Here is a 144,179-nt window from a genome sequence, read left to right on the forward strand (position 1 = left end):
ATTCATTAGTCAAACTAAATACATTTTTGATCTTCTAAAGAAGTTTGATCTAATTAATTGCACATCTGCAAAAACTCCCATGGCCACTGCAACTAAGCTTGAAGTAAATACTACTGAAAAGTCTGTGGCTATTTCAAGTTATAGGGGCATGGTTGGCTCACTTTTGTACTTAACAGCTAGTAGGCCAGATATAATGTTTACTACATGTTTATGTGCTAGATTTCAGATTGATCCCGGAGAATCACTTAATAGCTATTAAGAGAATTTTTAGATATCTCAAGGGAACACCAAAACTTGGCATTTGGTACCCTAGAGATTCTGGTTTTGATCTAACTGGTTATTCAGATGCAGATTATGCAGGTTGTAGAATTGATAGAAAAAGTACAACAGGAACATGTCAATTTCTAGGAAACAAGCTTGTGTCCTGGTTCAGTAAAAAGCAAAATTCAGTTTCTACTTCCAGAGCTAAAGCTGGATATATTGCTGCTGGTAGTTGCTGTGCACAGATATTATGGATGAAAAATCAATTGCTAGACTATGGTTTGCAAGTTGAGAGGATTCCTATTTTCTGTGATAACACAAGTGCAATTGCCATCACTGAAAATCCAGTACAACACTCAAGGACAAAGCACATAGATATCAAGTACCATTTTATAAGGGAACATGTAATGAATGGTACTGTGGAGCTATATTTTGTTCCAAGTGAGAAGCAGCTTGCAGATATCTTTACCAAGCCACTGGATGAATCCACCTTTTCAAGGTTGGTAAGTGAGTTAGGTATGCTTAATTATTCTTAAATCTATATGAGTTAATTTGCAAGTTGAAATGCAACCAGAAATTTAATTGATTTCTCAGTTAAGGATGAAATTTTGGCTATCAAAATTTACATCTCGACGGATGATCTTTATCCATCGAGTTTGATCATCCATCGGTATACTATTTGCTAATAAAAATCAATTATTTTTCTGGAATATTTTATGACTCGACGGATAACCGTTTATCCTCATCCTTCGAATTGTCTTAATCTTAGCCATTAATTCCCTGTACATTATCCATCGAGTATACTTACAGTTTGTAAGCATAACACGGCGGATAATGGGTGGAAATTTTATAGTTTATTTTTAAACGGCTATTTTAGGCAATTTCTGTTAGTTACTTTATTTTACTTTATTATTTTTAACAGTTATTTTTGAGATAGTATTAAAGCGTATTTCATTTAAATTGCTTTTCTTTTATCATTCTCAATTCAACTGCTCTAATTTCATACTCTCTCAAAGCACTTACTATCTTTCTCTTCAAGCTCTTATTCTCTAAAAATGGCACCTATTGTAAAGATTATGTCTCAAACTGGGTTCATTTATGAGAAGAACAATTTCATTGCACTAGTGAACAAGGGTATTCAGCAATCTGGTGACTATCACATGATGATGGACTTTGTAAAGAATTGCAAGCTCAATTATGCCATGTTGGAATCACCCACAATCTTCTGTGAAGTTGTTGAAGAGATGTGGACCACTGCTACCTACAACTCAACAGATAAGACAATCACACTCACCATTAAAGTTAAAAGTTTTGTATTAATAGTGATGTTATAAAAGCATGTTTTAAGACTCCTGATAACACTATAACCTCACCACACACTAACACTGATATAATCAATATGCTTAATTCCATGAACTATGCTCTTTCTACTTCTAAGCATTAGGAGAATGGGTCTTAGGAAAGAATGGAGTTTTATGTGTGATGTTATGACAAAGGTCTTTTCAGGTAAAGTCAGTAATTTTGATTTAGTCAATATCTCAATGCTTAACATGCTCTACATGCTAGTTACAGATAAATTCTACAATTTCAGTGATCTTGTCTTGTTTGAGTTAGGCTTTAAATTAGGAGAGTTAAATAAAAGAGGTAAAAATGTGTATTATACTAGATTCTTTATGATGTTAGCTAACCACCTCTATGAAGAGATTGTGCTTGAGAACCCTAACAACAAACTAGATTGTTGGGTTCAAGAGAGAAGGCTCATTGCCGATTTGAACAGGGCCAATTATCACAAGGATGTGCCATTGTTCTATTTTCCTGTAATACAAGCACCTCGGGTAAGTGAGGTAAGTTCATCTATCCCTACAACTATTCCAACCTCAACAATTTCTTTGAGTTCTAGTGTGGCTATGGCAACTGTGTCAATAACCAAACAGTTTCCTACCCAAGCTACCAAAACTGCAAAAATTTTCAAACCCAAATCAAAGAAAGCCCCCCTGGTATCTCTCAAAAGATGCCAGTTGAAAAATCCACTAAAACCAAACAGGGGAGTGTGAAGGAGGGAAATATAGGTGAGGGAAGGGGTGAACATAAAAGAAACCCCAAGAATAAGGTTAAAGAGTTGAGTGGAGCCCAGCCTAGCCACACTGCAGTTTCCCAACAAACTGCAGTGCTTAAAAAGGATAAAAGCTCATTTCTAGCTGCATCCTCCTAAAAGGATGTAGTTATTGAACAAAGCTCTCAACCAAGAGCACATGCCAAGAGGGTCAGTGACACAAGCTCACCCCGAACTTATGCCAGAAAGAAGAAATCTAAAGCCCTTGGGGATGCACAGGGTACACACACAGTGCAAACTGGTGAAACAGATACAGTCACTGCACCTTCAAAAATTCAGTTTGATGTGGCTCCAATAAATGTGGAGTCACAGTCAAAATCTCTAGTTATAAAAGCACCTCAAACACCAAACTCACCAACAAATTCTCTGGATGTGGATATGATAAACACATCAATTCCTGATTCCCCTTCTTTAACTCTGTTGGGGAAGCCAAAATCTAGTGCAAGTGAGCATCATCTTTTAGATGATTTGTTGGCTTACTTGCCAATTCTTTCAGAATCTGTTGTATCATCTGTGCCCAAAATATCTTCAATCAGCATAGAGTCAACAATAGTTTCTATTCCTAGTTCATTCATTTTTACTCTCTCGACGGATATTGCTCATCTGTCGAGTAGTGATTGTATCCTGACGGATAAGCTTAACAGCAGTTATCCGTCGGATAGCAAAACTACTCACTCGATGGATATCACTCATCCGTCGAGTATCTCTGCACAACTTCAAACTTCATTTATTTCAAGTGCAGAAGATTTAGTGGTTGTACAGTCACTCTTAGGATTGAGAGAGAAGAGTGTTTTGAGGGAGAGTCTGGGTTGCTCCTGTTGGATTTTAAACACAGCGGGGGCATGGAAAAACACTTTTACACATACAAAATTCAAATAAAAGCATACAGATCATGAATAAAAATTCGAGGGATCGAATCTAAGCTTTAAAATAATTCGGAGACAACGATCAGAGATCCTTAGCAGTTGCTTCTCAAGTGTGAAGCACTCCACCGGTATCCACCAAGAAAACGATGTTAAGGAGGAGGAAGGAGGTGGAGAGAATTGGGTTTACCAAACTTTTTGGGTTTTCGGGTTCGATGTGGGTTAGAATAAAATTAGGGTCTATAATAGTGTATTTATAGGCAAAATTTTCAGCTGAAATTTTCCCATAAATATTATTTTTATTATCCCATTTATTATTCTCATTAATAATTAAAACACCTTTTAATTACTAATCCTTTTTTCTAAACACTTTAGAAATAATTCTCTCTCTTGATTTAATTTCCAAAAATTAAATTCTTAATTAATAATATTAAGAACTTTTCTTAATTAATTTATAATCAATTAAATCTCATTTAATCAATTATTAAATTTGCCAATTAATTATTTATTTCACAAATAAATAATTATTAGCCATTATTAATTAATTCCTCTACCATTAAATCATTCTCTTTTTATGGTGTGACCCTGTAGGTTCAATATTAAGCCGGTAGTAGAAATAAATAATAATAAAACTATTTTATCATTATTTATATAAATTCTCTAATTTATTAAATATGCTTAATTAATTAATCACATTTATTCTACATCGTGAGGGATACTTCTCAGCATATCGCGACTATCCGGATAATATGAATTCACTGCTTAGAATACCAAGAACCTATTCAGTGAATAGTTACCGTACAATAAACTCCTTCTACCCTACAATATCCCGATTAAATACAAGGCATGGATCTCGTGTCAAGCCTATCTAATTCAATCACTTGCTTACCATTTACTATGCGTAGTTCTATGCAAATTAGAAACTCCTTTCTAATTTCATTCACTCTGGCCAGAGATTCCTGAACTAGCATAAGTGAATCAGCCTTGAACATTCGCTTCCTTCACTGGAAGGGGTAGATCCTTTATTGATCATACACTATCTTCGTGTACAAATTCCTATACCCAGAAGAGCCCTAATAATTGTCCCTGGAGACTAAGAACTAAACCAAAGCATAGTTCAGTGTACACAAGATGACTATGATGACCTCAAGTCTAAGGATACTTGTACAACTATCACTATGTGAACAACTGCTGACACGTGAGTGAACTCCATCAGTTGTTCAGCTGTGCGAGTCATGTTCAGTGAACTTATTCCATAATAAGCACCTACATACTAGCTATAGTGTCACCACACAAATGTCTATGAGAACAGACATCCTTCATAATGAAGCAAGCATAGTATGTACCGATCTTTGCGGATTATTAATTACAAGTTAGTAATCCTACGACCAGGAACTATTTAAGTTTAGAGTCATCATCTTTTTAGGTCTCACTATTATGATCTCATCATAATCCATAAAAAGCTTTACTCTAAACTATGGTATATCTTATTTAAACACTTAAATAGATAAAGCCCGTAATAAAAACAAAACAAGTCTTTTATTAATATCAATGAAATCAAAACAGATTACATAAAAGTTATTCCTAAATCCTAATACATGATTGGACTTAGGACATATTCCTTTCAATCTCCCACTTGTACTAAAGCCAATCACTCTGGTATCTAATACCCATCTTGTCTTTATGACGATCAAAGTGACTTTCATAAAGTAGCTTTGTGAGTGGGTCTGCTATGTTATTATGTGTGTCAACTCTAATTCAATACAATATAAGAAATGTTACCGCGCTCCCACTAACCCTTTTGTAGACGCATGGTTCATCTACGTTTTTTTGATAAAATCAAACTCTTTGATTGTCTCATCAAAACGAATGTTCCATCTTTCAAGAAGCCTGCTTTAAACCACATATGGTTCGCAGCAGCTTACACACTAGGTTTTCATTTCTCTTGGAAAGAAAACCATCTGGCTAATTTCCAGATCTCATTGTCGTAGTAAGCAGCATTCGCAAGCAAAATCCGAACTGATTTTAACAGGGCTACAGGTAAAAGGTTTCATCAAAGTCAATACATTGCCTTTGTTTGAATTCTTTTGCCACAAGCCTGGCCTTAAAGGTCTCCACCTGGCCATCTGCTCTAATCATTCTTTTGTATCCCGTATACATAGATTTCTTTCTGGATTTCATGGCACTATGCCATTTCTCTGAGTCAACACTACTCATAGCCTCATTATAGGTCACAGGGTCATCATCATCAATGATCGAAAACTCATTGTCATTCTCAATGACAAGGCCATAATACCTCTCAGGTTGGCGAGACACTCTCCCTGATCTATGAATGGGCTGTTCCACAAAAGGTTGTTCAGTCAGAACAGGTGTTTCCACTTGATCCGTAGTAGTTTGTACTTCTTGAACTTCATCAAGTTCAATTTTACTCCCACTGTTTCCTTCAAGGATAAACTCCTTTTCCAAGAAGGTAGCATGTCTGGAGACAAACACCCGATGATCGGTGCAAAAGTAATACCTTAAAGTCTCTTTAGGATATCCCACAAAACTATATTTTACGGATCGATATTCCAACTTATCTGGGTCAACTTTCTTGACATAAGCTGGACATCCCCAAATCTTAACGTGTTTAAGACTCGGTTTCCTTTCTTTCCATATCTCATACGAAGTTTGAGGAACAGATTTGGAAAGCACCTTATTCAGTAAATATGCTGAGGTTTCCAATGCATAACCCCATAGGAATACTGGAAGATCTGCATAGCTCATCATGGACCGAACTATGTCTAACAAAGTTTGATTTCTCCTTTTAGATACTAATCTGGAGGAGTCCACTGGGAGACTATACCATTTACTTTAAGATAATCTAGAAACACTCCATTAAAGTATTCACCACCTCGATCTGATCGAAGAGTTATAATACTATGTTTGGTTGTTTCTCCACTTCATACTTATATTCTTTGAACTTTTCAAAGGCCTCAGACTTGTGTTTCATCAAACACATATCCGAATCAAGATCTATCATCTATAAACGTAATGAAGTATGAAAATCCACCCATGGCTTGTGTAGACATTGGTCCACATACAACTGTGTGTACCATTCCTAGCAAATCTGCAGCCCTCTCTCTATGTCCACTAAATGGAGACTGCAGTGCCACTATAAAGTGAGATTTTCATCATCCCTTTTCTTTTATTAGTTTGTTCAATCTGAAGTAAATTATGTCACATATATATAGACCATTATTTAAAGTACCACGTCCATAAAGAATATTATCTCTAAGAATAGAACATTCATTATTCTCAATAATAAATGAAAATCCAGCCAAGTCTAACATAGGAATAATATTCCTCACAATTGAGGGAACAAAATAACAATTATTTAAAATAATAGTCTTGCCCGTAGGCATATGTAAATGAAATGATTCTACATCTTCAGCAGCAACTCTTGCTCCATTTCCATCAGTAGAATCACCTCCTCTTCCTCAAGAGTCCTACTTCTCCTTGGTCCCTACAATAAATTGCAGATATGAGAACCACAGGCGGTATCTAATACCCAAGTAGAAATGACATATTCACTTTTATCATGAACATACCTGAATCAGAAGAGGTAGTCTCACTACCCTTCTTCTTCTTCAATTCTGCAAGGTAAAGCTTGCAGTTCCTCTTCCAGTGCCCCACCTTGTTACAGTGAAAGCAAACAACTTTGCTCTTGGGGTCTTCAGCTTTTGGTGGAACCGGCATTTTCTCACCTACTTTCTTCTTCTTGGAAGGGTTCCTCTTCCTTTTCTTAGGATTGGAACCTTCACCAATTAGAAGAATAGAACTCTTCTTAGGGGAAAATTCGATTCCGCAGTCTTCAACATGTTGTGGAGTTCAGGCAGGCTGACATCCAACTTATTCATGTGAAAGTTCACAATAAACTGTGAGAACGAACTCGGAAGCGATTGCAAGACCAGGTCTTGGCTCAGCTCCCCATCCATGACAAAACCAAGTTATCTAAGACGTTCAATCAAATTGATCATCTTGAGTACATGGTCATTCACAGATGATCCCTCAGACATCCTACAACCGAACAACTCCTTCGATATCTCATATCGAGCTGTCCTCCCCGCCACATCATACAACTCTTGTAGATGCATGAGGATAGTGTGAGCATCCATATGCTCATGTTGCTTCTGTAGCTCAATGTTCATGGAAGCTAGCATTATGCATTGAGAAACATTTGCATCATCTATCCACTTACGATACACAACATGTTCATCATTATGTGCATCACTAGCAGGTTCAGTAGGCTTAGGTGAGTCAATCACGTATTCCAACTTCTCAATCCTGAGAACAATTCTCAAGTTTCGAAGCCAGTCAACATAATTAGGACCAGTCAATTTGTGAGCATCTAGTATGCTCCTGAGTGATAGTGCAGAAGACATAACGTACAAAGTAAATCTGTAAATGATAAACACATAACAACACTTAGCAAATATTCGATTTCATTTCAAAACACTATATGAATCGGGTCTTTATTCATAAGTGGCTCCCACTAGTTTTCCTAATTTATTCAACCCCCTACGTGAAAAATTAAGCATTCATAATGCTAGTGGGAATAGGGATCCTACATTCCATTACACAACCCCGGCTGTGGCACGAAACGCCATGTAATGTTCAATAGGCAGACAACTCTTGTCAATTACATCTTATGTTATTCCCTAATCAAACTTTAGCCTCTTGAATAATTGAGTCACGGCTGTGGCACGACAAACTCAATATTCTAAGTCAAGTCTAACCCAACATTCAGTATAATTGAATCAGTCCCCAAAGGCCCACGGTTGTGGCACGTAACGACCTTTAGATTATTATTCAATGTACACATCTCTATGTAATAGACAAGTATTTCTTATTTCGAAATCAAAGCCCTCGGCTGTGGCACGAAACGACAATGATTCAAAAATAAGAACTACTTTCTACCATGTTGGAAGGCTATGACCGACACAAGCCCGTTGTGTCATTGGCCAATTACTACTTGATATTATTTAATTTTAGAGGGATTATATTACGTTACAATCATAATCATATTATAAAGAGATTCTTCCTTTTAAATTAAATATTTCAAATCAATAATCAATAATCAGATGATTCCCAGATCGGGTGGAGCATTGTCAAGAGGCGTCACTTAATAACCCTTTCTTACAGATAGAAATCTGTTGTTGACAGAATCATCCTTTCTCTCATATCGAAAATTCATATTCAATTACGTGTTTCATAAACACAAGAATCTCATGATTGTAATCATAATATTATTATTAAGGTTATGAAACAATTTCACTATACTAGGTTGTCTAACAAACGCCTTATGTTTATTTAAGTTCACCTAAATCTATCATCGCATGATAAACTAAGCATATATCACATATATCAACATGAATAAACATCAAGGTAGGCATGTTACATCATCTAGCACATTAGTCTAAGCATTATACATCTCTATGTATCACATGAAGCATTTAAAATCAATTAAAATAATCAAAAATAGCTTTAAAACACTTCATGGAAATATAAACAGTTCAAAACTTTTATATAAACTAAAATTGATCACTCCATTAGATCCATCTCGGAAAAACGAATCCAACGGTATATTGCACGCCCAAAACGGAGTTACGAAACTCCCAAAAAATCAATTTTAATATCAACAGACGGGCTGTAACGCATTACAGGAACGCGTTACAAGCCCTGTAACGCATTCTGGTAATGCGTTACACCCCTTTTATCAACAGAAAGGGTGTAACGCATTCCGTGAATGCGCCACAGGTGTGTAACGCATTCGCAGAATGCGTTACACCCCTATTTCTTTTTTTTTTGTTTTTCCTCCAGCAGCCACCTTTTCTCTTTCCTTGGAAAACGTGCATGTCAGACCTACCTGTTCTGTGCTTTTCCTCCGTGCAGTAGCAGATAAATAGCAGCAGACGCAGACAAAGTACAGACAATACAAAACATATATATATACTATATATAGATATATTTATACTTATTTAATTACGAATTTTAATTACAAGAACTTCAAAAATTCATAATAAAAAATCTATACATCATAAAATTATGAAAAAAATACCCAGACGATCTACAACACTTGTAGAACCCAGATCAACATTCAAAATTATTCTGAGAAAAGATTTCTCATCAGACAAAATTAATCCATGATATAACTTGTAAAAATCATAATTAATTCATACAAGCACATAAAATTCTGAAATTTTTACCACAGATCTATATGCATACAACCTATGCTCTGATACCATTGTTGGATTTTAAACGCAGCGGGGGCATAGAAAAACACTTTTACACATACAAAATCCAAATAAAAGCATACAGATCATGAATAAAAATTCGAGGGATCGAATCTAACCTTTAAAATAATTCGGAGACAATGATCAGAGATCCTTAGTAGTTGCTCCTCAAGTGTGAAGCACTCCACCGGTATCCACCAAGAAAATGATGTTAAGGAGGAGGAAGGAGGTGGAGAGAATTGGGTTTACCAAACTTTTTGGGTTTTCGGGTTCGATGTGGGTTAGAATAAAATTAGGGTCTATAATAGTGTATTTATAGGCAAAATTTTCAGCTGAAATTTTCCCATAAATATTATTATTATTATCCCATTTATTATTCTCATTAATAATTAAAACACCTTTTAATTACTAATCCTTTTTTCTAAACACTTTAGAAATAATTCTCTCTCTTGATTTAATTTCCAAAAATTAAATTCTTAATTAATAATATTAAGAACTTTTCTTAATTAATTTATAATCAATTAAATCTCATTTAATCAATTATTAAATTTGCCAATTAATTATTTATTTCACAAATAAATAATTATTAGCCATTATTAATTAATTCATCTACCATTAAATCATTCTCTTTTTATGGTGTGACCCTGTAGGTTCAATATTAAGCCGGTAGTAGAAATAAATAATAATAAAACTATTTTATCATTATTTATATAAATTCTCTAATTTATTAAATATGATTAATTAATTAATCACTACATCGTGAGGGATACTTCTCAGCATATCGCGACTATCCGGATAATATGAATTCACTGCTTAGAATACTAAAAACCTATTCAGTGAATAGTTACCGTACAATAAACTCCTTCTACCCTACAATGTCCCGATTAAATACAAGGCATGGATCTCGTGTCAAGCCTATCTAATTCAATCACTTGCTTACCATTTACTATGCGTAGTTCTATGCAAATTAGAAACTCCTTTCTAATTTCATTCACTCTGGCCAGAGATTCCTGAACTAGCATAAGTGGATCAGCCTTGAATATTCGCTTCCTTCACTGGAAGGGGTAGATCCTTTATTGATCATACACTATCTTTGTGTACAAATTCCTATACCCAGAAGAGCCCTAATAATTATCCCTGGAGACTAAGAACTAAACCAAAGCATAGTTCAGTGTACACAAGATGACTATGATGACCTCAAGTCTAAGGATACTTGTACAACTATCACTATGTGAACAACTGCTGACACGTGAGTGAACTTCATCAGTTGTTCAGCCGTGCGAGTCATGTTCAGTGAACTTATTCCATAATAAGCACCTACATACTAGCTATAGTGTCACCACACAAATGTCTATGAGAACAGACATCCTTCATAATGAAGCAAGCATAGTATGTACCGATCTTTGCGTATTATTAATTACCAGTTAGTAATCCTACGACCAGGAACTATTTAAGTTTAGAGTCATCATCTTTTTAGGTCTCACTATTATGATCTCATTATAATCCATAAAAAGCTTTACTCTAAACTATGGTATATCTTATTTAAACACTTAAATAGATAAAGCCCGTAATAAAAACAAAACAAGTCTTTTATTAATATCAATGAAATCAAAACAGATTACATAAAAGTTATTCCTAAATCCTAATACATGATTGGACTTAGGACATATTCCTTTCAGCTCCCAGGAAAAAGGAGAGGAAATGAGTGAAACTATGCAATCCATTTCTTCAGGATTGGAAAAAGAGAGTGAGGGGAGTCCCACCTTAGTAGGTGAAGGTGAGGGTGTGAGGGTGGGGAGCCAGGGTGAGACCCTGATGCAACAAAAGAGAGAAAACGAGAGAAATGCAGGTACTGGAGCTATAAGGATGGATGTTATTGTTAGTGAGTCAATGAATGTCCGGGATGTAGACAGGGAAGGACTATCTCAGCATCTTGAAGCTGTTATAAATTCCACTTCCCTTGATGCTGAGGCATTTACTCACCCTGTTCCAGCTTATCGACTTCTAGGTGAACAGGGCAATGACAATGCAGAAAGGATGCTGAATTTGGTTCATACCACACAGTCTATAATGAGAGCTACGGATGACATCACATCTTTGCCTTCTATAGCTGGTGATGTGGACTATGAGACTGGTGATTCAGCTGATTTCTTTGGTGATGGGAGTGGGGATAGTGAAGATGAGGCAATGGACATAGGGGGAGAAGTAGGCTCAAGCTCAAGATCAGGTATGCCATCATGGGCATTCTCAAAGCACTGTGATGAGCACTACTTCAAGACCACCCTGATCCAACTAATCAATCAGACAAATACTGCTCTTCAAACCAGTACTAATGCCAGTATCAAGAAGCTCCTTCAGGCACATCTAGCCTCCCTGTAACTTCAACAAATCCAGGGCTTCCAGCATGCTAGGGATGTAAATACCATGAAGGGTGATATTGAGGAGATGAAGACGGCCATTTCAGATAAGCTAGATTCTAAACTTCCAGAAGCTACAATGCTTGACATCAAGAGGCAATTAAGGAAAAATTCTGATCTTGCAACCAAAATAGATGCCTCGAATACAAGAATGTCAGCCATGGAAGCATCTTTAACAGCCATCCATCTTCATCAAGCCCGACACACAGATCTACTTCAAAACTTGGTGGCTGCTCAAACCCCCTCCTCTAATCAGCTTGATGATAACAAAAAGGGGGAGAAAGGATCAAGTGAGGGGGAGAAGCTTCAAATTCATATCAGTAAAGTAATTGTGCCTTCAATTACTATCTCAAAGCCACCAGTTACAAACAGTATAGATCTGATAAATGCAGCAGCAGCCAACTTTAGAGCAGCTAAAAAGAAGCAGTTGAGTCCACTCAACTGGGAGAAGATTGATGAGGATATACAAAAGAAGTTTGAACTAGTCAAGGAGCCAGTAAAGTCAGCCATCCATCACTCTCAAGTCAAGCAAATTAGTGTGAATGAGATGAGCATGAACTATCTGGAAAGAGGACAGTCTTCCTGTATCAAATCTCCAAAGGCTGAAACAATTCTAAAACCAAGGGTAAACTACTCAAAATCATCATTGAAGAACCCCTTGGATACCATGCCTGAGACACCTAAGCCTGATGAAAAGAAGCTTATGTCAAGGTCAATTGCTTTCTACAAAGATCCAGCTGACTCATCTTTGAAAAAGAGAATTGCTAAAGTTTTCAGGAATGGGAAAGAAATTTGTGTGGTGGCTAGACATCCTCAATTTTCTCAAGCAAAGAGAGAAGAAAAGGCTAGATTGAAACAAGTAAAGAAGCAAGTTGTTCTAGATGCCAAAAAGGCTAAACAAAAGAAAGAGCAAATTGCTATCTTGGCCAAGTTACATGCTGTAAATTCATCACAATAAACTTCTGCTAAGCCATCTGAAATCACTGAATCACAAGATCCAAAGAAGCAAGTTGAACAACTGAAGAAAGCTCCAAGAATCAAAGAATTGGCTAAAAGAACTAAAAGGAAACTGGAAATGGTTGATAAGGAATTGGAGGATTAGTTTCCCAAGGAATCCACTCCAGCCACAACTCAAGCATCAAAACCCTCTGTGGTATTTGAAGATATCAAAGTGGTGGATCCCTGAATTGCTTTCCTTTACTCAAATTCACAACTCAGTAAACATTGACAATTCCTGTCACAAACACTGATAGACAATTACTATTTCTTTAATTATACTTTTACTTCGATTCCCGATTTCTCTTATTATGTTGAATTCTCTATTTATATTCCAATAGATTATACCTTATATATATCCGGATAAATTTTTGATGTTGCGGTACATCAAAGCATACCGATTATTCTGGATGCTCATCTGTGGACTGGATGGTGATGATAAGGACTAGGTATAAACTGGATCCTATAGGTCGGGAATTAACTGGATCTTTGTTTTGGGCCATAGAGCACCCGGATGGATCTATACAGGTAGGTATATAGCTGCACTCTATCCTGACTGATCAGCAGGATATAGGTGTGAATGTTAATCTTGTATCCAGTCTAGTTTATTGATAATCGCCGATAGTGGCCTTTATTACTCTTTGCAGAGATACATCGTTATAGATACAATCAGATTACCGGTTCACTTATCTTTTGCTAATAATATACATATATTGTGGACTTGCTAAGCAATTATGGCTCACCCCTATTGTTGTTATCTACTTGGTTTTTCAGTTAAGGTAGAGGATGAAACCCATTCGAACCCGAGTGGTAAAGAAGCGAGTTAAGCATCGAAATTATCTGGCACCAATTGTGCTAATCCCGATAAAAGAAGAGAGTTTTGAGCTTCCAGAGAAGGTGTAGTATAGATAAATGTAGTGTGTGTTTGAATAAATGGAATTAGTTTAAAACTTGTGTAGATAGTTGGCTTGTAATAAAGAAAGTTGTATGAGATTTTAAATTTGGGTTTGTAATAAATGTAGTGAGTTATTCTTATTTTCATACCTCAACCTTAAAGATCCTAGATAGAATAATAAGGGGTTGAATATATGTTTGTAATAATAATTAAATAGGTTTATTTTATGTTAGTGTTTGACAAGTAACCCCAGATCTAAACCCCGGATTTGGAGGGCGTTACAGTTTGGCATCAGAGCTATAGGTTTTGGTTCCTGAAAAAAGAACATTAGAATTAGGATAAAATAGGAAGATCACATAAGATATGAATAGACTTGTTAGGGTGTTGTTAGCTTTTAAGATTAAGAAATTATAAGTTTTAAAAATGTTAAGTTGACCTTTTATTTTCTTGTGCTTTAGTTATATTATTAGATAGCGTCATCATCTGAGATGACAGTTACAGGACTGGCAGTCCCAGTGATTCCACCAGTGTTTGTTGAGGCCCCAATGCAGATACCTCCATTACAGGTACCCCCTGAGCCATTACCACCCCAGAGAAGCTACTAGATCCAGTAGAGATGTTTGATCCTTTGGAGTTCTTCGAGCCAGTATTGTGACGCCCTCCAAACCCGGGTCAGAAGTTTGGGGTCCAAACACACCTTATTTAGAACCTGCTTATAACAATATTAAAGATAATAATAATATGCAATGACCCTATTTACTAACTACCACGGATCGCAACAGGTTAAAGTATGCACACAAGCCAAGCACACTAATATATTACAAACCGTTCAAATCCCAACTATTCCAAACTCAAACTGAGTATTAAACATTATTACAACCTTTTACAGACTTAAATTATTCCAAAAGAAGCCTACTAGCTCAGCTTTCTCAACCTGAACCCCTAGCTCTCGCGCTGGACTGGGGATCCTCTTTACCAACTGGTTCCTTTTTAACTGGAAAGAATATAAAGAACATTGCACAAATGAGTTAACTAGCTCAGCAAGTCACAATGACAAAACTGAGAATAATGATCATCAAGTGAACATGATTATGATATCAAGTGAACAATGGATTATAATTTAGAATTGGATATTATACTTTTAATTTAAAAACCAAGGTTAGGCTGCTGATCAGTCACGCACTAATCCCGAGCAAGGCACACAGCATTGCTCTAACTACTGGATCCAAGGCACACATTGGCCTAACTTGACCATTATATGGTCTAACCACGAATCTGGTCCAATATTTTATAAAAACAGTCCAATTCTAACATAATAACAGAATATACAATAATAAACAATAACCAGAATCAATAACAACAATAAGTGTTTAACAATGAAAGGGTTTCAATCATTGTAAGGATCAAGAAGTTAATTTAAAAGCTTGGATGCTGGGTAATGAAGAATTGGATAACAGAGGAATCAACCTTTCAGGGTTTCAAAGATTTGGGCTTTCAAAGAATAGGATGCAATGATTGAGTATACAAGTAATTCAGTTCAGTGTTTGGGATTTTGTTTGCATGTATTTGTAGAGTAGTATCGTATGCTTGAGATTCGTGTTTGGGTACAGAACAATCAATGGTCTAGAAAGAATAAGGTTCATGGCTCAAGAACAATAACTGGAATCAGGGTTTGGGTTTCAGTGCTTCAAAGCACTTGCAATATCAACAAGACTATCAAGTACTACAATATCTCGAGAAAGTTCAGAACACTTGCCTGGTATTAGCTTACTACACTGCACTTGCTTCCAATCACAATCGTCTTACTCCTCAACTATCTGTTTCCCTTTCCTACGTCTTGCCTCTTCTGCTCACATATCATAAGCATCTATCAATAATTGACTCATAGAATTCTATTCAACACATACTTCTATCTACCCTTCGTTTTACCCAAATCCGATTAACGGATTGAAAGTTATGCAATAATCAAGTAAACACTGAATATATAGATCGATAGTCAATTAACAAGTCACATATAGCACATAATACATCACGTAATCAATGATATATCATTTATAAAGAAGTCTCGGGTCATAAATAGGCTTTCTGGTATTTAAACTGATTTTTAAAACATTTTTCGGAATTAAAACGGATCGTTGAATCAATTTCGGGTTAATAAACAGGGTTCGGTTGGCCAATTCTGGCTCCGCAACAATTTTAGAATAATTATCGAGCCTTGAAAGTAATTTAGAATACTATTTTAAAGCTCGAAACTATTTTTCGGAATTTTTAAATCATTTTTAAATAAATAAATCTAATTAAATAATTTATTAAAATCAATTAATAATTAATTAAATCAATTAATCAATTAATTTTCGAATTAATTGACCAATTAATCAATTAAAATTAACTGAAATTAATTAACTAATTAATTTAGATTTATTTTTGAATTAAAAATAATTTTCGGAATTAAAATAATAATTTTTTAGAATTTTCAGAAATTAAAAATGAATTTTTTATAATAAAAATAAATAGGAAATATGATTTTTTAATATTTTATAAACAGGAATCCTAAATTTGCAAAGTTTGGAAACTTCAGGGACCTAACTGTATCGTCCCCAAAAGTCTAGGGACCAAACTGCAAATTTTACACCCTGTCGCCGGAAAACACAGAGGTGACCGGAGAACACAATCCACTATATCACAACATCAATCTATTCCAGAATAAGAAACCCCCAAATTTCAATTAAGAACATTCATACGGGTTATAAACCCTAATTTTGAAATTCGAAAATCAAACTCAAATTTGAACATGTTATTGAACTCCAAATCAGACGTATAATATACCAAAATCATCAGGAAAACAAGCTCTACAACATGCAATCATCAAATCATACAAACAATCATCCGAACAAAAATTCATATTTTTCATAAAAATAATTCGAAAATAATTAAATTTTGTTTCTGCAGGTGTATGGATTACAGATTCTGCAGGTGTATGGATTACAGATTCTGATAGAGCTTCTCAAGACCTTCAAATCCAGTACTCGAGCTTTTCAAACAATGATCAATAACACCTTCAAAAGTTGGTTTGATTCTTGAAACAATTTATGAATATAGGATTTTTCTCTGTAAAATTATATATTTATCTGTCTGCAAATGATTTTGATACGAAATAAAATACGGAAAAAGGCTATTTATATTTACGGAAAATTAGTATCCCGTTGGATCATTCCGGATATAAAACGGTACGTTTATTTGTAAAAACTGATCCAAACGGTATCGGTTTTCGGGATAATTATCCAAATCAGTACAATTTGTACTGCGGTCTTGGTCTCAGCGCCTAGTTACACGTACTACAAAGTGATAATTGGGATAGTTTAATAAAAAGCTCCCGTTTATCGAAAATACGGGTTTTATTGATTTACCTAAACGAATATTGTATCGAAAATGTTGCGCCGGGACCCGCGCAGAACAAACCGTACACCGGATCGAAAAAGTCGAAACATGGAATATGCTCGGAATATTACAATTAGGTTAGGAAGGAGTTCTCGGAAGAGTTTCGGGTTCCAAAAACGTAACAACGGGTGACGTCGGTTGGTTCCCGTTTTTATAAAATAGATTTTAAATACTCGGAAAAAGATTTTATAAATTTCATATGATCCTTATAAATCCATAAATCAACATAAAAATAATTAGGAAGATATGACAATGATCTATATTTTATTTTGGACATATAAAAATTAAAATACTCAATTAATATTACTTTTAAATATCCAAGTACAGATAACGCTTAATAATTAACTCACAGAATAGATACTGAACACACATAATAATTATTTAATAGCAAAAATAATTACACGATATATCCCGGATATTACATCCTTCCCCCCTTAAAAGGATTCTGTCCTCAGAATCTCCTAAGAAAACAAATGAGGGTACTTTTCTCTCATATCACTTTCTAACTCCCAGGTTGACTCTTCAACCTTTGGGTTTCTCCACAATACTCTTACTAACTTTACCACTTTATTTCTCAATACTTTCTCTCTTTCCTCTAGAATTTCTATCGGACTCTCTACATATGATAAATCTTCTTGAAGCTCTATTGGCTCATATTCTATTACATGCCTGGAGTCTGGATTATATTTCTTGAGCATAGATACGTGAAAAATATTGTGAATGTGCTCTATGTGCGGAGGTAACGCCAATTCGTAAGCTACTTTGCCAATGCGCTTTAGGATCTCAAAAGGTCCGACATATCTTGGGCTTAGCTTCCCTTTCTTCCCAAACCTCGTTAGTCCTTTCCATGGTGATACTTTCAGTAATATCAAGCTTCCTTCTTCAAATTCCATGTCTTTCCTTGACTGGTCTGCATATTTCCTCTGACGATCTTGTACGGCTATCAATCTCTTCTGAATAATTTCAATAATTTCCTTTGTCTGCTGTACCAGTTCAGGTCCAAGTATCTTGCGTTCTCCTACTTCATCCCAATATACTGGAGATCTACATTTACGTCCATAAAGGGCTTCATAGGGTGGCATCCCAATACTGGCATGATAACTGTTGTTGTAAGCAAACTCTACCAGAGGTAAATGTTCATCCCAACTTCCTTTGAAATCAATAGCACAAACACGTAACATGTCCTCAATTGTCTGGATCGTTCTTTCACTTTGGCCATCCGTCTGGGGGTGATAGGCCGTACTCATATTTAGTCTTGTTCCCAAATATTCTTGAAAACTCTTCCAAAATCTTGAATTAAATCTTGGATCTCGGTCAGATATGATAGACACTGGAACTCCATGACGAACTATAATTTCCTTTAGGTACATATGGACCAACTTGTCGAGCGAAAATCTTTCATTTATAGGCAGAAAATGAGCTGACTTGGTAAGTCTATCCACTATAACCCAAATGGCATCATGATTAACCCTTTTCCTTGGTAATCCAACTATAAAATCCATGGCAATATGTTCCCACTTCCATTCTGGAATCTCCAATGGCTGTAGCAATCCGCTTGGCCTCTGATGTTCTGCTTTAACCCTCTGACAGGTATAACATTTGCTAACCCATTCCGCAATTTCCCTCTTCATGTCTGGCCACCAATAATTCTTCTTTAAATCTCTATACATCTTGGTACTCCCTGGATGGATGGAATATCTTGAACTATGTGCTTCTTGTAATATTTCATTCTTTAACTCCATCACCGGTGGAATCCAAATTCTAGATTAAAACCTCAGAATACCTTGGTTATCTTGTTGCGTGCATAATTCCTCACCTACCAAACGATTTATACCTTGATCCATTACCTTTTTCTGGCATTTCTTTATTTTCTCCAATAACTCTGGTTGGAAAATCATACTGTACACTTTCGCTTCCTCAGATTTGCAAACTCTAATTTCCAATTCCAATTTCTGAAATTCCTTATATATATCTTCAGGTACTGATAACACATTCAACCTTTCCTTCCGACTCAATGCGTCTGCCACAACGTTCGCTTTACCGGGATGATAATTAATTGAGCAATCATAGTCTTTGATCAACTCTAACCATCTCCTTTGCCTCATATTAAGTTCTTTTTGTGTGAATATATACTTTAAGCTTTTGTGATCCGTGAAAATCTCGCACTTTTCTCCATACAAATAATGTCTCCAAATCTTCAAAGCAAAAACTATAGCTGCTAGCTCCAAGTCATGAGTAGGATACTTTTGTTCGTGTGGTTTCAATTGCCTTGACGCATACGCAATCACATTTTCGTGCTGCATTAAAACACATCCTAGTCCTTTATGAGAAGCATCGCTATAAATTACGAAATTCCCTTGATTGTCTGAAAGTGACAAAATAGGTGTCGTGATTAATCTCCGCTTCAACTCTTGAAAACTTTCTTCGCACTTGTCGTTCCATATAAACTTTTCATTCTTTCGTGTAAGCTTTATTAATGGTATTACAATCCTTGAGAAATTCTTAACGAATCGTCGATAATATCTTGCCAATCCCAAGAAACTTCTTACCTCAGTAGGTGTTCTCGGTCTCTCCCAATTTGTAATTGCTTCGATCTTTGCCGGGTCCACTTTGATCCCTTCGTTACTGACTATGTGTCCTAAGAATTGAACTTCCTGTAGCCAAAACTCACACTTCGAGAATTTAGCATATAACTTCTTTTTCCTTAAAATTTCCAAAGCCGTTCTCACATGTTCCGCATGATCCTCTTCTGTCTTTGAATAGATCAAAATATCGTCTATAAATACAATAACAAACTTGTCCAAATATTTCTTGAAAATTATGTTCATCAGGTCCATAAATACTGCCGGGGCGTTGGTCAATCCAAAAGACATCACTAAAAAACTCGTAATGTCCATACCTTGTTCTGAAATATGTCTTTGGTATATCTTCTGGCTTGATCTTTAGTTGATGATATCACGATCTTAAATGGATTTTGGAGAAATACTTAGCTCCCTTCAATTGGTCAAACAGATCATCGATTCTGGATAACGGATACTTGTTCTTGATTGTCAGCTTGTTGAGCTCCCTATAGTCAATACATAGTCTCATGCTTCCATCTTTCTTCTTGACAAATAATACCGGTGCTCCCCATGGGGATACACTGGGTCTGATTACTCCTTTCTCTAACAACTCCTGTAACTGCTTCGCTAGCTCTTTCATCTCAACAGGCGCCATTCTGTACGGGGCCTTGGATACGGGTTCTATTCCAGGTGTTAAGTCGATCGCAAATTCAATTTCTCTATCTGGAGGAAGTCCTGGTAACTCGTCGGGAAATACGTCTGGAAATTCATTCACTACTGGAATATCTTCAAGTTTTGCTAGCTCCTGACTCTTGTCAATCATGTAGGATATAAAATGCTCGCATCCTTGCCGTAATAACTTCTTAGCTTGAATTATTATTAAGAACTTCTTTACTTGCTTCTGTCCCTTGAACGTTACTATCTTTTCATCAGGCGTCTTCACTATTACCTTCTTATTTCGACAATCTATCTGGGCATCGTGCTTAGATAACCAATCCATCCCTAATATAACGTCAAATTCTCCTAACTTAAATGGTATCAAATCTACACAAAACTTACTACCAGAAATCTCAACCTCACAATTTCCACAAACTTGATTCACAGTTACACGTTCTTGATTTGCTAACTCCACAGTCATTATTTCATTTAAATACCCAACTGGACAATTTAACTTACTAACAAAATCTTGTGAAACAAATGATCGAGTTGCTCCCGAATCTATTAACACTTTGGCACATAAAGAATTCACATTAAGCGTACCTGCCATGACATCCGCATCCTGGATAACATCCCTCACTGACATGTCGAAGACTCTAGCCCTTGGAGTCTCATTTACTGTTGGGGTAGATCCCATGATCCTCAAGGCATTACTGACTGGGACTGTTGTCTTGCAATCCCTGGCCATATGTCCTGGCTTTCCACATTTGAAGCATGTAAATCCAATGGCTGGAACCTTCACTGCTGGATTCCGGATAGGCTGATCCTTATTTGTTGGCTCTCTAGCTGGCTGATTTCGGCACTCCTTCGAATATTGCCCTTTCTGGTTGCATCTAAAACATACCACATTCAACTTGTTACAAACTCCTCCATGCTTCTTTCCACAAACTTGACAATCTGGAAAAGTTAATCTCAACTGATTCGGCTGATTCACATTAGCTGGACGGTTGCCCTGGCTTCCGTCTCCTGCATTTTGTCTCCTGAAATTAAAATTTCTCCCTGGCTGGAACTTGCCCTTCTTAAAGTTTGGAAACTTCCCTGGTTGTGACTGACCCTCACTTCCCTCAACTTTCATTTTCTTGCTTTCCTTTTCCTTCTGGAACATCTCACTCTCTGTCTCTGCGATCATAGCCTTCTGTACAACCCCTGCATAGGTCTCCAACTCAAAAATAGCTACCTTCCCTCTAATCAATGGCTTCAAGCCTTGCTGGAATCTCTTAGCTTTCTTTCTATCAGTATCAACATACGACGGCACATACCTTGATAATTCTTCAAATTTACTCTCATAATCTGCCACCGACATAGTTCCTTGCTTTAACTCTAAAAACTTCAGCTCCATCTGATCTTGAACAAACTGAGGAAAATACTTTTCTAGAAATAATTCCTTAAACATCTCCCAAGTAATAACATCTATACCTTCCAATATCTTCACCATCTCCCACCAGTAGGTGGCCTCATTCTTCAAATAGTAACTTGCAAACTCAACCTTCTGCTCCTCTTTCACTTTTACCAAGGCAAATGCCTTCTCTATTTCATTTAACCACATATTTGCTTCAATTGGCTCTAAGGAACCCTTGAATTCTGGTGGGTTTACTGCCTGAAAAGTTTTGAAAGTTACCTGGGGATTAGTCTGTCTTTGTTGTTGTTGTGCCAGGTGAACTGTTTGTTGGGCCAAAATTTGAAGAATCTGGGCTATTCTGGGTCCATGGGTCCTGGGTTCACATTCGGGTTTGTATCATCTTGGTTGTTATTGTTGGTTTCTTCATTTTGGGTGTTGGTGCGGGTATTTCTTCTAGGAGGCATTTTCTGTAAAGAATCAATCAATTTATTTAGCTTTTGAATCAAATCTTTGCATAAAGGAAAAGTTTTGTAAAACAGGAATATCTCTTTTTGAAAACAGTTGTAACTAAGTAAATTGCATGCTTCTTTACAGAATATAAATAGTTATGGAAAACAGGGTACATGGTATCACAGGGTATGACTGGTGCAATAAATAAGGTAAGGTAAAACAGGTGCAATAGAGTAAATGACAGTGCTGGAAAGGAAAAAGGTACTGATATATATAGATCAAAAGTTTTAGGTTGTACAAGCGTAAAGACGCTTCGGAAGTAAAAGCAAAAAGGGTACAACAACCTACTCACTAGTCAGCATAGCTAGTCTATAAATACAACTAAAAAATCTACTAATACACACTACACACTACTGTACATACTATACAACCATAACAACACTGCTCAATATCTTCATCTCTGAATCTCTGGCTCATGGCAAATCTGGACCTCCTATCTCCTCAAGCTCCTCTAGAACCCACTTAGCCCACTCTACTAGGAAATCAGGGGTGATGTCCTCATGTGTAGCCTCAGCAATCCTCACAGCAGCTGCTCTACGAAATGCCTGGAGCCTCTCCTTAAGTCGCCTCTCACCACTCCCCATCTCTCTGGTACGCATGATATGCAGTAACTCCTGGATCTGACCCTGTAGGAATCGCTGCTCCATAAGGCAAGCCTCAAACTGATGATATGGGACAGGATAGGAAGAGAACTGGAAAGGTACTCCTGTGACTGAATGACTAGTAAAGCCTGAATCAGCAGGTGGGGGTCCTCTAACAGGTGGCCTCACGCCTGGAGGTGGAATAGCCTGCAATGGTACGGGCTGCAACACAGGTGGAGGTAGTATAGCCAACACGGGTGGAACAACAGGACGTGGATCCGAAGACGGCACTCCAACTGAAGGCTCTGAGTGATCAGCTGATACGGGAATAAAAGAGTTGGCCATCTCTGCTATCTGAAATCATACCGAAATATAAGAATCTCCTACCATAACGCAAACTATACTAATATCGGTTATACCAAAGCACTCAACCTCTCGACGTTCTATCTTTCTATTCCTTACTTCTAATCCTAATCCTCTACCCATTCCCGTCAACCTAGGCTTGTGTCAGTGACTTATAACCTGTAGCTCTGATACCAAACCTGTGACGCCCTCCAAACCCGGGTCAGAAGTTTGGGGTCCACACACACCTTATTTAAAACCTGCTTATAACAATATTAAAGATAATAATAATATGCAATGACCCTATTTACTAACTACCACGGATCGCAACAGGTTAAAGTATGCACACAAGCCAAGCACACTAATATATTACAAACTGTTCAAATCCCAACTATTCCAAACTCAAACTGAGTATTAAACATTATTACAACCTTTTACAGACTTAAATTATTCCAAAAGAAGCCTACTAGCTCAGCTTTCTCAACCTGAACCCCTAGCTCTCGCGCTGGACTGGGGATCCTCTTTACCAACTGGTTCCTTTTTAACTGGAAAGAATATAAACATTGCACAAATGAGCTAACTAGCTCAGCAAGTCACAATGACAAAACTGAGAATAATGATCATCAAGTGAATATAATTATGATATCAAGTGAATAATGGATTATGATTTAGAATTGGATATTATACTTTTAATTTAAAAACCAAGGTTAGGCTGCTGATCAGTCACGCACTAACCCCGAGCAAGGCACACAGCATTGCTCTAACTACTGGATCCAAGGCAACATTGGCCTAACTTGACCATTATATGGTCTGACCACGAATCTGGTCCACAATTTTATAAAAACAGTCCAATTCTAACATAATAACATAATATGCAATAATAAACAATAACCAGAATCAATAACAATAATAAGTGTTTAACAATGAAAGGGTTTCAATCATTGAAAGGATCAATAAGTCAATTTAAAAGCTTGGATGCTGGGTAATGAAGAATTGGATAACAGAGGAATCAACCTTTCAGGGTTTCAAAGATTTGGGCTTTCAAAGCATAGGATGCAATGATAGAGTATACAAGTAATTCAGTTCAGTGTTTGGGATTTTGTTTGCATGTATTTGTAGAGTAGTATCGTATGCTTGAGATTCGTGTTTGGGTACAGAACAATCAATGGTCTAGAAAGAATAAGGTTCATGGCTCAAGAACAATAACTGGAATCAGGGTTTGGGTTTCAGTGCTTCAAAGCAGTTGCAATATCAACAAGACTATCAAGTACTACAATATCTCGAGAAAGTTCAGAACACTTGCCTGGTATTAGCTTACTACACTGCACTTGCTTCCAATCACAACCGTCTTACTCCTCAACTAACTGTTTCCCTTTCCTACGTCTTGCCTCTTCTGCTCACATATCATAAGCATCTATCAATAATTGACTCATAGAATTCTATTCAACACATACTTCTATCTACCCTTCGTTTTACCCAAATCCGATTAACGGATTGAAAATTATGCAATAATCAAGTAAACACTGAATATATAGACCGATAGTCAATTAACAAGTCACATATAACACATAATACATCACATAATCAATGATATATCATTTATAATGAAGTCTCAGGTCATAAATAGGCTTTCTGGTATTTAAAATGATTTTTAAAATATTTTTCGGAATTAAAACGGATCGTTGAATCAATTTCGGGATAATAAACAGGGTTCGGTTGGCCAATTCTGGCTCCACAACAATTTTAGAATAATTTTCGAGCCTTGAAAATAATTTAGAATATTATTTAAAGCTCGAAACTATTTTTCGGAATTTTTAAATCATTTTTAAATAATTAAATCTAATTAAATAATTAATTAAAATCAATTAATAATTAATTAAATCAATTAATCAATTAATTTTCGAATAAATTGACCAATTAATCAATTAAAATTAACTGAAATTAATTAACTAATTAATTTAGATTTATTTTTGAATTAAAAATAATTTTCGGAATTAAAATAATAATTTTTTAGAATTTTCAGAAATTAAAAATGAATTTTTTATAATAAAAATAAATAGAAAATATGATTTTTAAATATTTTATAAACAGGAATCCTAAATTTGCAAAGTCTGGAAACTTCAGGGACCTAACTGTATCGTCCCCAAAAGTCCAGGGACCAAACTGCAAATTTTACACCCCATCGCCGGAAAACACAGTGGTGGCCGGAGATCACGTTCCCGACGTCCTCACCCCACCAACACCTCCAGATCACATCTATATTTCACCAGGATCTCAACCATACCAACAAATCATTCTAATCATCCCTGAGTTGGCCGGAATTTGGCCGTGAAGTTTTGCTTCCGGCGAACTTCGGAAATTTTCAAAAGACAACTCCCTTATCTACAGACCTCGGTGATTCATGAAACTTATATGACTAGATTGCAAATTTCACAGAGAACACAATCCACTATATCACAACATCAATCTATTCCAGAATAAGAAACCCCCAAATTTCAATTAAGAACATTCATACGGGTTATAAACACTAATTTTGAAATTCGAAAATCAAACTCAAATTTGAACATGTTATTGAACTCCAAATCAGACGTATAATATACCAAAATCATCAGGAAAACAAGCTCTACAACATGCAATCATCAAATCATACAAACAATCATCCGAACAAAAATTCATATTTTTCATAAAAAAAATTCGAAAATAATTAAATTTTTAGAAATTAAACCTTTGATTCTGCAGGTGTATGGATTACAGATTCTGATAGAGCTTCTCAAGACCTTCAAATCCAGTACTCGAGCTTTTCAAACAAAGATCAATAACACCTTCAAAAGTTGGTTTGATTCTTGAAACAGTTTATAAATATAGGATTTTTCTCTGTAAAATTATATATTTATCTATCTGCAAATGATTTTGATACGAAATAAAATACGGAAAAAGGCTATTTATATTTACGGAAAATTAGTATCCCGTTGGATCATTCCGGATATAAAACGGTACGTTTATTTGTAAAAACTGATCCAAACGGTATCGGTTTTCGGGATAATTATCCAAATCAGTACAATTTGTACTGCGGTCTTGGTCTCAGCGCCTAGTTACACATACTACGAAGTGATAATTGGGATAGTTTAATAAAAAGCTCCCGTTTATCGAAAATATGGGTTTTATTGATTTACCTAAACGAATATTGTAACGAAAATATTGCGCCGGGACCCGCGCAGAAGAAACCGTACACCGGATCGAAAAAGTCGAAACATGGAATATGCTCGGAATATTACAATTAGGTTAGGAAGGAGTTCTCGGAAGAGTTTCGGGTTCCAAAAATGTAACAACGGGTGATGTCGGTTGGCAACATAGATTTTAAATACTCGGAAAAAGATTTTATAAATTTCATATGATCCTTATAAATCCATAAATCAACATAAAAATAATTAGGAAGATATGACAATCATCTATATTTTATTTTGGACATATAAAAATTAAAATACTCAATTAATATTACTTTTAAATATCCAAGTACAGATAACGCTTAACAATTAACTCACATAATAGATACTGAACACACATAATAATTATTTAATAGCAAAAATAATTACACGATATATCCCGGATATTACAAGAACTACCATTACCATTTCTTCCTCAGTACTATTTCTTTCCCGGGATTGAGCCAGAGATTCATCCGGCAGTAACACCGGTCCCCTTACCTGTATATGCTCCAGCCCCAGAGGTATTCCAGATGGCACCCGTTGAGGGTATGGCAGACCATGAGATATGATTGCAGTTGGTTTTACCACAGGATGTTGCTGGGATTCACAGAGTACCGTCTCGAGAGTCAGTTGGTGAGATTAGAGAGCCTCGCATTGTGCCATATCATGAGTTCAGTAGCATGCAGGATGAGATGCAATATTGGAGATCTCAGTGTCATGAGATATTGGGACTATTTGAGCAGAGTGAGAGAGGGCCATTAGCAGCACTCCAGCCTAATTACCTTTTGAGGCAGAGACTTCAGCAGACCTATCACAGAGCCTCTAGTAAATTGGGAGAGTTGATCCATGATGGGAGTCACACTTATGCAGTGTTTCATAGAGCTACCCGCCTTACCCAGTCTGTTCTAGAGACCCTCTGAAAGGAGATAGACCATATCCTACCGGGTTTCTGATGTACGACAGTTAGAAAGGGATCTTGTATTATATGTGATATATGTTCATAGAAGCAGTTATAGCTATAGCGAGACTAGATATGTGTGTAGTACCCATTTTTAATGTGTATCGGCAGCAGTTATGATAGACCTTTTGTATCAAGCACTAACACCTGATACTGGTGTCTGTTTTATAAAATAAACATTTGTTTACTTCTTTTCTTTTATTTACTTAATTTTCAGTCTTTCCAGCATTTGTATTTACTTTACCATTTTACAGTCATTACATATTTTTAAATTTTGTTTAGTGTTGAAAAGATAAATGGAATGTTTAAAATAATATCGTCCAGTCTGTTTATTTAGCATTTTAAATTATTTCAAATGATTGCTTAAAATCCTAAATTGTTTAAATTTTTTGTCTTAATACACGTCAAATTGTTTCTTTACCTACTCTCAACTATTTAATAAAACTATTAAAGGAATTGTTTGTTTATTACCAGAAAAATGGCACCAAAAAGAAAGACCAGAACTGAGACTTCAAACAACAACTCTAAGGAACAGAATAATAATACCATGAATCAAATGTTCCATCTGATGCAACAACAGATGGTAATGATGCAACAATAGATACAGCAACAACAACAGATTCAACAGCAAATGTTCCAACAACCACCCCACCTGAACCACAAATACCACAAGTGGTGCATGTTGTTACTTTTAAGCAGTTTCAAGCAATAAAGCCTCCAGAATTTGAGGGCACAGCGGATCCTACTAAAGCTAGAGCGTGGCTAAAAGAGATAGAGAAAGAGTTTGCGTTAGTGAAAGTGGAAACGGATCAGAAGACTGATTTCACTAGTTATTTTCTAAAGGGAGAAGCTAATTATTGGTGGGAATCCAAGAAGGCTTTGGAAGGTGAAGGTATTGTAACTTGGGATAGGTTCACCGAGCTATTTTTGGAAAAGTACTTAACCCGATATATGAAGAATCAAATGAAAATTAAGTTTTTGAAGCTAAAATAGGGGAATATGTCCATAACCGATTATGAAGCCAAGTTTACTGAGTTGCCTAGGTTTGTTCCGGAAAAAGTGGACACCGAGGAAAAGTGGGCCAAGAGATTCCATCAAGGGTTGAAACCATGGATTCACAGCGGAGTGGCAGTATTTGAATTGACGACATATACGATCGTGGTTCAGAAGGCCATGATTATTGAGGGAGAAAGTGAAATGTCCCGAAAGGAAAATGGACAAGGAAATTTTCAGAATTGCTTCAACAGAAATTTGGGATTTCAAGATCAGACAAATATGAATTTCAAGAGGATAGAACAAGCAATCAGAGGACAGGTAATCATTTCCAAGCCTCAAACCAGCAGAGAATCATCAGACCACCACTACCATATTGCAAGACATGTGGTCAGAAATAGACGGGCGTCTGCAACAAGGTAAATGTGACATGCTTCAGGTGTAAATAGAAAGGGAACTACTTTAATAAATGCCCAACAAGCAAGGTAGATGTTACATGTTTCCAGTATGGGAAGAAAGGGCATCTTGTCAGGGATTGTAGAGGGTCAGCGATGTCAGCCAGTGTTCCGAGAGTATTGGCACTACTCCAACCCCACAGCAGAATCAGCCTTGAGCAAGGAATTTTGATATGACAATGAAAGAAGCTGTGCAGAATCCGAGTGTGATTGCAGATACGCTTTCTGTGAATTCTGTTGATGCAAAAGTAATCGACTCTGGAGCAACAACATCTTTTATTTTTGAAGAATTAATTGATAAAATATGTTGTGAAATTCAATAGTTAGGTGATACATTAATTATAAAGTTAGCGGATGACGACCAAGTTCCAGTAGACCGACTGTGTCAAGAATTCGATATCGAAATAGCTGAACGTCACTTCTGAAGGGTTTTTAGCACATAAACGCAACGAAAACGTAAATTTAAATCTTAAAAAAAAACGAAACCCTCCGTAGGATCCATGCGAAAAATAATATTTAATTCGTAGTTCAGTATGTTTACCTTAAGAAGCTTTACGTTAATGGAAAGATGGAGGTCTTTAATGATGATCCAAAAACGATGAACGGAGATCCTTAGCAGCTGCTCCTCAAGTGTGAAGCACTCCACCGGTATCCACCAAGAAAATGATGTAATGAAGGAGGAGGAGATGGAGAGAATTAGGGTTTTGTAAATCTTTTTGGTTGAGACAAAAATAGGGTCTATAATAGTATATTTATAGGCAAAATTTTCAGCTGAAAGTTTTCCATAAAATATTATTATTATTAACCCTTTATTATTCTCACTAATAATTAAAACACCTTTTAATTATTAATCCTTTTTCTAAACACTTTAGAAATAATTCTCTCACTTGATTTAATTTCCAAAAATTAAATTCTTAATTAATAATATTAAGAACTTTTTCTTAATTAATTTATAATCAATTAAATCTCATTTAATCAATTATTAAATTTGCCAATTAATTATTTATTTCATAAATAAATAATTATCAGCCATTATTAATTAATTTCTCCACCATTAAATCATTCTCTTTTATGGTGTGACCCTGTAGGTTCAATATTAAGCCGGTAGTAGAAATAAATAATAATAAAACTATTCTATCATTATTTATATAAATTCTCTAATTCATTAAATATGATTAATTATTTAATCATATTTATTCTATATCGTGAGGGATACTTCTCAGCATATCGCGACTATCCGGATAATACGAATTCACTGCTTAGAATACCAAGAACCTATTCAGTGAGTAGTTACCGTACAATTAATCCCTTCTACCCTGCAATGTCACGATTAAATACAAGGCATGGAACTTATGTCAAGCCTATCTTATTTAATCACTTACTTTCCCATTCACTATGCTTAGTTCTATTTAATGTAAATTAAAAACTCCTTTCTAATTTCATTCACTCTGGCCAGAGATTCCTGAACTAACATAAGTGGATCAGCATTGAACATTCTCTTCCTACACTGGAAGGGGTAGATCCTTTATTGATCATACACTATCTTCATGTACAAATTCCTATACCCAGTAGAGCCCTTATAATTGTCCCTTGAGACTAAGAACTAAACAAAAGCATAGTTCAGTGTACAAAAGATGACTATGATGACCTCAAGTCTAAGGATACTTGTACAACTATCACTATGTGAACAACTGCTGACACGCGAGTGAACTCCATCAGTTGTTCAGCTGTGTGAGTCATGTTCAGTGAACTTATTCTATAATAAGCACCTACATACTAGCTATAGTGTCACCATACAAATGTCTATGAGAACAGATGATAAGTGGCATTTTATACCACTTAAAACGTTTTAAATTGCTTAAATTGATGTCTTGAAATCAAGTATTTTGTGTATTTGATGCGTTTTTCTAGTGTTTATGCATTTCAGGGTATTAGTTGTATTTCGGGGGAGGAATCATCAAGAATAAGCCTTGGCATGTGTTCACCATTGCGAAAGGAAAGAAACGGGCAGATTACGGCGAAGAAACGGAGCAAAATCAGATTTTTTCTAGTAGAGGTCTGAGCGCCCGCTCAGCATTGCTGAGCGGCCGCGCAGGGTCGGGGAAAAAAATATATTATTTCAGGACTTCTACTTCTGTTTGGTTTCCACTTCTATGTAATCTAAGTTTTATGGGACTATTATATAAGTAGATTTGAGACGTTTTCACAAGGGGGATTGAAGAAGATCGTGTTTTTATGCAAGGAGCGAAGGAGATAAGGAAGAAGACCGATTTAGCACACCGCAACGAAGAGGAAGCATATCTTCTTGTGATTCTTGTTTCGTTGTAACGTTGGATGCTAGTTTTCTTGCTTTGAACTTATTTACTCTTGTGACGTACTCTGTTTTAATATAATTAGTTTAGTTATTATTTTCTTGTGTTTGTTTATCATGATTTCATATGAACCCATGATGACGATAAGTGCTATTATGGGCTAATCGTGATCATGGGGTTGCAACGGATTTATTATGGAATTCTTTAGTTAATTTTTTAATACTTTAGTGTGTGATGATTGTATGATATCTAGTATTGGTTATGCGTAGTCGTCTTATGTGCGTCGCGAACATATAAGATAGGGTGTTAATCTCTTGTGAAGCGACGGTGGATCTTGAGATTTAGAACTTGCCATGCTAGTATAGGTTCATGTATGTTGTGCATGATTAGTGGGTAACTCTAACAGTTTTATTTGCCCTATGTAATCAAAAGGAATAACTTGTGCTTATGCATTTCAGGGTATTAGTTGCATTTCGGGGGAGGAATCATCAAGAATAAGCCTTGGCATGTGTTCACCATTGCGAAAGGAAAGAAACAGGCAGATTACGGCGAAGAAACGGAGCAAAATCAGATTTTTTTCCAGTAGAGGTCTGAGCGCCCGCTCAGCATTGCTGAGCGGCCGCGCAGCAAGCTGAGCGCCCGCTCAGCTATGCTGAGCGGCCGCGCAGGGTCGGGGAAAAAAATATATTATTTCAGGACTTCTACTTTTGTTTGCTTTCCACTTCTATGTAATCTGAGTTTTTTGGGACTATTATATAAGTAGATTTGAGACGTTTTCACAAGGGGGATTGAAGAAGATCGTGTTTTTACGCAAGGAGCGAAGGAGATAAGGAAGAAGACCGATTTAGCACACCGCAACGAAGAGGAAGCATATCTTCTTGTGATTCTTATTTCGTTGTAACGTTGGATGCTAGTTTTCTTGCTTTGAACTTATTTACTCTTGTGACGTACTCTGTTTTAATATAATTAGTTTAGTTATTATTTTCTTGTATTTGTTTATCATGATTTCATATGAACCCATGATGACGATAAGTGCTATTATGGGCTAATCGTGATCATGGGGTTGCAACGGATTTATTATGGAATTCTTTAGTTAATTGTTTAATACTTTAGTGTGTGATGATTGTATGATATCTAGTATTGGTTGTGCGTAGTCGTCTTATGTGCGTTGCGAACATATAAGATAGGGTGTTAATCTCTTGTGAAGCGACGGTGGATCTTGAGATTTAGAACTTGCCATGCTAGCATAGGTTCATGTACGTTGTGCATGATTAGTGGGTAACTCTAACAGTTTTATTTGCCCTATGTAATCAAAAGGAATAACTTGTGCTTAAATCGTTGTGTTGTCAATTTCTGTAGACATATAGGAACTCAACATAATTGATGACTATTCAACTTCTATCTTAATTGTGGATGCTTGGTAGAATGGTATTAGTACAATGAAAGTTGGCTTTTATCAATTTCGTGTTATTCGATTAATATCATCACTGTCACATGCTAAAGGTAATAACAATGGCTATTGAAGGAAGTAATAATGAAGTTGTGATCTCATGAGTATTTTATTGTTGATAAATTGAAGTGTTAGTTAAGTGATTAATTAAGTAGTTAATTGTAGTTAATATTTAATCAACAATTTTAAGTGTTAGTGTCTTAACATTGAGAAGTAATCATACATTGGTGAGTGAGTTTAATTAGACAATAATTTAGTCGGAGTCTCTGTGGGAACAAACTAGAAAGTATTTTATATTACTTGCGAACGCGTATACTTGCGTGAATATTAGTGCGTGATTTCGCCCTAACAACAGACATCCTTCATAATGAAGCAAGCATAGTATGTACCGATTTTTACGGATTATTAATTACCAGTTAGTAATCCTACGACCAAGAACTATTTAAGTTTAGAGTTATCATCTTTTAGGTCTCATTATTATGATCTCATCATAATCCATAAAAAGCTTTACTCTAAACTGTGGTATATCTTATTTAAACATTTAAATAGATAGAGCCCGCAATAAAAACAAAACAAGTCTTTTATTAATATCAATGAAATCAAAACAGATTACATAAAAGTTATTCCTAAATCCTCATACATGATTGGACTTAAGACATATCTCTTTCAATCTCCCACTTGTACTAAAGCCAATCACTCTGGTATCTAATACCCATCTTGTCTTTATGACGATCAAAGTGACTCTGAGAAAGTGGCTTTGTGAGTGGGTCTGCTACGTTGTTATGTGTGTCAACTCTCTCGACATTGACATCTCCTCTATTTTCAATTCAGATTCACCACCAAAAACAAGAAAAATGTCCTGAGTCCTTCGCAAGTACTTAAGGATGTTTTTCACTTCTTTCTAGTGGTCTTCACCTGGATTGGACTGATATATGCTCGTCACACTAATTGAATAAGCAACATCAGGCCTTGTACACAATATCGCGTACATGATAGATCCTATTGTTGAAGCATAAGGAATCTTACTCATACGCTCTCTTTCCTCAGGTGTCTTAGGAGACATTTTTTCGAAAAGGGACACTCCATGGCTCATCGGTATGAGACCTCTTTTGGAGTTTTCCATGCTAAACCTTTTAAGCACTTTCTGGATGTATGTACCTTGGGTAAGACCTATCATTCTTCTAGATCTATCTCTATAGATCTTCATACTGAGAATGTAGGATGCTTCTCCCAAGTCCTTCATGGTGAAGTTCTTTGATAGCCATACTTTGACTGATTGTAGCATCGGTATATCATTTCCTATAAGAAGTATGTCATCCACATACAATACAAGAAATGTTACCGCGCTCCCACTAACCTTCTTGTAGACACATGGTTCATCTATGTTTTTGATAAAACCAAACTCTTTGATTGTCTCATCAAAACAGATGTTCCATCTACGAGAAGCTTGCCTTAAACCATATATGGTTCGCAGCAGCTTACATACTAGGTGTTTATTTCCCTTGGAAAGAAAACCCTCTGGATGTGTCATATACACTTCCTCCTCAAGTTCCCCATTGAGGAAGGCCGTTTTCACGTCCATTTGCCAGATCTCATAGTCATAGTAAGCAACAATCGCAAGCAAAATCCGAATTGATTTTAACAGGGCTACAGGCGAAAAAGTTTCATCAAAGTCAATCTCTTGCCTTTGTTTGAATCCTTTTGCCACGAGCCTGGCCTTATAGGTCTCCACCTGGCCATCTGCTCCAATCTTTCTTTTGTATACCCACTTGCACCCAATAGGCTTAACACCTTCAGGCACCTCAACCAGAGTCCATACTTGGTTAGTATACATAGATTCCATTTTGGATTTCATGGCACTATGCCATTTCTCTAAGTCAACACTACTCATAGCCTCATTATAGGTCACAGGGTCGTCATCATCAATGATTGACAACTCATTGTCATTCTCAATGACAAGGCCATAATACCTCTCAGGTTGGCGAGACACTCTCCATATCCTACGAATGGACTGTTCCACAGAAGGTTGTTCAGTCTGAACAGGTGTTTCCACTTGATCCATAGTAGTTTGTGCTTCTTGAACTTCATCAAGTTCAATTTTGCTCCCACTGTTTCCTTCAAGGATAAACTCTTTTTCCAAGAAGGTAGCATGTCTGGAGACAAAGATGATCGGTGTAAAAGTAATACCCCAAAGTCTCTTTAGGATATCCCACAAAATTACATTTTACGGATCGAGATTCCAGCTTATATGGGTCAACTTTCTTGACATAATCTGGACATCCCCAAATCTTAACGTGTTTAAGACTCGGTTTCCTTTCTTTCCATATCTCATATGGTGTTTAAGGAACAGATTTGGAAGGCACCTTATTCAGTAAATATGCTGAGGTTTCCAATGCATAACCCCATAGGAATACTAGAAGATTCGCATAGCTCATCATGGATCGAACCATGTCTAACAAAGTTCGATTTCTCCTTTCAGATACCCCATTTAACTGTGGAGTATATGGAGGAGTCCACTGGGAGACTATACCATTTTCTTTGAAATAATCTAGAAACTCTCCATTCAAGTATTCACCACCTCGATCTGATCGAAGAGTTATAATACTGTGTTTGGTTTGTTTCTCCACTTCATGTTTATATTCTTTGAACTTTTCAAAGGCTTCAGACTTGTGTTTCATCAAATACACATATCCAAATCTAGATTTATCATCTATGAAAGTAATGAAGTACGAAAATTCACCCATGGCTTGCGTAGACATTGGTCCACATACATCTGTGTGTACCAATCCTAGCAAATCTGCAGCCCTCTCTCCATGTCCACTAAATGGAGATTTGGTCATTTTACCCAATAGACAAGACTCGCATGTAGGATATGATTCAAAATGAAAGTGGTCAAGTAACCCTTCCTTATACAATGTCCGCAGTCTATTTTCACTAATATGACCTAGCCTATAGTGCTATAAATAGGTCATATTTTCATCATCTCATTTTCTTTTATTAGTTTTTTCAATCTGAAGTAAATCATGCTCTATGTCACATACATACAGACCATTATTTAAAATGCCACGCCCAAAAAGAACATTATCTCTAAGGATAGAACATTCATTATTCTTAATAATAAATGAAAAACCATCCACATCCAACATAGGAATAGAAACAATATTCCTCACAATATAGGGAACATAATAACAATTATTCAAAATAATAGTCTTGCCCGTAGGCATATGTAAACTAAATGATCCTACAAATATGGCTGCAACCCTTGCTCCATTGCCCATACATAGAATCACCTCATCTTTTTCAAGAGTCCAACTTCCCTTTAGTCCTTGCAACGAATTGCAAATATGAGAACCACAGGCGGTATCTAATACCGAAGTAGAAATTTGACCTAGTGACATATTAACTTCGATCATGAACATGCCTGAATCAGAAGCGGTAGTCTTACTACCCTTCTTTTTCTTCAATTCTGCAAGGTAAACCTTGCAGTTCCTCTTTCAGTGCCCCAACTTGTTACAGTGAAAACAAACAGCTAAATTAGGACCAGTCAACTTGTGAGCATCTAGTATGCTCCGGAGTGATAGTGCAGAAGACATGACGAATATAGTAAATCTTTAAATGATAAACACATGACAACACTTAGCAAATATTCAATTTCATTTCAAAAAACTATATAAATCGGGTCTTTATTCATAAGTGTCTCCCACTAGTTTATCTATTTTTTAACCCCCTAAGTGAAAATTAAGCATTCATAATGCTAGTGGGAATAGGGATCCTACATTCCATCACACAACCTTGGCTGTGGCACGAAATGTCATGTGATGTTCAATAGGCAGACAACTCTTGTCAATTACATCTTATGTTATTCCCTAATATAAGTTTAGCCTCTTGAATAATTGAGTCATGACTGTGGCACGACAAACTCAATATTCTAAGTCAAGTTTAACCTAACATTTCGTACAATTGAATCAGTCTCCAATGGCCCACGACTGTAGCACGTACCGACCTTTAGATTCTAATTCAATGTACACATCTCTATGTAATAGACAAGTATTTCTTATTTCGAAATCAAAGCCCTCGGCTGTAGCATGAAACGACAATGATTTAAAAATAAGAACCACTTTCTACCATGTTGGAAGGCTATGACCGACACAAGCCCGTTGTGTCATTGGCCAATTACTACTTGATATTATTTAATTTTAGAGGGATTATATTACGTTACAATAATAATCATATTATAAAGAGATTCTTCCTTTTAAATTAAATATTTCAAATCAATAATCGATAATCAGATGATTCCCAGATCGGGTGGAGCATTGTCAAAAGGCGTCACTTAATAACCCTTTCTTACAGATAGAAATCTGTTGTTGACAGAATCATCCTTTCTCTCAATATTGAAAATTCATATTCAATTACGTGTTTCATAAACACAAGAATCTCATGATCGTATTCATAACATTTATTGTTAAGGCAAGAAATGATTCCTATTCTAGATTTTCTAGAGCACGCCTTATATTGATTTAAGTTCACCTAAATCTATCATCGCATGGTAAACATAGGCATATATCTCATATATAAAATTAAATAAACAAGTAAATGTAAAGTGCAATAAAGTAAATGTGTTTGGTTATGGCCCCATCCTATGTGATCTTTATCAAGCTCATGATAAAAATCAAGGTCAATCTAATATGGTGATGGAAATAAATACAACTACTTATTACATAAGTCTTCTTCTTTGTTTAGACTTCTTGTATGCCTCGTCTTCTTCTTTGTATCACCTCCATTGAATAGCCTTCTTGAGTCTTCAATTACATTACATGATTGAAAGTAAAACTAATATAATGAACTTACAAGAATAACTCGAGTTACATTCGAGATTTATGATTACAAAGATTGACGACATGCAAGTCGTATTTAAAACCAAAACCAAAACCATTACACTAAGGTCGAAAGGCCATAACCATCCACCATGCTCATACAACACATAAAAGCATGTTAAAACAAATAATCTGATCTTAACATATCATATTATCCATGATCCAATCATAAAAAGAAAATATAACAAAAATCAGAAAAATCAGAATCAAATCAGAAAAACAAGAATCACTGTTTACGGGCAGTAAACAACGTCAAACGCCTTACAGACGAGTCGTTGATAGCTTTAGCTATTATTTTTGTTCAGACGCTCGTTTACCTATGGAGAAGGGTATTCGTTTGTGTAAATCGGACACCAGACCCAGATTTCAGCAAATCTGCAGCAGCCAATTCAGAATCCGTATCTAATATGATTCTCATAATTAGAACAAACATAAATAATGTATATATCAGTATATATACATATTACATAATTTTTTTATGATTATACAACTCACATGAATATCATATATTCAAAACCATACATATATAAGCATATTATATCAACATCAAATCATGGCGAATCACGTACATGCTCATATATCGAAAACAGTTAAACACATAAACGAATTAAAAACTTTTCGCAAGTAGCTCTGATGCCATTGAAGGATTTTTTAGCACATAAATGCAACGAAAACGTAAATTTAAATCTTAAAAAAAACGAAACCCTCTGCAGGATCCATGCGAAAAATAATATTTAATTCGTAGTTCAGTATATTTACCTTAAGAAACTTTACGTTAATGGAAAGATGGAGGTCTTTAATGGCGATCCAAAAATGATGAACGGAGATCCTTAGCAGCTGCTCCTCAAGTGTGAAGCACTCCACCGGTATCCACCAAGAAAACGATGTAATGAAGGAGGAGGAGATGGAGAGAATTAGGGTTTTGTAAATCTTTTTGGTTGAGGCAAAAATAGGGTCTATAATAGTATATTTATAGGCAAAATTTTCAGCTGAAAATTTTCCCATAAAATATTATTATTATTAACCCTTTATTATTCTCACTAATAATTAAAATACTTTTTAATTATTAATCCTTTTTCTAAACACTTTAGAAATAATTCTCTCACTTGATTTAATTTTCAAAAATTAAATTCTTAATTAATAATATTAAGAAATTTTTCTTAATTAATTTATAATCAATTAAATCTCATTTAATCAATTATTAAATTTTCCAATTAATTATTTATTTCATAAATAAATAATTATCAGCCATTATTAATTAATTTCTCCACCATTAAATCATTCTCTTTTATGGTGTGACCATGTAGGTTCAATATTAAGCCGGTAGTAGAAATAAATAATAATAAAACTATTTTATCATTATTTATATAAATTCTCTAATTCATTAAATATGATTAATTATTTAATCATATTTATTCTACATCGTGAGGGATACTTCTCAGCATATCGCGACTATCCGGATAATACGAATTCACTGCTTAGAATACCAAGAACCTATTTAGTGAGTAGTTACCGTACAATTAATTCCTTCTACCCTGCAATGTCACGATTAAATACAAGGCATGGAACTTGTGTCAAGCCTATCTTATTTAATTACTTGCTTTCCCATTCACTATACTTAGTTCTATTTAATGTAAATTAGAAACTCCTTTATAATTTCATTCACTCTGGCCAGAGATTCCTGAACTAACATAAGTGGATCAGCATTGAACATTCTCTTCCTACACTGGAAGGGGTAGATCCTTTATTGATCATACACTATCTTCGTGTACAAATTCCTATACCCAGTAGAGCCCTTATAATTGTCCCTTGAGACTAAGAACTAAACCAAAGCATAGTTCAGTGTACACAAGATGACTATGATGACCTCAAATCTAAGGATACTTGTACAACTATCACTATATGAACAACTGTTGACACGTGAGTGAACTCCATCAGTTGTTCAGCTGTGTAAGTCATGTTCAGTGAACTTATTCTATAATAAGCACCTACATACTAGCTATAGTGTCACCACACAAATGTCTATGAAAACAGACATCCTTCATAATGAAGCAAGCATAGTATGTACCGATCTTTACAGATTATTAATTACCAGTTAGTAATCCTACGACCAGGAACTATTTAAGTTTAGAGTTATCATCTTTTAGGTCTCATTATTATGATCTCATCACAATCCATAAAAAGCATTACTCTAAACTGTGGTATATCTTATTTAAACATTTAAATAGATAGAGCCCGCAATAAAAACAAAATAAGTCTTTTATTAATATCAATGAAATCAAAACAGATTACATAAAAGTTATTCATAAATCCTCATACATGATTGGACTTAGGACATATCTCTTTCAACTTCTCCGTTGACTTGATACCTTTCAAGTTGGGAGAATTTGATGTTATTATAAGAATGGATTGGTTGGTCGGTAATAATACACAGATCGACGATGCGAATAAGAAAGTGAAATTGTGAACTGCGGATAATGTAACAGTAATATTTAAAGATGAGAAATAGCGGAAAAAGTTCCTGACAATGATGCAGGCTAAACGATTGCTACGCCAAGGATGTAAAGCTTATTTAGCCTATGTATTGGATACTGAAAAGGAAAGTCCAAGAATTGAAGACATTCTCATGGTGTGTGGGTTTTCAGATGTCTTTACAGATGAACTTCCAGGATTACCTTCGGATCGAGAAATTGAGTTTACTATTGATTTAACACAAAACAAGGGACCAGTTTCGAAAGCACTGTATCGAATGGCACTGGTTGAAATGAAAGAGTTGGCAATGCAATTACAAGATTTTCTGGACAAATGAATGAGAAGACCTAGTGTATCCCAATGGGGTGCACCGGTATTGTTTGTTAAGGAAAAGGACAGTAGCATACGACTATGTATTTATCAATAATCGACTCATAGAATTCTATTCAACACATACTTTTATCTACCCTTCGTTTCACCCAAATCCGATTAACGGATTGAAAGTTATGCAATAATCAAGTAAACACTGAATATATATACCGATAGTCAATCAACAAGTCACGTATAACACATAACACATCACGTAATCAATGACATATTATTTATAAAGAAGTCTCGGGTCATAAATAGGCTTTCTGGCATTTAAAATGATTTTTAAAACATTTTTCGGAATTAAAACGGGTCGTTGGATCAATTTCGGGTTAATAAACAGGGTTCGGTTGGCCAATTCTGGCTCCGAAACAATTTTATAATAATTATCGAGCCTTGAAAATAATTTAGAATAATATTTTAAAGCTCAAAACTATTTTTTGGAATTTTTAAATCATTTTTAAATAATTAAATCTAATTAAATAATTAATTAAAATCAATTAATAATTAATTAAATCAATTAATCAATTAATTTTTGAATTAATTGACCAATTAATCAATTAAAAATTAACTGAAATTAATTAACTAATTAATTCAGATTTATTTTTGAATTAAAAATAATTTTCGGAACTAAAATACTAATTTTTAGAATTTTCAGAAATTAAAAATGAATTTTTATAATAAAAATAAATAGGAAATATGATTTTTGAATATTTTTAAAACAGGATTCCTATTTTTGCAAATTTTGGAAACCTCAGGGACCTAACTTCATCATTTCCAAAAGTACAGGGACCAAACTGCAATTTTGCAGTCCAGTCGCCGGAAAACGTCGGGGGTGGCCGGAGAACTCGACTCCGGCATCCTCCCACCACCACAAGCTCCAGATCAATACTACACAACACCAGGAATCTATATCTGCAATCAAAATTCATCAATAACCCAAGACTTGGCCGGAAATTGGCCAAGAACATCGCCGGTTTCCGGCGAACATCGGAAAATTTCAAAATACAACTCCCTTCGATTCACTAATCCTCTGTTAACGAGCTATATATCAATCGATTGCAAATTTCATAAGGAACACAACCCACTATAAATCAACAGCTAATAACCCCTAAATTAAAAACCCCCAAATTTCAATTGAAAACATTCATATGGGTTATAAACCCTAATTTTAAAATTCGAAAATCAAACTCAAATTTGAACATGTTATTGAACTCCAAATCAGACGTACAATATATCAAAATCATCAGGAAAACAAGCTCTACATCATGCAATCATCAAATCATACAAACAATCATCCGAACAAAAATTCATATTTTTCATAAAAATAATTCATAAATAAATAAATTTCCAGAAAATAAACATTTGATTCTGCAGTTCTGAAACTTGTATAATCTGATAGTACCCTTCAAAACCTCCGTTTTGGTTACTAGAGCTTCCCGAGCATATTTCAATAACACCTCCAGATAGTAGTTTGATTCTCAGAAATATTTATGAATATATGATTTTTCTCTGTAAAATTATATAATTATCTGTCTGCAAATAATTTTGATACGAAATAAAATACGGTAAAAGGCTATTTATAATTACGGAAAATTAGTATCCCGTTGGATCATTCCGGATATAAAACGGTACGTTTATTTATAAAAACTGATCCAAACGGTATCGATTTCCGGGATAATTATCCAAACCAGTACAATTTGTAATGCGGTCTTGGTCTCAGTGCCTAGTTACATGTACTACGAGGTGATAATTGGGATAGTTTAATAAAAAGCTCCCATTTATCGAAAATACGGGTTTCATTGATTTACCGAAACGAATATTGTATCGAAAATGTTGTGCCGGGACCCGCGCAGAACAAACCGTACGCCGGATCGAAAAAGTCGAAACATGGAATATGCTCGGAATATTACAACTGGGTTAGGAAGGAGTTCTCGGAAGAGTTTCGGGTTCCAAAAACGTAACAACGGATAACGTCGGTTGGTTCCCGTTTTTATAACATTCGGTATGACAATCCAGACTGTCATGCTAGTTCATTTTCAATTGTCTTGCTGATTTAAGATTGAATTTAATCCAATTAAACTTCTGAAAATTCCTAAAATTAATTCTGAATTAATTAATCAATTAATTTAATTAATCAATAAATTAATCTTTGCAGATATAATTTATTTACTTAATTAAATTATATGACTTAATTAATTAATAGAGAATTAATACTAACCCTGAGCAGCATCCATTCTTCTGAATATCTTCTGAAAATCACTGAGAATTATGAATCAATTTCACCACTTCAACGTTGACACTCGATGTACTGTCTGGTTCATGAGTGACTAACTTCTGTGACGTTTCTTCATGTCTTGACTTTGACGCTTTGATTTTCTTCAAATTAAATCCTTGTAATTAATGATACTCTGACGAGATCTCTGTCACTTGATTAAATCCACGATCTTGATTTATATCACTGAGGCATGATCAACTTCTTGAACTTCTTCCAGTGAATTACCTCCTCAAGTCTGTAGATGAACCTTGTTTCTGAATCCTTTGACAGATATTACTTTGCGAGATCTCTCTGACGGTCGATCCACTATTTACTTATTACATTCTTATTTGAGTTGAGTTGAATCCTCGAATATACAAATAGGTCTATGACATATGACTTACAATCTCCCCCTATTTGTTTGTTAGACAATAACACACAAATACCTAGAGGATAACTCAACTAACAAATAAGAAAAAGATATAAACATACATGCAAAGTAAATAGCAGAAAAGTTCTGGATGAGATTTAACATTTTCCAGATTCCAAGTAGATGTTCCTCTAGACTGAACATATCTTCAAGTAGTTCCATCTTCATTTGTACAGCCACATTTCCTGTTGAGAAGCCCATATCTCTTGCTTCTCCCCCTATGAGAATCAACTGATTAAAGAAGATCACCTTCGTTTTACCACCTCTCCCGTACAATAGGATCCGCAGATAAAAACCAATGGTACTCCCCTAACAGCTTCTTCCCTTACTAGGAAATCACCTTGTGTTTACCACCTCTCCCGTACAATAGGATCCGTAGTTACAAACAACAATGGTGTGGTGTAGTGTACATATAGGATCTTTTTCTTCCTCCCTGCTATTTCTCCCCCTTAGTTGAGGAATCCTCCAAACTATTACTTAAGCTTTTATCTCCCCCTTAAAGAAGGAATGTATGCCGTCGTCTGAAGGAGTTCTCATATTTCACTTGGTTGGAAAAGAAATAACAAGTAGTTTCTCTTTCTTCCTCACTGTGAGTGTGTGATTGTGTTTTAGTGTACCTCACATGTGTTTCACTCTTCTCTCCACTCGTGTTTACACTCATTCTCACAAGTGTATCACTCCTCTCATAGCTCCATAATCCAGCTGTACCTGCAAGGAAAATCACCTTAGCCATCCTTAAGGAGGTCACAGGTGGTGCAATGGGAGTTCGCAAATCCCCATCCTTGTTAAACTCGTCAGATGAATCTGAGTCATAATCTACAAGTTGCTAGTTTCCCTTTTAGAGTTCCAGATTTGAATTCTGGGAAGGTAAACAATGATCCAACGAATTTAGCATAAAGATCAAGGTTCCCTTCTAATGTCTGTGAAGACATTTCCTTGTGACTCATCAGGTAATATCTGAATCATTGTCAACAAGTTGCCGATCTGTGCCTATGTCAGATCCACTATCCTCAGATGCATCCAGGGGATTTAAGCCTGGGGAGGTAGACACTGACCACTGACATATGGCTTTTGGATCAGTATCCTCTCCTAACACCTGTAAAGGCAATTGGTCCACTAACGAACCTTAAACAATCGAATCTGACCTTAAAATGGTCGAAACTCTTGTTTCCGTCAACTCATCCTTTGTGTGTGTAACCTCTCCTTGTGCATCAAGAATTGATTATGTTTGAAGTGGTGACACTACATCGGATACCTTGGCCGACAGGTAAAATTCAATAGACGCACCCTATTGAGAGAATGAATCTAGTAACTGTTTTTGTGTCTTTTCAGCCATTACATCTTTTTGAGAAGATGTATGGGGGCTAGCAGTTGTCTCGGTTTAAATACTACTCATCTATGTATGAGACAGAGCTACTGGGTTGACTACAGAACCTTCCTTATGTGGTGCACTAGGCACTATCTCCCTCACGCTCATTCATACTACTTTTAGTGGTAAAAGAGTGTTGGTTGGTTCTGTTTTTGTGTTTGTCTTTACAGTCTGGGATAGACGTTGTGGGTTTTCAACCTCATGACTGTCAATGAAAGAAAGTCATTGGAGACTGAACCTGTAACACAGAACATATGGTAATAGAGAGAAAATGATTTACAATAGTGATTTCAAAAGATTTTACATGAAATAAAAAATCACTAATGTAGAAAGAAGTTTGATTTTGTTTTTCAATATGAATGAGTTTTTGATAAAATATTGATCACTTAGGGTAAAGTCTAAGTAATTCTCATTCATGTCAAAAGCTTACAAATATCTGCAACATAATGTTAACAACATATCATTGACTGATACTTGTCAAGTACTTTAGATACTAATTGTTATGTTGCATAAACAATATACCACTGCACATATAAAACAATATGATTTAGTGATAAGATAGTTATTAATATGACGACTCTACTTATTCATATAAAATTATAACTTCTGTTAGAGTGCCATACCATGTCCTTGACGATTGTTTGAGCAGTATACTAGTTCATACCAACCTGAAGTGAGATTGTGACGAAGAAATTGCATAGTCCAATAGATCTGCAGCTGCAAAGTCCATGAACTGTGGTGCATTGACTTCCTCTTTTGACTTACCAACCAGGAGTACACTTGTACACATCTTACTAGAGTACAATTCCAAGTGTAATGTGCAGCAGGTGTCTGATATGTCGTAATATTCTCAAGTCTCGTCACTGGTGCTATATGTTAGATACTGCTTTCTGATAATAATCTAGCACAATATACAAAATTACAATGATAACATTCCCAGCTTGCAAACAGCCATATCCCTCAGATAAACCTTTGCTGTTATCTCCAAAGGTAACCAGGGGGCCAGCTTTCTCAATCCTCATTTGATAGCAGGGCTCTATCTCCGGTCATATGTCTTGATGATCCACTGTCAAGAATCCACACTACCGGTTACACCTGTATACTGCCCTGCACTTCAAATGGATTAGACCTTCTTCGGAACCCAAACTTGGTTGGGCCCGACATACTTGTAGAATTGTCCTTTGTCAGGCAAAACAACATTTTTAATTTTAACGATCTCAACATCCTCAATGACTGAACATTTGACCTTGTAAACAGCCTTAACAAATTTCTGTTTAAGCTTAGGCACAAATGTCTCCTTTCTAGCCTTAGAAGGACTAGCAGTCTTAGACCTATCATGCTTCTTATTATTCACATACTGACGAGGAGTAGTCTTATCATTAGACACATGCTTACCATTAAAATAAGCATACATCATATTAAAAGCACAAGACATACAATTAGAAACACCACATGCTTTATGAGAGTGATTAATAGCAGGCAATTTATGCATGGTAGACATGGCATTTTTGTTATCCAACTCATGTGTGTCTGAGTTAGTCTCAGTTGCTTTCACAACTTTGACTGGAACTTTCGACACATTTGACTTGGAAACAACCTTCTCATTAGCAAGATCTTCAGCACGTATTTCTTCTTGAATAACAGAAGAGGTCGCATCAAATGGTTCAGCAATTGATGCTTTATAGAGGGGTTCATCAACACCCTTAAGCACATGTGGTACTTCCCTCCCTTTAGCACATACATGAGGAGGGGAGTTTATGCCTAATTCTCCAATAACAGCATTGTAATCATAACCTATTCCAGATGTTTGATTAACAGCTTGCTTACTGTAGAACTCTTTAGCCTTCGTACAAGAATTGAAGTGGGCTCTAACCTTAGTCTCAAGACCGGTGATCTTGTCTTTGAGAATAGTTTCGAGTTTTCTATAACAGTCAACTCTATTCTCTAGAAAAGATACATGTTCTTTTAATTTGTCTTGATTAATGTGCACAAGTCTTAATTCATTGACCTCTTTCTCAAGGTCTGTGATCTGTAAACTTAACAGTTCATTATCACGACGTGCACAATCTAAGTTACCTCTTAGATGATAAACCATTTCAGCATCAGAAAGTTTTACCTCTATTCTTGACGATGAAGCTTTTCCATCAATAGCCATAAGAGCAAGATTTCCTTCATCTTCATCTTCACTGTCAGTATCATCCCAGCTTCTTCCCTTTGCCAGATAAGCCCTTTCAGAGTTCTTTCTTACTTGCTTTGGCTTCCTACATTCTGTGGCAAAGTGTCCCAACTCATTGCAGTTATAGCATCTAATGGTGCTCCGATCAACCATCCCTGTTTTGTATCCATCACTGCTGGTGTTAGAGGATGAAGATCCACCTTTCTGGAATTTGTTGTAGTTGGACTTGTACTTAAGCTTGGGATTCCTCTTGAATCTGACATGGGAGAATCTCTTGACAATTTGGGCCATTGACTCGTCTTCCAATTGCTCCAGCTCTTCCAAGGAATAAAAATCATCACTTGATTGATTTGTAGTAGGAGGATCATATTCTGCTACTAACTCATTTTCCTCACCCTTGGAAAACTGTACCATTCTTTCTAACTGTTGAGATTGTTGTTGTTGTTGACCTTCAGCTACAAGTGCATTAGATGTGCTGACCATTCTATCCTTCCCGTAGACTTCCTTCTGTTGAATCTGCTCCAACTCATAAGTTTTTAACACTCCATAGAGCCTGTCCAAAGAAATCTCACTCAGATTTCTAGCTTCTCTAATGGCAGTGATTCTATGTTCAAGATGAGCTGGCAGTGTTAAAAGGAACTTTTTGTTGACCTCCCTGATTGAATAATACTTTCCATTGATGTTCAGGTTGTTGATCAACGCATTGTACCTCTCAAACACTTCAGTAATTCCTTCTCCTGGATTTGATTTGAAATGTTCATATTCAGAGGTTAGGATTTCCAACTTGTTCTCCCTAACTTCCTCTGTGCCTTCATTAATTACCTCAATAGTTTCCCACATGTGTTTAGAATTTTTACAGTTCATCACATGTCTGTTCATCAAGGGATCAAGGGAATCAATTAATATTAATTGAAGGCTGGCATCCAAGGAGGCTTCTTCCTTCTCAGCAGGAGTAAAATCTTCGGGCTCTTTTGGATAGGTTCTAGCTTTAGTAGTCACCACACCATCTATTATTACCTCTGGTTCAATAACCATCGGAGTTTTTATACCCTTCTTTAACAAGTTTGAATATTTGGGATTTGCAACTTGTAAAAATAATAGCATCTTCTTCTTCCACATGATATAATTCTCTTTATCAAATTGTGGAATATTAACGGTTCCTACTTTATGTGAAGTCATTATGAATTTTTGAATAAATAAAAATTCAAGGAGTTGAAAAATCATAAAAGTCTAGGATCTTGATTTGTTCGTTAATCAGAAGGCTCTGATACCAATTGTTAGGTCCCAATGAGTTTGTAGAAGGGGGGGTTGAATACAAACAGTACCAAATAATCGAATAAATGCGGAATAAAAAATGTGAAACAAAATTCAAGTTAAATAAAAATATTATTAAACTTGAAAGGTGTTACAACAACTGTATCGATTACAAGGTATTAATCTCAAATCAATTATCACAAATCTAGAATAAATTCGATATGAACTTTTTCTATTTTTGCAATAATTAGAATCAAATGCTAAACGCGATTTGAGATTAAGTTCTAGGGATTTTGATCCGCTAGATTGTTACACAAGAACAAGATAAATAATTCTAGTGGTTTGGATTTAACATTAACAAACTAGAATTTTGATCTTGATGTAAGCAGAGAAGAAAATAAAATGTTTCAAGGCGGCTGCTTTTTTTTTCTTTGTTCTTGAATGTGTTCTGTATGATTGAGATTTTTTTGTTGAATGACTTCTGCTTCTATTTATCAGCAGCCGAATTAATTGAATTGGAATGACAATCCTTTAAGCTTGTATGACAATCGGTGAGACTATCCTTAGAGCTAGCAAGACAATCAGAATGAACTAGCAAGACTTTCGGTAGGACACTCTTTTGAACTGGCATGACTATCGGTAGGACAATCTTTTGAACTGGCATGACAATCGGTATGACAATCCAGATTGTCATGCTAGTTCATTTTCAATTGTCTTGCTGATTTAAGATTGAATTTAATCCAATTAAACTTCTGAAAATTCCTAAAATTAATTCTGAATTAATTAATCAATTAATTTAATTAATCAATAAATTAATCTTTGCAGATATAATTTATTTACTTAATTAAATTATATGACTTAATTAATTAATAGAGAATTAATACTAACCCTGAGCAGCATCCATTCTTCTGAATATCTTCTGAAAATCACTGAGAATTATGAATCAATTTCACCACTTCAACGTTGACACTCGATGTACTGTCTGGTTCATGAGTGACTAACTTCCGTGACGTTTCTTCATGTCTTGACTTTGACGCTTTGATTTTCTTCAGATTAAATCCTTGTAATTAATGATACTCTGACGAGATCTCTGTCACTTGATTAAATCCACGATCTTGATTTATATCACTGAGGCATGATCAACTTCTTGAACTTCTTCCAGTGAATTACCTCCTCAAGTCTGTAGATGAACCTTGTTTCTGAATCCTTTGACAGATATTACTTTGCGAGATCTCTCTGACGGTCGATCCACTATTTACTTATTACATTCTTATTTGAGTTGAGTTGAATCCTCGAATATACAAATAGGTCTATGACATATGACTTACAATAACGTGTTTCATGTATCAATGCTTAAGAGATATAATCCTGATTCTAGGCATGTGATAGAGTATGAGCCGATAGAGATTCAAGCAGATTTGTCATATGTCGAGCAACCAATAAGAATTCTAGATCGACAGGAAAGGGTACTGAGAAATAAGTCTGTACTATTAGTAAGAGTTTTGTGGAGAAACACTATGGTTAAATAATCAACTTTGGAACTTGAGAGCGAAATGTTAGAAAAGTATCCCCAGTTATTTTCCTAGTGAGATTCTGAGGACAGAATCCTATTAAGGGGGAAGGATGAAACGAGTGGGAAATTACGATTGTATTATGTCAGAATAAAGGTGAATTATGTGTTTTATTATGTCATTAAGTATGTTTAATCATCAAACCTTAACTTTTATGTGCCATATGTGTTATGTGCAGTCAGGATATTTTCCGGGTATTTATTGGATATTTATTTTGTGTTAAATGCTTTTGTATCAAAATTATATGGCCCAAACTTTCTTTTAATAGAAGATATTTCATATAAAAAAATTGGCCTTATTTTGACCAGTATGGCTCGTGCCATATCGTTATTATGAACATCCAGTTATTTTAGAATTTTTCTTGTTTCGCGAAAAATGTCTTTTCTGGGCCCCTTCGGGTATTAAAAACCCCACAAAAAACTATATTTTTATTTTTATAAAATCATGGGACTTTGAATTATTCCATTTCTTTGCATTTTTTAATTATTCACAATTTTTGGAATATTTTGGCATATATTGTATATATTTTTATATTAAAAATTTCAAAATTATTATTCAAAAATTATTAATTAAGGGCCAATTAATTTTATTAGATGTATAATTAGGGCCTTAATTTTAATTAGGAGTATTATCTTTACTACTATAAATAGCCTAATTATTATTAATTAATCATAATTAAATTATTAAAAATGAGAAGAAAAAAAATCATATAATTCTCTGGAATTCGGGTCGAACTTTGGATTCAGGTTGAACAATCAATCAGTGATTTTGGTCAATTTTGAGCACCAAAACTGATCATGTGAATACTCAAATTGATTCTCTTGAACTGTTCTTACAATTTCTAGCATCAATTTCATATTTTGATTCGTATATTTTTCGTTTTAATTTATAGGGTTAATGTTCGAATTTGGGCTTTTTGATTCTAGGGTTATTAGAGTGATTTGATGATTGATATATCTTTGTTTGAATGTTTACATTCGATTTATGCTATTTATTTTCATCAAACGATTCCTCGATAGTGAAATTCGATTATTAGGGTTTATACCCCATTTTTGATTAGTTCGTTTTTGATTTAGAGTAATCTGAGGTTAGTTAGCCGTTAGGGGTTTTATTATACAATTTATAAGCTTTGATTTAAGCTATAGAACATGTGATTTCATGTACAATCTGTGATTTCGAAGTTTGGCCGGAAAATTTTGAGTTTTGATCGGAGATGGAGTTCCATGGATGATTCCGAGTTGTTTTAGCCAGAGTTGAATTGTTGAGTTGATTTGGAATGAAAACCCCTCAAAAATAACACCAAACGGTGTTGATTTGAGGCTGATCGGAGCATGGCCGGACTTCGGGAACTTACCAGAATCTGGAAAAATTCCGGTGTGTTCTTGGTGACCCGACATGTTCTTCCCAACCCGTTTTCAACCCGTTTGTTGACCGAACTTTGATCCATTCTGACCCAAATCTATTTTCTGACAAATGTTTCTATATTTTATTTTTATTATTATAAATTCTCAAAAATCAGGTTTATTTATTTAAATAAATTGATTAATTAATTAAATTAATTAATTAATTAATTTTATAAATAAATCTGAAATATTTTCCAAAATTTGAATTTATTTATTTATTTATTTATTTTTTACTTATTTATTTATTATTTATTAATTATTCAAATTGATTAATTATTTTGATAAATAATCAGTTTATTTTAAATATTTCTTTTTAAATTCATTTTAATTCCAAAAATTATGGAAAAATCATTTTTAATTCAGATTTTTCCCAAATAATTATTTAAAATATATTTGAGGTTCAATTATTTTAAATAATTTATTATTTTAAATAATAAATTAGTTTATTCCTATTTACTGATTTATAATTGAACCGTTTATCCGATTTAAACGACACGAAAGCCCTTAGACTCAGAAAAATGATCTATTTTCAATAAAAATAGTTTTACATCTTAACTTCTTGCGATAACGAGTCGGCTTTCGATATTTCTTTATAGATCCTATTAATTATAAATAGGAGTCCAATAAATTTCTAAAATTAGGGAACGAGCCAGATATTGTTCGATAATGCGAATATTGATCCGATTTCAATTCTTAAAAATATTTTTAAGCCTATAATGACTATGTGACTTATGTGTTATGTAATTTATGTGGTTAATCGAGTCCTAATTGCTAAATAATTAGTATACGGGTCAGTTATAATCGTACGGGTAGACGATAAGGGCTACGTCCAGTGGAATTGTGATGCGATTAAGATACGAGTCGACTAAATGAGTATCTTTATTTGATAGATACGAATCAAGCAACGCAGATCAAGCCAATGTTAGGGAGTTGTGATATATCTACGGTAATCGCGTACCAAGATATTTTTTCCCTATTCTAAATTCAGAATAGTGAATTGCTTTCCTTTACTCAAATTCTCAACTCAGTAAACATTCATAATTCCTGTTCACAAACATTGATGCACAATTACTATTTCTTTAATTATATTTTCACTTCGATTCCTGATTTCTCTTGTTATGTTGAATGCTCTATCCATATTCCAATAGATTACACCTTATATATATCCTGATATATTTTTGATGTTGGGATACATCAAATCATACCGATTGATTCAGATGCTCATATGTGGATTGGATGGTGACGATAAGGATCAGGTATAAACTGGATCCTATGGGCTGGGAATTAACCGGATTCTCATTTTGGGTCGTAGAGCCTGGGTACCCGAATAGATCTATATAGGTAGATATAGCTTTGCACTGTATCCTGACTAATCAGCAGGATATAGGTGTGAATGTTAATCTTGTATCCAATCTAGTTTATTGATAATCGTCGATAGTGACCTTCATTATTCTTTACGGGATTTATGATGGCCCGCAAGGCCCATGAAACTGGCTGTTGTTGTCCTGTTCAAGAAAAAAAGATGATTGACAAGGACAAGAAGGATTATAATTTTGAGGATCTTTCATCAATTATGAAAGATTCTAAAGTTAGACAACTTTTACATAAGCAGTCTTGATAGTGTCATGTCTAATAGGGTGATTGAATGCAAAACTACCAAGGAAATTTGGGACATTTTAGAGGTCAATTGTCAATGTTAGGTCCAAAAGGTACATACAGAGGGGGGTGAATGTATGTTCTTCGTTTTCTAAAATTAATTGCGGCGGAATATTAAAACTAAAACGAATTAACACACGAAGAGATTCTGGGTAAATATTCTTTTCATTCAAAAGTATAAATACCCAGGGGTTTGCTTACAACTCCAAATATAAAGATCTAAAGCAATAAATATAAAAAGAACCAAAACAATAAGTTATAAATTTAGGGTTCTTCTTATCACTCAAAAAATTAAAAGCTCATATCAAAGGTATTGATTACAATCAAGAGAGCTTTAAATAATGAGTGTTACAAGTTTGTAAGGCTTTAAATGGTGTCAAACAAATTGTACATGATCTCCCCTTGTCAAATCAAGCTTTTAAAGTGAGGTGAGATAAATTTGCAAGAACTTCGCACTTTATAAAAATGGAGGAGATTCAGATCCAATTGCTGCTGATTGATTATATAGAGTGGTAGGCTGGAGAGAGAAGGAGGCTACGTGGCACAACCAAGACCAAACAAATTCAATTGACAGTTTTCAAAATAATTGTTTAAATCCAAGTTACGACTCAGAAAATTGTAACCGGCGACTCAGAAAACCACAACCTGCTACTCACTATTTTTGTTTTGAATTTGATCAACCTGCGACTGCATTTGATTCACTAACCTGCGACTGTCTAAAAATTTAGTTGCGACTTGTATATCTTCTAATTTTGTGTTTCTTTTGCTTAGTTTGTACAGCTTTTTGTTTTTCTCCTGGGCCCCGCACTACAACTTGCAACGTACAAAATTGCTGCAATTTAATTTCTTTTGTTGAACAAAATAAAACAAACAGATGGGTCCAGTTTTTATCCCTTTTGTGTTGTGAACAAATAAGAAGAAAGACTGCTTCTCCCTTTTTTTATTCGAGTCAAGACATGCAGGCACATGAGATGTTGAGGCTGCACGCGAAAATCAACAGGTGAGGGAGTGGAAAGTGTGTCTCACGTGCCAAGAACAAGAAGGAGTGACGCGTAGTGCGCGTCACGCGCGCGTGGATTTGCGCCTCAGAGAAAACAGAACGCGGCAAAACACCTGCCAAGTTTCTTTGTATAATTCCTTTGATTTGTTCATTTTGTTTCTGTGAACTTGGTTTCCAGGGGTCCCACCGCGTTTCTATGCATACACACAACCAAGCCTGTTTCTTCTTATTCGAATAACCAACTGCTCCCTTAGTTTCTTTTCTCCATTATACCGAGTGGAAATATGCATGCAAAGCTGGCTGGTAATTTTCAGGATTAAAAAAATTAAACATTAGATTTTTAATTTAACTAAATAAATTTGATTTCATTTATTTATTTAGTTAAAAATCAAAGCTCAATTTACTTTTCCAAAATTAAAAGTTGATATTAAATTAAATAAATAAATGTTTTGAAATTCATTTATTCAGTTAATAAAAATCAATTTTTAATTTATTTATTTTAAAATCAATTGCGATATAAAATTAAATAAATAAATGAATTAGTTTCCATTTAATCATTTAATAAAAAATCAGTCATTGATTAAAAATAAATCTTGTAAATCCTCGAGTTGTACTCCTCTGTATCCGCAGGCCTTCTAATATGCGGGATTTTATACCTCAAAATATTTCCAGTCTTCTCGAGTACAAAAACCATTTAAGAGTATTTCTAAAACTAATACTCCGTTTCCTTTCACGGATCACTGACGTCTAGTGCACGGGTCTGGTTCATAGACGACTAGTTCAACTCTCAGACCTTCGTATTATACCCGTACAAACCATTGTTAAATCTTCTACCAAATATAACCAACTTTACTAGGAATCCTTGAGCTCTTCACACTGATCCTGATAACTCCTTCGAATGACTCCAACCTTTTTCATCTGATGCCTAAATATATTAATGAACTTCATATGGATCATTGTTGACGTCTTCTTCACTACAGCTAACAAAACCTTTTGTGCATATACCCAATTAAACAATCTGTACTAATCCTAGTGGAACATAGATTATTTCAAAGTCATTGTTTAATGTTGAGTTATCCAAACCAGTATTGTTGAGTTATACATACAGCTTCAATCTTGCTCAATAGTCAAGGCACTACTGCTATCAAAAAGAATAGAAGGATAATAATCACTCAGGAACACTTGGACAAATAATATGATCCAGAAGATTCTAACTTGAAGTTTCTTCTTGCACTCCTTAAAAAGTGGGACTTGAAAGTCACATCTATAAGGGACAACTATGATTTTAATGAGACATCTCTGGATGAGATTTATGGTATATTAAAAACTCATGAACTAGAGATGGAGCATAGAAGCAAGACGAAAGGGCCTAGAACAAGACAGGTTGAACTCAGGGTTGAAGAGAAACCAAGGGAGAAAGCTGGGAGAAAAAGTCATTCTAAAGGAAAGGCTATAATTGCAAAGTCTAATACTTAGTCATCAAAGACTGATAATGACTCAAACTCTGATAATGACTCAAACTCTGATAATGACTCAAACGGCTGCTCCATAAGTTAAAAGCTTCAAGAAGATGGCCTACAAAGACTTCAAGAAGAGAAAATGGTTTTCCAGAAAAGGCTCTAGTTCCTCAAACTCTGATAGATAGAACTACATGAAAAACTCTGATGCAAAGGAGTCAAGGTATGGGAAAATAGACAAGTCAAAGATAAAGTATTATAATTATGATAAAGTTGGATACTTTGCAGCTGACTGCAGAAAGCCGAAAGCTGAGAAGAAACAAACCTTGATCACTAAGAAGAAGAATTAGGATGATACATCAGAATCTAGTGAGGATGTCAATTATGCTCTCATGATAAATGCTGATAGTGAACTTGAGACTACTTAGATGAAGGTACCTCAAACTACTCATGCATTTGATACTGATGATATATGTGAATTAAGGCTATTTCTTAAAACTCTGCATGTTAGTTATAGTGATCAAACACTTGAAAATTCTAGGATTAGAACTGAAAACTTTAACTTAAAGAAAAGAAATAATCACCTAGAAACTGAGTTGATTTTCATGTTGGAAACTCAAAAAGAAAGAGATGATGCTTTGTATGTTAAAGAAAAACTATTAGAAAAACATGCTTACCTTGAAAAAGAATTAGCTAAAGAAAGATAAGTTATCAAGATTTTGACTAATTCAGGAAAAAAACTCAGGGTTTAATAGAAAGTGGTTGTTGGTGATCAGGATTAGATTTAATTTAAGTGCTGATGTTGTTAAGTCGTTAAATGAAATAGGTTCAACCTCAGCACCTAAGTTAAGCTTAAAAACTGATAAGTGTGAACAATTTCACACTAAATCAGTAAATGTTGGTTTAATGACTCAGAAACAGCTTAAGTAAAAGCTAAAGGAAGTTAAATTGAAAAACAAGGAAAAACGGCCAAGAAAGAACAGAAATGGAAAGGTAGGTGTAAATAAGGAAAACAAATATAAATATATTCCTAATGCACCTAGAAATTCTTGTTTAAACTGTGGTTGTACTAATCATCTTGTTGTTGCTTGCAGAAAGAATGTTAGATATATTTGTGATGTCATGTCTAATATGATTTGTGTTTAGTTTTCAGATCTTACTTAAACAGGACAAATCAGTACTTAACTGAAAATCAGCACTTATACTGAAGTCAGAACTTAAGATATCAGAACTTAAGTTATCAGGAGATAATATCAGGACTTAAGGATACTTTCATATAAGGAAGGCGGCTGATTGAAAGGAAAGAAGATCAAGACAAATACAAGAAGAGATATGCATAAAGAAGAAATTCTATGAAGAATATAATACTTGGAAGAAAAGATAATTGATTGATATATTTTAGGAAGCAGAATTATATTTGATATCAATTAGAACATTATCTTGTAACTGTGTAGTATATAAACACAAATGTAGGGTTTACACTATATGTGTTATTGTTAGGTCTCACACACTGTAGAAGGGGGTTGAATACAGTGTTTATCACAATCAAATCGAATATAAGAACACAACAGAAAATAGATTTTATTCAACACAATAAACTCTGTTACAATATGGAACTGTCCTCTCTCAGTGATGAACAAATTATCACGAAAGCTGAAAGGGTTACAATGAATAATAACTTCGATCATGATAACACATATAGTGTAAACCCTATGTCTGTATTTATATACTGCACAGTTACAAGATAAATTCTAATTGATATGAAATATAATTTTGCTTCCTAAAATATATCAACTAGTTATCTTTTCTTCCAAGTATTTTATTCTTCATAGAATTCCTTCTTCATGCATATCTCTTCTTGCGTTTGTCTTGATCTTCTTTCCTTTCAATCAGCCACCTTCCTTATCTGAACGTCTCCTTAAGTCCTGATATTATCTCCTGATAAATACCTCCTAATAACTTAAGTTCTGACAACTTAAGTTCTGATATCTTAAGTCCTGACTCCAGTATAAGTACTGATTTCTAGTTAAGTACTGATTTGTCCTGTTAAGTAAGATCTGAAAATCTAAATACAAATCATATTAGACATGAGATTATCAAATATATCTACTTGCAGTGGCCATATGAGTGGATGCACTTGAACAATCTTGTCCAAATTTCTTCAACAAATTTCTGGTGTACTTAGATTGACAAATAAAAGTTCCTTCTTCATTCTGCTTGACTTAAAGGCCCAGAAAATAGCTAAGTTCTCCCATCATACTCATTTGATATCTTAACTGCATTAGCTTGGCAAACCTTTTACAAAGTCTGTCATTTGTAGAACAAAAAATGATATCATCAACATATATCTGCACCAAAAGTAAGTCCTTTCCATGGTTGAGATAAAACAGTGTTTTGTCAATAGCCCCTCTGTTAAATCCACTTTCCAGAAGAAACTGAGCTAATATCTCATACCATGCTATTGGAGCTTGCTTAAGGCCATAAAGTGCTTTGTCAAGTCTGTAGACATGATTAGGAAATTTTGAATCTACAAAACCTGAAGGTTGTTCAACATATAATTCTTCTTCCAATTCTCCATTTAGAAAAGCACTTTTTACATCCATTTGAAAGACTGTTACCTTTTTGTGAGCACCATAAGCCAAAAATATCCTTATGGCTTCCAATCTAGCAACTGGTGCAAATGTTTCATCATAATCAATTCCCTCCTGTTGAGAATATCTTTTTGCAACTAGCCTTGCTTTATTCCTTGTTATTATGCCATCACTATCAGTTTTGTTTCCGAACACCCACTTTGTACCAACAACAAATCTGTTCTTTGGTCTTGGCACTAGGGTCCAGACTTTATTTCTTTCAAATTCATTTAACTCTTCCTGCATTGCTTGCACCCAATCAGCATCTTGAAGAGCTTCTTCCACTTTTTTTGGTTCAGTCTAAGAAAGAAAAGAGTGATAGAGACATTCATTTGATGTAGCTGTTCTAGTTCTGACACCTGCATCAGGATTTCTAATAATTAAGTCAGGTGTATGTGCTTTAGTCCACTTCCTTGCATATGAAAGGTTTTCTCTAGAACCGGATGCTCCCCCATGATCCATGCTGTCTTCATCAACCTTTTCTGATGCCCCCCCCTGAAATTATGCTCTCTGAGTTGGATCCTTCAGAATTGGAGTTCCCAGAATTATCAGAACTTGGCCCATCAGAACTTGATGAATCAGAACTTGAAGAGACTGTTGTAGATTATGATGCTTCTTGAGATGTGGTTGTATCTTCAGTATGCTCCCCCTGCACAGGTGCATCTTCCTTTGGCGTAGTCACCACAGTTTCAATAACATCAGAGTTTAATCCATCAGAGTTTACAGTATCAGGATTTAGACTGTCAGAATTTACAGAATCAGAATTTAAAACTTCATTCTCAAATCTCAGCTGATCATAATCATTGAAATCTTCAAGTCCAGTAATCTTCTTATCATCAAAAGAGACATTGATAGATTCCATGACAACCCTTGTTCTTAAATTGTAGACTCTAAAGGCTTTTGTGGAAAGTGGATATCCAACAAAAATTCCTTCATCGGCTTTTAGATCAAATTTGGATAGCTGTTCAGGATGAGTCTTAAGAACAAAACACTTGCATCCAAATACATGAAAATACTTCAATTTGGCTTCTTTTTCTTCACCGTCTCATATGGTGTATTTCCATGCTTGTTAATGAGTGTTGCATTTTGAGTAAAACAAGCAGTCTGCACAGCTTCAGACCAAAAATAGGTTGGTAACTTTGCCTCATCAAACATAGTTCGTGCAGCTTCAATAAGAGTTCTATTTTTTCTTTCAACAACTCCATTTTGCTGTGGAGTTCCAGGAGCGGAGAATTCCTGCTTGATTCCTTGGTCTTTGCAGAACTCTTCCATAATCAAATTCTTGAACTCAGTGCCATTATCACTTCTTATGATTTTCACAGAGTCTTTAACCACTTTATCCAGTTGTTTGACATGATCAATCAAGATAGATGCAGTTTCACTTTTTGTGTGCAAGAAATACACCCATGTGTATCTGGTGAACTCATCCACTATGACCATAGCATATTTCTTCTTTGCAATAGATATGACATTCACTGGACCAAATAGATCAACATGAAGTAGGTGATAAGGCTCAAGAATTGAAGATTCAGTCTTGCTCTTGAATGAAGATTTTCTTTGTTTTGCCTTTTGACAGGAATCACAAAGGCCATCAGGAGCAAATACTGATTTTGGCAATCCTCTCACAAGATCTTTCTTGACTAGTTCATTTATATTGTTGAAATTTAAATGAGAGAGTTTCTTGTGCCAATTCCAGCTTTCTTCAATTGATGCTCTACTTAACAGACAGATTGCAGAACCATCAGTACTTGTTAAAAGCTTGGCTTCATAAATGTTACCATGCCTGTATCCTTTCAAAAAAACTTTGCCTGTAGATTTGCTTACAACTTCACAGTATTCTTCAAAAAAATCCACATGATAACCTTTGTCACAGATTTGACTAACACTCAGCAAATTGTATTTAAGTCCTGAGACTAGAGCTACTTTTTCAATGATGACATTCCCAAGATTGATATTGCCATATCCCAAAGTTTTTCCCATATTGCCATCTCCATAAGAAACACTTGGGCCAGCTTTCTCCACAAAGTCTGATAGCAGGGCTTTATTTCCAGTCATATGTCCTGAACATCCACTATCCAGAACTAGGATGTTTTTCCTATTGCCCTTCAATCACAAAGACCACTAATGATTAGTTTTAAGGACCCAAACTTGCTTGGATCCTTTGGCCTGATTAAGTTTGTTAACATTTGCAGTGGATTTAGCATCAGAGTTTATGTTAACATTTTTCTTATCAGCATTTACCATATCAGACTTTGCATCAGAACTTACACTAAAAGGAATAATGCTAAGTTTCTTTAAAGAAGGTTTTATTTGATAATAATCACATTACAAACTATGATATTCCTTACAAGTATAAATGGAATGCCATAAACTACCACAATGAAAACAAGGATTTTGTGGCCTATATTTAACAGACTGACTCTTAACTCCTGACTTTGAAGGTAAGGAGTTTATATTCTTATTTTTCCTGCAAAAAGAAGCCAGATGGTTAGAATTTCCACAGTTATAACATTTCTTTCTAGGAGCATTAGGAACAGGTTTATAATCATTACTTTTATTCACACCTTCCTTTCTATTCCTATTTTTCCTAGGGAGCTTTACCTTGTTTACATTCTTAACTTTTTTCAGCTTATGCTTAAGCTGCTTCTTTGTCATTAAGCATATGTTAACTTTAGTTGGCTTATCCAGTTTTGGTTTTTCAGAAGTTAATTTCTCTTTAACTTCTGATTTATCAATATCAGACTTTACAGCTACAAACTTAACAGGATTTACCTTTGGCTTTTGTTTAATAACTATAGGCTCAATTTCTACAGTTCCCTTATCATTCTTATCATCTCCATAACCTAAGCCTTCTTTCCAGTTTCCACTACTTAACAAACTCTGAGTTGTTCTGCTAGGGTTAGTCCAAGTCCTGATAATCTCTCTTTCCTTTTCTAATTCAGTTTTTAGAGATTCATTCATTTTAAGTACTTCATCCCTAACATAAAAGGCATCATCTCTATCTTTCTGAGTTTGATGGAACATGACTAACTCTTTTTTCAAATAATCATTCCCCTTTTTATAAGCAAGATTTTCAGAAGTTAATCTTTCACATGTTAAAGTTTGATCTCTATAACTAATGAACATGGTTTTAAGATATCTTCTCAACTCAGTAATATCATCAATATGAAAGGCATAAGTAGTTTGAGGTACCTTTAACTCAGCAGCATCAGAACTGCTATCAGCATTTGCCATCAAGGCATAGTTCACCTCACTTTTAGAATCTGAAGTATCTGTCCAGCTTTTTTTCTTTGTGACAAGAGCCTTGCCTTTGTCACTCTTCACTTTCTGGCAATCAGGAGATATGTGGCCTTTCTCACCACAGTTGTAGCATTTGACATTCGAGTAATCTCCTCTGTCAGACTTTCCTCCTTTGCCTTCAGATTTTCTGAAACCCTTCTTATCAGAACTTGCACCTTTCCTGGAAAATTTCTTTCCATTTCTGAGTTTCCTGTATGCAATCCTTGTGATTCCTTTCACCATAAGAGTACACAGCTTCATCATCTCTTCATCAACATCCATCTCAGGTAAGCTTTCAGTTTCTGAGTCATCATCACTATCAGAACTTGATGACTCAGTATTAGACTTTGTGATGAGAGCTTTTCCTTTGCCTTTTCTTGAGGTAGCTGCTTTGGGGGATTCCTCCTCAGCCTTTAGAGCAACTGTCCTTGACTTTCTTCCATTCCTCTTGCTTCTTTCTTCCATCTCAAGTTCATGAGTCTTGAGCATCCCATAAATTTCATCAAGAGTTGTTTCTTCAAGATTATAGTTGTCTCTTATAGTTGTGGCCTTCAAATCCCAACTTTCAGGAAGAGCTAACAGGAATTTAAGATTTGAATCTTTAAGATCATATTCCTTGTCAACTAGTGACAAATCATTCAAGAGTTTGACAAATCTGTCATATAAACCAGTCAATGACTCATCAGGTTTTGAGTCAAAGTGCTCATACTCTTAAGTGAGTATAGTCTTCCTGTTCTTCTTAATTGAGTCAGTTCCCTGGCATCTTGTCTCCAAGGCATCCCATATCTCCTTTGCAGTCTTGCAGTTAATTACCCTATTTGACATGACATTATCAAAGGCACTATGCAACAATTGTCGTACCTTAGCATCCTTAGCAATCGATGAGATATCTTCAGCAGTGTAATCACTCTTCTCCTTTGGTACAGACTTTGCTGGTTCACCTGCAACTACAACAGAGAATTTGGTTGGCTTGTGTGGTCCTTCATTGATTCTGTCAAGGTATTCTGGATCTGTAGCTTCCAGAAACATAGACATCCTCACCTTCCATATGGGATATTCAGATGGTTTTAGTATGGGAACTCTAATAGTCTCATATCAATTATGGATTTAAGTCTTTGGAGGTTCTTCAGTTTTGGTGGGCTTGGTTGGAGTTTGTTCTTCTTCAGACATGATTGTTTTGGGATCTTAAACTGTTTGTGTGTTAACAGATCTGCTCTGATACCACTTGTTAGGTCTCACAGACTATAGAAGGGGGTTGAATACAATATTTATCACAATCAAATCGAATATAAGAACACAAGTAACAGAAAACAGATTTTATTCAACACAATAAACTCTGTTACAATATGGAACTGTCCTCTCTCAATGATGAACAAATTATCACGAGACCTGCCAGGGTTACAATGAATAATAACTTCGATTATGATAACACATATAGTGTAAACCCTATGTCTGTGTTTATATACTACACAGTTACAAGATAAATTCTAATTGATATGAAATATAATTCTGCTTCCTAAAATATATCAACTAGTTATCTTTTCTTCAAGTATTCTATTCTCCATAGAATTCCTTCTTTATGCATATCTCTTCTTGCGTTTGTCTTGATCTTCTTTCCTTTCAATCAGCCGCCTTCCTTATCTGAACGCCTCCTTAAGTCCTGATATTATCTCCTGATAAATATCTCCTGATAACTTAAGTTCTGACAACTTAAGTTCTGATATCTTAAGTGCTGACTCCAGTATAAGTACTGATTTTCAGTTAAGTACTGATTTGTCCAGTTAAGTAAGATCTGAAAAACTAAACACAAATCATATTAGACATGACATTATCAAATACATCTAACAGTTATCATAATCATAATTATTATTTATTATAACCCTAGCAGCTCTCGTGATAATTTGTTCATCACTGAGAGAGGACAGTTCCATATTGTAACAGAGTTTATTGTGTTGAATAAAATCTGTGTTCAGTTACTTGTGTTCTTAATTCGATTTGATTGTGCTAAACACTGTATTCAATCCCCTTCTACAATGTGTGTGACCTAACAAGTGGTATCAGAGCAATCTGTTAACACACAAACAGAAAAGATCCAAAAACAATCATGTCTAAAGAAACACAAACTCCAACCAAGCCCACCAAAACTGAAGAACCTGCAAAGACTCAAATCCATAATCGATATGAGACTATTAGGGTTCCCATACTGAAATCATCTGAATATCCCATATGGAAGGTGAGGATGTCTATGTTTCTGGAAGCTACAGATCTAGAATACCTTGACAGAATCAATGAAGGACCACATAACCAACCAAGCTCTCTATTGTAGTTGCAGATCAGCCAACACAGACAGTACCAAAGGAGAAAAGTGAATATACAGCTGAAGATATCTCATCTATTGCTAAGGATGCTAAGGTACGACATTTGATGCATAATGCCATTGATAATGTCATGTCAAACAGGGTAATCAACTGCAAGACTGCAAAGGAGATATGGGATGCTTTGGAGACAAGATGCCAGGGAACTGATTCAATTAAGAAGAATAGGAAGACTATAGTCACTCAAAAGTATGAGCACTTTGACTGTAACACCCCCAGATCCGGGGTCGGGGATCCGGGTTGTCACGGTCTTTCTTTCCACAATATCACTTCACTCAATTAATAATAAATAACCTCATACTGTGACCCCACACTAACACACACCACAACCCGTTATAGTCTCAGAGATGAAATTGAAATAAGTACAAGTCTTTGAATCCACAATTTAAAATTATTACAACCCAAAATGATTACTTGATAATTTACAGTTAATTGCCATTATCTGCCACAAGTTATAATTATACATAATTTGATTCTCAAAAGTAGATGGTCTAAACTACAATGGATCTACCTCTGCAGCTATAGCAGCTACAACATCAGCGGGAAGACGCGGGACGCTTCCCACGCGCTTGCGCTGGGTCTGCTGGAGTCTGGCCATCTCTCCTAACTGTTGTTGTGTGATGAAGAAATAAAGCAAGAGTGAGCCTTACAGCTCGCAAGATAATATATATAGTGATAACAATAATATAAGTATCTAAATGGATACTTAATAGCATCTCTATCATATGCAAGATAATTACTTGCTAGATATAAGTAAAAACAAGGAATGAAGTTACCAATACTTCACCACACTTATATCATATAAAGTTACTTGAACTGCCACCGTTCAAAGTATTATAAGTTTTAAGAAAAACATCCCATAGATGAGACCACAAGTTAAGACTTGAATAGATTCAATCTTTGAAAGATTATTGAATGAAAAAGTTATGAGATACTTTATTTAGTCCCGATATATATATATATATCCACACATATATATATCCCGAAAACATTTCCTGGAACCTCTGTTATGTGAAGTAGGAACAGAGTTCGAAACATCCAATGAATTTTGGAAAGGAAAAGAATTTTGGCATAAACCCGATATCTTGCTGATCAGGCAAAGATACCAATAAGTAACCTTTTCTACTAGTAGATGGATGAATTCCTCACCGGTCATCACCCTGGCCGCATTAGGACCTCGCGCTCGACCGTACCCCGGTCCCTCACGCGTTGATGGACTGCCACCCAGCCACTTACACAATAATAGACCGTACCCCGGCCTGTCGCTTATGCCGACTCAATGAGATGGGCTTACTTCCCGAACGTTGGGCAAGTAATCAATTCGTTTACCAAATCTGCAACCTCGTTGCGAATATAAAATACACCACAGAGCCGGATTCCCCAGGTTTTGAGCGAGTATTTAAATCCCCTTAAAAAGGAAGATCTTAAATATAAAAATGAGTTTTGGGATCCACTCTGACTTTTAAAAATCATTTTGAAGACTCGAAAACACTTTAAAGAGTGTTTGGAGTAAGGCTGATTTAATGAAGTAAATCAGTCCCCAGAATTTTTAGAAGTGACTGAATATTATTATTTAAATAATATTCCCATAAAGAATAATCTTTATAAAAATAATTGAAGTATTAAAATTTATACTTGAAACGAGTATTAAATAACCCAAGATATACTTATATGAAAGTATTATTTTTATTTGAATAATCGAAAATAAGTTTGATTATTGACATCTTATTCTTTAATAAAATAAAGAATATATTTCAGCAAATAATCGGAGTCATAGATCCTCAAATGAATATTCAAATAATATTCAATAAATAAAATAAGCTGAGTCATAATACCTCGAATGAATATTATAAATAATATTCATTAAATAAAATAAAAGAATCATACATCCTCAAATGAATATTCAAATAATATTCATTAAATAAAATAAGCTGAGTCATAATACCTCGAATGAATATTATAAATAATATTCATTAAATAAAATAAAAGGAGTCATAAATCCTCGAATACTATTCGAAATAATATTCAATAATAAAATGAAGTTTCAAGTTATCGAATAAACCTTATTCGATTAATAGTTTGGAAAACTATAACCATATATATATATAAATATATATATATCCATATCCATATATACAAGATTACTCGGGATCCTCGACTCCCGGTTTTTGAAAACATTTTCACCTTTGAGTCCCTATACTAAGGGTATATGCAAGATACAACTATCCTCTAGCATAGGTATTATCAAATAAACCAACAGATATATATCTCAAGAATATAAAACAGGCATGCATATATACCATATCACATGCTACAATATATCGCAACATTTGCTAAATAACAATCATGCAATATCACAAGATAATGCATAAACATACATTTACATCACAACAACAGTGTATCGGATAGAATACTTGCCTGAGCGACTTGGGGGTGAGAAAGGCTCGGGACGAGTCTGGTAACCTATAAACAACAAGTAAGTTGGAATTAAACCAAAATCACTTGTAAATCTATACTTTAACTAACTTAGACTCTAACGCTTGTTTTGCGCTCACCGATTTGCTTAAGTCACTCGGGTACCCTCGGCTCCATCATTTTTAATAATTTAATCTTTACGAGTTTTAAAGCGATTCCTTCGCGAATGACTTACCAACTGCCTAACACACTTACCATAAATGTTTCACACATTAATTAACCCTTTTTGGTCTTTAACCTATGTTTCAAAGTAAGGCGAGGGAAAAAGTTTCGTTCGCGAAACGCCGTTACTTGAAACGGTCGTTTCTCCTAAACCGTAAATCGGAATCGAACGAACTACATATCAAAACGAAGCTCGTAACATGAGCTATCTAAACATGGCAGTGGTCACAATCTAGCAGGGGGTTCTCGGGTCCTAATGCTATGCACAAAAACAGTCCAAAGAAAATCGGACGTTACGACGGCTATGTTTACGCGATTTCCCATTTTTAAACTATCCACAATCAACACAAACCATCCTCAAATCCAACACACAACAAACACCCATCCTTATCACATCATAACAATCCCAACCAATTCAATTTTAATCATTCATACATATGCTTAAACCTAACTTTAATCATACTTAAGTTTCTTTAAATCAAAACCACAAAATTACCATTTCATTTCACTACCATTCCAAATCTCAAACTCTAATCATAACAACAACTACAATAACATCCTACTCATCAAAATCACCTTATAATATATATGAACCTAGGGTTTGAAAATGGTATACCTTCCTTGAAGTGATGGGTTGAGCTAGGAAGTCTTAAGAAGCTTGGAGAAGCCTTAGGAAAGCTTGGATCTTTAAGAAAAACAAGAAAAAGTTCAAGTTAAAAACTTGAAAACACTATTCATTGTCTTCTTCATTGATTAAATGAAGAAGTTAGAGAAAGAATTAAAGGCTTAAACTCATGATATAGCCATAACTAAGCATAAGGATGATTAGGGAATTTTCTTACCAATTAAGGATGCTTGGATCTTGATTTTTGAAAATTTAAGCTTTGAAAAATGCAAAAAGCCGAGAGCTAAAAGGAAGAACAATGCCTTGGCTGATTTTTTGATTTTTGATGAAATGATTTGCTAGCTTGGTTGGCTTGGTTTTGTTTTTGATTTAGCAAATTACTACCTTGCCCTTGAATTTGTGTGGTCCTTAATCAACCACACCTCCCTTCTTCCCATGTCATGCTTACCTCATCCTCATGATGTCATCCTTCCTTCCTTGTCTTCTTTCTATTGGTTGGATGACATCACTCCCATTAATCCCTTTGATTAGCTTCCTAATCGTTTGCCTAATGACCGCTGATCTGTTATACGGTTCGCTTAACTTTTGTTCTCGTTTATCGTTTGAAGGATCATACCCGGGATCTTATTACTTAGGTTCCCTTAACCTTTCTCAATACATTATATTCCTTTTTATGATCCTCTATTATAATCCTTTAATTTAAATCCTTTTTATCCTGTTACCTTTTTCTCAAATCTTTCCGTATCTAGTGTATTTCCGGGAAAAATCAAAGTGTTCGGATTTGGATTCTGACGATCTTTACATACACTTATATCCCATATAAAGTACTAATAAAATCTCAGAATATCCATATCAGAACCCCTACATAGTGTGGCATGAAAAGTTTTCTCATTCAGCAAAAACACTATTCATAAGGGTTTCAAAAATTTCCCAAAAATTGGGCTTATTACAGTCTCCCCTCCTTAAAAGGATTCCGTCCCGGAATCAGATAGAAAGTGAATAGGGATACTCTCTTAGCATTGCACTTTCTAACTCTCGAGTAAATTTTCCCACATTGTGGTTCTACCATCAAACTCTTACTAGTTTGATAACCCTTCTCCTAAGCACTCGTTCCTTTTTACTCTATACCATTCCTGGTTGCTCCATATAGGTTACGTCTGGTTGCATGTCTATGCGCTCATTTGCCCCTATTTGTCTGGCATCCGAATTACACTTCCTTAACATTGATACGTGGAACACGTTATGAACTTGCTACAGGTTCGGGGGTAGGGCTAGCTCATATGCTAACTTCCCAAACGTCTTAATATATCCAAGGGTCCAACAAATTGTAGACTTAGCTTTCCTTTCTTTCCGAACCTCATCAATCCTTTTCAAGGGTTTCCAAGGGGATACATATAACATTACTAGGCCCCCTATTTCATACTCTTTGTCCTTTTTTGAGTCAAATCAGCATACCTCTTATGTCCATCTTGGGTTACTACCAGCCGTCCTCTGATTAGATCTATTATATCCCTGGTCCTTTGGACTACTGCGGGTTGCGCTCTACAACTTCATCCTAACATAAGGGAGATCGACATTATCTTACCTCAAGGATCTCATAAGGTGACACCTCGATAATGACATATGATCTATTGTCGTAAGAAAACTCAATCCGTGTTAAGTGATCATTCCAAATTCTTTCAAGTCTACTGCACAGACTCTCATTATAGCGTTTAGCATTAGAGCTTTTACTTCTCAATACCCATTCTTTTCTAGTTCGTAATCGCTACAACCTTCCGTTCCTAATATTATACTAGTTATACTTTTGCTCGTTAGCGTTCTATAACCTTTTAATAATCACGTCAACCTTAGTATCACGAATGTGTTCCCATTCCGCATACTACCACCACTTTATTACTCCTTTTTCAGCTGCTTCTATCTTCCGAAATTTGATCAATCATGTAGAAGTAAAGGAATTTGTTGAGAGATCACTATGATCATGAACACTTGTTATATTGCATAGTTAGTACAGAAGGTGGCCAGCCTTTAGTACTTGACAAGCAATTAAACAATAGATGGTATCCTACTAGGCTTCTATCACACAGATAGATAGTCATTCGGCAATACCTCCCCTTCTGGAAGGGTTGTTCTTCTCAGATTACATGAAATGAAAAGAAGAGAAAAGAACGAACTGAAGAGAATTGTATATATAAAAAAATATATATATACTGCCACAAAATATCTGGCTTGGAACCTACCTCTGAATTATAGAGGTTTGTCATAGGAGAACAAAACATAAACGTATTTATATCAGCATCAAGTATTATAGCATCGTATTTCCCATGCCTAAATATTTCTATTCCGTCCATCATTCCATGGACCCACACTCTTCCTCGAGCTTATACATAATCACCTTTGAAACTCCCTCGACATCGAAAATCGAATCTGGGATCTCATTCTATACATCATCGTTACTATAATTCTATGCTTGCACCGCAACCTTCCTCGTATAATAATACGACTCTCTATTGATAAGAAAGAATAATTATTCACCAGGTAGATACTCTACTTAATTAGTCTATCAATGATAACTTATACACTACCACGACCCGATTAGTGGTACTCAATCTCAACACCCATTCCAATACAACTCTCACGATTGTAATCAGCTCACTACTCGCAGAATCATTGCTGCCTTACTATGGTCCACCACTGACCCACTGTCATCATTCACTTTCCATGAAATCTTAATAGCTAACCATACGGAGTCCATACATGTCGTATCAAATCCTTCTAAGGAGGTAACATAATCACCATTTCTGATTCATGAAGAACACTCCTGATCCTGACATACATACATGACATGAAGCAGATAAAAGTGCAGAAGAGTTTCAATCAAAGCAACGATAGCAGGTTAATACTATTCTTAATCATACGCCCTAAATAGAAGAATTAACTCAAGGGTTCATCTAGTCCTTTTTGAAACATGGTCCTGGATTATCTCAAGATAGGACCTTCTAAGATAGATAGCCCGTTCATGGCGATTACACGAATTAAACCTTTACCAACTACTATTACGGTTGGGTATTGCACAGTCATCAGAAGGAATGTCAATCTTCCAAACCATAATTCAACCTTCACATTTTTAACCATCATCACTGTATTCTTTTGGCACACGCGCCTATAATTATCCTCTTACCCTTAAAGTGTCGGCCACCTCTTTGGCCTTTCCTGATAGTAAAATTTCCTTACAGTCAATGTCATTTTAACCACCTCCAAATAAATTTTCTACCTTATTTCCGATCACTGCTTGAGTGAAGATGTTTTCCTTAAAATCAGATGGGAAAAAAAATATCACCATTTTTCCATAAGTTATTGCCTCAGTCTTTAGAGGCTAATCACTATCAAGACTGACTCTCAATCATACTTAGAACATTTTTTTTTTATCTTAAGTCCTAATTGCCCTGAACAATTTCGACCATTACTGGTTCGATCCATACTTTCTCGTGGTTTAACACGTGCCCCACTTGGCATCATTATAATTACGTCATATTTCCTTTATCCACATTTCCATTCTTGAGAATTTTGAATATTACCTTTTTCCTTATAAAACCTCTAAGGTTATCCTTCAATCGTTCCTCCTGTATTCCCTAGATACAGGGCATATCACAATACCATTTACTAATAGTAGAACCATTGTCTATATACTTCTGCAAAATTTCTCCACTGATTCTTAAAGGTTGTTGTTACCTTAACCCTTTCCCAATCATACTGTCAAAACTCATACTGTCCCTATTAAGGGTGACATGCCGACCTTTATGCAGTCCCCTAGGATTCATTTTAAGTTACCAATGTTTTATCCTTAATTCCACCTTTAAAAGGTACCTGCATCCTTCCACGAATAAATCAAGTCATATTTCCTTGATAGATTATCATATTCATCATTCCCACATCGATAGTCTATACCTAACTTCATAATAGCATCCTTATTCAAATTGAGGTCAATCCATATGGCCTCCAAAAGATAACAACGGTTATCCGCTTGTCTTGCCTAATTTGGTAACGATAACAAGGATGTTCTGGAAGATATTGGTCGTGTTCAACGTGAACTTCTTCTTAATAATTCCTTATTTACTTCTGTTGTTTATCTCAACAGTCACCTCAATGTTGGGATATCTTTCATACCTGGCGTCTCCCTTTCTGGGTATCAAGCCACCGGTCTTACATTTCCTTCTTGAAGGTCACTTCCTTCATCCAATTTTTCCTAATTTCTTACTTCCTTATCCCCTTAGTCTATCCGCGTCTCATTATTTATCCTTCGAATTATCTCAAGGTTTCCTCGAATCCTCCCAACTTACAGGGGATAAACTATATGTATCTCTTATGCCCTCAACCATCAATTTTAACTTATGGTGAATCACCCTCATCCTGACGAATGCATACTTTTCTATTTCTATTGCTACGAGTCGTTAGGGTTTCCTCATACCCAACTCCCTTATCATACCTCAAACTCTATTGCCGTTATATTCCTTTCCACTTCAATTTCTTTTTATTTTCCTTTCTCTTATCATTATTTCATGAACCAACACAACATAAGCATTGATTTCAAACATCCCGTCATTCTGGATTCGTGTCCTCAGAACGAATCTTGATAACTTTTACAACTTAGATTCATAATTTATCATACTCGTCTGCCTTTGTTCTGGCTCTAAAGCTTTTACACTATCTCCTTATCTTTGGGAATTACTTTCCCGAAAACAATTGACTGAACTTAAATCAGTTTATTATAATCTCTTGCTCCGTGCCTTCCTTGGCCTTTTACCGTCGGGTGGTCTCTCTCTTAGGAGGGTAAGTGATAAAAACAGTCTTTTGTGATTCGTCAATCATTTAGAATCTCAAATGATTCCTATATTTCCTTTAGCCAGGCTCTTGCCTCGACTGGGTCAGCTTGTTCCTTGGAACTCTGAGAGCTTAGCGATTTAAAGGTCCTGAAAGAATTTCTCACCGCACTGTCTCCTCAGGGTGGTGGTTGGGGATAATAGTCTAAGTTCTTTTTAGACAGGTCCATGAATTGCCGTATAGGAGTACCGTCTCGGGTCTCCTTTCCTTACTCGACTTTCTGTTTCCTTAGTATGAAATGTTTCATCCTACTCCCCATAATTGGGGTCATCTTTTAATTTAAAATCCTCATTTTCCACTCCATTATGTCATGGGTTCCTTCTATCTTGATGGCGACCTCCCTGACTATCACGTTCAGGGTTTGCTCTAAATCTTATTCCTCAAACTATGGCTCTCATCTAAGTTCTCATCCTTACGCTCTTGAACTTTTGGAACCCAAATTCTATAGGAATACCTCATTATTCCCTTATCATCTTTCTCGATATTAATCTTTTATCTAATTGTTGGCTCCCTGCCTTCATTCATAACTTTTTCTGGCACAATATGATCTTTTCCAATAATTCAGGATGTATTGCAATCTCAAACAGCTTTTCGGTACCGGCTCCGGTTACCTTCACTTCTATTTCCATTTTCTCAAAATCTCTTATAAACTCTCCAAAAGACATTATCATCTTGAGTCTCTCCTTTTTACTAAGGGCATCAGCCACCATATTGGCTTTCCCCGAATGATAAAGAATCTCCCAATCATTATTCTTGATTAGCTCTAATTGCCTTCTCTGGCATATGTTGAGCTCTTTCTACGTGAAAATGTACTAGAGCACTTATGGCTTAGGTAATTCTTGCACTTCTCTCCATACAAGTAGTGCCTCCAATCCTTAGGGTAAAACTATTGCCACGAGCCTAAGCTCATGAGCGGGGATATCGAATTTCATATTACCTTAATTGTCTTGACATGTACGCGATTACCTTACCGTGCTGCATAAGCACGCACCCTAAGCCCTTGTGCGAAGCGTCACTATACTTCACAAAATCTCTTTTTCCATCCGGCAATGCCAGCATAAGGGCCATCACCAACCTCTGCTTCAGTTCTTGAAAGCTGTTCTCGCATTTCTCTATCCATTCGAACTTCTCAGTCTTACGAGTAAGCCGCGTTAAAGGGGCTACTATCTTTACAACTTGAACGAACCTCCGGTAGTGACCGGCCAATCCTACCTCTGGTAGTCGACCAAACCATGGTCATCAATTCATCAGTGGTCCTTTATCCAATCCTGTCAGGATCCTCCATGGGATCCTCCTCAACAACTATCCCTTCTAGGACAACATCCTCAACCGCTAAATCCTCAATATCAACATCATCCGGTCCTGCATTAGGACACTCTATCGGATCCACAATCCGATCTCCAATTAGTAATAAAATATCATCGCGATGTTGCTCCACAACCTCAGGGTTCGGAGTCCCGCTACCATATACGATAACGAACTACGCTCCTATCATGATATTTATAAGGGTTCCCATAAGGGTTTTAACTGTCAGTACTACGTTAGGTAGCCCGACTATGAACTTGGCAAGAGTTCTTATTATCTTAGTGAACTTATTATCTTAACGTCCCATCATCTCTGAGGTTTATAACGCTTAGCTCTGATACCATTTCTGTAACACCCCCAGATCCGGGGTCGGGGATCCGGGTTGTCACGGTCTTTCTTTCCACAATATCACTTCACTCAATTAATAATAAATAACCTCATACTGTGACCCCACACTAACACACACCACAACCCGTTATAGTCTCAGAGATGAAATTGAAATAAGTACAAGTCTTTGAATCCACAATTTAAAATTATTACAACCCAAAATGATTACTTGATAATTTACAGTTAATTGCCATTATCTGCCACAAGTTATAATTATACATAATTTGATTCTCAAAAGTAGATGGTCTAAACTACAATGGATCTACCTCTGCAGCTATAGCAGCTACAACATCAGCGGGAAGACGCGGGACGCTTCCCACGCGCTTGCGCTGGGTCTGCTGGAGTCTGGCCATCTCTCCTAACTGTTGTTGTGTGATGAAGAAATAAAGCAAGAGTGAGCCTTACAGCTCGCAAGATAATATATATAGTGATAACAATAATATAAGTATCTAAATGGATACTTAATAGCATCTCTATCATATGCAAGATAATTACTTGCTAGATATAAGTAAAAACAAGGAATGAAGTTACCAATACTTCACCACACTTATATCATATAAAGTTACTTGAACTGCCACCGTTCAAAGTATTATAAGTTTTAAGAAAAACATCCCATAGATGAGACCACAAGTTAAGACTTGAATAGATTCAATCTTTGAAAGATTATTGAATGAAAAAGTTATGAGATACTTTATTTAGTCCCGATATATATATATATATCCACACATATATATATCCCGAAAACATTTCCTGGAACCTCTGTTATGTGAAGTAGGAACAGAGTTCGAAACATCCAATGAATTTTGGAAAGGAAAAGAATTTTGGCATAAACCCGATATCTTGCTGATCAGGCAAAGATACCAATAAGTAACCTTTTCTACTAGTAGATGGATGAATTCCTCACCGGTCATCACCCTGGCCGCATTAGGACCTCGCGCTCGACCGTACCCCGGTCCCTCACGCGTTGATGGACTGCCACCCAGCCACTTACACAATAATAGACCGTACCCCGGCCTGTCGCTTATGCCGACTCAATGAGATGGGCTTACTTCCCGAACGTTGGGCAAGTAATCAATTCGTTTACCAAATCTGCAACCTCGTTGCGAATATAAAATACACCACAGAGCCGGATTCCCCAGGTTTTGAGCGAGTATTTAAATCCCCTTAAAAAGGAAGATCTTAAATATAAAAATGAGTTTTGGGATCCACTCTGACTTTTAAAAATCATTTTGAAGACTCGAAAACACTTTAAAGAGTGTTTGGAGTAAGGCTGATTTAATGAAGTAAATCAGTCCCCAGAATTTTTAGAAGTGACTGAATATTATTATTTAAATAATATTCCCATAAAGAATAATCTTTATAAAAATAATTGAAGTATTAAAATTTATACTTGAAACGAGTATTAAATAACCCAAGATATACTTATATGAAAGTATTATTTTTATTTGAATAATCGAAAATAAGTTTGATTATTGACATCTTATTCTTTAATAAAATAAAGAATATATTTCAGCAAATAATCGGAGTCATAGATCCTCAAATGAATATTCAAATAATATTCAATAAATAAAATAAGCTGAGTCATAATACCTCGAATGAATATTATAAATAATATTCATTAAATAAAATAAAAGAATCATACATCCTCAAATGAATATTCAAATAATATTCATTAAATAAAATAAGCTGAGTCATAATACCTCGAATGAATATTATAAATAATATTCATTAAATAAAATAAAAGGAGTCATAAATCCTCGAATACTATTCGAAATAATATTCAATAATAAAATGAAGTTTCAAGTTATCGAATAAATCTTATTCGATTAATAGTTTGGAAAACTATAACCATATATATATATATAAATATATATATATCCATATCCATATATACAAGATTACTCGGGATCCTCGACTCCCGGTTTTTGAAAACATTTTCACCTTTGAGTCCCTATACTAAGGGTATATGCAAGATACAACTATCCTCTAGCATAGGTATTATCAAATAAACCAACAGATATATATCTCAAGAATATAAAACAGGCATGCATATATACCATATCACATGCTACAATATATCGCAACATTTGCTAAATAACAATCATGCAATATCACAAGATAATGCATAAACATACATTTACATCACAACAACAGTGTATCGGATAGAATACTTGCCTGAGCGACTTGGGGGTGAGAAAGGCTCGGGACGAGTCTGGTAACCTATAAACAACAAGTAAGTTGGAATTAAACCAAAATCACTTGTAAATCTATACTTTAACTAACTTAGACTCTAACGCTTGTTTTGCGCTCACCGATTTGCTTAAGTCACTCGGGTACCCTCGGCTCCATCATTTTTAATAATTTAATCTTTACGAGTTTTAAAGCGATTCCTTCGCGAATGACTTACCAACTGCCTAACACACTTACCATAAATGTTTCACACATTAATTAACCCTTTTTGGTCTTTAACCTATGTTTCAAAGTAAGGCGAGGGAAAAAGTTTCGTTCGCGAAACGCCGTTACTTGAAACGGTCGTTTCTCCTAAACCGTAAATCGGAATCGAACGAACTACATATCAAAACGAAGCTCGTAACATGAGCTATCTAAACATGGCAGTGGTCACAATCTAGCAGGGGGTTCTCGGGTCCTAATGCTATGCACAAAAACAGTCCAAAGAAAATCGGACGTTACGACGGCTATGTTTACGTGATTTCCCATTTTTAAACTATCCACAATCAACACAAACCATCCTCAAATCCAACACACAACAAACACCCATCCTTATCACATCATAACAATCCCAACCAATTCAATTTTAATCATTCATACATATGCTTAAACCTAACTTTAATCATACTTAAGTTTCTTTAAATCAAAACCACAAAATTACCATTTCATTTCACTACCATTCCAAATCTCAAACTCTAATCATAACAACAACTACAATAACATCCTACTCATCAAAATCACCTTATAATATATATGAACCTAGGGTTTGAAAATGGTATACCTTCCTTGAAGTGATGGGTTGAGCTAGGAAGCCTTAAGAAGCTTGGAGAAGCCTTAGGAAAGCTTGGATCTTTAAGAAAAACAAGAAAAAGTTCAAGTTAAAAACTTGAAAACACTATTCATTGTCTTCTTCATTGATTAAATGAAGAAGTTAGAGAAAGAATTAAAGGCTTAAACTCATGATATAGCCATAACTAAGCATAAGGATGATTAGGGAATTTTCTTACCAATTAAGGATGCTTGGATCTTGATTTTTGAAAATTTAAGCTTTGAAAAATGCAAAAAGCCGAGAGCTAAAAGGAAGAACAATGCCTTGGCTGATTTTTTGATTTTTGATGAAATGATTTGCTAGCTTGGTTGGCTTGGTGTTGTTTTTGATTTAGCAAATTACTACCTTGCCCTTGAATTTGTGTGGTCCTTAATCAACCACACCTCCCTTCTTCCCATGTCATGCTTACCTCATACTCATGATGTCATCCTTCCTTCCTTGTCTTCTTTCTATTGGTTGGATGACATCACTCCCATTAATCCCTTTGATTAGCTTCCTAATCGTTTGCCTAATGACCGCTGATCTGTTATACGGTTCGCTTAACTTTCGTTCTCGTTTATCGTTTGAAGGATCATACCCGGGATCTTATTACTTAGGTTCCCTTAACCTTTCTCAATACATTATATTCCTTTTTATGATCCTCTATTATAATCCTTTAATTTAAATCCTTTTTATCCTGTTACCTTTTTCTCAAATCTTTCCGTATCTAGTGTATTTTCGGGAAAAATCAAAGTGTTCGGATTTGGATTCTGACGATCTTTACATACACTTATATCCCATATAAAGTACTAATAAAATCTCAGAATATCCATATCAGAACCCCTACATAGTGTGGCATGAAAAGTTTTCTCATTCAGCAAAAACACTATTCATAAGGGTTTCAAAAATTTCCCAAAAATTGGGGTTATTACATTGACTCAAAACCTGATGAGTCATTGACTGGTTTATATGATACATTTGTCAAACTCTTGAATGATCTGTCACTGGTGGACAAGGAATATGCACTTGAAGATACTAATCTTAAATTCCTTTTAGCTCTTCCTGAAAGTTGGGATTTGAAGGCAACAACTATAAGAGACAACTATGCTTTTAATGAAACTAGTCTTGATAAAATTTATGGGATGCTCAAGACTCATGAACTTGAGATGGAACAAAGAAGCAAGAGGAATGGAAGGAAGTCAAGAACAGTTGCTCTTAAGGCTGAGGAGAATGTTCCCAAAGTAGCTGCCTCAAGAAAAGGCAAGGGAAAAGCTCTCATCATAAAGTCTGATACTGAGTCATCAAGTTCTGATAGTGATGATGACTCAGAAACTGAAAGCTTACCTGAGATGGATCCTGATGAAGAGATGATGAAGCTGTGTGCTCTTATGGTGAAAGGAATCACAAGGATTGCATACAGGAAATTCAGAAAGGGAAAGAAGTTTTCCAGGAAAGGTGCAAGTTCTGATAAGAGAGGTTTCAGAAAATCTGAAGGCAAAGGAGGAAAGTCGGACAAAGGAGATTACTCAAATGTCAAATGCTACAACTGTGGTGAGAAAGGCCACATATCTCCTGATTATAAGAAAGTGAAGAGTGACAAAGGCAAAGCACTTGTCACAAAGAAGAAAAGCTGGACAGACATTTCAGATTCTGAAAGTGAGGTGAACTATGCCTTAATGGCAAATGCTGATAACAGTTCTGATGCTGCTAAGTCTAAGGTACCTCAAACTACTTATGCCTTTCATACTGATGATATTACTGAGTTGAGAAGATATCTTAAAACCATGTTCATTAGTTATAGAGATCAAACTTTAACATGTGAAAGATTAACTTCTGAAAATCTTGCTTATAAAAAGAGGAATGATTATTTAGAAAAAAAGTTAGTTATGTTCCATCAAACTCAGAAAGATAGAGATGATGCCTTCTATGTTAGAGATGAAGTGCTTAAAATGAATGAATCTCTAAAAACTGAGTTAGAAAAGGAAAGAGAGATTATCAGGACTTGGACTAACTCTGGCAGAACAACTCAGAATCTGTTAAGTAGTGGAAACTGGAAAGAGGGCTTAGGTTATGGAGATGATAAGAATGATAATGGAACTGTAGAAATTGAGCCTATAGTTGTTGAACAAAAGCCAAAGGTAAATCCTGTTAAGTTTGTAGCTGTAAAGTCTGATATTGATAAATTAGAAGCTAAAGAGAAATTAACTTCTGACAAACCAAAATAGGATAAGCCAACTGAAGTTAACATAGGCTTAATGACTAAGAAGCAGCTTAAGCATAAGCTGAAAGATGTTAAGAATGTAAACAAGGTAAAGCCACCTAGGAAAAATAGGAATGGAAAGGAAGGTGTGAATAAAAGCAATGATTATAAGCCTGTTCCTAATGCTCCTAGAAAGAAATGTTATAACTGTGGAAACTCTAGCCATCTGGCTTCTTTTTGTAGGAAGAATAAGAACATAAACTCCTTACCTTCAAAATCAGGAGTTAAGAGTCAGTCTGTTAGATATAGGCCACAAAATCCTTGTTTTCATTGTGGTAGTTTATGGCATTCCATTTATATTTGAAGGTATATCATAGTTTGTACTATGATTATTATCAAATAAAACCTTCTTTAAAGAAAGTTAGCATTGTTCCTTCTAGTGTAAGTTCTGATGCAAAGTCTGATAATGTCAATTTTGATAAGAAAACTGTTAACATAAACTCTGATGCTAAATCCGCTGCAAATGTTAACAAACTTAATAAGGCCAAAAGATCCAAGCAAGTCTGGGTCCTTAAAACTAATCATTAGTGGTCTTTATGATTGCAGGGCAACAGGAAAAACATCCTAGTTCTCGACAGTGGATGTTCAGGACATATGACTGGAAATAAAGCCCTGCTATCAGACTTTGTGGAGAAAGCTGGCCCAAGTGTTTCTTATGGAGATGGCAATATGGGAAAAACTCTGGGATATGGCAATATCAATCTTGGGAATGTCATCATTGAAAAAGTAGCTCTTGTCTTAGGATTTAAACACAATTTGTTGAGTGTTAGTCAAATCTGTGACAGAGGTTATCATGTGGATTTCTTTGATGAACATTGTGAAGTTGTAAGAAAATCTACAGGCAAAGTTGTTTTGAAAGGATACATGCATGGTAACATTTATGAAGCCAAGCTTTCAACAAGTACTGATGGTTCTGCAATCTGTCTGTTAAGTAGAGCATCAATTGAAGAAAGCTGGAATTGGCACAAGAAACTCTCTCATTTAAATTTCAACAATAAAAATGAACTAGTCTAGAAAGATCTTGTGAGAGGACTGCCAAAATCAGTATTTGCTCCTGATGGCCTTTGTGATTCATGTCAGAAGGCAAAACAAAGAAAATCTTCATTCAAGAGCAAGACTGAATCATCAATTCTTGAGCCTTATCACCTACTATATGTTGATCTATTTGGTTCAGTAAATGTCATGTCTATTGCAAAGAAGAAATATGTTATGGTCATAGTGGATGAGTTCACCAGATACACATGGGTGTATTTTTTGCACACAAAAAGTGAAACTGCATCTATCTTGATTGATCATGTCAAACAACTGGATAAATTGGTCAAAGACTCTATGAAAATCATAAGAAGTGATAATGGCACTGAGTTCAAGAATTTGATTATAGAAGAGTTCTGTAAAAACCATGGAATAAAGCAGGAATTTTCTGCTCCTGGAACTCCACAGCAAAATGGAGTTGTTGAAAGAAAGAATAGAACTCTTATTGAAGCTGCACGAACTATGCTTGATGAAGCAAAGTTACCAACCTATTTTTGGGTTGAAGCTATGCAGACTACTTGTTTTACTCAGAATGCAACACTTATCAACAAGCATGGAAAGACACCATATGAGATGGTGAAGAAAAAGAAGCCAAATCTGAAGTATTTTCATGTATTTGGATGCAAGTGTTTTGTTCTTAAGACTCATCCTGAACAGCTATCCAAATTTGATCTAAAAGCTGATGAAGGAATTTTTGTTGGATATCCACTTTCCACAAAAGCCTTCAGAGTCTACAATTTAAGAATAAGGGTTATCATGGAATTTATCAATGTCTCTTTTGATGATAAGAAGATTACTGGACTTGAAGATTTCAATGATCATGATTAGCTGAGATTCGAAAATGAAGTTTTAAATTCTGATTCTGTAAATCCTAATAGTCTAAATCCTGACAGTCTAAATCCTGATACTTCGAACTCTGATGGATTAAACTCTGATATTATTGAAACTGTGGTGACTACGCCAAAGGAAAATGCACCTGTGCAGGGGGAGCATACTGAAGATCCAAACACATCTCAAAAAGCATCAGAATATACAACAGGCTCTTCAAGTTCTGATTCATCAAGTTATGATGGGCCAAGTTCTGATAATTCTAGAAACTCATGTTCTAATATTTCTGGAAACTCAAATTCTGAAGGATCCAACTCAGAGAGCATAATTTCAGGGGGAGCATAAGAAAATGTTGATGGAGATAACATGGATCATGGGGGAGCATCCAGTTCTAGAGATAACCTTCCATCTGCACGGAAGTGGACTAAAGCACATACACCTGACTTAATTATTGGAAATCCTGATGTAGGTGTCAGAAATAGAACAACTACATCAAATGAATGTCTCTATGATTCTTTTCTTTCTCAAACTGAACCAAAGAAAGTGGATGAAGCTCTTCAAGATGCTGATTGGGTGCAAGCAATGCAGGAAGAGTTAAATGAATTTGAAAGAAATAAAGTGTGAACCCTAGTGCCAAGACCAAAGAACAGATCTGTTGTTGGTACAAAGTGGGTGCTTAGAAACAAAACTAACAGTGATGGCATAATTACAAGGAATAAAGCAAGGCTAGTTGCAAAAGGATACTCTCAACATGAGGGAATTGATTATGATGAAACATTTGCACCAGTTGCTAGATTGGAAGCTATAAGGATATTTTTGGCTTATGCTGCTCACAAAAAGTTATAGTCTTTCAAATGGATGTGAAAAGTGCTTTTCTTAATGGAGAATTGGAAGAGGAAGTATTTGTTGAACAACCTACAGGCTTTGTAGATCCCAAATTTCCTAATCATGTCTACAGGTTTGATAAAGCACTTTATGGCCTTAAGCAAGCTCCAAGAGCATGGTATATGATAAGTGGTATTTTATACCACTTAGAACGTCTTATAATGGCTTGAATTGATGTCTTGAAATCAAGTATTTTGTGTATTTGATGCATTTTTCTAGTGTTTGTGCATTTCAGGGTATAACTTGCGTTTATGGGGAGATTTCATCAGAAATAAGCCTTGGGGAGTGCTTGGCATTGAATGTGGGAAGTTAGGAGCAGAACGCAGTAGAAAACAGGAGCAGAACGCAGTAGAAAACAGGAGCAGATTGAAGAATTTTCCAGTGAGCAGCTGGGCGCCCGCTCAGCCTAGCTGGTCGGCCGCTCAGGAAGCTGGGCGCCCGCTCAGGATTGCTGGGCGGCCGCTCAGGGGCATAAAATTAAATACTGATTTTTAGAGTTCTTATTCTATTGGACTTTTGACTTCTGAGATGGCTGGGTCTTGTGGGGCTTCTATATTAGTAGTTTCAGAGACGTTTCACATATGAAGTGTGGTATCAATCAAGGAGCAAGGTGAGAAGGAAGAAGACCGTTTTAGCACATCGTAATGAAGAAGAGGAAGCATACGTTTTCTTGTGATTCTTTTATTCGTTGTATCAGTGGATGCTAGTTTTCTTTACTTTGAACCTTATTACTCGTGTGATGTACTCTGGTTTTAGTAAGTATTTTTATTAGTTTATATTGTGTGTTATTATCATGTTTTCATATGAACCCATGGTGACGATGAGTTCTATCATGGGCTAATCATGATCATGGGGTCGTAATGGATTTACTATGGAATTCTTTAGTTAGTTGTTTAATACCTTAGTGTGTGATGATTGTATGGTATCTAGCATAGGTTGCACTTATTCGTCTTATATGCGTCGCGAACATATAAGATATGGTGTTAATCTCTTGTGAAGCGACGGTGGATCTTGAGGTTTAGAACTTGCCATGCTAGCATAGGTTCATGTATGTGTATGCATGATTAGTGTGTAACTCTAACCATTTTACTTGCCCTGTGTAATCAAAAGGAATAACTTGTGCTTAAATCGTTATGTTGTCAAATTTTGTAGACATATAGGGTCTCAACATAATTGATGTCTATTCAACTTCTATCTTAATTGTGGATGTTTGGTAGAATGGTATTAGTACAACGAAACTTGGCTTTTATCAGTTTCGTGTTGTTCGATTAATATCGTCATCGTTTCATGCTAAGGGTAATAACAATAATTATTGAAGGAAGTAGTAATGAAGTTATGATCTCATGTGTGTTTAATATTGTTAATTCAAGTATCAATTTAAGTGTTTTAATTCTCGTAGTTAATTATAGTTAATAATTAGTTAATCAACTCTAAGTGTTATTGTCTTGACATTGAGAAGTAATCATACATTGGTGAGTAAGTGTTAATTGAACATAATTAGTCTGAGTCTTTGTGGGAACGAACTAGAAATTATTCTATATTACTTGTGAATGCGTATACTTGCGTGAATTATTACCATCAATGGTCATTAGGACTCATTGATTAAGACGTGTTACTTATTGTTTCCGGTTGTGTTTCAGGTACTTTAGTGAGCGTTTATGCAAACACGTTCTCGTACTTGCGAGAGGACTTTAGATACGGCTGAGGAGACAGACTCAGTTCTTGATACTCCGGAGAAGATAGATTTTGAAGATTCGGATAAAGAGAGTGAGCAGAAAGAACCAATAATCATGGGTGATCGTATATTTCCGGCATATCCAGCTCTTATGGACTTTTCTCGGCCTAAAATTGATGACATTCAGTCAAGCATCCTTCATCCGGCTATTCAGGCTAACACTTTTGAAATCAAGTCGGGCACTATTCAGATGGTGCAGAATTTTGTTTCTTTCAAAGGTGCTGCAACTGAAGACCCCAACATGCACATTAGGAATTTTGTCGAGATCTGTAGTACTTTCAAATATAATGGTGTGACTGATGAAGCTATCAAGTTGAGGCTTTTCCCATTCTCTCTGATGGATAAAGCTAAGGACTGGTTATATTCTGAACCAGCTGGGTCCATCACTACTTGGATAGATCTTGCACAAAAGTTTCTAGTGAAGTTCTATCCAATGGCGAAGACTGCAGCTATGAGGAGTGCTCTTACTCAGTTTGCGCAGCAACCAACAGAATCTATGTGCGAAGCTTGGGAGCGCTACAAGGAGATATTGAGAAAGTGTCCACATCATGGTATGCCTGACTGGATGGTAATCACTGGTTTCTATAATGGTTTAGGGGCCCAATCTCGGCCCATGCTCGATGCAGCAGCTGGAGGCGCCTTGTGGGCCAAAAGCTATACTGGGGCTTATAATCTTATTAAAACTATGGCTGCAAATGAGCATCAAAACCCAACTCAAAGGATGATGCCTGGGAAGGTAGCAGGTATTCTAGAAGTTGATGCAGCTACAGCTATTGCAGCGCAGCTCCAAGCGCTGTCTTTGAAGGTCGATTCTTTAGCCACCTATGGAGTCAATCAGATAGCTATGGTCTGTGAGCTTTGTGCAGGTTCTCATACTACAGATCAGTGTTCTCTTGTTAAAGAATATGTTCAGTATGTGAACAATTATCAGCGACCGCAGTAGCCTGTGCCAGCTACTTATCATCCTAACAACAAAAATCATCCCAATTTCAGTTGGAGCAATAATCAGAATGCTATTCAGCAACCATATCAACAAGGCGTAAGTAAATAGTTTAATCCACCTGGATTCTAGCAACCACAACATTATGCTCAAAGACAATCATATCCTCAACAAGGAGGTGCTGCTCCACCTTCTAGTGCTGATTTTGAGGAGCTCAAGCTGTTGTGCAAAAGTCAGGCTGTTTCTATCAAGATCTTGGAAAATCAAATCGCTCAAATAGCCAATGCAGTGCTCAATCAGCAACCTGGCACACTTCCCAGCGATATTGAAGTGCCAGGCAGGAAGGAAGCTAAAGAGCAAGTCAAAGCTATTACCTTAAGGTCTGGAAAAGTTGCTGATGCTGAAAAAGCGAAAGACGGAGAAGCTGAAGTTGTTGATGAAGAAGAGAAGCAAAAGGAGAAAGCGGTGGAACCAAGGAAGACTACTATTGAACACACTCTACCTGAGGGTAATACAGGGGAGAAACAACTCTATCCTCCACCACCTTTCCCTAAGAGATTGCAACAACAAAAGCAGGATAAGCAGTTCGGTAAGTTTCTGGAGGTGTTCAAGAAACTTCACATCAACATACCTTTCGCTGAGGCTCTGGAGGAAATGCCTAGTTATGCAAAATTTATGAAGAGTATTCTTTCAAGGAAGGTGAAACTGGATGACCTTGAGACCGTTGCTCTAACGGAAGAGTGCAGTGCTGTGCTACAACAAAAACTACCTCCAAAGCTTAAAGATCCAGGTAGCTTGCACCATTGGCAGGTTGTCTTTTGACAAATGCCTGTGCGATTTGGGAGCAAGCATCAATCTGATGCCATTGTCTATCTTCAAAAAGTTGAATTTGCCTGATCCAAAGCCCATCTACATGTCTCTATAATTGGCTGATCGTTCTATTACATATCTACAAGGCATAGTAGAGGATGTGTTAGTCAAGGTGGATAAGCTCTTCTTCCCTGCAGACTTTGTCATTTTGGATTTCGAGGAAGATAAGAAGATTCCCATAATCTTGGGAAGACCTTTCTTGGCTACAGGCCGTACCTTGATAGATGTGCAGAAAGGTGAACTTACTATGAGGGTGCAGGATCAGGATGTGACATTCAATGTATTCAAGGCAATGAAATTCCCTATAGAAGACAAAGAGTGCTTAAAGGTGGATTTGATTGATTCTGCGGTAACTTCAAAACTTGATCATATACTAATGTTCGATGTATTAGAGAAAGCCTTAGTGTGGGAGTTTGATAGTAATGATGAGGATGACAATGAGCAACTACAATATCTAAATGCTTCTCCTTGGCGGCAAAAGCTAGACATGCCTTTTGAATCTCTTGGTACTTCTGATCTCAAGAATGTTGAAGGAAAGCTCAAACCATCTATTGAGGAAGCACCTATTTTGGAGCTTAAACCATTGCCTGAACACTTGAGGTATGCTTTTTTTAGGTGATGCATCTACTTTACCTGTTATCATTGTATCTGACCTTTCAGGTAGTGAGGAGGACAAGCTCTTGAGGATCTTGAGAGAATTCAAATCGGCTATCGGATGGACTATAGCAGATATCAAAGGGATCAGCCCTTCGTACTGCATGCATAAAATTCTGCTAGAGGAGGGTAGTAAGCCGACTGTTGAGCAACAGCGATGACTGAATCCTATCATGAAAGAAGTGGTGAAGAAAGAAATTCTGAAGTGGCTGGATGCAGGAATTATATATCCTATTTCTGACAGTTCTTGGGTGAGCCCCGTGCAATGTGTACCTAAGAAAAGAGGTATAACTGTGGTAGCAAATGAGAAGAATGAGCTCATCCCCACTCGAAAAGTCACAGGATGGAGGGTATGCATGGATTACAAAAAGTTGAACAAAGCCACAAGAAAGGATCACTTCCCTCTTCCATTTGTTGATCAGATGCTTGACAGGTTGGCCGGTCATGAGTATTATTGTCTTCTGGATGGCTATTCAGGGTATAATCAGATTTGCATTGCAACAGAAGATCAAGAAAAGACTACTTTCACTTGTCCATTTGGCACGTTTGCTTTTCGCAGAGTATCGTTTGGTTTATGTGGTGCACCTGCCACTTTTCAGAGATGTATGATGGCTATATTCTCTGATATGATTGGAAACAATGTCGAAGTGTTCATGGACGACTTCTCCATCTTTGGACATTCGTATGATGAATGTTTGAATAATTTCGTGCGGTGTTCAAAAGGTGTGTGGAAACTAATTTGGTATTCAATTGGGAAAAATGTCACTTTATGGTGCGTGAAGGCATTATTCTTGGGCATAAGGTCTCTAGCAAGGGTCTTGAGGTGGACAAAGCCAAGGTGGGAGTCATTGAAAATCTTCCACCACCTATTTCTGTGAAAGGAATCCGTAGTTTTGTTGGTCATGCGGGTTTTTATCGGCGTTTCATCAAGGACTTTTCGAAGATATCTAAGCCATTGTGCAACTTGCTCGAGAAAGATGTTCCTTTCAAATTTGATGATGAATGCTTGGCGGCATTCGAGACTCTCAAAAAGAGTTTGATAACTGCATCAATTATTACAGCACCTGATTGGACAGAACCTTTTGAGATGATGTGTGATGCGAGTGATTATGCGGTGGGAGCAGTTCTTGGGCAGCGCAAGAATAATCTTTTTCATGTGGTCTACTATGCTAGTAAGACACTTAATGGAGCTCAAATGAATTACACCACTACTGAGAAGGAGCTCTTGGCTATAGTCTTTGGTTTCAAAAAATTTCGATCTCATCTACTTGGGACAAAGGTGACAGTATTCACTGATCATGCTGTCATTCACTATCTAGTCTCAAAGAAGGATTCGAAGCCTAGACTTATTCGTTGGGTGCTCTTGCTACAGGAATTTGAGTTAGAGATCAAGGATCAAAAAGGTACTGAGAATCAAGTAGCTGACCATCTCTCTATATTGGAGAATCCTGATTCTACTTCACATGATTCGACATTGATCAACGAATCTTTTCCGGATGAGCAGTTGTTCGCAGTTCAGGAGGAAGAGCCATGGTTCGCAGATATTGTGAACTATCTTGTTAGCAATATAATGCCTCCTAATATGAATGCAGCTCAAAATAAGAAGTTTCTGCATGAGGTGAAGTGGTACATGTGGGATGAACCGTATTTGTTTAGACAAGGAGCTGACCAGATCATCAGGAGATGTTTCTGTGAGATGGAGGGGATATTACGAGACTGCCATTCCACAGTTTATGGTGGACATTATGGTGGTGAAAAGACAGTAGCTCGTATTCTGCAAGCAGGTGTTTTCTGGCCTACTTTGTTTAATGATGCACATCAGTTCATTTTAAGGTGTGATCATTGCCAAAGAGTGGGGAATCTTATGAGGAAGGATGAGATGTCGTTAAACGTGATGCTTGAAGTCGAGGTCTTTGATGTGTGGGGAATCGATTTCATGGGACCATTTGTCTCATCCTGCAATAATCAATACATCTTGCTGGCAGTCGATTATGTCTCAAAATGGGTAAAAGTCAAGGCTCTACCGACGAATGATGCAAAGGTAGTGTTGAATTTTCTTCGTAAGCAGATTTTCACAAGGTTTAGAACGCCACGAGTAATCATAAGTGATGAAGGGTCGCATTTCTGTAACCGTAAGTTCACTTCTATGATGCAGCGCTATAATGTGAATCATCGTGTTGCTACTTCCTATCATCCGCAAATGAATGGTCAAGCTGAAATGTCTAATAGAGAGATCAAGCGCATTCTAGAGAAAGTTGTTTGTCCGTCAAGGAAGGATTGGTCTTTAAAGCTTGATGAAGCTGTTTGGGCTTATAGAATAGCATACAAGACTCCACTTGGGATGTCCATGTTTCAACTTGTCTACGGGAATGGATGCCATTTACCTACAGAATAAGGCTTATTGGGCGTTGAAGAAGTTGAACCTTGATCTAGATGCAGCTGGGAAGAAGCGAATGCTTCAGTTAAATGAACTTGATGAATTTCGACTTCAAGCGTATTAGAACAACAAAATGTACAAGGAAAAAGTGAAAGGTGGCAAGACAGGAAGCTATCTCCTAAGTCATTCGTGTCGGGGCAACAAGTTCTTTTATTCAACTCCCGTCTCCGACTTTTTCTTGGAAAGTTGAAATCAAGGTGGTCTGGACCTTTTATTGTCAAAACTGTGTTTCCACATGAAGCGGTGGAGATTTTTGAGAATGATCCGGGCCAAGCATTCAAGGTCAATGGTCAGAGATTGAAGCATTACTATGGGACACGGCAAACCGGGAAGTGGTTAGATCCGTTTTATTGTCAACTTGATCGAAGTACTCTGCGTCAAGCTAATGACGTAAAAGAAGCGCTTCTTGGGAGGGAACCCAAGATTTGTGACTATAGGAACCCTTAGAAGTTAGTAACCTATCCAAAACCACAAAAAATATCAGAAAAAGTGGGCAGGAAAAAAAAATTCCAGAAGGTAACTGGGCGCCCGCTCAGCTTTGCTGGGCGACCGCTCAGGATGCTGGGCGTCCGTTCAGCTCAGCTGGGCGGCCGCTCAGGACCCGTCTGCCAGATTTCTTTTTGCCTTATAAAAAAATCCAAAAAATCAGAAAAACACAAAATCAAAATATAAACCCACAACCCACGATTTCTTTTCCACTACCCACGTTTTATCTCCCTCAAACCCCACTCCTATTCAAATTTTAACCCTGATTCCTACCCTATATATACACACAACTCCTCCATATACACTCCCATATACTTTCAACTTCAAAACTCTCTCCCATATTCAAAACACAACTCTTAAACACTTTTTCTCAGTTTCAATGGCACCTAAGATATCCCGAACTATTGATAGTAGCAACACCGTTCCTATTGCTGATTCTTCGAGGGGAACTGCTGCGAGACCTTGTTTGTTGGATAGGGCTGCTGAGGAGGAGTATACTAGGATTCTTCCTAAGCCGATTTTGAAGGAGAGGGGATTTTTACCATCGGGGAGGGATGGTGAGTTGTTACCGATGATTGCTGAAAAGGGGTGGATTTCTATTTGTGAGTCGTCGGAGGCGGTTCCGATGAGTGTGGTTCGCGAGTTTTATGCGAATGCGAAGGCGGACAGGAATAGGTTTACTGTTGTTCATGGGCTTACAGTTGATTATCATGTCGCGGCGATTCGTCGTGTGATTGGACAGCGACAACGGAAGCCCACAGAGGAGAATTGGAATGAGAAGACCCCCGAGGACTTTGATTTGGATTTGATTTGTGCTACTCTCTATCAGCCGGGCACGGTGTGGAAGTTCAAGGCAGTTCCGATGAGTGTGGTTCGCGAGTTTTATGCGATTGCGATGAATAGGTATGCCCGTACATGGAATGCCTTTATTTGTGCTAATATTTTGCCTACTTCACATGCACATGAGTTACAGTTGAGCGAGCAAGGTTGTTATGGGGGATCTTGAATGAGGAGTATTATATGGACCTTGGTGAGTTCATCTACCAAGGGATTCTGAAGTTTTTGAGGGGGGTGAAGCATATGAACATCCCTTATGCGTCTACTGTCATGAAGCTGTGCAGAGCAGTGGGAGTCCATTAGCCTTCTCACGAGCAGTTGCAGATGCCGGCCGCTCCTATTGACTCAGCGACTCTGAATGCGATGCAGGAGTGGACGGGTGGAGAGCCCGAGGACCATGGTTTGGGGTATCGTCTTCCAGGAGGACGTCCAGCAGCTGGTGCTACTATGGCTAGGCCCAGTCAGGTTCATGATGAGGCAGGCTCTTCTAGAGCTCAGGAGGGTGCTGGGATGGCTGATGCCCAGTATAGGAGGCTGTCGAGGAGGATGGATGCGATGTATGAGTCGTAGAGTAGGTTTGCTCAGAAGCTCACCCTTACACTTGGGACTGCTTGCAGAGGCCTTGGAGCTGACATCCAGTGGCCCATTTTTAGTGAGGACTTTGCTTATCCGCCTCCTGATACTCCACCCTCTGAGGGTGATGATGATGATTTCTCCGAGTAGGTATACCCTGTATTCCTTTCTACTACCTTCACCGAGGACAGTGAAGATTTTAAGTTTGGGGGTGGTAGTTAAGGAATATTTTTGTGTGTGTGTCATGTAGTTGTATATTCATGATAGTTTAGTTCATATAATTACATATTTTTGCCATATAGTTTTTTTTTATTTTATAGCTTTATTTATCATGTCATTTAGCTCATGTATATACCATGATCCCTTTTGCGTTACTTTACCGATTGATTTGTGATATTGATGCAAGTGAAGTGATAGCGTTAGAGTGATGATTGAGTCTTGTCGGTTGACATGCATGCTAGAAACACTTGTAATTTCACTAAGTCTTAGAGTATGCTTAAGGACTAGATGGTTGTCATGGTTTGATGGTTTTTGAGGTTAATCTATTGATTATGCTTAGAATTTATAATAGGCTCTTAATGATAAAAGGCATGAAAAGAAAAAAATTGGAGTGAAAATTGGAATTCATTGCTAATTGTGGCTAGGCGTCAAATGGCTAGTAGCCGGCTCGTATTTTTATGCGAGTAGTCTAGGATTAAGCAAGATGGAGCGAAACGCACTTGCTCAGAAATTTGAAAGAAAAAAAAAGAAAAAAAATAGAAAAAAAAGAGAAGAAAAAAAAAATTAATAATAATAAAAAGTTAATGCATAATTGATCACGAGTGGGCTCTTTGGTATTCGAGTTATTAAATTCTTAAGGGACTTTGTGCCTAGTGACCTAAGGCTTTTATAGTCTGGGATCCACTAACCTAACGCTCGCTAAATGGATACCATTGCATAAGTCTTTTGTGGACCTCACTCATTGCACGGTCAAATAAGCATTTGTTGTTGTGTTGAATAAAAGCATGATTCCGTAATAAGCTCCAGTGATCTTAAAGTGTTATAAGTCATTTTGTGCCTAGAATTTATTCTTCGTATAATCATGTGATTGCCTTGAGGATAGTCGAGTTATGATAATTGATCTAGTTTCGAAACATATCTGTTAAGCATCCGCACACACCACATTTCTAGTTGTATGTTAGTTTGCATGATTTGATTGATCTTTATTCGCCTAATTACATTTGTTGAGATGTCGTGAGTTGGTTGGTTTAGTCATTGTGAGGGGGATCGCGACATTTCATGTAGATTGCATTCATGCATGTTTTTGTTTTGTTTTTGAGTCTGTGATGCTTGAGGACAAGCATCGATTTAAGTTTGGGGGTGTGATAAGTGGCATTTTATGCCACTTAGAACGTCTTATAATGGCTTGAATTGATGTCTTGAAATCAAGTATTTTGTGTATTTGATGCATTTTTCTAGTGTTTGTGCATTTCAGGGTATAACTTGCGTTTGTGGGGAGATTTCATCAGAAATAAGCCTAGGGGAGTGCTTGGCATTGAATGTGGGAAGTTAGGAGCAGAACGCAGCAGAAAACAGGAGCAGATTGAAGAATTTTCCAGTGAGCAGCTGGGCGGCCGCTCAGCCTAGCTGGGCGGCCGCTCAGGAAGCTGGGCGCCTGCTCAGGATTGCTGGGCGGCCGCTCAGGGGCGTAAAATTAAATACTGATTTTTAGAGTTCTTATTCTGTTGGACTTCTGACTTCTGAGATGGCTGGGTCTTGTGGGGCTTCTATATAAGTAGTTTCAGAGACGTTTCACATATGAAGTGTGGTATCAATCAAGGATCAAGGAGAGAAGGAAGAAGACCGTTTTAGCACATCGCAATGAAGAAGAGGAAGCATACGTTTTCTTATGATTCTTTTATTCGTTATATCAGTGGATGCTAGTTTTCTTTACTTTGAACCTTATTACTCTTGTGACGTACTCTGGTTTTAATAAGTATTTTTATTAGTTTATATTGTGTGTTATTATCATGTTTTCATATAAACCCATGGTGACGATGAGTTCTATCATGGGCTAATCGTGATCATGGGGTCGTAACGGATTTACTATGGAATTTTTTAGTTAGTTGTTTAATACCTTAGTGTGTGATGATTTTTTAGATAGGGTGTTAATCTCTTGTGAAGCGACGGTGGATCTTGAGGTTTAGAACTTGCCATGCTAGCATTGGTTCATGTATGTGTATGCATGATTAGTGGGTAACTCTAACCGTTTTACATGCCCTGTGTAATCAAAATGAATAACTTGTGCTTAAATCGTTATATTGTCAAATTCTGTAGACATATAGGGTCTCAACATAATTGATGCCTATTCAACTTCTATCTTAATTGTGGATGTTTGGTAGAATGGTATTAGTACAACGAAAGTTGGCTTTTATCAGTTTCGTGTTGTTCGATTAATATCATCACCGTTTCATGCTAAGGGTAATAACAATAATTATTGAAGGAAGTAGTAATGAAGTTATGATCTCACGTGTGTTTAATATTGTTAATTCAAGTATCAATTAAGTGTTTTAATTCTCGTAGATAATTATAGTTAATAATTAGTTAATCAACTATAAGTGTTATTGTCTTGACATTGAGAAGTAATCATACATTGGTGAGTAAGTGTTAATTGAACATAATTAGTCTGAGTCTCTGTGGGAACGAACTAGAAATTATTCTATATTACTTGCGAACGCGTATACTTGCGTGAATTATTAACGTGTGTTTTGTGCCTAACAGTGTGAGACATTAGCTCAGTTTCTTCTGGAAAGTGGATTTAACATAGGGACAATTGACAAAACCTTATTCTATCTCAACCATGGTAAGGACTTACTTTTGGTGCAGATATTTGTTGATGATATCATTTTTGGTTCTACAAATGACAGACTTTGCAAAAGGTTTGCCAAACTGATGCAGTCAAGATATCATATGAGTATGATGGGAGAACTTAGCTATATTCTAGGCCTTCAAGTCAAGCAGAATGAAGAAAGAACTTTTATTTGTCATTCTAAGTACACCAGAAATTTGTTGAAGAAGTTTGGAATGCAAGATTGTTCAAGTGCATCCACTCCTATGGCCACTGCAACAAAATTGGATAAGGATACTGGTACATCAGTAGATATTACTGATTATAGAGGTATGATTGGCTCACTACTCTATCTAACTGCAAGTAGACCTGATATCATGTATGCTACCTGTCTTAGTGCAAGATTTCAAGCAGATCCAAGAGAACCTCACTTAACAGCTGTGAAAAGAATTTTCAAGTACCTTAAGGGTACAGTTGATCTGGGATTGTGGTATCCTAGAGAATCAGACTTTAAGCTAATAGGTTACTCAGATGCAGATTTTGCAGGATGCAAAATTGATAGGAAAAGAACAAGTGGAAGCTGCCAATTTCTTGGAGGCAGATTGGTTTCTTGGTTTAGCAAGAAACAGAAGTCAATTTCCACATCAACTGTAGAAGCAGAGTATATTGCTGTAGGAAGCTGTTGTGCACAGATTCTTTGGATGAAGAATCAGTTACTGGATTATGGGTTAACATATTCTAAAATCCCTATTTACTGTGATAATCAAAGTGCTATTGCTATGACAGGTAATCCAGTTCAACACTCAATGACAAAGCACATCAGCATTAGGTACTACTTCATAAGGGAACATGTGAATGAAGGTACAGTGGAATTGCATTATGTTCCAACAGATCAACAACTAGCAGATATCTTCACAAAACCACCGTGTGAAGCTACTTTTACAAGATTGGTAAATGAACTTGGAATGGTTTCAGGTTCTTTCTCTAAATCTGCTTAGTTTATGTTCTGATACATCAGACTTTATGATCAGTATTTACAGATATTACTATCTTTATGTATTATGTGCTTAAATTGAAATTTGCTTAAGTGCTGGTTGTTGTCTGATGTGAATTTCTAAACTCTGATAGTGATATGAATGTTTCTGTGACTATTCAATCCAATGAGGATAACTGTGCTAGATGCTGACCTAGTAGTCTTTAATTATACTAAAATCCCATATTTGAAGTAATTGTTTATGTGGACATCTTTTTACACTAGAAAATTCTGATACTGAGCTTAGTTGAAGTTTACTTTGTGTATCTTTTTACTAAGTCAAAAACTAGAATAGTGCTTCTTATCTGTTAAGTTTTGATGTTAGTAAATCTGATGGATGTACTAAGTGCTGATAAGCCTCACTTATCAAAATAAAAAGAAAAAGAAAAGAAATAAAAATCAGGTACTCCTTTGAGATTTAGAGTAAAAATGTGGAAGGGAAGACCCAAGTGCATTGCTGGTATTAAGTAATATGCACTAGAAAAGCAAAATAAAATTTTCTTGGTGACTTTTCACATTCTCTGATTACTGGAGAAATACTCTGATAACAGCATAAATTATGATAAGCAGTCGTGACTCACTTACACTGAGAAGCCACTGTAAAATGAAATTTCAAAAGATGCATAAAATGAGCACAAAACAGTTAAGGTGGACTCATGCATGAACTCATTCTAAAGTAGACTTAGACTAATGACAGATTTTGAGCAAAGTTCTTAGTTATGCCTTATTTCTAAGATGTATTGAAGTGAATCAGACTTTACTCTTTGTCTGATATTTAGCTTATTGCACACATATGCACTCCATATGAATGATGAAAATTACTGTGGTGATAAATATTGTTTTAGATGAACAATTTATGTGTCAGTTGCATAAATTCTGAAGAAAAGTTCTGATGGAAGTTCTGATGATTAAGTTATGATGAAACCATATCAGTATTTGTGTGAAGAATTACAGGAATAATCATTCACTTTTCGAGTAAAGGAGCCATATTCTGATGACTTTTAAATTCTGACATGGCAGTATTTATTTACTTGGTTTATTTTTGGTCATTACTTGAACGGTTATATTTTCTCAGAATATTGGATTATGTGAGATAAATCAGTCATAATAATTATGGGTTAGTAATTATCATGTATGTCTTGAAAATCTACTTGTGCACAGTAATTATTCATTATTTCCCGTGCCCATTAACTCTGGCTTTAGATCTTTTACTGACTGTTATTATTACACATTGGTCTAGGGAGACGGGGTATTATAATTTTTACTTGTAATTATTAAATACTCCTCATGTCTCTTGGTATTCTATTGGCTATTTAAACCAACTATACATTCCGGCCAATACATCTTCCATTTTTCTCACAAACTCACACTTCTTATATACTAATCAAAAACATGGTTCATTTTAATTTGTTCATGAACTATGAAACTTTCAATATAGAGTTGAGTTGTGATGACCGGCAGTAGGAGTGGCATGTCACTGCCATTCCTGATGAACTCTGGAATTCCGTTCCGCAAGAGGTTCACACAGACCTCTTGTTCTTTTCGATGGAGTATCACCTCCATCTTGATCGTTTGGAAGAGGAAAGGAGAGAAGCTCTCCGTCAGCAAGAACGAATCATTCGTCTTGCAGTGCTCTTCATCAGCAATAGAAGAAGCTAGTCGTTAGGTCTTCTTAGACTAGGACTAAGGCTGTTGATGTTAGGATTCTAAGATTAGGTCTATCTTGTACTTTTTGCATGTAATTGATAAATTTCATCAAATGTAATCATCTGATATGTGAATGAAATTTTATTTACTTGCAAGATTTGATCGTTGTTTCTCAAATTCCGTGACTATGCATGTTTTAATTGTAATTTGTTAATCTTTACTTCATCAATTTTAAATTTTATCTTGTGATGAATGTTTTGATTTAATAATGGTCAATAATAAATTTTGATCATTTGAGAAAACAATGGAGGAACAGGTTCCTATATCAGAACCTGTTATTATAGAAGCTGAGAAGGTCTCTTCTCAGAAAGATACTGTAACTGGAGGTTCTAGGCCTCTCAAATGGCTCAAAAAGCTAAATTCTGATGATAAAGCTCCTACAGTGTCTCCACCCTTGAAGAAAATGAAAAAGCAAAGAGCAAACAGGGACACAGTTGAGTCAGATTCAGAAGATGAGGAAGCAGCTAAGGAAGGAGGTCAGAAATCTCTGATCCCAACATAACCAATTGTTATTGAATCACTTCCTTCTGCACAACCAGAAACTGCTCAAGACAGAGTGCCTACACCTCCTGTCTCACCTATAATTGAACAAGTACATACTGAAGACCCAGGTACAAGTGCTGAAATTGATATTCATAACTTGATTGTGCCTGAGATTCTGTACTTGGAAGCTCCAGCAACTCAATTCACTCCACCAACAACACCAATTCAAGATGCTGATTTCAATAAAGATATTCCAACAACACCAATTAAGAATCTGGATGATGAAAATCAGACTTTAGGTGGGCATCAAGATTTGGCTTTTGATCAGAACTTAGTTGCAGATCAGAATTTAGAGGATGATGTTGAAACCTCGATTGCCTCACATACTGCTATTCTATCAGAGGATGCTGATACTACTGGATCTATAAGTTCTGTTGCTGATAATACTGAAACTACTGGTGAAGCTGCTGCTAATTTAGAAGCTGATGCAGCTGGTCCATCAGGATATGCACCTCAACAAACAGTTAATAAAGCTGATTTAGTCAAGAAGTTTGTTAGAGGGGAATCACCAGTACCTTGAAGTGAAACTCCTAGAGGAAAGGAGAGGACTAAGGAATGGAACTCAGTTAGTTTTGTTCCTTCTGAAATGATTCTTGCTGAGCATCTGGCAAAAGCTGATGAAATGCTGATAAATGATTATTTCAAGGCACAACTGAGAGTTACTACATTGAGTACTAGGCACCTTCAAGGTCAACACGCAACAACTCATGCCAAGGTGAATAAAATTCAAGAAACCTTGATCCAACAAGATATGAATGTGAAATTTGAAAAGAACATATTTTTCAAGCCTGCCTTTGACAGAATTTCCTACATTGAGAAAACTTAGGAGAAGCAACAAACTCAGATTGATGAAATTCTAAAGAATCAAGCTTCTCAGCAAACTCAACTCAATGAGATCCAATCCTCAGTGGAATTGCTTGTCTCTCTTCTTTTACCTGCTGATGCCAAAAAGGGGGAAAAAGTGATTAAGTCCAAATGCAAATCTATTCAGACACTGAAGGGAAAGGATGATGAAAATGATGATCAGGGAAACTCTGATAAGGGTAGAGGTCAAGGTCAAGGCAAAGGATTTTCATCAAGTAAAGCTAGAATTACAAGTCAAGGAACAAGTTCTGATACTGGGAGAAGAATAAGTTATGATAGTGGTAAAAGGATAAGTTCTGGTGAACATATTGTTGGGAACCACGGACTTAGGGTGTTACTATGTTTTACGATAAAGATTACGAAAAGAGGATTACCTTGTTAATGGTTGATTCCACGCTCTTCTATTGTATTCCCAAATTCCCTTGAGCGAAGTGTGGCCTCCGTCTTCTCAAGTTATCCTCTCTTCTTGCTCCTTGGTGGCTACAATATATTTTCACACAATTGCCAAGCAAGAAGAGAATAAGAATATATATAGGCTACAATAGGGACCATGGATAATTTGGTTGGGCCTTCTAATTACATCTTGAGCCTAGCCCAATGTAATTAAATATTAATTCAATCCACTAAAGAATTAATATTTGCACTACCTTTCCTAATACCGTAATTTAATTAATTCGGTTCCAATATTATTTGCTTATTAAATTCCCCATGTTTAAAATATCATATGTCCATTAATTAAATAAATTACTGATAATTTATTTAATTAATATCTTTTATCCTTGATCATCCACTCAACCTTTATTTAATTATGCCAGAATAAATTCCACCTGCAGGGTTTCACATAATTAAATCTTTTTGAGCTTTCAAGGGGACATCATTAACCCAAATATTATCAGGACATGGATTCCTTCAATAAATAATATCCACCATGTATATAATTCCATCACCCAAAATATAATGATATAATTCAAAAGAATTATTTCATATATAAATCAAAGCATGTAAATAATATACACGTGTCAATTACTATTTCCGGATTAAGAACCTAAGCATTAATAATAACATAGAATCTTAGTTCTCCTTCTTAATCAGTATTAAGGGAACAATTCTAAATTTGATCATGTTCAATATACATAAAGTATACTAGTATTATTTATTAGTCAATATAAACTAATCTAAATAATACTACAGCCATTCCAGTGGATTGTCCAACACCACCTGTGCTGTGAACCTTATTATATTATATAACCGTATTTAACAATCTAATATTCCGTATCCCATTTGATACTAGATTGTTCACAATATATAATATTAGACAACATGTAAACATTCAAATGATTCTCAAATAAACTGGCCAGAAATAAATGTACATACTTCAAATAAATATTTTCAGTATACACTAACAATCTCCCACTTATACTCAAAATATTCTATGTGTACATCAGTGTTTATTTAATCCACTATTACATAAAAATCTATGTGTCCATCCATCTGACTCCTATCGCTTCCACATGCTTGTCAAAAACCTTGGTTGGCAAGCTCTTTGTGAAAGGATCTGCTCGGTTGTCTTCTGATGATATGTGAGCCACAACTATATCCCCTCACTTTACGATTCCTCGTATGAGATGATACTTACGTTCAATATGTTTAGCTACTTTTTGGTCTCGCGGTTCCTTTGAATTTGCCACAACATCAGTGTTATCACAATACACCGTCAAGCTCCTAGGAAAATTAGGTACCACATCTAAGTCCAAAAGGAAGTTCCTGAACCATACAGCCTCCTTGGCAGCCTCAGAGGCCGCCACGTACTCAGCCTCCATGGTGGAGTCTGCAATGCATTTCTGCTTTACACTCCTCCATATAACGGCTCCACCTCCCAAAGTAAAAACATATCCCGAGGTTGATTTCCTCTTATCCCTATCTGATTGGAAATCTGAATCAGTATATCCCAAAGGAAATAGATCTGAGGCCTTGTAAATTAACATATACTCCTTAGTCCTTCTCAGGTACTTGAGTATAATTTTTACTGCACTCCAATGTTCCTGACCTGGGTTCGACTGATATCTACTAACCATGCCTACAACAAAGCAGATGTCAGGCCTCGTACATAACATAACATACATTAAGCTTCCATATGCTGAAGCATAAGGAACTGCTTTCATGCTCTCTATATCCTTAGGTGTCGAAGGACACTGCTTCTTATATAGAGCAACTCCATGCTTAAAAGGTAGAAAAACTTTCTTGGAGTTCTGCATGTTAAAACGAGCTAATACTTCATCAATGTAGGGCTCTTGAGATAAAGCCAACATCCTTTTCTTGTGATCCCTTATAACTTTGATCCCAAGGATGTATGCCGCTTCACCTAAGTCCTTCATGTCAAATTGTTTGAACAACCATGCCTTTACTGATGACAACATCTCAACATTGTTTCCAATGAGTAAAATATCATCTACATATAGTACTAGAAAAACCACTGCATTACCTTCACTTCTCTTATACACGCACGATTCGCTTGGACTTTGATCAAATCCATATGACTGGACTGCCTGATCAAAACGAATATTCCAGTCCTTAGAAGCTTGTTTAAGTCCATAAATAGACCTCTTAAGCTTACATACTAGATGCTCTTGGCCTTCCTTAATAAATCCTTTTGGTTGCTGCATATAGATGGTTTCTTCAAGACTTCCATTAAGAAAAGTTGTCTTGACATCCATTTGCCAAATCTCATAATCGAGATGAGCTGCTATAGATAAAAGAATACGGATTGACTTAAGCATGACTACCGGTGAAAAGGTTTCCTCATAATCGATACCTTCTTTCTGAGTATACCCTTTCGCAACAAGTCTTGCTTGCCAGGCTTTCACCTTTTTATCTAATCCCCTCTTTTTCTTGTAGATCCACTTACATCCAATAGGTTTTATACCTTTGGGTGGTTCCACGAGCTCCCAGACCTGATTAGAATATATTGATTCTATCTCAGATTCCATCGCCTTTTGCCAAAGATCTGCATCTTTGTCTTGTGCTGCCTCTTCGTATGTACGGGGATCATCATCATGTTCACCAGAGACCAAGTCTGAAGACTCACCCAAAAACATGAATCTATCAGGCTGTTGAACAACCCTCCCGCTACGACGAGGCACTGGTGCGGTATTAGTGACAGGTTGTACATTATGTTGTGGTTGTTCTACTTGTACTACAGCTTCATAGGTATTATTTGTCCCTCCCACTAGTTCCTCTAAAATGACACTACTCATGGGTTTGTGATTCATTATATATTCCTCCTCTAAGAATCTTGCATTGGTGCTAACAATGACATCCCGATTCTTCGGACTATAAAATAAATATCCTTTCGTTCCCATGGGGTAGCCTACAAACAACCTTACTTCTGTACGAGATTCTAACTTAGTCGCGTTCTTGTTCAGCACATGTGCTGGACAACCCCATATTCGAATATGTCTTAGACTCGGTTTATCCCCGGTCCACAATTCTAAGGGGGTTTTAGGAACCGACTTAGAAGGTACTAAGTTCAGAAGATAAGCTGCTGTCTCTAAGGCATGTCCCCAAAATGACTTGGGTAAATCCGAATAACTCATCATCAATCTAACACTCTCTAAAAGAGTCCGGTTCCTTCTCTCTGCTACACCGTTCTGCTGGGGTGTGCCTGGTGCAGTTAACTGGGATTCTATCCCATTTTCTGATAAATATTCCCTAAATTCTCCAAGCAAGTATTCGCCACCACGATCTGATCATAGTGACTTGATACTTTTATTAAGTCGTTTCTCCGTTTTAGCTTTGTACTCTTTGAACTTATCAAAGCACTCAGACTTACGGTGCAACAAATAAACGTACCCATATTAATGAAAGTGACGAAATATTCATAACCACCTCTTGCTTGGATATTCATGGGTCCACATAAATCAGAGTGAACCAATTCTAACAGTTGTTTGGCTCTATTCCCTTTTGCCTTGAAAGGCCTATTAGTCATTTTACCTTCCAAGCAGGATTCACAAACTGGAAATGGCTCCACTGCAAATGAGCTTAAAGGCCCGTCTACTACCAGTCTTTGAATCCTCCTCAAGTTAATATGACCTAATCTCAAGTGCCAAAGATATGTTTGGTTCAAACTAGAATGTTCCTTTCTTTTTGTAGAGTTAGAAGATGTGTTGTTCAATTCCCTAAATTGCAGTTGCAGTGCAGGTTGACTAGGATTAATTATATACAAATTGTCTTTAAATGTACCAGAACATATAATTCATTTATTCATCATAATAGAAACATTATGATCCAAACAAACATTATAACCATCCAAAGCAAGTTTAGAAACCGAAATTAAATTCCTTCTAAAAGAAGGTACATAAAGATAATTGTTCAAAACCAAAATCCTATCAGAACCAAAAGATAAATGAATAACTCCTACTGCAACTACTGCTACTTTCGTAGCATCTCCCATGAACATGTATATCTCACCATCTCTAAGCATTCTGGATAGTTGGAACCCCTGCATAGAATTACAAACATGATCAGTGGCTCCTATATCTACACACCAAGTTCTCGTAGATATAGCCTCTATAAATGTTTCTGTAACTAGAGAAAGAGACATACCAGTATTGTTTGTCTTCTTAGGAAGAGGACAATCCTGTTTCCAGTGACCTGACTGTTTGCATCTGAAGCACTTTCCCTTAGGCTTTTTCACACCACCCTGAACTCCCACTGCCTTCACAGCTTTCTATATCTGAGCCTTTTTCTTCTTCTTAATACCTTTCGGCTTAGAGGAAGAACCTTTCTCAGCCACATTCACTTGAACACTCTGCCGAAATAATCCTTCAGCTGCCTGAAGTTCTGTCAGCAGTTCTGCGAGACTATACTGCCTCTTGTTCATATTGTAATTCAAGCGGAACTGCTCAAAACTCTTGGACAAGCTCATAAGGATAATATCAATCTGGGTTTCCCCGTCAAGTTCAGCACCAAGGATCTCTATCTCATTCAGATGCGACATCATCTTGAGAACATGATCCCTTACAGGTGTGCCTTCAGCCATCTGAGTGTTCATTAAAGCCTTCATGGATACTTGCCTAGCAGCCCTATTCTGATCTCCAAAAAGTTCCTTGAGATTAAAGAGCATATCTGAAGTAGTGGCCATAGACTGATGCTGATGCTGCAAAACACCCGACATTGCTGCCAGAATGTAACATCGCGACATCTCATCAGCCTTAATCCACCGTTTATAATACTCTTTCTCATCTTCAGGAGCATCAGCAGCAGGCTGTTCAGGCTTGGGTTCATAAGTGCAAAACTTGTACTCCTCAGCAGTCAACACAATGTCCAAATTTCGTTTCCATTCAATATAGTTAGGTCCGGTAAGTTTGTTATCCTTAAGTATGGTGAATAGTGGATTAAAGCCCATTTTATCCTGAGAATCATGCATAAAAACATCACATAAATAAGGGTGCATTAATTATTAAGATCTAAATTATTAAAATTTAATGCACTAACATCTAAACACCATAAGCTTCTGGTACGCCACGATGTGTGACATGTATACCACCTAATTTTGTTTAAATATTACTTCGGTCCTATTACTAAACAATATGCCACGTTGGGGTGGACTATATTATTTTTCATAGCTAAGTGTATACCATCATCAAATCTTAAATTATTCGAAATCTATGGAACTTGGTACGCCACGATGGGTGGCGTGTATACCTTCCAATATTCGTAATTTTGTCTTGAATAGAATAGTTCAATTCAATATTCATCAATGGTTTGATTTCCAGGTAGTGGAGGAGTCACATCGGTCTCGCTTAAAACCCACAGCCTTACAAGTTCGATGAACCTGTTTTTGACAAAATCGCCCCAAATCAGAAATAAAGAAAATCCGTATTTATTCCTTTCAAAATTTATTAATTTAAGAAGTTTGTTCTAGTAATTTCTATAACATTCTAGACACCACAAATTATATGCCACGATGGGTGACGTATATATAATTTATATTCGTCTTTATGTTAAATTACCTACAACCAATAATGGAGACCATGGGATTTAATTTCATATTAATTCCCTCTCCCACTTAGAATTTTTTTATTAAAATTGAGGAATTTTAAAATTAAATGGGGCCCTATGTTGTTATAATTATATCTAATCATGCATTCAAAATACACACATAATTTTAGCAACATATAACATTTAATTAAAGCAATAAATAAATTTTATGTCCATGTCGTCCTAATTAAGTTAAACATGCAATTTTAAAAGAATTACACACATAATTAATGACACACATAATCAATAAATTAAAGCAATAATTAAAATTTAATGGAAAAAATTAAAATAAAATTTTCACTATTATGGCCCTTGAAAAAAAAAACCAGCTCTAAAAAAAAATCTGCCCCAAGCGCGCCCCGACGCCCCCAGCAGCCCCAGCAGCCCCAGCAGCCACAGCAGTCCCCGCTGCCGCAGCAGCCCCAGTAGTCCCAGCTGCCGCAGCGCACGCGCCTGTTGCTTTTCTGTGAGTTTTATTTTGATTTTGTTCGATCCAAACATCAACAACAGCCCCTTGTAATCGCACAGCGGAACAAAAAACTACCGGAATTGATTTCCGATCACACATAACTATTACAAAAAACCCGGAACAATTACAAAAAAAAATAGTTCTAATACAAAACTAATTTTGTAAAATCTATTCTAACATGATCAACCCTCGTGTAAATTACAACCACGATTAAACCACGTGGAAACCAAAATAAAAATTAACCACGATTAAACCACGTGGGATCCAAACACATAATTAAAATATACATGGCCATAATAGTGGATTAACAACCTGCATCAAAACCAATACAAGCAAAACACTATATACACGCATATATAATTACGACATGGACATTATATCATAAAACATAGAACCCATTACCAGGCTCTTGATACCAATTGTTGGGAACCACGGACTTAGGGTGTTACTACGTTTTACGATAAAGATTACGAAAAGAGGATTACCTTGTTAATGGTTGATTCCACGCTCTTCTATTGTATTCCCAAATTCCCTTGAGCGAAGTGTGGCCTCCTTCTTCTCAAGTTATCCTCTCTTCTTGCTTCTTGGTGGCTACAATATGTTTTCACACAATTGCCAAGCAAGAAGAGAATAAGAATATATATAGGCTACAATAGGGACCATGGATAATTAGGTTGGGCCTTCTAATTACATCTTGAGCCTAGCCCAATGTAATTAAATATTAATTCAATCCACTAAAGAATTAATATTTGCACTACCTTTCCTAATACCGTAATTTAATTAATTCGGTTCCAATATTATTTGCTTATTAAATTCCCCATGTTTAAAATATCATATGTCCATTAATTAAATAAATTACTGATAATTTATTTAATTAATATCTTTTATCCTTGATCATCCACTCAACCTTTATTTAATTATGCCAGAATAAATTCGACCTGCAGGGTTTCACATAATTAAATCTTTTTGAGCTTTCAAGGGGACATCATTAACCCGAATATTATCAGGACATGGATTCCTTCAATAAATAATATCCACCATGTATATAATTCCATCACCCAAAATATAATGATATAATTCAAAAGAATTATTTCATATATAAATCAAAGCATGTAAATAATCTACACGTGTCAATTACTATTTCCGGATTAAGAACCTAAGCATTAATAATAACATAGAATCTTAGTTCTCCTTCTTAATCAGTATTAAGGGAACAATTCTAAATTTGATCCGATTCAATATACACAAAGTATACTAGTATTATTTATTAGTCAATATAAACTAATCTAAATAATACTACAGCCATTCCAGTGGATTGTGCAACACCACCTGTGCTGTGAACCTTATTATATTATATAACCGTATTTAACAATCTAATATTCTGTATCCCATTTGATACTAGATTGTTCACAATATATAATATTAGACAACATGTAAACATTCAAATGATCCTCAAATAAACTGGCCAGAAATAAATGTACATACTTCAAATAAATATTTTCAGTATACACTAACACATATGGAACATGATGAAGAAATTTTAAAGAGATTATTTCTTAAAGAAAATCCTGGAATGGACTTTGAGAGTCTAAAGGAAGAAGAAGCTAGACTCAAAGTAGAAAGTGTCAAGACAAAATATAAAGTATGTGTTGTTGAAAAGAAACTTCCAAAGCTTAAGGGTATTGTGATAAAAGAAAGAACAAATTCTGAGGCAACCAAAGCTAAATCACAAGTGGAAGTAGTTCCAAGGTCCAAGGGCAAAGAAAAAGTTGATGAACCTGTAAGGGATTATATGCCAGTCATGGATGAAGAAATAACTGATGAAAAAGATGCTAGTCTTACTCTGGTGACAAAGAAGATTTCTCAAACAACCTCTGACATGGCTCATATTGTTCAGAGTCAAGATGTAGTAAATTCTGATATGACAGTGAAGCAAGCAACCTCTGACATAGATCAAGTTGACTTGATATCAGAAGTTAAGGAAAACGAAACCTATGACATTGCTCATGTTAAACCTTCAAAGATACTCCTACCAGGATTCACCAAAACTCAACAGACTCAACCTTTGAAGACTACATCAAGTGGTTTTGAAGCAAGAGTTATTACAGGAAAGGAAGCAAGAGATAAATCTGGATTGGGTAGTTTTGATGAAAGAAGAGTACACAACACTACCAATGATCCAACTTCCTTAAGTGAACCAGGAGTGGGAGCAATTCCTGAAAGATTGAATCAACTTGAATCTGTACAAATGGTTTACCATTCTGTTTTGAAAGAACACATCATGTTATATTTTATGACAGATGGTAGGGTATTCCATATCAGGCATAATGCTATTCCACTGAAGTATTTTGAAGAACTGGAACATGTTCTATTCCTACTTCACGAGAAAAATAGATTAACAGATGGTGCTGCAGGTTATTTAAAGTCACAAATTCAAAGACAGAAGAAGCTTTACTCTGTAAAGTCTGACAGCCCATAATGTCCCAAGTACAGAGATCAAAAAGGTGATTTTGTTAAAATGAAGCCTAACACTGCTAAGATCATAACTACTTTTCTGGGTTATAAGGCTGTGGAATTCAATCTTGAGTCTGATAAAGCCTACATCATCAGACTGAATCAGGATATAAGGAAACCTAAGATAAATGATCTCAGAGCAGCTATTTTTCAAACTGGTGAAGATACAGCTGAATTAAAAAAATGCTAAAAGGAGGATGGTCAATGAACTTGAATATTCTGAAAGATGTCTTTTGAAGAATTATCTCAGAACAACTCCTGACATCAAAGAGATCAGAAATTGAAGCCAAGTCAAAGATCTACAACTGTATAATTCTGAAGTGTATACAGACTGAAGCTGATATCAGATCTTAAGGATGGTAAAGCTGAAAGGACTGTAAATTGTACTTATCTAGTCAAATTCTCATGCATTTGTACTTAATGTTTTTGACATCATCAAATATCTGTTAAACTTGTATATTATGCTAATTTATAAGTTGGGGGAGATTGTTAGATATATTTGTGATGTCATGTCTAATATGATTTGTGTTTAGTTTTCAGATCTTACTTAAACAGGACAAATCAGTACTTAACTGAAAATCAGCACTTATACTGAAGTCAAAACTTAAGATATCAGAACTTAAGTTGTCAGAACTTAAGTTATCAAGAGATATTTATCAGGAGATAATATCAGGACTTAAGGAGACTTTCAGATGAGGAAGGCGGCTGATTGAAAGGAAAGAAGATCAAGACAAATACAAGAAGAGATATGCATGAAGAAGGAATTGTATAAAGAATAGAATACTTGGAAGAAAAGATAACTGATTGATATATTTTAGGAAGCAGAATTATATTCGATATCAATTAGAACATTATCTTGTAACTGTGTAGTATATAAACACAGACGTAGGGTTTACACTATACGTGTTATCATAATCGTAATTATTATTCATTGTAACCCTAGCAGCTCTCGTGATAATTTGTTCATCACTGAGAGAGGATAGTTCCATATTGTAACAAAGTTTATTGTGTTGAATAAAATCTGTGTCCAGTTACTTGTGTTCTTAATTCGATTTGATTGTGCTAAACACTGTATTCAACCCCCTTCTACAGTGTGTGTGACCTAACAAAGAATAAATGGATAAATATTGTTCCTTCTATGTTAGAGTTTAGGAATAGGACGGTTAGATATAAATCACATAATCCATGTTTTCATTATGGTAGTGTTTGGCATTCAATTTATACATGTAAAGAGTATCACAGTTTGTATTATGATTATTATGAACTGAAACTCTCTTTAAATAAGACAAAAGTTATTTCTTCATGTGTAAACCATGATATTAAGAATGTTAGCATAAACTCTAATGTAAAAACTTCTGCTGCAAATGTTAACAAATTTAAAAAGGCCAAAAGATCCAAGCATGTATGGGTCCTTAAAAGCACTAATTAATTGTTTATCTGATTACAGGGTAACAAGAAAAATTCTTTAGTCTTGGACAGTGGATGTTCAGGACACATGACTAGAATTAAATCCCTGCTATCAGAGTTTAAGGAGATTGCTGACCCAAGTGTTTCTTATGGAGATGGCAACTTAGGAAAAACTCTGGGATATGGAAAAATCAAACTTGGAAATGTCGTCATTGAAAATGTAGCTCTTGTTGCAGGACTCAAGCATAATTTGATCAGTGTGATTCAAATATGTGACAGAGGTTACCATGTGGATTTTCATGAAGAACATTGTGAAATTGTCAACAATTCAGATGACAATCTAACAATGTCTGGTTACAGACATAGTAACTTATATGAAGCCAAGGTCTCCACAAATTCTGATGGTTTCGAAATATGTCTATTAAGTAGAGCAACTGTGGAATACAGCTGGAACAGGCATAAAAGACTTTCTCAACTTCAACAACATCAATGAACTTGTGAAGAAAGATCTTGTAAGAGGATTGCCCAATGCATTGTTTAATCCTGATGGCCTATGTGACTCTTTCCAGAAGGCCAAACTAAGGAAATCATCTTTCAAGAGTATAACTAAATCATTAATTTATGAACCTTATCACTTAATTCATATTGATCTTTTTGGTCTAGTAAATGTAATGTCTATTGTAAAGAAGAGGTATGCACTTGCAATTTTTGGTGAGTACACAAGTTTTCCATGAGTGTATTTTCTGCACACCGAGGATGAGACTCCATCAATTCTTCTTGATCATATAAGAGAATTGGAAAAAGGATCAATACACAAAGTCAAGATTATTAGAAGTGACAATGGAACTGAATTCAAGAACAACATTATGAAAGAATTTTGTAAATATAAAGGAATCAAACAGGAATTTTCTGCCCTTGGAACTCCATAGCAAAATGGAGTTTTTGAAAGAAAGAACAGAACTCTTATAGAAGCTGCAAGGACCATGATTAAAGAAGCAAAATTGCTAACCTATTTTTGGGCTGAGGCTGTTCAAACTGCAAGCTTCACACAAATTGCATCACTAATAAACAAGCAGGGAAAAAAACCATTTGAGATGGTGAAGGGAACGAAGCCAAATTTGAAGAACTTTTATATCTTTGGCTGAAAATGTTTTGTTCTCAAAAATCATCCTGAACAGCTTACAAAATTTGATCTAAAAGCCGATGAAGGCATTTTTGTTGGATATCCACAGTTTACAAAAGCCTTCAGAGTTTACAATTTGAGAACACGAGTGGTCATAAAATTTATTCATGTACCTTTTAATGACAATAAGATTACAGGTCTAGAAGAAGATGATCATGAATAATTGAGATTTGAAAATAAAGTACCATATGCTGAACAACTAAATCCTGATGATCTGACAAACTCTGATACTACAAATCCTGATATCACTTTAAACTCTGATGAGGTACTTGTCAGTGGAATTACTACGACTACTGAAGCACATGTTAAGGGGGAGTAATATGATACAAATCAAGATCAAGGTCAAGTGATTAAAATCAAGAAACATCAGTAAATACTTTATCAGACTCTGATTCCTCAAATACTGATGAAGCAAATACTAATTATACTGGAAGCACTGATTCAGGGGGAGCTTCGGGAAATAATGATGGTACACAGCAAAGTGAGACTAGAGACTTCAAGGATGAAGGAGAGGATCCACTTTAAGAAGTCAACTTCCTTCTGCAAGAAAGTGGACTAAGTCACACACTCCTGACTTAATCATTGGAAATCCTGATAGTTTTGTCAAGACCAGAAAAGCCTCTCAAAATGAATAACTCTACCTTTCTTTTCTATCTCAAGCTAAACCTAAGAAAGTGGAAGAAGCTCTTCAAGATGTTGATTGGATCACATTAATGCAAGAGGAGCTCAATGAAATTGAAAGGAACAAAATATCGACATTAGTACCAAGGCCAAAGAATAGATCAGTAATTAGTACAAAGTGGATGTTCAGAAATGAGACTGATAGTAAGGGCATTATTACAAGAAATAAAGCAAGGCTGGTTGGAAAGGGTTATTCACAGCAAGAAGGCATTCATTATGATAAGACTTTTGCTCCAGTTGCAAGGCTTGAGGCCATCAGAATTTTTCTGGTATGTGTTGCTCACATGAATTTAAAGTGTTCCAAATGGATGTAAAGAGTGCTTTTCTGAATGGTGAACCTGATGCGGAAGTTTATGTTGAACAACCTCCAGGGTTTATTGATCCAAAATATCCAAATCATGTCTATAAGTTGGATAAGGCTCTTTATGGACTAAAGCAAGCTCCAAGAGCCTGGTATGAAACACTTGCTCAATTCTTATTGGAAAGTAGTTTCAAAGGAGATATCATTAATAAAACTCTATTTTATAAGTACCAGGGTAAGAACTTGTTTCTAGTTCAGATATATGTTGATGATAACTAAAGATAAACTCTGTGAGAGGTTTGTCAAGCTAATGCAGTCTAGATATCAAATGAGCATGATAGGAGAATTAAGTTATTATCTGGGATTACAAGTCAAGCACACTGAAGAAGGGATATTCATCAATCAAGCAAAATATACCAGGAATTTACTTAAAAGATTTGGGACGCAAGACAGTTCAACTGCAACAACTCCTATGGCCACTACAACCAAGTTAGATTTAAATACTGGTTCATCAGTAGATATAACTAACTACATAGGTATGATTGGCTCACTCCTATATTTGACTACTAGTAGACCTGATACCATGTATGCTACCTATCTATGTGCAAGGTTCTAAGCTTGTTAAGAATATATTGTGTACTTGATGATAAGTTAAACAAAACACCTTAGTAGATTTAATTTAGTGTATTTTGTAGGTTTCAATGGATGATCATTTCAATGGATGATCACTTTAACATCCATTGAGAGAGTAACTTATGTATCAATAAGTCATGTTGACTACTAGTTTGATATGCAAAATAGGTTGGCTAATTGTAAATATTAGATGACTTGTAATTTTGCATAAGTGAAATAAAGTTAATTGCTATGGAAGAATTTCAGCGGATGATTCTACAAGGCTTCAACGGATGACATATAAACCAAGGGTAGCAAGTAGAATAGAATCGAGTAAGTAAGCAATTTACTAGAGAAATAGATAAAGTTTTACCCGAAAAGAATTTCTCTGTTCTTTGTAAATTCTATTTGTAAGAAGCTGTGTGCAAATCTTGCATTACAAAGTTCTCGATTTTATATATATCTCTGGTGGAATAGTTCAATCCACCAGAAAGTTTTTAAATACTTGTATTTGAATACTTTATGTTTGATTCCTTCAATACTTTCATTCCATACTTCAGCCAAATCAAATATAGTTATATATTTAAGAAATAACAGTTCTTAAAATAAAAAAGGAACCAGAATTACATTCAACCCCCCTTCTGTAATTCTTTGTTAGATTGTTTGGGAATAACAATTGGTATTAGAGCAAGCTCTTGAAGAACAAAGAGTTTAAAGATCACAACAACTAACAAGATGAGCATAAAAGATGTTGGAGTAAAAATTCCATTTCTGGACAAAGGAACTATCATCACTGGAAGGTGAAAATGCACCTGCATCTCCTCTCTCAATATGAAGAATATGTGGACTATATTGAGAAAGGTCCTCATGTCCTTATGAGAGCTGCTACAGGAAATGAGGCATCTATCCCAAAACCTAGAGCATAATGGTTTGATGGAGATATTGAGCAAGTTCATAAGGATAAGAAGGCCCTGAACATTTTGTTTAATGGTGTTGATGGTGACATGTTTGACAACATCATCAATTGCAAAACTGCTAAAGATGGCTGGGATACAATTGAAGTTATATGTGATGGAACTGAGCAAGTAAGGGAAAATAAAATACAACTCTTGATTCAGCAATATGAGCATTTTCATTGTGAAGAAAGTGAGTCACTCACTGACATATTTAGTAGGTTCCAAAAACTACTAAATGCTCTAAAGCTGCATGGAAGAGTCTATCAGACAAAGGAATGGAAACCTATGACAATCTCACTAAGAAACTCTCAACATTACAAGGAATTTACCTTGGACAGACTGTATGGGATTCTAAAAACCTATGATCTTGAAATAGAGCAAGATGAGAAGATGTAGAAAGGAAGAAAGAAGGAGGGTTCCATTGCATTGGTTGCTGAGCAAGAGAAAGAGAAGGAGATAAAGGTTGAAGTTGTGGAATCTGCACCAAATCCTAGAGTTTGTGAAAGAAAAGGAAAAGGGCTAGTAGCTGAAAATGAAGACCATCTTAGTCAAGATGATATGGATGACATAGATGAGCATCTGGCTTTTCTATACAGAAGGTTTGCCAAGCTCAAATTCAAGAAGAATTTTGGAGCATCCAAGCCTAACAGAAACATGGTTGACAAGTCAAAATTTAAATGTTTCAAGTGTGGCTTGAGTGGTCATTTTACAAATAAGTGCAGAAACCCTTATTCTGGTAGAAAGAAGTTTGAGCCTGTGGATTACAAAAAATATATTTTGATTTGCTCAAACAAAAGGAAAGGGCCTTTCTAGCTTAGGAAAATGACTGGGCTGCTGATGGATTATAGGAGGATGAGGATACAAGATATGTCAATCTAGCACTTATGGCCAAATCAGATGAAACAGAGGTCAGTTCATCCAGTAATTAGGCAATCACTACTAATATAGCACACTTATCTAGAACTGAGTGTAATGATGCTATAAATGACATGTCTACTGAAATATATCATCTACGTGTTATGCTTAAATCACCCACTAAAGAAAACACTAAAATCAAATGAACAATTTATTTTTGAGTGAAAGAAACAATGTGTTAGAAACTCAATTTGTTGAGTTTGAGAAACTGAAGATGGAGTGCAAGAATGCAAAAGATGAACTGACTGAATCTTTAAAGAAAGAGGGGATTTTAAGAAAGCAACTTGAACGAGAACAAGAAGTAATTAAGGCATGGAAATCATCTACAGATGTTCATGCTCAAATTACTAAAGTTCAAGGTATAGAATCCTTTTGTGATGAAGCCTGTAAAAAGAGCAAGGAGAAACTGAATTCTAACTTGGAAGAAGGACTTTCAACGGATGTGGATTCGACGGATAATGAAGGTTATCCGTAGAATGATCAAAAGAATTATTCGTCGAAAGACAAGGAACCACATCCGTCGAGTGAAAGAAAGCCAGTTAGCAAATCTCAGCTAGCTAAGTTAAATGAGAAATATGGACCAGTTTCTAAGAACTTTCTTCCAGGAGAAACAAGTCAAGTGAAAAAGAACAAGAGAGTCAATGTAGGGCATCTGTCAATCAAGAAATTGAATGACAGATTGGAGAAAATTGAAGTTAAAGCAAAGTCTAAAAGGAAAAATAATAGAAATGGGAAAGTAGGAATTAACAAACATAACAACTACACACCTGATATAAATACACCCAGAAAAATCTGTGTGAAGTGTGGTAGTGTTAATCATTTATCCTTGAATTGCAAACTTATTATGCCTGCACCCATGTATGCACCTTCTTCATTTCCTAACATGCCTATAATGCCTGTGAATGTTATGCCTACACATAATTTTAATGCATAATTTGCTAATATGCCATTTGCACAAAATCCTTACTATGCTGCATTTAGTATGCCACAAATGCCATTTAACATGCCTTACTGGAATAACATGTTTGCATATAATATGCCTTTCCATGTTAACCAGCATGTGCATGATAATTCTGTAATGATGAATGGTTTTAAAGGTTCTACTCAAATGACTAAGGATGTATCTCAGATACCTAAGTCAAATGAGTACAAGCCTAAGAAACCTAAGAAAAAGGCTAACAAAACAGGACCCAAGGAAACTTGGGTACCAAAATCAACTTGATTTGATTTTGTTGTGTACAGGGAATCAGAAAGAATCTTTGTTATTTGGATAGTCAGTGCTCAAGGCACATGACTCGAGATTCTACCCTACTCACTGAGTTCAAAGAGAGAGTTAGGCCAAGTATCACTTTTGGAGATGACAACAAGGGTTATACTGTGGGATATGGTTTGATTTCTAAGGACAATGTCATTATTGAGGAAGTTTCCCTTGTGGATGGACTCAAGCATAATCTGTTGAGTATCAACCAACTTTATGACAAGGGCAACTCAGTAACATTCAATTCTGAAGCATGTGTTGTGATTAACAAGAAAACTAACAAAGTGGTTCTCACTGGAGTAAGAAAAGGAAATGTGTATCTAGATGACTTCAACTCATCAAATACATAATTTGTCACTTGTCTCTTTAGCAAGGCAAGTAAGTCAAGATGAAAGTTGGCTATGACACAAGAAGCTGTCCCATCTTAACTTCAAGACTATGAATGAACTAGTCAGGAAAGATTTGGTCAGAGGCATTCCTCAAGTGGAATTCTTAAAGGATCGATCGTGTGAATCCTTTTAAAATGGAAAGCAGATCAAGGCATCATTCAAAAGGAAGCTTGAGTCAACAATTGAAGAACCTTTATAATTACTACACATGGATTTATTTGAACCAGTCAATCGGTTGTCCATCTCAATTAAAAGATACTGCCTAGTAATTGTGAATGATTTCTCAAAGTTCTCTTAGACATATTTTCTCAAATCCAAAGATGAAGCTAGTGAAATCATCATCTATCACAAAAGGCAAGTCAACAATCATCCTGATCTAGAAGTTAGAAGAATCAGGAGTGATAATGGAATTGAGTTCAATAATTCTGTGATGAGATTGTTTTGTGAAGAGAATGGGATCATACATGAGTTTTCAGCAGCAAGAACCCCACAATAATATGGAATGGTGGAAAGAAAGAACAGATCTCTTATTGAAGCTGCCAGAACAATGCTAGAAGAATCAAAGTTACCAACATATTTTTGGACAGAAGTTGTAAATATTGCATGCTACACTCAGAATATTTCTTTGGTTAATCAAGCAAAATGCATGACACCCAACCAATTGTTCAAGAATAGGAAGCCAACATTAAACGTTATTCATGTCTTTGGCTGCAAATGCTATATCTTAAGGAATCAAACTGATCAGCATGGAAAGTTTGATGCCAAAGCAAATGAAGGTATTTTTGTTGGATATGCGGTTGGAAAAGCATACAGAGTCTACAATTTCAGAACCAACATTATTATGGAATCTGTACATATTGTGTTTGATGATAAGAAGATTGAAGGATTTCAAGATGGAGATTTTCATGAAAGCCTCAAATTTGATAATGTTGAGATGATTTATGATGATAGTGATGATGAAAGTAATCAAGAAACAATATCTAAGGATAATGCAGAAAAATCTACAACAAATGAAGCACATAATTCAATATATGTCGAAAGACCAAGTGCATCATTCGTTGAGAGACAACCTGCATCATCCGTCGAGAGGCAAAGATCAACATCCGTTGAGCCATCAATAGGAGTTGAAAGACAATACAGATCATAATCAGAAAGAACCCCAACTTCAAGTCAAAGATCCACTAAGTCATCAGGAGTTTCTTCTAATCAAAACTCAGTCACAAATCAAGATAACCATGAGGCCTCTTCATCTAGATCTAATCTAGCGCAACAGAGAAAATGGACTAGAGATCACCCATTTGAATTAATTATTGGTGATGCATCTTCAAAAGTGCAAACAAGGAAAGCAACTCAAGAAGAATGTCTATACAACAGCTTTCTGTCTAAGGAAGAGCCTAAAAAGGTAGAAGAAGCTTTGTTGGACCCTGATTGGATTTTAGCTATACAGGAGGAGCTAAACCAATTTGAAAGGAACAAAGTTTGGAAGCTGGTATCCAAGCCTAAAGGAAGGAATCCTATTGACACCAGGTGGGTATTCAGAAACAAGATGGATGAAAATGGCACAGTAATCAGGAGCAAAGCTAGATTGGTTGTTAAGGGCTACTGTCAACAAGAAGGATTAGATTTTGATGAGACTTTTGCTCCTGTTGCAAGACTTGAAGCCATAAGAATCTTTCTAGCCTATGCAGCCCATGCCAATTTCAAGGTATATCAAATGGATGTCAAAATTGCAATTCTGAATGGAGATTTGGAGGAGGAGGTCTATGTCAGTCAGCCTCCTGGTTTTGAAGACCCCAACTTTCCAGAATATGTTCTACTATCATTTGAAAGCACTTTATGGACTAAAGAAAGCACCCAAAGCCTGGTATGACACTTTGTCAAAGTTTCTCTTAGAAAATTATTTCACAAGAGGACTGTTGATAAAAATTTATTCTTTAGAAATGTTAATGGCTCTAGTATAGTTGTTCAAATTTATGTAGATGATATTATATTTGTCTCTACAGATGAGAAACTTTGCAAAAAGTTTTCCAAATTAATGCAAAGTAAATATGAAATGAGCATGATGGGAGAACTAACTTACTTTTTTGGTTTACAAGCAAGTTAGTGATGGAATATTATTAGTCAAACCAAATATATTTTTGATCTTTTAAAGAAGTTTGACCTAACGGATCGCACATCTGCAAAAACTCCCATGGGCAGTGCCACTAAACTTGAATTAAACACTACTGAAAAGTCTGTGGATATTTCAAGTTATAGAGGCATAGTTGACTCACTTTTATATTTAACAGCCAGTAATCCTGATATAATGTTTACTACTTGTCTTTGTGCTAGATTTCAGGCTGATCCTAGAGAATGTCATTTATTAGCTATTAAGAGAATTTTCAGATATCTCAAAGGAACACCAAAACTTGGCATTTGGTATCCTAGAGATTTTGGTTTTGATCTAACTGGTTATTCAGATACAGATTATGCATGTTGTAAAATTGATAAAAAAGTACTACAGGAACCTGTCAATTTCTAGGAAATAAGCTAGTATCCTAGTTCAGTAAAAAGAAAAATTCAGTCTCTACTTCTACAGCTGAGGCTAAATACATTGCTGCTGGTAGTTGTTGTGCACATATCTTATGGATGAAAAATCAACTATTGGACTATGGTCTACATGTGGACAAGAATCCTATTTTCTGTGATAACACAAGTGCCATTGTAATTACCGAAAATCCAGTACAGCATTCAAGGACCAAGCACATTGACATCAAGTACCACTTCATTAGAGAACATGTCATGAATGGTACCGTGGAACTTCATTTTGTTCCAAGTGAGAAGCAACTTGCAGATATCTTCACCAAGCCACTTGATGAATCCACCTTTACTAGGTTGGTAAGTGAGTTAGGTATGCTTAATTATTCTTAATTTATTTTAATGTCTAAGCAACTTGAAATACAACCAGAATAAATTAGATGTTTCTTGTCAAAGATGAAATTTTGGCCAAGTCAGAATTTACATCTCGACGGATGTTCATTATCCGTTGAAAATTAATATCCGTTGAATTTTATCATCCGTTGAAATACCAAATATTACTCTTAATCTTAGCCGTTAATTCTAGGCCTTATTCGTTAAATTTACTTACATCCTGTAAGTATATTTCAATGGATAATCATTAGAATTTTGACAGTTCACTTTATTTTTAAACGGCTATTTTGGGCTAATTTGATTAGTTACTTTATTTTACCTTTTAATTTTTGACAGTTTATTTATGAGAAAGTATAAAAGACCATTTTATTTTCATTTTTACTTTTATCTTTCTCAAGCAATTTCTAATCTCTTTTCATCTCCAAAGCAAAATCCCCCTTTCTGTAACTAATTTTAATCACAGTAATGACACAAGTAGTTAAAATCATGTCTCAAACTGGGTATGTATATGAAAAGAACAACTTCGTAGCTTTGGTAAACAAGGAAATTCCTGCATCTGAAGACTATCACAAAATGATGGACTTACCTCGAAGCTGCCAACTGACTTATGCTATTCTTGAGTCTCCAATTATCTACTGTGAAGTTATTGAGGAGATTTGGACTACTGCTATGTTCAACTCCAAGGATAATACCATTACCTTCTTTCTTAAAGGTAAGGAACACTGCATACACTGTGATACTCTTGAAGCATGCTTTAAATTGCCTGAAAATAACACTCTTGCTCCACACACAGACACAGATGTGAGTAACATGCTTATTTCTATGGGTTATGCTCTTACTGCCACCAAGTTAGGTGAAGTTTGGAGACTAGGCTTTAGGAAATAATGGAGCCTTCTCTGTGACTTTTTTATTAAAGTCTTTTCTGGAAAAGTTAGCAATTTTGATGTTGTAACTTACTCACTTGTTAACATGCTCTATAAGCTTCTGAGTGATAAGTACTTTAATTTTAGTACTTCTGTAATGTATGAATTAGGTAGTAAATTAGAGAGATATTAAAAGAGGTCTAAGAACATCTATTATGTTAGATTCTTTATAATGATAGCTAACTTTGTTTTTGAGGATCTCTCAATTGTGAACCCAACAAACAAGTTAGATTATTGGGTTCAAGAGAGAAGAGTTAGTGCTGATTTTAACAGGACTAATCACAATAAGGAGGTTTGTCACACCCCCAACTTAAATAGCGAAATAAATATAGCTATTACATCTTTTTAATGAAGAATACACAACCAAAATCCAAGATGTTACAGTTTAGGGTTTGGAACAGCCCAACACTACCAACTATTACATCTGATTACAAATACCGAGTCCTCACACAACTATTATTACTTATTCTACCTGAGCTCGAACATAAGCATCAGCATCACAGGTCTTACGGGCAGTCTGCTTGAATCTAACCATAGCTGCTAGCTGTAATATAAGGGTAAAGCAAGAAGTGAGCCAAAAGCTCAACAAGTGCTAATAGAACAACGCAAAACATAAATCGAGATATACCTTTAGGAATGACAATGGAAAGACATAATCAATGATAACGAGAGATAAAACTTATGTGAGTTGGCATCATTTTGCTTGCATCAAAACAAATTTTAAAAATCATTCTTAATCAAAATCATTTTATGACGCTACGGATTACAGCCGGTGATCAGCCGCGAAGTAATCCCGAACCTCGCTGGGTTCTAAAACATTATTGGGAATCCCTAGGCAACTTTTAAGCCTAATATAAGTGTGGAAAGGACTCGCGTCTCAGTCCAGATCCACCATTCAAAGAAAACATTTATCCCCCTTTGGGACTGAAAAATCCACATTTTAATCATTTTAAAAAAAACTGATGCCGATTTATGACAAAATCTCTTTCGACTGTAATCATTTTTATCAAGGGATTATAGATCAACTTGAAACACTGGAAATATGACACTAAATCTCAGGGCCATGATCCACTAGACTTTACTATATTAGGGTAATTGAGAGGTTTCCATAAACAAGAACTTTGACAAGGAAATTGAGCAAGGCTATTGGATAATATGAAAGAGTAATGCCAAACTAGGCTTAAAGCAATGGTTGTAGACAAGGTATAGGTATTAGAACATCAAGAAGATAAGCATCACTGGTTCCAATAGGATAGAGGTGTTAAAATATAAAGAAAGTGATCATCAGCTCAAGATATAACAGGGTATCAAGCTTTAGGGTAAGGATAGGGTTATCAAACAATCATGAATGAATTTAAGAAATGATTGGCTTTTAGGTATCAAGATAAAGTTTCTATCGAGGTTATTTCAAGAGTTGAATCAAAGCATCAGGGTGCAATATCAAGATTTCTCAGGGATCAATAGCATGATAATCAAAAGGATCAATAAGGTATTATAACAAATCTCTATTTTATCATGGCATTAAACTATCATGAAAGACTTTTGAACTACTTGCAATACGTACTCGAGGGTTCATGGCATCTCTATGTAACTCAAAGATAAACAAAAGATACGCTTGATTTAAATATATCAAAATGACTCAGGATAATTGCATCGATATATATATGAACTGTTTACAGTAAATACGAAGGTCATGTTGAATCACTTGCCTTGAGATAGACTGGTCTGGTCTGACTGGTAGGAGCAACAACTGGAGCTTCACTCGACTTTTATGGCAAGTTTTCCCTCGTCTCGAGATCACTAGGGAAGATGAGAAATGGAATGAAAAATGGAAGGGAGTGGGGGAAATGGGGTTCGGCCGAGAGCAAAAGGGAGGGAGGGGAAGAGAGAAATTTTTGTGGTGTGTTGGAGTGTGAAATGATGAATGACTTCTCTCCACTTTGATTTGTTTATTTTATGCTATTTGGTTGACAAGTAATGAGTGGAAGTGAGAACTTACAAAAATGTCCCTTGGCTAAAGTTAGGCCATTTTGCATGCAAGGCTAAGGTAGTAATTTGGTAATAATCAAATGAGTTAGTGGGGTTGGAAAAGTCTTATTTGCCCTTTGAGAGAATAGAAAGAGAGTTTGCATGCAAGGTTATTCATGTAATTTGATAATTATAACAAATAAAATTTGTAAAGATTTATTTTTATAAAATAAAATACAAGTTCAAAAATTATAATATTTATACCATAAAATAACTTGTATTTTTAGAGACTTTATAAAATCATTTTCAAAATTTGTGATCAAAATGCCTTTTAAAAGAAGATTTTTCCAAAGCTTAGAATATTCCTTATAAATCAAAAATAAAGAAATTAAATAAACTCTTGCTTTGAAAAATCATATACTACCCAAAGCAAATTTATAATGCAGAAATTTTCACTCACACAAACGTACAATCATTGAATATATTTTCATTTGACTTAATATTATACCAAATTCACAAATAATATTACATAAAATGCCGGTCGTAACATCCTCTCCCCCTTAAGGGATTCTGTCCCCAGAATCTAAGAGAACAGATGAGGATACCGGGAACGCATATCAGACTCTAACTCCCAAGTCGACTCTTCGACCTTAGGGTTCTTCCAAAGTACTTTTACTAACTTTACTGACTTATTTCTAAGACTCTTTACTTGCCAGTCGAGTATTTTAACCGGTTGCTCCACAAATGACAGGTCTGCTTGAATTTCTACGGGTTCATATTCTATCACATGGCTAGTGTCAGGATTATATTTCTTAAGTAACGACACATGGAACACGTTATGCACATGCCGATACTGAGGTGGTAAGGCCAACTCGTAGGCCACCTTTCCTACTTGACTCAAAATCTCAAAAGGACCTATGTATCTAGGTGCTAACTTTCCTTTCTTGCCATATCTCATCAACCCTTTCCTAGGTGACACCTTTAGCAACACAGCTTCGCCAATTTGGAATTGAACATCCTTACGCGCTGGATCCGCATACTTCCTATGTCTATCTTGAGCAGCAAGCAACCTTTTCTGAATTAACTTGACTGAGTCATGCAACTGTTGTACCAATTCTGAGCCGAGAATTCTTCCTTCTCCTACTTCATCCCAACTTGTTGGTGATCTACATTTTCGCCCGTACAAAGCTTCATATGGTGGCATGCCGATACTGGAATGATAGCTGTTGTTATATGAGAATTCAATCAATGGCAGGTGGTCGTCCCAACTTCCTGCAAAATCGATTGCACAACTGCGCAACATGTCTTCGATTGTTTGAATCGTCCTTTCGCTCTGACCATCAGTCTGCGGGTGATACGCCGTGCTCATATTCAACTTCGTGCCAAGACATTCCTGGAATTGCTTCCAGAATCTCGAGTTAAATCGGGGATCTCTGTCTGAAACTATTGATACGGGTACTCCATGCCTTAATACGATTTCGTGCACATACAGATGAACCAACTTGTCCAGTGACGACTTCTCATTTATTGGAAGGAAATGTGCCGACTTCGTAAGACGATCAATTATAACCCATATTGCGTCATGTCCGGATTTTGTTCGCGGTAGTCTTACTATAAAGTCCATAGCGATATTTTCCCATTTCCATTCTAGAATCTTCAGGGGCTGAATTAATCCGCTTGGTCGTTGATGTTCTGCCTTTACTTTCTGACAAGTATAGCACTTCGCAACCCATTCTGCCACGTCTCGCTTCATATTTGGCCACCAAAAGTTCTTCTTTAAGTCTTGATACATCTTGGTGCTTCCCGGGTGGATTGAAAATTTCGAATGGTGGGCTTCATGGAGGATCTTATTCTTTAATTCAGGTACATGAGGAATCCATATTCTGGATGAAAACCTTAGTATTCCTTGCTCATCCCTTTTAGTATTAATCTCTTCTCCAGATAACTGATTTTTCTCTTTTTCCATTACTTCCTCTTGACACTTCTTTATCTTTTCCATTAGTGTTGGCTGAAAGGTCATTGCACGACAAACTTCTTTGACTTTCCCATAAGCACAAAGTTCCAATTCAAATTTTCCGATTTCTTCAGATAACTCTTTTGATGTTATCATCATATTCAATCTATCCTTCCGACTCAGCGCATCGGCCACTACGTTCGCCTTTCCAGGATGGTAATTTATCGAACAGTCATAGTCCTTGATCAATTCCAGCCATCTTCTCTGCCTCATATTGAGCTCTTTCTGAGTAAAAATGTACTTTAAACTCTTGTGATCCGTGTAGATTTCACACTTCTCTCCATAGAGATAGTGTCTCCAAATCTTGAGTGCGAACACTATGGCGGCTAGTTCCAAGTCATGCGTCGGATACTTTAACTCGTGCGGCTTCAACTGTCTTGACGCATATGCTATTACCTTACTGTGTTGCATCAACACACAACCCAAACCCTTATGTGAAGCGTTGCTGAATATTACAAAATTCCCTTGATCATCTGGAAGTACCAACACCGGAGCTGTTACCAACTTCTGTTTTAACTCTTGAAAGCTATTTTCACATTCTGCACTCCATTCAAACTTTTGATTCTTTCTGGTTAACTTGGTCAATGGCGTGGCGATCTTCGAGAAATCCTTGACGAATCTTCTATAGTATCCGGCCAATCCTAGAAAACTTCGCACTTCCGTAGGAGTCTTTGGCCTCTCCCAACTCATAACAGCCTCAATCTTCGCCGGATCCACTTTAACTCCCTCATTTCCAATAACATGCCCCAAAAATTGAACTTCCTTTAACCAAAACTCACATTTGGTAAACTTGGCATACAACTTCTCTTGTCGGAGTATCTCCAATGCTATCCAGAGGTGCTGCATATGTTCTTCTTCCGACTTAGAATAAATAAGGATGTCATCAATAAATACCACGACAAATTTATCCAAATACTTCTTAAATACTCGATTCATCAGATCCATAAATACGGCCGGAGCGTTGGTCAATCCAAACGGCATTACTAGGAATTCATAATGCCCATATCTGGTCCTAAATGCGGTCTTGGGAATATCTTCTTCCTTGATCTTTAATTGATGGTATCCCGATCTCAAATCAATCTTCGAAAAGCATTTTGCTCCCTTTAACTGATCAAAAAGGTCATCTATCCTTGGTAGCGGGTAGCGGTTCTTGATCGTTACTTTATTCAACTCCCGGTAATCTATGCATAGACGCATACTCCCATCTTTCTTCTTCACAAAGAGAACAGGTGCTCCCCATGGCGACGTACTTGGTCGTATCACTCCCTTATCCAATAATTCTTGTAGCTGGCTCGCCAACTCTTTCATTTCTGCTGGTGCCATCCTATACGGAGCCTTTGAAACTGGTTCCGTGCCTGGAGCAAGGTTGATCTCGAACTCAATTTGTCGATCTGGTGGTAAGCCTGGTAGTTCGTCGGGAAACACATCGGGGAACTCATTAACTACAGGAATATCTTCCATGCTGGGGCTGCCTCTCTCTGAATCCACTACATATGCTAGGAACGACTCACAACCTTTTCTAAGTAACTTCTTAGCCTGAATAATTGTAAGAAATAGTTGCTCTTGCCTCTGCCCCTTAAATACTACCTTCTCTCCACTCTTCGTCTTTAAATACACTCTCTTGGTCTTACAATTTATCTGAGCGCTATTCTCTCCTAACCAATCCATTCCTAAAATTATATCAAACTCTCCCAGCTTGAAGAGTATCAAGTCGGCTGAGAACTTATATCCCGAAATATCAATCTCACATTTTGGACAAAATTGATTCACAGGAATCTTCTCTTGGTTCGCAATTACCACATTTACTACCTCACTCATAACCGTTTTATCACATTGGAGCTTATCAACAAAAGATTCTGATATGAAAGATCTTGTTGCTCCCGAATCAATCAATACTTTAGCTTTGACATTATTGAGTAAAAGTGTACCTGCTATCACCTCAGAATTCTGAACAGCATCTTTCATCTTTAGATCAAATGTCCTTGCTGTTGCTTGCGGGGTTGGTGCGGGTGGTGGAGGTAACGCCAATACCTCAGCTGGCACGCTTGCACTGGTACTTGCCACGTTCATCAGAGCTCTGACTGGTCCTGTTGCCTTACACTCCCTAGCCATGTGTCCAGTCTTCCCACACTTGTAACACGTAACTCCTGGCTTCGGCATCTTGCACTCGTTTGCCAAATGTCCCTTCTGATTGCACCTATAACAGGTCATACTCAGCTTATTGCATACTCCGGGGTGCCTTCTTCCACAGTGCTTGCATTCTGGCCTCTGGAACCTGTTTTCTCCAACTTGCCCTTGGCTTGCCTGATTGTTCCCTTTTGATTCTTGCCTTTTGCCCAAATTTCCCTTCCTTTGAAAATTTCCGCCCTTCTGGAAACCAATCCTCTTTACATTCCGATCTTGCGAACTTCCAGCTTCAGACTTTTCTCCATAAAATGGAACCTTCCTCTTCTTGTTATCCCTCTCTTTCCTTGACTGCATCCCATTATTCTCAATCAGAGCAGCTTTCTGTACTACTCCCGCATAAGTTTCAAGCTCAAACATAGCCACCCTATCTCTGATCCAAGGCTCCAATCCTTGCTGAAATTTCTTTGCTTTTTCCTCCTCAGTGCTGGTATACTTTGTCACAAACCTTGACAACTCAGTGAACTTCTTCTCATACTCCAATACAGTCATGTTCCCTTGCTTCAACTCAAGAAATTTTAGCTCCATCTGATTCTGCATGTACTTAGGGTAATACTTGTCCAGAAATAACTTTTTAAATCTCTCCCAAGAAACCTGCTGAGTGACTTCCATAGCTTTTACTGATTCCCACCAATAGATGACTTCTCCCTTCAAGAAGTAAGTGGCATACGGCGTCTTCTGATCGTCTCCTAACTGTACCAACTCAAAAGCCCTTTCCATCTCCTTGATCCAGGTGTTTGCTATCACTGGATCAGTGGTATCATGAAATACAGGTGGATTCACATTCTGAAAAGCTTTGAAAGTGACAATTTGTCTAGGTGGTACTGGTGGTTCAGGTGGTTGGTGTGGCTCACGGTTATCTTGGTTTTCAATTCGTTGTTAAAGAGTTAGTTGTTGTTGAGCTATAGCATTGGTTTGCTGTTGCAAGGTTTCCAGTAGTCGAAGAATATTTGGGTCTGTGGTGAAGGTGGTTGTTGGGTTCTTCTTTTTGGGAGGCATGATCCTGAAATAAGAGTTGTGTCATAACAGATATGAATGATAAAATGATTCGAGGGTATCACATGGCATTCTCATTGACATATGGGGTCAAGTTTCCAAATTAAGCAGATATGATGATAAAAACATAAAATAACAGTTGAGAGCAAATGGAACAATAGCACATAATTATTGAAATTTTTAAAGGTCACAGTACATAGGATTGGGACATAGTCTGATTCTAGGAATAACAGGCTTATTTAAAGGAAAGACGGAAACAACTGGGGATTCCATAGAGTCTGATAGTACAACAACATGAAAGGTAAATGGAAAGAACTAAGGCTCCACTCCATCTGAACGGGGCTTGGTAGTCTTTTCCTCTCGAAGCGTCTTCACAATGCTCTGGAGCTCATCCGCCACCATCTGAATGACATACTAGCTGGTACGGTCCCGGTGTGCTGGCATCTCCTCAAGCTTAGTGTTGACGTACTGAACCAAGGTCTCAAGTCTCGCAATCATCTGCTCCTTGGGCTTCCCTCGTAGTTTCGGCTGTCCGGATACACGTTCTTCAGTCGGTCTATCAGTCGGTCGTACTTGCCCTGAAGCATGTCGAACTCGCGCCTCAACTCAGCATACACGGAGAAAGCAATAGTGTCGTCCGACCCAGAGGATGACGAGGAATGCGCCCTTTGCTGACAACCAATAAGAGGAGTATTAATAATAATTTACTTAACCTACTCTCTCGCATAATATCTATATCCTACACACAAATCCTATAACCTATTTGGGCTGTCCAGGGATTCTAAACCGTAGCTCTGATACCAAAACCTGTCACACCCCCAACTTAAATAGCGAAATAAATATAGCTATTACATCTTTTTAATGAAGAATACACAACCAAAATCCAAGATCTTACAGTTTAGGGTTTGGAACAGCCCAACACTACCAACTATTACATCTGATTACAAATACCGAGTCCTCACACAACTATTATTACTTATTCTACCTGAGCTCGAACATAAGCATCAGCATCACAGGTCTTACGGGCAGTCTGCTTGAATCTAACCATAACTGCTAGCTGTAATATAAGGGTAAAGCAAGAAGTGAGCCAAAAGCTCAACAAGTGCTAATAGAACAACGCAAAACATAAATCGAGATATACCTTTAGGAATGACAATGGAAAGACATAATCAATGATAACGAGAGATAAAACTTATGTGAGTTGGCATCATTTTGCTTGCATCAAAACAAATTTTAAAAATCATTCTTAATCAAAATCATTTTATGACGCTACGGATTACAGCCGGTGATCAGCCGCGAAGTAATCCCGAACCTCGCTGGGTTCTAAAACATTATTGGGAATCCCTAGGCAACTTTTAAGCCTAATATAAGTGTGGAAAGGACTCGCGTCTCAGTCCAGATCCACCATTCAAAGAAAACATTTATCCCCCTTTGGGACTGAAAAATCCACATTTTAATCATTTTAAAAAAAACTGATGCCGATTTATGACAAAATCTCTTTCGACTGTAATCATTTTTATCAAGGGATTATAGATCAACTTGAAACACTGGAAATATGACACTAAATCTCAGGGCCATGATCCACTAGACTTTACTATATTAGGGTAATTGAGAGGTTTCCATAAACAAGAACTTTGACAAGGAAATTGAGCAAGGCTATTGGATAATATGAAAGAGTAATGCCAAACTAGGCTTAAAGCAATGGTTGTAGACAAGGTATAGGTATTAGAACATCAAGAAGATAAGCATCACTGGTTCCAATAGGATAGAGGTGTTAAAATATAAAGAAAGTGATCATCAGCTCAAGATATAACAGGGTATCAAGCTTTAGGGTAAGGATAGGGTTATCAAACAATCATGAATGAATTTAAGAAATGATTGGCTTTTAGGTATCAAGATAAAGTTTCTATCGAGGTTATTTCAAGAGTTGAATCAAAGCATCAGGGTGAAATATCAAGATTTCTCAGGGATCAATAGCATGATAATCAAAAGGATCAATAAGGTATTATAACAAATCTCTATTTTATCATGGCATTAAACTATCATGAAAGACTTTTGAACTACTTGCAATACGTACTCGAGGGTTCATGGCATCTCTATGTAACTCAAAGATAAACAAAAGATACGCTTGATTTAAATATATCAAAATGACTCAGGATAATTGCATCGATATATATATGAACTGTTTACAGTAAATACGAAGGTCAAGTTGAATCACTTGCCTTGAGATAGACTGGTCTGGTCTGACTGGTAGGAGCAACAACTGGAGCTTCACTCGACTTTTATGGCAAGTTTTCCCTCGTCTCGAGATCACTAGGGAAGATGAGAAATGGAATGAAAAATGGAAGGGAGTGGGGGAAATGGGGTTCGGCCGAGAGCAAAAGGGAGGGAGGGGAAGAGAGAAATTTTTGTGGTGTGTTGGAGTGTGAAATGATGAATGACTTCTCTCCACTTTGATTTGTTTGTTTTATGCTATTTGGTTGACAAGTAATGAGTGGAAGTGAGAACTTACAAAAATGTCCCTTGGCTAAAGTTAGGCCATTTTGCATGCAAGGCTAAGGTAGTAATTTGGTAATAATCAAATGAGTTAATGGGGTTGGAAAAGTCTTATTTGCCCTTTGAGAGAATAGAAAGAGAGTTTGCATGCAAGGTTATTCATGTAATTTGATAATTATAACAAATAAAATTTGTAAAGATTTATTTTTATAAAATAAAATACAAGTTCAAAAATTATAATATTTATACCATAAAATAACTTGTATTTTTAGAGACTTTATAAAATCATTTTCAAAATTTGTGATCAAAATGCCTTTTAAAAGAAGATTTTTCCAAAGCTTAGAATATTCCTTATAAATCAAAAATAAAGAAATTAAATAAACTCTTGCTTTGAAAAATCATATACTACCCAAAGCAAATTTATAATGCAGAAATTTTCACTCACACAAACGTACAATTATTGAATATATTTTCATTTGACTTAATATTATACCAAATTCACAAATAATATTACATAAAATGCCGGTCGTAACAAGGTTCCCCTCATCTACATGCCAATTATGGAGCAGCCTCAGGTAAGTGATAAAATACTACTGTCCCTGCTACTTCTCTATCACAAGTGACTTTGCAAATAACTGTGGCTATGGCATCTGTGACAGTGACCAAACATGTGCCTACCCAAGCCACAAAATAAAAAATTTCCAAATCCAAGTCAAAGAAAACCCACTTTAGTTTATCTCAAAAGAAACTAGTTTTAAAATCTACTAAAAACCAAGAGGGGAGTGTGAAGGGAAGTGAGCTTGGTGAGGGACAGGGTGAAAATTAAAGAAACCGTAAGGATAAGGAGGGAGAGGTCTGTGTAACCCAGCCTAGCCACACTACAGTTTCCCAACAAACTGTAGTGATTAATAAGGAATCTAGCTCATTACTAGTTGCATCCTCCCAAAAGGATGTAACTATTGAACAAAGCTCTCAGGCAAGAGCACATGCCAAAAGGGTTAGGGACAAAGACTCCCAAAAGGATGTAACTATTGAACAAATCTCTCAGCCAAGAACACATGGGATACACAGGGTGCACACACTATGCAAACTACATTCCAAGACTCAGTTATGGCACCTTCTCAAAGTCAAATTGATGTGCCTCCAATAAATGTGGAGTCATGGCCAAAATCTCTTTTAATAGAAGCACTTCACACACAAAACTCACCCACTAACTCTCTGGATGTGGCATGATTCACACATCAATTCCTAATTCTCCATCTTTAACTCTATTGGAGAAGCCAAAATCTCAAGCAAGTGAGCATCATCTTTTAAATGATTTGTTGGCTCACTTGCCATTTCTTTCTGATTCCACTGAGAAATCTGTGCAAAATATCAAATCAATCACCACAGATTCTACAGTAGTTTCCACTCCATACTCTGTCATTTATACTATCTCGATGGATATTCTTCATCCGTTGACTAGTGATTTTATCTCGACGGATGTGCTTGACAGCAATCATCCGTTGAAACTCTCAACTACTATTTTGACGGATGTCTCTCATCCGTTGAAAATCACTACACCACTTGAAATTTCAACTATTGTTACAAGTGCAGATGTTCTAGTAGTTGTACAATCACTCCTAGGATTGAGGGAAAGGATTGAACAGAGTGAGAGGCTGAGTTGCTCTCAGGTAAAAGGAGAGGAAATTAGTGAACAAACGCAAGCTATTTCTTCCAGCTTGGCAAAAGTAAGTGAGAGGAGTCCCACCTTAGAAGGTGAAGGTGAGGGTGTGAGGGTTGCAAGCCAAGGGGAGCCCTTGATGCAAGAACATATAAAATATGAGAGAAAAGCAGGTACAGAAGAATGGGAAGAACCCATTGTTAGTGAGTTGAGGGATGTCAATGAGGCTGAAAAGAAGCAGTCATTTCAGCAAGAATATCAAGTTGTCTTAGACTCTGTTTCATATGAAGCTGAGGCATTTACTCACCATGTTCCATCTTATCAAGCTTTGGCTGAACAGGACAATGAGGCTGCTGAGAGAATTCTCAACTTGGGGCACACAACAACTTCAATACAAAGGGCCAAGGATGCAATCAACTCACTTCTACCTGTAGCTGGTGATGATTTTGAGTTAGATTCTAGTGGCACATTTGGGGATGCTTCTAATGATGAAGAGGATTTGATGGACATAGCGAGAGATGCAGGTCCTAGCTCAAGCACAAACACTCAAGAATGGATGTTTAGCAAAGACTGCAGTGAGCATCACTTCAAATCAACCCTATTCCATATAATCCATCAGACTCAGACAACTCTTCAAGATACTAAAGATGTCAACACCAAGAGTCTTCTCCAATCTCACCTTGAGTCTCTTCACTTGCACAAAATCCAATCTCTCAAGCAAAATCAAGATGTGTCTGAGATCAAGACAGAAATTGGACAAGTCAAGAAGGATATTAATGAAAGATTAGAGGCCAGTCTTCCTGACTCTACAATGAGAGATATTAACAGGTAACCCAGGAAAGATTCTGAACTTAGTAGCAAGGTTGATTCTTTAGACACTAGGTTGACGACCCTAGAAACTTCCATCACTAAAATCCAACTCCACCAAGCTCAACGGACACTCTTTCTTCAGAAATTGGTGGCTGCACAAACTTCCAACCCTGCTCAACTTAATGCTAACAAAAGGGGGAGAAAGATGTACTTGTCTCAGTAAGTGAAGTTATTGAGGTTGAGCAAGTGCACAACATTTAAGTCAGTAAAGTGATTGTTCCAGCAATTACTTTTTCTAAGCCACCTGGTTTGGATGTCATTGACTTGATCAAGATAGTAGCACCTGAACTAGAGCTGAAAGAAAAATTGAAGAAGCTTGATGAGAACATTGAGAAGAATTTTGGTCCAATTGAGAAATGAGACAAAGTTGTGAAACATTTCTCATATTTCTCTCAATTGAGACCAATGTCAGTAAATGAAATGAGCTTAGGGAATATGGAAAGGAATCAACCCTGAACAATAAGATCTCCACATGCCAATGTGATTTTTCAGCCAAAGAGAAATTATCAAAAGAATTCAAGCAAAAATACGTTGGACCTAGTCTATGAAACTGCCAAGCCTGATAAAAAGAAGTTGCTTGGTAGATCTATTGCTTATATGAAAGATCCCAGAGACTCAATCTTAAAGAGAATTGCTAAAATATACAGGAATGGTAAATTGATATGTGTGATGGCTGGACATCCACAGTTTGCAGAAGCTAAGAAAGAAGAAAAGGTGAGGCTCAAATAACAGCAAAGGCAAGCTGTCTTAGATGCCAAGAACCAAGCTAAGAAGCCTGCAACCACAGAATCTGAAATGCCTACTGTGATAGCTAAGTCTCTGAATCAAGAAAGACAAGAAGAACCAAAGCAAACAAAGAAGCCAAGACTAAAATTCAGACCAAAGAGGAAGCTGGATTTTAATGAAGATAAGGAATAATTCATGCCAACCCAATCTACCATTTCAAGTCAACCAACCATGCCCACAATATAGCAGGCTGAATTCAAGGTTTATTCTGACACACACTTCCATGGTGAACCCATAATTCCCAAAGATGAACCTATAGATTGGGAAAGCCTGCCTCTCCCTGATCTAAACATCCCAATCCAAACCAAACCAAGGAAAATAAAGAAAATAGCAATAAAAAAGGCCAAACCTGTCTAACTTTAATCTAAAGCCTTAGCCAAACCCAATCCAACTGTCAACAAGGGAGATCAACTCTTCATCTATGACATCAAGGAATTTTCAGACAGAGACCTCTATCTGGATGAGCTAGAAGAAGTAAGAGCTATTGATGCTTATAAACATCTTCTAGAGAGATTGGTCTTCAGGTATAAGGGTGGAAAAGAGCTAACTTGGCCTCATCACAAAATTCTTAATGAAGGTTATTCCGTTCTATTAAAGATTTTCTCCTCAATAAAGAAGAACTTTGGGTTCAACATTGTTGCCAAAAAGATGGTACTGAATAAAATTGAGGAGATAAGGAATAGCAGAAGAAACCCAAATGCACTCCCAAGAGTATTAACTATTCTCTACAATGGAGATAGAGTGTATTTGAGTCCTTAGTGGATAATGGAGTTCAAGGATGAGAAGAGTATCTGAAGATTCTTCAGATTAGAAGATGAGCTAAAGATTTCAAGCAATAAAACTCTCTTGGAGATGCAAAAGATGTTGGATCAGATTAATAAGTTAAACAAAATACCTTAGTAGATTTAATTTAGTGTATTTTGTAGCTTTCAACGGATGATTACTTTAACATCCATTGAGAGAGTATATGTATCAATAAGTCTTGTAACACATTTCTGCATTCTACAATATCTTAAAGATCTAAAAGTTGTAGGATATTCAAAGTCATGTTGACTACTAGTTTGATATGCAAAATAGGTTGGCCAATTGTAAATAGTAGATGCCTTGTAATTTTGCATAAGTGAAATAGAGTTAACTACTATGGAAGACTTTTAACTGATGATTCTACAAGGCTTCAACGGATGACCCAAGTCATATTCAATGGATGATCTAGTGAAGCTTCGACAGATGATTCAACACAGTTTCAATGGATGATCCAATGAAGTTTCAACGGATGTTTTAAGTGAAATGGAAGTTGATAGTGACTTGACAGTCACATGGGTTGATTAGATGCAAATGGAATGTGGCAGCCTACTTATATGTTTAGAGAACAAAGAAGCATTTCCATTTCTATGCTAACCTGAAGATATTCAAAGATGCTGGATAGAGAAATGAAGAAGCATGTACTTAGACTAAGAAACATTTTGTCTTATTCGTTTGTCTTTTTATCATGTAACTTCATGATATATAAACCAAGGGTAGCAAGTAGAATAGAATCAAGTAAGTAAGCAATTTACTAGATAAATAGATAAAGCTGTATCTGAAAAGAATTTCTCCGTCCTTTGTAAGTTCTACTTGTAAGCAGCTGTGTGCAAATATTGCATCACAGAGTTCTCGATTTTATATATATCTCTGGTGGAATAGTTCAATCCACCAGAAAGCTTTTAAATACTTGTATTTGATTACTTTGTGTTTGATTTCTTCAATACTTTCATTCCGCACTTTAGCCAAATCAAACATAGTTATATATTTAAGAAAGAATAATTCTTAAATAAAAAAGGAACCAAAATTGCATTCAACCCCACTTCTGTAATTCTTTGTTAAATTTTTTGGGAATAACAAAGCTGATCCAAGGGAACCACATCTGTTAGTTGTAAAAAGAATTTTTAAATATCTCAAAGGCACCATGAATCTTGGATAATGGTATCCTAGAGATTCAGATTTTAAGCTAGTTGGATATTCAGATGTTGATTTTGCAGGATGCAAAATAGATAGGAAAAGCACTTCAGGAAGCTACCAATTTCTTGGTGGTACATTGGTTTCTTGGTTTAGCAAGAAATAAAAGTCAATTTTTACTTCAACTGTAGAAGCTGAGTACATTGTTGTAGAGCGTTGTTGTGCAAAAATTCTTTGGATGAATAATCAGTTACTGGATTATGGGTTAGAGTATCCTAAGGTTCCTATATATTATGATAATCAAATGCTATTAAAATGACTACAACATTCAATGACAAAACACATCAGCATAAGGTACCATATCATAAGGGAACATGTGATTCAAGGTATAGTGGAATTGCATTTTGTGCCTACAGGTCAACAATTAGCAGATATCTTCACCAAAGCACTTTGCGAAGCTACATTCACAAGATTGGTGAATAAATTTGGAATGATTTGAGGACACTTATCAAATATTGATGAATAAGTTGTGTTTTGTAAAAGGAAAATAAGTTCAGAGTTTGGTATCATGTTCTATGTATCAGTATTCTTAAATTCTGATAACTGTGTTAAACACTAATGCCATGTTATTTATTACTTGAAATTCAAATAGAGTGTTTGATCATGATAACTTACTTTCTACAACTCTGATAATGTAGTTAAGTACTAATATCATTCAAACATATGTATTGACTGATAAACTATGACAATAGTTGATTAAATACTTGTAATAGTCAAACTTTGATTGACTCTTAAACATTGATGATTTTTGAATTTATTCAGAATATATTAAAGTAAATATTTTAATTAAATTACTAAGATGTATTTTAGTGGGTGATTTTATGCAAATGATTAGAAGTGCATAGTTAGTGGTGTGTGTTCAGGAAAAACATTTGAATAATTACAATGTATTGCTTGATGTAACTGTGCACGTCTTTACTGCTCATATTTATTTGTTCCATGTTTATTTTCTGAGCAATCATAACATGCCACATGTCCCACTAATGTGAACCGTTTGTGAGTAATAGAGTACAGATTTATATAAAATCAATTTTTGATTTTAAAATATCACTTTATCTCTAATCAAACTCTTTTCACTCTCTTACTTCTTCTTCTCTCTCGCTTAAAATCTGATACCCTAATCAGTTTTTGAGATTTTTCTCACATAGTTCAAAATGACTTTACAAGTTGCAAGTAAACCTTTTATCTACAATAGAGCCAAATTTGTGACCAACAACTATGCTGCATTTCTTGAGAAAACTAGTGTGAATCCTGATTTCTACATCTTTCAGGATTTAGTGAAGTGGGATATGCTCTTACAAATCCCACTATGGTTTCTGGTACTCAAGTTCTTACTTTTTGGAGAACCGGAGTGTTTGATGATGGTGGCCTCTATGGTGGAACTCTAAGAATCACATTGGAGCACAATGGAGAAACAAGGGTTGTGACTCTTGCAACTGTTAGGATTTCTCTTCAAATCCCAACCCATAACACTTATGTTGGCTTAGTAGATGATGATGAGATGAGGAGGTTTCTCACATATATTGGGTATAATAAGGAACCGAAGAATTTGGGATAGCTAAAGAGGCCTGGGCTAAGGAAAGAATGAAACTTTTTCTTTGATACTATCATAAGGGCATTCAACAACAAATGCATAAATTTTGATGCTTACCTATGATGTCTCAACAAATTGGTTATTCTCTGATTTACTCTAGAAACTATGATTTTGGTCGAATTCTATTGTGTTTTATAGGTGATAGAATAAAAGCTGATCTTAGAACTATATATTATGCTAGATTTTGTCAGCTAATTTTCAACTTTTGTTTTCCTAATGTCTCTATTCTTGCTAGTGAGATTATATCAGTATTTAAACTGACCAAAAGAGCATTCTCTGATCTCATTAACAAGGATAAAGAAATAAATGATCTTCCTGCTCTTAGACTTCCAATAGCTGCAAGAAACTTGCTCATTGCAAGGATTCCTGAGACCTATGGTCTACAAAATCTTCAAAGTGCTAAGTTACAGGAAATAACTAATGGGAACCGCCTATAACAAACCCTAGCATTATCACTCAAACACAACCACAAACACAAGCCACCTCAGGTGTCTCCCAAAAGGCACTTGTTATAAAAAGAAAGAGGCCATCAAAGTCTGATGCTCCTTAAGCATTAGGACTAAGGGCTTCTTACAAACCATCAGCTACAAACACTGATGCAGTACAAGGTGGGTCAAGTGCACAAATTTTTTATCCTTCTAAACCTACAGAACTTGTTAAGAGAAAACTTATGCTAGCTGAGTCAGAATCAAATGATGAGGACAATGCTCCCTTTTCATTCAAAATTTAGAAAACAAATATTGATTCCACTCAAGCTCTAGTTGTATTACCAACTATACAGGGTTCATCAAATACTGATGATGCAAATGCTGATTCTTCAAGCCCTGGACCAAAGAAAAGGAAGTTAGTCAAATATCACTTTGCTAAGCAAGCATTTAAGATCAAACAAGAGATAGCAGATGAAGGACATACTGTAGCCACTCAAACAACCTCTAGGAGTCATAAGGATGGCAATACTGCAGCTATTCAAATCTCAATTTCTAACTCACCATAAAAGCTGATTCTAGGGTGAGGGAAATTTATTCACTTTTGAGAAAGTATAAAGGATCATGGCTGATATTACACATAGAGCAACTTAAGAAACTGAAGCTGAAAGGGAACTCTCTAAAAAGACCTTCATCTCCAATTGGTGAAGCAGCTGTGTTGGGAGCAATTGATGATATCAAACAGAAACTATCAGAAGCATCGACAGATGATAGTTACTAACATCGACGGATGATAGTTATAAGCATCGACGGATGATTACAAGCATCGATGGATGATGATGATTGCATCGACAGATGTTGATATTCGACGGATAACAAAATCAACAGATGATGATGTCAATGGATGATGAAATTAGTATTTATCACATGAGTTGATCTTTGAGGAGGAAAATGAAATAGGAACTCAAGTCAGTGAAGGAATTTATCTCAGAAGCAATTGTATAGGTTTCCTTGTTGTTAACAGAATATGATTCCTTATACATTGGTAGTTGTGCTATATATAAATCACAGATTAGGTTCATGCTATAAGTATTGCGATATTGTTATATCTTTCACATAACCTAGAAGCTCCCAAAGATATTTGTTCATCCTTTCGAGAGAGTACATGTGAAATAAGTTTTTATCGAATAATATAAAAACTGTTGATTATGTAGAAGCTTTGTCGAATTGATTATATTAACTGTATTCACCCCCCTCTACAGTTGATTAAGGGCCTAACAATTGGTATCAGAGCTTGCTGTTAACGTACAAATAGTTTAAGATCTGAAGATTAATCAACCATGTCAGACAAAGGAGAAGAAGAAACACAGAATCTGGATCCGAAGCCACAACCCCCAGCCACATCACAGATAAGCAGCAACATGAGTAGGTATGAAGCAATCAAAGGGCCCATCCTGAAAGTGCATATATATCCAATCTGGAAAGTCAGGATGGCCATGTGCTTGGAAGCCACAGATCCCGAATAAGTGAACAAGATCTATGATGGTCCTCATAAACCAATGAAGGTAGCTGTCTCGGTTGTAGGAGAACAAGAGAAGATGATAGACAAAGATAGGAAGAACTACTCTCCTGAAGATATCTCATCGATTATGAAGGATGCTAAGGTCAGACACATCCTGCACAACATTCTTGATAGTGTTATGTCCAATAGAGTCATTGGATGTAAGACAACAAAAGAGATATGGGATGCTTTAGAAGTAAAGTGTCAAGGTACAACTGCTATCAAGAAGAACAGGAGGACATTACTTACTCAAGAATATGAGCACTTTGACTCAAGGGACAATGAGTCCTTAACTGAGATCTATGATAGATTTCAGAAGTTGTTGAATGACTTATCCCTTGTCGACAAAGAATATGATTTGGAGGACTCAAACCTGAAGTTCCTAATTGCTCTCCCTAAAAAATGGGACTATAAGGTCACATCAATAAGGGATAACTATGAACTTGATGAAACTCCTCTAGATGAGATCTATGGAATTTTAAAAAACTCGTGAACTAGAGATGGAGCAAAGAAGTAAGAGGAAAGGATCAAAAGCAAGACCAGTTGCACTCAAAGTTGAAGAGAAGCTAGAGGAGAAAGCTATGAGGAAAAGCTACTCCAAAGGAAAATCCATGATTGCTAAGTCAGATACTGAATCATCAAATTCTGATGATAACACAAATCCTGATACGAATTCAGATTCAGATACTGACAGTGATCATAACTATAATTAAGATACGGAATAAATGGCTGCCCTACTAGTCAAAAGCTTCAAGAAGATGGTCTACAAGAACTTCAGGAAATGGAGAAGATTATCCTGGAAAAGGTTCCAGTTCCTCAAACTCTGATAAGAGGAATAATAGAAGAAATAAAGATTCAGGATCTGAAAAACTTGACAAGTTAAAAGAGAGATGTTACAACTGTGATGGAATTGGATACTTCACAGCTGACTGCAGAAAACCCAGAGCTGAGAAGAAACAAGCCTTGATCTCAAGGAAGAGAAACTGGGATGGTGTTGAGTGGCAATTATTACACTTTATAATGCTCTAATAAGCTTTGAATTGATGCGTTTGTACTCAAGTTATTAAGTGTTTTGATGTGTTTTCTAGTATTTTTGCATTTCAGGCATTATCTAGGTAATCGGGTGAATTAGCATTGTTTTGGTGCTAATTTTGTGTCAAGGTGGTGTAGGAATAAAAGATCGTGGAAATCCAACTCGAAGCAGCAAGGAAAAGAAGAAAATCTGAAGTTTTTCCAGAAGTACGACGTGCCCACGCTGGTCAAGTGCGCGGCCGCGCCAGGATGTCAGAAAGGCAGCGCGACCGCGCTGTGATAGAGCGCGGTCGCGCCGGTACGAAATTAAAGAATCCTGATTCTATTATAATTACAATTGGTGGACTTCTGGATTGCATGGGGCTGCTATATAAACAACTTTAGGTCATTTTTCATATGTAATCCAGTCCGAGACATATCAGAGCGCAAGGAGGAGACGACAAGAGACCTATAGCACAATTCAACAAAGGGAAAGAAGATCTAGTTTATTCTTGTGAATCTTTGTTTTGAGTTGTAATCTTTGTTGTGAATATGTTGTGTACTTGATGATCACTTAAACAAAATGTCTAAGTAGATTTTACTTAGTGAAATTATGTAGCACTCGACGGATAAGAGTTTTAGTCCCGACGGATAACTCATTATAGTCCCGACGGATGATTAACTTATTATCCATCGAGTGAGTAGCTTATGTAATAATAAGTTTGTAGCACATTGATGTATGCACCTTTGTATAGAATCTGTAGTAGCATATAAGTCATGTTGACTTTAACTAGATATGCAGAATAGGTTGATTAACTGTACATAAGCAATGTCTTGTAATTCTATATAAGTGAAATGAAGTCAAGTGCCAAAATAGCTACCGACGGATGATTAACAAAGCTTCGACGGATGATCAAATGACTATCAACGGATGTTTAACATAGCAGTCGACGGATGATCAATTAAGTCATCGACGGATGATCTGAAAGTCGACGGATGATCATATCAAGATTCAAACATCAGTTGAATAGTGAAAGCTGACACACAGCCGTCGAGTTGGATACAAACACACTATGGAAGCCCATTAACTGGGTAATAGAGGACGAAAAGCAGCAAAGATCAAGACTGTTAGATTTTATATTTGTTCGGTCATTTTGACTTTGTAATCTTGGTAATATATAAACCAAGAGAGTAGCAAATAGAAATATAACTGAGATAGCTGAGAAACATAAAAACAGAGAAATCATTGTAAGCACAATCATTAACATTTCCTGTATTCTCAGCAGTTCTATTTTGTAAGCAGCTGTGAGCATTTCTGCACACAGAGTCCTCTCAATATATTATATATATCTCTGGTGGAATTGTTTAAATCCACCAGAAAGTTTTTAAAGACTCTTGTTTTTAATTACTTATTTTTTGATTCATTCAAGTTTACATTCCGCATTGTGCTAATCAAAACAAATATATCCATAATCGAGTTGAACATTTTTATTTCAAGAAAAAGGTTCAAGAATTCCATTCAACCCCCCTTCTGTAATTCTTGCTATATTGTTAAAGGACTAACAATTGGTATCAGAGCGAGCTCTTAATCTATAAGGAGTTTAAAGATCAAAATAATTCAGTAAGATGAACAAGAAAGATGTTGGAGTCAAGATTTATTTTCTTGATAAAGATAATTACCATCATTGGAAGGTAAAGATGCATCTTCATATACTTTTTCAAGATGAGGCCTATGTGGACTGCATAGAAAGAGGCCCTCATGTTCCAATGAGAGCTGCAACAGAAAATGAGCCATCTGTTCCAAAGCCAAGGCATGAATGGTCTGATCCTGACATTGAACAAGTCAGGATAGATAAAAAGGCCATGAACATTCTGTTTAATGGTGTGGATGCAAACATGTTTGATAACATCATCAACTGCAAGACTGCCAAGGAAGTTTGGGACACAATACAGATAATCTGTGATGGTACTGAGCAAGTAAGAGAAAATAAAATACAGCTCGTGATTCAACAATATGAGCATTTTCACAATAAAGAAAGTGAGTCACTTACTGACATCTTTAGTAGATTTCAAAAGCTACTAAATGCTCTTAAATTGCATGGAAGAGTCTATCAGACTAAAGACTCCAATCTGAAATTTCTCAGATCTCTTCCAAAGGAATGGAAACCAGAGACAGTCTCATTGAGAAACTCACAAGATTATAAGGAGTTTACTTTGGAGAGACTGTATGGCATTCTGAAGACCTATGAGCTTGAGATAGAGCAGGATGAAAGAATGGAGAGAGGAAAGAAGAAAGGAGGATCCATTACACTAGTTGCTGAACTGGAAAAGGAGAAGGAAGTGAAGATGGAAGCTGTGGAATCAACTTCAAAGGCCTGTGAAAGCAAGGGTAAAGGGCTATCTGCAGAAAGTGAAGATTCATTGAGCCAAGATGACATGGAGGACATTGATGAGCACCTAGCATTCCTTTCAAGAAGATTTGCCAAGCTCAAGTTCAAGAAGAACTTTGGAGCTGCCAAGCCAAATAGAAACATGGTGGATAAATCAAAATTCAAGTGTTTCAAATGTGGCTTGGCAGGGCATTTTACAAATGAGTGTAGAAAGTCAGATTCCAGTAAGAAAAGGTTTGAGTTTGTGGATTATAAGAAAAAATACTTTGATCTACTCAAACAGAAGGAAAGGGCTTTTATTACACAAGAGAATGACTGGGCAGCTGATGGCTTGGATGAAGATGAAGATGTCAGCTATGTCAATCTAGCCCTTGTGGCCAAGTCTGATGAAACAGAGACAAGTTCCTCAAGCAATCAGGTAATCACTACAAACCTTGTACATTTATCTAAAGCTGAGTGTAATGATGCAATAAATGATATGTCTACAGAATTGTATCATTTACGTGTTACACTTAAGTCCCTCACTAAAGAAAATGCTAAAATCAAAGAAAATAACTTATTTTTGAGTGAGAGGAATAATGTGCTTGAGTCTCAGTTTGTTGAGTTTGAGAAACTAAAAATTGAGTGTAGAATTGCCAAGGAGGAATTAACTGAGTCCTTGAAAAAGGAAGAAATTTTAAAGAAGCAGCTCGATCGTGAACAAGAGGTGATTAAAGCATGGAAAACATCCAGAGATGTTCATGCTCAAATCACCAAGGTTCAAGGAATTGAGTCTTTTTGTGATGAAGCCTGGAAAAAGAATAAGGAGAAACTAGAACCTATTTTGGTAGATGGGTTGCTGACTGATGTAGACTCGATGGATAATGAGGACTATCCGTCGGATAACAAAAAGTGTTATCCGTCGAATGATAAAAATCCTCATCCGTCGGCTGTAAGCAAACCCATTAGCAAAGCCAAATTAACCAAGCTAAATGAAAAGTATGGGTCTGTTTCCAAGAACTTTGTTTCAGGAGAGTCAAGTCAAGCCAAGAAAGGGAAGAAGGCTAATGTTGGTCACATGACTGTCAAACAGTTAAGTGACAGACTTGAGAAGATAGAGGTAAAAACAGAGACTAAAAGGAAAAACAATAGGAATGGTAAAGTAGGGATTAACAAACACAATAACTACACACCTGAAAAATATGCTCCTAGAAATATCTGTGTCAAGTGTGGTAGTGTAAATCATTTGTCTGTTAATTGCAAATCTGCCATGCCTACTCCCATGTCTGTTCAGCCTCAATTCTCTAACATGAATGCCATGCCTCCCATGCCTGTTAATGCCATGCCTACACAGAACATTATTGCACAGTTTGCTAATATGCCATTTGCACCTAATCCATATTATGCTGCATACAATATGCCTCAAATGCCATTTAGCATGCCTTACTGGAATAACATGTTTGCACCAAGCATGCCATTTCCTGTTAGCCATAACATGCATGATAATTCTGTTGCATCTAGTGGTTTCAAAGGCCCAACCCAAATGACTAAGGAAGAATCTGAAATTCCTAAGTCAAATGAGTTAAGACCTAAGAAACAGAAGAAGAAAGCTAACAAGGCCGGACCCAAGGAAACTTGGGTACCAAAATCAACTTGATTTGATTTTGATGTGTGCAGGGAAATAGAAGGAATCTTTGGTACTTGGATAGTGGTTGTTCAAGACACATGACTGGTGATTCCACCCTGCTCACAGAGTTTAAGGAGAAAGCTGGCCCAAGTATCAGTTTTGGAGATGACAACAAAGGTTATACTGTGGGATATGGCTTGATTTCAAAGGACAATGTCATCATTGAAGAGGTTGCCTTAGTGGATGGTCTCAAACACAATCTATTGAGTATCAGCCAGCTTTGTGACAAAGCCAACTCAGTAACCTTCAACAAAGGAGCCTGTGTTGTGATCAACAATCAAAACAACAAAGTGGTTCTCACTGGTGTGAGAAGAGGAAATGTGTATCTAGCTGACTTCAACTCAACTAAAGCAGGATCTGTAACTTGTCTTCTCAGTAAAGCAAGTCAAGATGAAAGTTGGCTATGGCACAAGAAGCTATCCCATTTGAACTTCAAGACCATGAATGAGCTGGTAAAGAAAGAGCTAGTTAGAGGCATTCCTCTGGTGGAGTTTACAAAGGATGGACTGTGTGATGCCTGCCAAAAAGGGAAGCAAATTAAAGCATCATTCAGGAAGAAACTTGATTCAGCAATTGAAGAGCCTCTACAACTGCTTCACATGGATTTGTTTGGACCAGTCAATGTATTGTCAATTTTAAAGAAAAGATTTTTCCTAGTAATTGTAGATGATTTCTCAAAATTCTCTTGGACCTATTTCCTAAAGTCCAAAGATGAGGCTAGTGAAATCATCATCAATCACATAAGGCAAGTTAACAATCATCCTGATTTCAAAGTTAGAAGAATCATGAGTGACAATGGAACTGAGTTCAAGAACTATGTCATGAAAGTATTTTGTGAGGAAAATGGGATCTTCCATGAGTTTTCAGCAGCAAGGACTCCATAATAGAATGGAGTAGTGGAAAGAAAGAATAGATCTCTTATTGAAGCTGCAAGGACAATGCTTGAAGAATCAAAATTACCAACTTATTTCTGGGCTGAAGCTGTAAACACTGCATGCTACACTCAGAACATCTCTCTGATTAATCAAGCAAGATGCATGACACCTTATCAATTGTTCAAGAACAAGAAGCCAACTCCAAACTTTCTTCATGTCTTTGGCTGTAAATGCTATATTATGAGAAATCAAACTGATCAAAATGGGAAGTTTGATGCTAAAGCAGATGAAGGAATTTTTGTTGGATATGCTGTTGGTAAAGCATATAGAGTCTACAATCTAAGAACCAACATTGTTGTTGAATCAATACATGTTGTGTTTGATGATAAAAAGATTGAAGGACTAAAAGATGGAGATTACCATGAAAGCCTCAAATTCGACAATGTTGAGATGGTCAGTGATGAAAATGATGATGAAAGTGAACAAGAAACAGTGTCTAAGGATAATGCAGACAAATCTACCACAAATGAAGCACAAAACTCAACATCCATCAAGTTACATAATGCTTCATCCGTCGGAAGGCAATCTGTATTATCCGTCGGAAGACAACCTGCCTCATTCGTCGGTACTCAAAATTCACCATCCGTCGGGTTATCAAAAGGAATAGGAAGTCAAGGCAGATCACCCATAGAAAGCACCCCTATCTCAAATCAAAGATCTACAAACTCAGGGGGAGTTTCTGGCAATCAAAACTCAATCACACATCAAGACAACATTGAGGTCTCTTCATCTAGGGCTAATCTACCTCAACCAAGGAAATGGACAAAAGATCACCCCTTTGAACTGATTATTGGTGATGTTTCTTCCAGAGTTCAAACCAGGAGAGCAACTCAAGAAGAATGTCTATATAGCAGCTTCCTATCTAAGGAAGAACCAAAGAAGGTAGAAGAAGCCTTGTTAGATCCTGATTGGGTTATAGCTATACAGGAGGAGCTAAACCAATTTGAAAGGAATAAAGTATGGAAGCTGGTACCCAAGCCTACAAGAAAGAATCCAATAGACACCAAATGGGTATTCAGAAACAAGATGGATGAAAATGGCATAGTAGTAAGGAACAAAGCAAGATTGGTTGCTAAAGGCTATTGTCAGCAAGAAGGGATAGATTTTGATGAAACATTTGCTCCTGTTGCAAGACTTGAAGCCATCAGAATCTTCTTAGCCTATGCAGCCCATGCTAATTTCAAGGTCTATCAAATGGATGTCAAAAGTGCCTTTCTGAATAGAGATTTAGAGGAAGAAGTGTATGTAAGTCAACCTCCTGGCTTTGAAGATCCAAATTTCCCAGAGTATGTCTATTATCTACTGAAAGCACTTTATGGATGGAAGCAAGCACCTAGAGCCTGGTATGACACTTTATCAAAGTTCCTTTTGGAAAATCACTTCACAAGAGGTACTCTAGATAAAACTTTATTTTTCAGAAATGTTAATGGCTCTAGCATACTTGTTCAAATTTATATAGATGATATTATTTTTGGCTCTACAGATGAGAAACTTTGTAAAAAGTTTGCCAAACTGATGCAAAGCAAGTATGAAATGAGTATGATGGGAGAACTAACTTACTTTCTTGGTTTACAAGTTAAGCAAGTTAGTGATGGAATATTCATTAGTCAAACTAAATATATTTTTGATCTTTTAAAGAAGTTTGATCTAATGGATTGCACATCTGCAAAAACTCCCATGGCCACTGCAACTAAGCTTGAACTAAACACTACTAAAAAGTCTGTGGATATTTCAAGTTATAGAGGCATGGTTGGCTCACTTCTGTACTTAACAGCTAGTAGGCCAGATATAATGTTTGCTACATGTTTATGTGCTAGATTTCAGGCTGATCCTAGAGAGTCTCACTTGATAGCCATTAAGAGAATTTTCAGATATCTCAAAGGAACACCAAAACTTGGCATTTGGTATCCTAGAGATTCTGGTTTTGATCTAACTGGTTATTTAGATGCAGATTATGCAGGTTGCAGAATTGATAGAATAAGCACAACAGGAACCTATCAATTTTTAGGAGACAAGCTTGTATCCTGGTTCAGTAAAAAGCAAAATTCAGTTTCTACTTCTACAGCTGAAGTTGAATATATTGCTGCTGGCAGTTGCTGTGCACATATTTTATGGATGAAAAATCAATTGCTAGACTATGGTTTGCAAGTTAAAAGGATTCCTATTTTCTGTGATAACACAAGTGCAATTGCCATCACTGAAAATCCAGTGCAACATTCAAGGACAAAGCATATAGACATCAAGTACCATTTCATAAGGGAACATGTAATGAATGGTACTGTAGAGTTACATTTTGTTCCAAGTGAGAAGCAACTTGCAGATATTTTTACCAAGCCACTGGATGAATCCATCTTTTCTAGGTTGGTAAGTGAGTTAGGTATGCTTAATTACTCTTGAATTTATCTGAACTATTTTGCAAGTTGAAAAGTAGCCA

The 144,179-nt window shown here is 36.2% G+C and overlaps 1 non-coding gene across 1 annotated transcript; it reads right to left on the reverse strand.

The window, feature by feature from the left end:
* Nucleotides 1-83,311: 83,311 nt before the first annotated feature.
* On the reverse strand, nucleotides 83,312-83,418 carry LOC141681790 (small nucleolar RNA R71). The gene has a single exon (XR_012559214.1). It is a non-coding gene; the product is annotated as a small nucleolar RNA R71 (small nucleolar RNA).
* Between the last annotated feature and the right edge of the window lie 60,761 nt (nucleotides 83,419-144,179).

This window comes from Apium graveolens, chromosome 8 (assembly GCF_009905375.1).
Source record: "Apium graveolens cultivar Ventura chromosome 8, ASM990537v1, whole genome shotgun sequence".
Taxonomy (NCBI): Eukaryota; Viridiplantae; Streptophyta; class Magnoliopsida; order Apiales; family Apiaceae; genus Apium; species Apium graveolens.